General features: G+C 37.4%; 5 protein-coding genes, 1 long non-coding RNA gene and 2 pseudogenes across 17 annotated transcripts; 3 read left to right on the top strand and 5 right to left on the bottom strand.

Annotated features, from left to right (window-relative positions):
• Positions 1–13,716: 13,716 nt before the first annotated feature.
• LOC126620618 (bZIP transcription factor 11-like) lies at positions 13,717–15,066 on the top strand. The gene has a single exon (XM_050288828.1). The coding sequence runs from the start codon at positions 14,319–14,321 to the stop codon at positions 14,799–14,801; it is 483 nt and encodes a 160-aa protein (XP_050144785.1). The 5' UTR covers positions 13,717–14,318; the 3' UTR covers positions 14,802–15,066.
• Positions 15,067–25,532: 10,466 nt separating this feature from the next.
• LOC126624062 (ribosome biogenesis protein BOP1 homolog) lies at positions 25,533–31,254 on the bottom strand. The gene is made up of 18 exons (XM_050293058.1): positions 31,072–31,254; positions 30,699–30,824; positions 30,395–30,514; positions 30,133–30,287; positions 29,255–29,372; positions 29,048–29,149; positions 28,726–28,894; positions 28,496–28,604; positions 28,295–28,397; positions 27,981–28,131; positions 27,760–27,892; positions 27,552–27,655; positions 27,398–27,459; positions 27,207–27,267; positions 26,841–27,071; positions 26,625–26,709; positions 26,156–26,334; positions 25,533–25,830 (listed from the first exon to the last, which is right to left on the bottom strand). Exons 2-18 carry the CDS (start codon positions 30,804–30,806, stop codon positions 25,745–25,747), a joined length of 2,076 nt encoding a protein of 691 aa, XP_050149015.1. The 5' UTR covers positions 30,807–30,824; positions 31,072–31,254; the 3' UTR covers positions 25,533–25,744.
• An 11,216-nt stretch (positions 31,255–42,470) lies between these two features.
• LOC126622548 (uncharacterized) lies at positions 42,471–44,849 on the top strand (annotated as a pseudogene).
• A 1,180-nt stretch (positions 44,850–46,029) lies between these two features.
• LOC126622549 (uncharacterized) lies at positions 46,030–50,291 on the bottom strand. The gene is made up of 5 exons (XM_050291338.1): positions 50,269–50,291; positions 48,940–49,073; positions 47,525–48,354; positions 47,177–47,407; positions 46,030–46,110 (listed from the first exon to the last, which is right to left on the bottom strand). Exons 1-5 carry the CDS (start codon positions 50,289–50,291, stop codon positions 46,030–46,032), a joined length of 1,299 nt encoding a protein of 432 aa, XP_050147295.1.
• Positions 50,292–53,551: 3,260 nt separating this feature from the next.
• Positions 53,552–64,331, top strand: LOC126621859 (phosphatidylinositol/phosphatidylcholine transfer protein SFH8-like). 7 transcript variants are annotated; one of them, XM_050290472.1, is made up of 20 exons: positions 53,554–53,696; positions 53,860–53,905; positions 54,193–54,212; positions 55,079–55,182; positions 55,266–55,335; positions 56,448–57,514; positions 57,614–57,687; positions 58,245–58,548; positions 58,816–58,915; positions 58,997–59,263; positions 59,372–59,449; positions 59,559–59,660; positions 59,777–59,826; positions 60,175–60,274; positions 60,394–60,492; positions 60,586–60,702; positions 61,523–61,655; positions 62,804–63,207; positions 63,774–63,848; positions 63,956–64,331. In XM_050290472.1, the coding sequence occupies exons 7-20, from the start codon at positions 57,654–57,656 to the stop codon at positions 63,977–63,979; spliced, it is 1,887 nt and encodes a 628-aa protein (XP_050146429.1). In that variant the 5' UTR covers positions 53,554–53,696; positions 53,860–53,905; positions 54,193–54,212; positions 55,079–55,182; positions 55,266–55,335; positions 56,448–57,514; positions 57,614–57,653; the 3' UTR covers positions 63,980–64,331. The 7 variants fall into 7 exon arrangements, with proteins under 7 accessions (XP_050146426.1, XP_050146427.1, XP_050146429.1 ...); XM_050290471.1 differs by having other exon boundaries at positions 55,079–55,335; XM_050290475.1 differs by having other exon boundaries at positions 55,079–55,335; positions 60,589–60,702.
• Positions 64,332–65,092: 761 nt separating this feature from the next.
• Positions 65,093–79,765, bottom strand: LOC126621862 (phosphatidylinositol/phosphatidylcholine transfer protein SFH3-like; annotated as a pseudogene).
• An 8,881-nt stretch (positions 79,766–88,646) lies between these two features.
• Positions 88,647–91,894, bottom strand: LOC126621863 (uncharacterized). Its single transcript, XR_007623210.1, has 3 exons — positions 90,039–91,894; positions 89,603–89,669; positions 88,647–88,762 (listed from the first exon to the last, which is right to left on the bottom strand). It is a non-coding gene; the product is annotated as an uncharacterized LOC126621863 (long non-coding RNA).
• Positions 91,895–94,884: 2,990 nt separating this feature from the next.
• On the bottom strand, positions 94,885–105,036 carry LOC126621861 (phosphatidylinositol/phosphatidylcholine transfer protein SFH3-like). 6 transcript variants are annotated; one of them, XR_007623209.1, is made up of 16 exons: positions 100,008–100,197; positions 99,850–99,975; positions 99,215–99,443; positions 99,011–99,110; positions 98,642–98,908; positions 98,403–98,480; positions 98,179–98,280; positions 98,045–98,094; positions 97,807–97,906; positions 97,277–97,495; positions 97,053–97,130; positions 96,726–96,869; positions 96,511–96,594; positions 96,345–96,410; positions 95,985–96,234; positions 94,885–95,395 (listed from the first exon to the last, which is right to left on the bottom strand). XR_007623209.1 is itself a non-coding variant. In XM_050290480.1 (15 exons), the coding sequence occupies exons 2-15, from the start codon at positions 104,517–104,519 to the stop codon at positions 96,217–96,219; spliced, it is 1,572 nt and encodes a 523-aa protein (XP_050146437.1). In that variant the 5' UTR covers positions 104,520–104,640; positions 104,879–105,036; the 3' UTR covers positions 95,476–96,216. The 6 variants fall into 6 exon arrangements, 5 of the variants coding, with proteins under 5 accessions (XP_050146437.1, XP_050146438.1, XP_050146435.1 ...); XM_050290480.1 differs by lacking the exons at positions 94,885–95,395; positions 99,850–99,975; positions 100,008–100,197 and adding exons at positions 104,483–104,640; positions 104,879–105,036 and having other exon boundaries at positions 95,476–96,234; XM_050290481.1 differs by lacking the exons at positions 94,885–95,395; positions 99,850–99,975; positions 100,008–100,197 and adding exons at positions 104,483–104,640; positions 104,778–104,798 and having other exon boundaries at positions 95,476–96,234.
• Between the last annotated feature and the right edge of the window lie 39,143 nt (positions 105,037–144,179).

Raw genomic sequence — 144,179 nt, forward strand, 5'->3', positions numbered from 1 at the left:
CTGCGGAACCGAAATCCAATCAACCTATGTGAATGATGTTATGATAAAGTTAATGCAAATTTGGATTTGATGTCTAGTCAGTTTCACTAGTCAAATACTTGAAAGATGAAACTGACGAGAACTAAAAAAAAAGGTCAGCTCAAATATTGGAAACTAGAGCAGCTTGACATAAAACAAAGATCAAAATCATAAAAATAATGCAGCCCTAATATGTAATGATACGGATATTTAGTGCATGCATGTGATTTTGTGGCTAGGGTTTTCAAGTAAGAACAAAGGAGTAGCTCCCAGTTGAAAACAATTCTTCTTAGAAAATTATAAATCTCCTAACTAAGTGAAAATGAAACTCAAGATGAAGCTTTTATAGTAGGCTTTGTCTTAGACAAGAAAAGGGACAAGAAGAGACAAATGTCATGTGCAAACACAATCAGAAAAGATTTAGGGTTGAAAAACACTTTCGGGGAAAAGGTTATCAGAAAGCCCATGTGGGTTGTCTTAAAGTGTGCTCAGCTCGTGATAGGAGCATATTTATGCGACTTAGTTAGCTTGTTTTCTTGCATTTTCATAGCTAGTTTTTGTTTATTATAGTGATTTAAGCTATTTTCGTGTGTTTGTAGGTCCAAATGACAAAGTTGGCAAGAAAGTGCAATTTGGAGCATTTTTAGGCCAAGAATGGATAACATATGAATAGAGCAAGGTGGATGGACGTTTTTGAAGTTCAAAGAGGCTAGGAATGTGCTAAAGATCTGGAAGAAATGAATTCAAGACAAAGAAGATAAAGAATCAGCCAAAAAGAAGGAACATTATCCAAAACATTATCCAACCTTATCTTATCCAAACTAACCTTATCTTATCTTATCCTATCATAATCTTATCCTACCGTAATTCTAGCTGAAAGGGGGGGATCAATATCACATTAAAGCACCTACAAATCAGGTTTCTAGAGGCCAATACCCTATCCCTAAATTGGTGCCACACCTAGCCCTTCTAGAAGTTGTATTTCCTGATGCAAAGACTACTCCTTTTCCTCCCTGGAATCTGATGAGAAATGTCATCTTTCCTTGCTAATTTGGAGTCCTAATTCCCTTCCTTCTCAGCCTATGCCATGCCTTCCCTTCTCCCTATAAATATATTATACGCAACACTCATAATTCACCCATCTCTCACCACAATTTCGCACCAAACACCACACATCCATCATACACAGAAAATCCCTCTTATGCTATAGCTTTGTAAGGAGAAAGGAGAGGAGACCCTTTGCCGTGCCCTGCCATTCAAGACCTTTGGATTGCTGGAGCGTTCTTATGTGTATTATATCTTTTGTTTTCAATGTTTAATTTAAATTATCTTTCTTTAAGTGCGAACATGAGGAACTAAATTCATTTTGGCTAGAGGTGAATTCAAAGCCATGAACATATATTGCATATGAATTGATTACTTTCAGTTATTACTCCATGAATTGTGAATGCAATTTGCTTAACTGTTTAATTTAGAACTTATTCTTGTATGTTGATTAAGGTGGCACACTTGGTTTGCATGCATGAATTTGATGCTTAAATATAAGGGAGTTTCACCTAATAGTTATGAACTTATATTTACAAATAGTGGAGGTCACTGGTCATGATCATGTTAAGTGAATTCCTGGCAGGAGTATCATGTTGTTCATAGTTACAAATGCCTTGTCAATGCTTATGATTTTCATAGAACTTAATGATCTTTGATATGTATCTCTATAATGCTGTTCGTGTAGGGAACTTGATAAGAATAATTTGGTTGCGACGCTAAGTCCAATTCAATGAACTTAGGAAAATCTAAGGTTTAATTAGTGTTGTTCACAGTTAATCTGGGACGTTGTCATTCATGGTTTATAGGAGGAATAACTGGAAATTGATTCGTATGCATATGTGTCATGTGTGGAGAAGGACCCTCTAGCTAGCCATTCACCTCTTAAAACACCCTAAATTCGTAGAAATTAGTTTGTTTCTGCAAGCAGTTTAGTTTAACTCTTAAATTCGTCCAAAAACCAACCCCCATTTCTATTTCGTGTTTTTTAGGTTAGAATTTGTCCAATTGGTGTCTTTTTAATGTTTTGAGTCTTTTTAGTTCAAATTTCGTCCAAAGTCATCCTTAGTGTTAGTTTTGAGTCAATTTGTTTGTTTTGTGTAGTTTTGAGTAGTTTGAGTCAGTCTTGAGTCATAAGAGTCTAGTTTAGTGTTTTTAAGTCTAGTTAAGTATAATTGAGTCTAATTTGAGTAGATTAGCAGTCCCCCCTAATCCTCGGCCTAGAACGATCCCTACTTGTCCATACTACAATTGTCAAAAAGAGGGTTTGAGTTTGAGTGCTAATTTATATCACATCAAATGTTTTGCACCGTTGCCAAGGATTACCAACATTGCTAATCTCCCTTTGTTTATTTTCGTGTGTTTTGCTTTGTGTTTTGATTTTTTGTTTTGTTTTCTTTGTTTTTAGGTACTAGTTTATGACTCAGAGTTCTCAACCTGTTCATGTACATATCTTGGAGTTTGAAGACGATTTTGAACACACTTTGAGAAGAAAGAGAAAGCAGCCAGAACCTAATCCACCTAGTTTTAGCACTGAATCCTAGTTTGAAGAAGAGGAAGTGGAAGAACAAGCCATGGCTGTGGATAATCGAACAATCAAGGAACTCTCCACCTCGGGATTGGACAATGTCGTGCCTCTTTGCATTCAATACCCTACAGCAGCTCAAGGCATGATTGATGAGTTCGAATTGAAGTCTAGCTTGCTGCACCACATTCCCAAATACCATGGACTGTCCATGGAAGATCCGAACAAGCATTTGAAAGAATTTGAAGTTGTTTGCTTAAGCATGATGCCAATTAACGTAGATGGGAACATTTTAGAGATGAAAGCCTTTCCATGCTCTCTATTTGAAAAGGCTAAGGATTGGTTATTCGAATTGGCACCTGTTACAGTCACTTTTTGGGAAAGAATGAAAATAGCGTTTTTAGAGAAATTCTTCCCAACTTCAAGTCATTCTTTTGAGGAAGAAAATTAGTGGAATTCAACAAAGCCAAGGAGAATTTTTCCAGCATACTATGAACGTTTAAAGGCTTTAGTTGCATCGTGCCCTCAACACCAAATGAAGGAAGAACTTCTAATTCAATATTTCTACGAAGGACTACTTCCAATTGAGCGACAAATGCTAGATGCCTCAGCAGATGGTGTGTTGGTAGATAAAACACCAATTGATGCAAAGATCTTAATTGCAAATCGAGCCTTGAATGCACAACAATACGAAGGAATTGGACAAAGAGAACCCCCCCCACGGCAGACTCAAGTGAATGAGGTAAGTGCAATTTCTGAACTTCAATCCCAAATAGCTAATCTCACTGTTCTTTTGTCTTAGTTTGCAGAAGGATCAAAAATGCAAAGAACAAGCACTTGTGGCGTGTGCACTATGCAAGGACACCCTCGGATCAATGCCTTAATTTGATAGAGAATGGAGGATGGGAAAGTGCGAACACAATCGGATACCAAAATCAGCCTAAGTACGATCCATACTCTAATACTTACAATCTGGGCTGGAGATATCACCTAAACATGAAGTGGAGGGAGCCTCAACACGTTCAACAACAAAGGGGATTTCGACAGCCACTTCTCAAGACATTCCAAAGGCCATTCGCACCAATTCAACCTTAACCATAATCTGCCCAATCAAACTCAGGTTCGTCATTGGATAATGATAAAGTTCTTCAATTACTAACTTCATTGACGCAGGGATTACAAAATCAAGCCAAAGAAGTGGGCGAATTGAAGAATCAAATGGGGCAAATGGCGGAATTCATAAGACAGTTTAGAGAGCAAGGCAAACTGCCTAGTTTAACTGTTATCAATCTGAATAGAGGATTTGAAACTACCAAGGCCATCACATTACGAAGTGGCAAAGAAGTTGGAACCAAGCCACAACCATCAAAATCAAGCCAAAATGAGGATGATAAACTGCTGCTTAAAGAGGAAGAAAAAGACAAAGCCATGACAATGGTAGAACATCCCTTGTCGCAACCACCTAAGCACCTTATGCGCTCCAACATAGGTAAGTTAGGACCAGGTTCAGTTACTTCTAACCTTATTCCTCCGAATGCACCTTTCCCTCGCAGATTTATGTAATCAAAGAAGGAAGAAAGTGAAAAGGACATTCTGGAGATATTTAGAAGGTACATGTCAATATCCCGCTCCTTGATGCAATCAAACAAGTTCCAAAATATGCCAAATTTTTTAAGGAACTTTGCACAACAAAGAAGAGGATCTTGAACAAGGAAGTGGTATGGGTAAGTGAGAATGTTTCAGCAGTTTTGCAAAGAAAACTGCCCCCTAAATGCAAGGATCCAGGTAGTTTCACAATCTCTTGTGTTATTGGCAATACTAAATTCGAGCATGCTATGTTAGACTTAGGTGCATCCATCAATGTCATGCCATATTCTATTTATGCATCTATAAACCTAGGAGAGCTGAAAAATGATGGAGTTATTATTCAATTAGCTGATTGTTCTAATGCATATCCGAAAGGAGGTTTGGAAGATGTTTTGGTGCAAGTTAATCATTTAATCTTTCCAGCCAATTTCTACGTGTTAGAGATGGAATATGCGGTCCATTCTACTCCATTGCTGATCGTACCTGGAAGACCGTTCATGAAAATAGCCCGCACCAAGATTGATGTGTTCAAGGGGACATTGACAATGGAATTTGATGGCGACATTATCAATTTCAACATTTCTGAAGCCATAAGGTATCCTATTGATGATCATTCTTTTTTTTTTTCTATTGATATACTCGATGTTTTGGTGCAGGAACACCTTGAAGACTTACATGGGGATGCCCTTGAAACGACCATTACAAAAGGAATCGGACTCAAAAACCAAAGGGCAAAGGTAGTACACACCCACGACACCAAAGAAGAATACTTAGCCAAGCCCCCTTATGAAGAAATAGCCGAGATGGTGGCAGCTCTAGAATCGTTGCCACAACAACATGGTAAACTTCCAATCCCAATTTCAGATTCTGTTTCTACTAATAAATTGTTACCCTCAGTGATTCAGGCACCCTCCCTCGAGCTTAAACCATTACCAAATCACTTGAAGTACGTTTTCTTGGGAGACTAAGAGACTTTGCCGATCATAGTATCATCCACACTCACGACAATAGAGGAGGAGAAATTGGTGAGGGTATTGAAGGAGTACCAAACGGCCATTGGATGGACCTTGGCCGACATCAAAGGTATAAGCCCTACAACATGCATGCATCGCACACTTTTAGAGAAGAGGGCTAAACCATCTCGAGAGGCTCAACGCCGACTCAACCCTCTAATGATGGAAGTTGTGAAGAATGAGATTATCAAGCTACTTGATTGTGGAGTGATCTACCCAATTTTGGATAGTCGTTGGGTTTCGCTGGTTCAAGTTGTTCCAAAGAAATCGAGAGTCACTGTGGTGAAGAATGAAGAGAACGAGCTTGTGCCCACCCGTATCCAAACAGGTTGGCGAGTTTGCATCAATTATAGGAAGCTTAACACCACCACAAGGAAGGATCATTTCCCCTACCATTCATTGATCAAATGCTTGAAAGGTTAGCCGGTCATTCGTTTTATTACTTTCTTGATGGTTACTCAGGATATAATCAAATTGTCATAGCTCTGGACGATCAAGAAAATACCACCTTCACGTGTCCATTTGGTACGTTTGCCTATCGTCGAATGCCATTCAGTTTATGCAATGCACCAGCAACGTTCCAAAGATGCATGGTAAGTATATTTTCAAATTTTGTTGAGAAGATCATTGAAGTTTTCATGGACGACTTTAGTGTGTTTGGTGATTCGTTTGATGATTGTTTAGCTAATCTCACCTTAATCTTAAAACGATGCATGGAAACTAACCTTGTTTTAAACTGGGAAAAATGTCACTTTATGGTAAAACAAGGCATAGTTTTAGGTCACATAATTTCAGAAAGGGAAATTGAGGTTGATAAATCGAAAATAGATCTTGTACGCTACTTACCCTCTCCCACTTCGATGAGAGAGGTTCGTTCTTTTCTTGGACATGCAGGATTCTATAGGCGATTCATCAAAAAAATTTCAAAGATTTCCCAACCTCTCTGCCGTCTCCTTCAAAAGGATGTGCCCTTTGAATTCAATGAGGAATATGAGAAGGCATTCAAACATCTAAAACAGATGCTAACTTCGGCCCCCATCATAGTGCCACCAGATTGGAGCCTTCCTTTCGAGCTTATGTGTGATGCCTCAGATTATGCAATAGGGGCTGTCTTGGGACAAAGAAAGGACAAGAAGCCATACATCATCTATTATGCCTCCCGGATCTTGAATGACGCTCAATTGAACTACCCACCACTGAAAAAGAACTACTTGACATTGTGTTTTCTTTAGATAAGTTTCGTTCTTACTTACTTGGAACTAAAGTCATAATTTATTATGACCATGCAGCCTTGAAATATTTGCTCATGAAGAAAGAGGCCAAACCAAGGCTTATCCGCTAGATGCTTCTCTTCCAAGAGTTCGACATCAAAATCCGAGATAAGAAAGGGAGTGAGAACGTGGTGGCTGACCATTTGAGTCGTTTGGTGCACAATGAGGAGCTATTGCTGATCCCAGAAACATTCCCAGATGAACAACTGCTGTCTATTGAGGTAAGTGAATCATGGCATGCTGATTTAGTGAATTATTTGGTGACTAAACAAGTTCCAAGCACCTTAAACAAGCACCAACGTGATAAATTAAAAAAGGAGGCACAGTTTTATGTGTGGTATGACCCATACCTGTGGAAATATTGCCCTGATCAGATTCAACGTAGGTGTGCACAATTATGAGATTAATTCAATTTTAACATTTTGTCACACATATGCATGTGGGGGTCATTTTGGCACTCAAAGGATAGCCTTTAAAGTTCTAGAATGTAGATTTTATTGGCCTACTATATTTAAAGATGCTAGAACTTTTTGCATAACCTATGATCGTTGTCAAAGAACAGGGAATATAGGCCCAAGAGACCAAATGCCGCAGACCCCAATTCCCTCTATCTAGATTTTTGATGTTTGGGGCATCGATTTCATGGGTCCTTTTCTTTTATCTCATGGTTTCAATTATATTTTACTTGCGGTTGATTATGTATCGAAATGGCTAGAAGCAAAAGCCACCTGTACTAATGATTCCAAAGTGGTTGCAGATTTTGTCAAAACTAACATATTTGCCAGATTTGGAATGCCAAGAGTACTCATAAGTGATGGAGGTTCACATTTTTGCAATCGAACCATCGAGGAGCTGCTCAAAAAGTATAATGTCACATATAAGGTCTCAACACCTTATCATCCTCAAACAAGTGGCCAAGCCAATGTTTCTAATCGTGAAATCAAGTAGATTTTGGAGAAAACAGTTGGACCAACTCGAAAGGATTGGAGCTTGCGCTTGGATGATGCATTGTGATCGTATCAGACAGCCTACAAAACACCAATTGGGATGTCCCCATTTCAGCTCATCTATGGAAAACCGTGCCATCTCCCTATGGAATTGGAGCATATAGCGCATTGAGCAGTCAAAACGTTCAATATGGACATAGATACGGCTGGACTTCATAGAAAGCTTCAACTGAATGAACTTGAAGAAATTAGGAATGAGGCTTATGAAAACGCTCATATTTACAAGGAGAAAACGAAGACTTTTCATGACAAGATGATTCGTACCAAGATGTTCTCTATTGGGCAGAAAGTGTTGCTTTTCAATTCCCGCCTTCGATTATTTCCCCGTAAGTTGCGTTCTAAATGGATTGGTCCTTTTGTTATTACTAATGTCTTTCCTTATGGTGCAGTCCAAATTCAAAGTTTAAGGACAGGACAAGAATTTAAAGTGGACAGACACCGTTTGAAGCCCTGTTACGAAAATTTCGAGGAGTATGTCGTGGAGGAAATACCCCTCCATGTTGTGGGCTCCAATGAAGCTTAAAAAGGAGGTATCGTCCGGTTGGAAGACGTTAAAGCAAGCGCTTCTTGGGAGGCAACCCATGCGTTCAAATAAAGAAGACCTAGGAATCTCCGGCTCCATAACCAGATTTGCGTTCTTTAACTCTACTCCTTATTACTTTTACTTTGCCATAACTGTCATGTTTGTTAGTCGTGTTGTTTGCTTGCCTATGTGTTAGTCTATGTTTGAAACATTGAGGACAATGTTTGGTTTAAGTGTTGGGGGGGGGGGGTAAACAAAGTATTTTTCATTGATTTTCGTGGGATTTTACCACCTAGCACCTCTAGAGTTGTTTTTCACTGTTTTTAAGTGTTTTTAGTGTGTTTTGCAGTGTTCTAATGTGTTTTGAAAGAAAAATACAAAAATTTGAAAAAAAAATTAGAAAAAGTTTTTAAAAACCCAAAAATAGTCATTTTTGTGTGTTTGTGTCTTAGGGTACCTTCCAACACAATGATGAGAATTTGGTTTTTAATTGCATGATTGTTAAAGAAAGTTACAAACATGGGTGGAAGTTTGATATGCTCTTTGGTTAATACTTGGTTGTAGTTGTTACTAACAAATTCACATGTAATCACAAAAGAGAAAAAAATCAGTTTTTGTAACATGCTTAAAGGAAGGAACTCAAACTAACACTACAACCCTGAGAGACTTGAGCCTGAACTTTGTTTGGAGAGTTATTTATCTGTGAATTCTTGTTTTCTAAAGTCATGGCATGATCTCATTATTTCTTTGTTTGGTTGCTACTTAGAATGCTTTTTCATCATTATAGTTCCAAATACTAGAACTCATGCCCATTTTATTCAAAGCTTTAAATTGTGTGCATAACATATAACAAGATGAAGTTGCTTAGTTACCACCAGAGCCAAAAAGCCTTATTCCATTGCATATGTTTTGTAGGTTTAACCCCTTTGAGCCGTAATTAGCCTATTTTCTTTGTTAGCCACATTATCCTTACCTAGCCTAGAATAGGACTATCCATACCCTTGTTCTTAAGGTATAGTGAAGCATGATTTAGAGGGAATTCCTTTTGATCAAACATTATGCAGGAAACAAGTGTGGTGGAAGGTTATTTCCAATGAAAAACAGAACAAAAAATCATGAAAAAGAAAGAAAAAAAAAGAAAAAAAAAAGAAGGAAAAGAATTGAGAAATAAGTGAGAATGAACTCACAAGTATTGGTTGTTGAAGAAATGGTCCAAAAGTTTGAATATGGCCCTAAGTATTGTGTGAATCTTCCCCTTGCATTTAAAATTAGTTGCTGCATTCAGAAGTTGAATTCTACGTGTTGATTTTATTACTTTGCTTACTATTTCTTTAAGAACCTTTGTTCATCCTTAACCTTTCTTTGTTAGCCAATACCCTTAGCCACATTACAACCCTTGGACTTTTATCTTGGTTGTTATGTGTTTCAATCTGTGGAGTTTGAAATTGGTACGAGCATATGGAATCCATGGTTCTCGCTTCTAAGTAATGGCATTCTGTTCATGAGATCATATATATACATGCATTAACAATTCCAGAAAGTGCCTTCTTTGATTATAACATATGTGAGTGCTAGTCTACATGTTTACATCAGTCTTCTCACATATACCTAGTATAGGGAGTGTAGTAAAAAAATCTGTGTGAAACTAGAGAGTACATCCAGTGAGGAATTGAGGGAATTCTCTAAGGCATGTTACTACATTCAAAACATTGTTTTAATTGATTAAATGCGAGCTAGTGATTGGTGACTGCGATTAAGAGTGTGCTCGAGGGTAAGGATAGCTAAAATCTGTGGGAGTGGTGATTTTTTACTTGTCATGTTTCATTAGAAATCCCTAAGGCAAACGTTCGAAGGTCTAGGTTATGTTTTGTTTGTTTTGTTTTGCTCGAGGACTAGCAAAAGCTAAGTGTGGGGGAATTTGATAAGAGCATATTTATGCGACTTAGTTAACTTGTTTTCTTGCATTTTCATAGCTAGTTTCTGTTTATTATAGTGATTTAAGCTATTTTCGTGTGTTTGTAGGTCCAAATGACAAAGTTGGCAAGAAAATGCAATTTAGAGCATTTTAGAGCAGTTTTGGGCCAAGAATGGATAGCATATGAATGGAGCAAGGTGGATGGACGTTTTTGAAGTTCAAAAAGGTTAGGGATGTGCTAAAGATCTGGAAGAAATGAATTCAAGACAAAGAAGATAAGGAATCAGCCAAAAAGAAGGAACATTATCCAAAACATTATCCAACCTTATCTTATCCAAACTAACCTTATCTTATCTTATCCTATCCTAATCTTATCCTAACTTAATTCCAGCTAAAAGGGGGGGGGGATCAATTTCACATTAAAGCACCTTCAAATCAGGTTTCTAGAAGCCAATACCTTATCCCTAAGTTGGTGCCGCACTAGCCCTTCTAGAAGTTGTATTTCCTGATGCAAAGACTACTCATTTTCCTCCCTGGAATCTGATGAGAAGTGTATCTTTCCTTGCTAATTTGGAGTCCTAATTCCCTTCCTTCTCAGCCTATGTCGTGCCTTCCCTTCTCCCTATAAATATATTGTGCTGCAGCACTCATAATTCACCCATCTCTCACCATAATTTCGCACCAAACACCGCACATCCATCATACACAGAAAATCCCTCTTGTGCCACAGCTTTGCAATGAGAAAGGAGAGGATACCCTTTGCCATGCCCTGCCATTCAAGACCTTTAGATTGCAGGAGCGTTCTTAGGTGTATTCTATCTTTTGTTTTCAATGTTTAATTTAAATTATCTTTGTTTAAGTGCGAACATGAGGAACTAAATTCGTTTTGGCTAGAGGAGAATTCAAAGCCATGAACATATATTGCATATGAATTGATTACTTTCAGTTATTACTCCATGAATCGTGAATGCAATTTGCTTAACTGCTTAATTCAGAACTTATTCTTGTATGTTGATTAAGGATGCACACTTGGTTTGCATGCATGAATTTGATGCTAAAATATAAGGGAGTTTCACCTAATAGTTATAAACTTATATTTACAAGTAGTGGAGGTCACTGATCATGATCGTGTTAAATGAATTCTTGGCAGGAGTATCATGTTGTTCATAGTTACGAATGCCTCTTCAATGCTTATGATTTTCATAAAACTTAATGATCTTTGATATGTATCTCTATCATGTTGTTCGTTTAGGGAACTTGATAAGAATAATTTGGTTGTGACGCTGAGTCCAATTCAATGAACTTAGGAAAATCTTAGGGTTAATTAGTGTTGTTTACGGTTAATCTGGGGCGTTGTCATTCATGGTTTATAGGAGGAATAACTGGAAATTCATTCGTATGCATATGTGTCATGTGTGGAGAAGGACCCTCTAACTAGCCATTCACCTCTTAAAACACTCTAAATTCGTAGCAATTAGTTTGTTTCTGCAAGCAATTTAGTTTAAGTCTTAAATTCGTCCAAAAACCAACCCCCCTTTCTATTTCGTGTTTTTTAGGTTAGAATTTGTCCAATTGGTGTCTTTTTAATGTTTTGAGTCTTTTTAGTTCAAATTTCGTCCAAAGTCATCCTTAGTGTTAGTTTTGAGTCAATTTGTTTGTTTTGTGTAGTTTTGAGTAGTTTGAGTCAGTCTTGAGTCATAAGAGTCTAGTTTAGTGTTTTTAAGTCTAGTTAAGTATAATTGAGTCTAATTTGAGTAGATTAGCAGTCCCTCCTAATCCCCGGTCTAGAACGATCTCTACTTGTCCATACTACAATTGTCACAAAGAGGGTTTAAGTTTGAGTGCTAGTTTATATCACATTAGCTCGCATGAAAGCAACAAGAAGTTTTGACTGGACAAAATCACAAGACAGAATGAAATGGAAATAATGGCATGAAATGCATATGTATGAACAAACCTTTGATGAGAAATTAAGTTCTTGAAGTGATACTTCCAGCAGCATGATTCCAAAAATAGCAATTTAACCCTAAATCTAATTAGAACATGTGTAGTACAATTTACAACATTTGACAAGAGAAACCAAGCAATAAAACTAGACTTCACAGAATAGCTCAACAAGATCGTGAAATTACGAACAAGATTCGAATGACGAACATAATACTTTCCCATATAAGCCTCAAATGTTTGTCGAATTAAATCATTTCTCAATTTTGTGATTATCTTAATTCGGACTTGGAATATTGTACCCCAACAATAGTAGTATTTTAATTTAGCTTAAAACACAACCGGTGCAATTGAATTTCCACTGCATATGGCATGGAAGCCGGTGAAAACAGCAGTAACAGTGCAATTTTCACATTATATTGGAGGAGATAAAGTAGTACTTGCCAGGATTGTACGACTCTGTTACCGACATGGTGTTCCGCGTCCATGTATCGCGTCCATGTATCGCGTCTGCTCTTTTCAGATAATTAAACTTCTTCATTTTTTATAGTCAAACATAACTTCAATTTTTTTTTTTTTTTTTAAATAAGCCATAAATTTTGTTAAATTAGTCACTTATGAGATTTGAATCCACATTCTTATGCAAAAGCTCAATATTTTTCTACCATTGTGGTAAAATGCTACTTCACTTCTTTAAATATGAAGTTTAGACCGGAGAGAAAAAGTGTGTTTATCAATCCCTATTGATAGATAATTGCGTGAATGTAAGCTATATTTCTCTTTGTACTTTTTTTAAATCTTTTTCAGTTAAACAATAAAATCATGACAGGGTAATTTAATGGTTTGATGATTCCTTATTTTGTTTATTTTTTGCAAAGTTCATATTTATAGAATAGTCAACAAAATAAACGATTTCGACCATCAAATAACATTGTAAGATCTCAGAAACAATAAAAAGGTTCCAAGAGAAAATAGCTATCATTCTTCTCAGTTTATATGGAACGTAATTTGAAATTTATTTATAATCAACTCATAATTCATTCATATTATAACACACCATCACGCTATATTCGTTTAAAAAAGAAAAGAATCTCCAAACTAAATAGGACACAAGTATAAAAGAAAGACTTTACCATAACAAAAACAAACAACAAGAGTTGTTGGTTCCGAACTGGAACTGGAGATTCTGGACGGCTGTGGATATGGGGTGAAGTCCTTTCTTTCCTCACCACCTCACATGTCCCGTCTCTTTTATATTTACGGTAATGTTATATAAACTAAATTTTATGAATTAAATAACATAAAAATTGATGATTTAATTATTACTTAAAATTTGATTAACGTGCTTATTTCTTATTGATAATGCATTATTTAATTTACAAAGTTAGTCTATAAATTTAGTCTACCTAGCATTATACTATATCTAATATTAGGCTAATGCCAAAGAAACTAAATGTGTATGTTAAATTTTGTAAACTAAATGACATAAGAGTTGATCATTGAATTATTAATTAAGTGTTGGTTAACATGTTTATTTCTTATTGATGACACATAATTTAGTTTATAAATTTAGTCTTCTTATTAGAACCCTTAATATTACTATCACATTCCAAACTCTTTTTAGGGTAATACTAGAGAGATTAAATTTGTAAACAAAATTTTATAAACTAAATGATATAGAAGTTAATGATTAGAATATTACTTAAACGTTGATAAACATGTTCATTTATATTAATATCACATCATTTAATTTACAAATTTAGTTTTCTATTACTCTTTTTAATGTTTTCTTTTTCCATTTTTTCTTTTTTTATTCACCTTTTACCATCAACTACTTGGTTCCTTTTTTTCCTATAAATTCTATCCCCAAACCCCTCAAAGTCCTCCTCTCTTTCCCCTTTTTCCTTGATCTTCCTCTCCTTCTGATTTTCTTAATCCTGCAACGCATTTCATCCATCTGGGTTTTCATCTCTCTGAGTTTTTCTCCCATTTGCTATTAAATTTGGGATTTTGGGTTCAAAATCCACAAAACCCATCTCCAAAAATACCAAATTCTCTGAAAGTTTCAAACTTTATGCTTCCCGGGAGCTTCTGAGATTGTTTCAGAAATACCCAAATCGTTGGTTCTTTTTAGAAGCTTTTATCTTAAATGCTGAACATTTTGGTCTTGATGTTTGAGATTGATGACTCCAGTTCTGAGTGAAACCCTTCTCTCCGAGTGCATGATAAATTCCACATACAGGCGCAGGACCCATTTAGTTCAATCCTTCTCTGTCGTCTTCCTTTACTGGCTTTATTACGTTTCATGATTTCACCTCCCATCAAACCCTACAATAATTATAGTAATTATAACTAATATTTCTACTTGTTTCTGTACTTTTTGAGTTTATTTTGTTTTTGGGTCCTGCAATAATCTCTCTCTCAGTTAATTTCTGTGAAAATCTGCCGAGTTTTTTCTGTGGTTTTTATCAATGGCTCCGTCCAGTGGGACATCTTCAGGCTCCTCCTCCATGAGTCATCAAAACTCAGGCTCTGAGGAAGACTTGATGGCTCTGATGGACCAGAGGAAGAGGAAGAGAATGGTTTCGAACCGCGAATCGGCTAGGCGGTCTAGGTTGAGGAAGCAGAAGCACTTGGATGATCTGACGGGCCAGATCAACCAACTGAAGAAGGAGAACCATCAGATCATCTCCAGCCTCAACATCACAAGCCAGCATTACATGAACATGGAGGCAGAGAACTCTGTTCTCAGAGCCCAAGCTGATGAGCTCAGCAGCAGATTGCAGTCCCTCAATGAGATTGCCAGTTTCTTGAATGCAAACAATGGTGGGCTCTATGCAGCTGCTGCAGATTCAAGCTGCTTCAATGAGCCTAATAGCAGTTTCTTCGACCCCTTGAATCTGTCAAATCTTAATCAGCCTATTATGGCCTCTGCAGATATGTTTCACTACTGATCGTGGTCGCGGTCGTGTTCGTGTTCAGGTTTATTCATTTATATTTGTGTCGTGTTCATGACGACTTACTGATACGATGCGTATGAGCTTCTTTGGATATTGGATCGATTGATAAAAACTAGAGAGAGAGGTGTGTAGTTTTATTTTACTAAGGAATAAATTTATGTGTTAAATGTAAAACAAAAGAGCCATGGTGTTGGCGTTGGTCTGTGAATGAGGGTTTTCCTATTTCTTTTTATTATAATATTCACTAAGTACTCTTCAATTTGTCTTTCTCTAGCATGTATGTGCAGGAAATTTGTGCAACCCAATGGCATCACCTCTTTATGTTTGACACAAACTCGTACTAAGGGTTTAGTCAAATTAAGTACGAGCTTGAGTTAAATTACTAGAGTAACGTATTTCGTCCGTAATCAGCATTTAAGTTTAAATTGTTTTATTAAAATTTAGATAAATTTAGTATAGAAAATTGTTATTAGCACTTCAAAAATCTTATTTTGCTCTCCAAACTTTTTATAATTAGAAAGAAAAATACACTTATGAGGAGTGTAGATTAAGATTTTTGAAGTGCTAATAACAGTTCTCTTAGGGTGCGTTTGTTGCACCGGATTATCTCAAATTGCACTAGCTTAAGGGATTCAATTGGACTGGCTTGGCATGGACTAAGCAGGACAAGAATAGTGAAACGTTTGATACAGTGTTGGACTAAGTCATGAACTAAATTATTTTTAGAATCTAAATATTTTTTTACTACTTTTTAATTATTTTATTACTTTTGATTCAAATATTTTCACCGGCTCAATCTAGAGAGTTCCATAAACGGCATGATCTCCAGATTTCCCCAAAAAAATCCCAGACCACTGATTTTTTTTTTTTTTTTTTGTCCATCAATGCCTGCAACAAATTCAAGCTTTTTCGTTTTGTTTCTTCTTCCTCTGCAACCAAAAATTGCCAAGGATGCTTGCTTTCCTTGGATCTCGATAGAAACCAATCTCCCAGCTTCCCTACCAACCAAACAAAATTAAACTCCAGAAACTAGAAGGAATTGAATCAAGGAAATCAAAAAATTAACCTCCAGAAGCTAGGAGGAATTGAATCAAGGAGTGCTAGAGTGAGATATTCCTCGAAGGTGAATCGAGGACGGGACTGCTAGAGCGGGACTGACGACTGAGAAAGTGGGATTTTCCTCGTTTGAAATTTTGGGTTCGAGGCGAGAGGGAGAGAGTGGTGTTGGGCTAACGGTGTGTCTCGCTGAAGTTGGGAGTGGTGGTGTGATGGTGGCTGTCGGTGCTCAAGAAAACAGAGAGCAGATAGTGGATGAAAGGAGACGAGGACAGACCAGACGAAGGGCTTAGCAGTCCCATGCTCTTGGGGGGCTCTCGCTAAGACCTCCTAGCGAGGGAGATAGTCGGAGCGAATCCCCTTTAATCACTTTAACTTTAGTTTGTGCACGCAACAAACACAGGATTTCACTAATAGCTAATCCAATCTAGTCTAGTGAAAGTTAGTGAGGCCAAACAAACACACCCTTAGGGTATATATATTATTATTTTAAGAAGAAAAAGAAGTGGACAGAGAGATTAAATATTGACTTGTGAATTTCAAACATTTTTAAAATGTCTTGATGCAATTATACATGCAAACTTTTTTTTTTTTTTTTTTATATCAATAATGCACAATTCTGCCTACGCATCTTCGAGACTTTTTTTCTAATTTTTTGCTAAATTAGCTAATAAATAGTGTCAATAGCCAGAAAACTTAACTCAACTCCAATAACACTCTATTTTAAGATAACATTAATATTTAATTACTTTTTCAAGAGAGCTATAAGAGGAGAGAAAGAATTGAACAGTTGGAGAGTTTTAGTTTTTTCTAATTGTTCAATTTTAAATTCTCTCTCCTCCTTTATAAGTTTATGGAGTGACTATTCACTTTGTTAGTTTGAAGATTCATTTAAAGAGTCTCTTGGAGGAAGATTTGTTGGCTTTTTGCTAAAATAGTTAACAATGTTGTTTTATAGTCTTTTTAGGGCAACTCAAACACAGCCTTCACAAATATAACTTTTCAAATATAAGTTTGTAACTTACGTGACAATTTGAAGAGTAAAATTTGTTACTTCACAATCTTGTTTTCCAACAGACTTTATAAGTTTTAATATTGTATTATATACTATCTAAATAAGAAACAAGTTGTCCCACATATTCTGTTATATTGAATTAATTAATGGTGCGGGGGTAAGGGAGTTTGGATGAGGAGGGTATGGATAGGTGGCATGGGATTTTGCAGGGATTTTTAAAAGAGCGGGAGGAGTGGGGAATTTTTCATGTGAGTCTAGTTTAATGGCGGAGGCAGAAGCAGTGTGGGCGGCATTGTTGGCTTGTGTTGATATGGAATTTGATGTGGTTCAGATTGAATCAGATTCTAAGTGTCTTGCGGATATGATTAATGACAAGGTTCAACCAAATGTTGTAACTGAAGCTCTTTTTCTTTATATTCAATATGTGAAGCAGCAATTGGGGTCAGTGTATTTTATTTTTGCTCCTTGTATTTGTAATATGAAGTAGCCTCTTTTGCCTTACGAGAGGGGGCCTTTATGTCTGAGACTGTTTTGGGTTAGAATGGTTGTTTAATACTTTGAGTTTTAATGTAAACCTTTCAATTCGAATATAATGAAATTATTACCTTCGAAAAAAAAAAAAATTAATGGTAATTGTGAGAAAGGAAATTCTATGTTGCTCTACATATTTCTTTAAAATGTGAATTTAGCAATTCTCTTGGAGATGCTTCTGTGCTTTTATCTCTAAGGTTAGCAAATTGGAACCAACTGTTGGATGGGAAGTTTGAAAAGTAGACATTTTCTTTTAACACAATCAAGATTGGAAGTTTGAAAAGTAGACATTTTCTTTAACAAAATCAAGATATTTATCCTTCCTTTTTCCTTTCAAAATTTAGAAATATTGTCACTTGAATAATGCTCGAACCGGCTTCAAGTAATTAAAATTCTTAAAGTCTCACGTGGGCTAAAAGTCTAACAAATTTCAAATTTTGGCATTCCCTTATTGGATAGGGTGGTTATTAATCTATAGTTTTTCTTACATAATCCACTTTAGACAAGGTGAAATCAAGAAAAATTAGCACCCCCCCTCGCGGAGATTCTCAAAGATAAGATCAGTATCAAAATTACCAATCATATTCATATGTGAAAGTTTCCAACCATCTTAGGCAAGAGATGGTGATTGATCTTTCTTGATCACGAATCTAGATCTCCTTCTCTTTTGCAGAACTTGTTATATGGAGCTTTCATAGCCAACCTTTTTTTTTTCTTTTTTCTGAGTTGTACCTGCATAGTTTTCATTGGTGAAAAATATATTTTGCCTTGTGAGGGGTGTAAAGTTTAATGGGTTAGGAAAGAACTCTTTGTTGTGCACTTGATTCCATTGCAGCTTTTGGACCACAAAGGTACTTAAATTAGAGTTTTGCATTTTAATTTTGATATTAATTTATTACACACTGAGTTAAAATAAAGGAAAATTCTACTCTGCTCTAGTGTATGACATACACCGAATGAATAAAGAGTTAAATGTTTAGCCAAGAGTCTAATAACCAATGATCCAATGACCAAGAATTTCAGTATATAATTTACACCAGTGCATCCTAGAAAAAAGTACCACAACTAATGCTTTTCTCCTCATGGAAGCTCAATTATAGGTCAAGTACTTCATATTATGATAACCCATACATGTCCTATGATGTGAGTCTCTCCATATTCTCTTTTCTAGGACTTTTTTGCAATGTAAATTTGCAAGTGATGAGAATGCATTTGTCGATCTGCAGTATATCATCATTGTTATCTATGTGAGTTAAACGTGAGGCATCTCTAATCAAGTGGAGATATATATCATTAGAACAAAACTATTTAAAACTGTTAGATCGATTAATTCTTCATTCTCTGTCGTAGTCTATATTAGTGGCAGTTTGTTGTATTAAGTTACAATTTTTTAGCAAAAGAAAGGAGTATGTCAATACAAACAATACGAAGCAAAATATTTAATTTAGGCAATATTTTGCTTATATGTTATTCTCACAAGATTTTAGACCTGATAATTTACTTTTCTTTGCAAGGGTAAAAGTAAAACCAACAATTGTGAATATGAGAGAAAGGCAAAATGATGAATGAAATATTAAAAAGAATAACAAAAGGGGAATTGTTATTAGCACTCCAAAAATTACATTTGGCACTCCAAACTTTCTATTATTAGAAAGAAAAAAATACATTTATAAAGAGTGTAGAATGAAATTTATGGAGTATTAATAACAATTCCCTAACCAAAGGTAATGGGTAATAAAACCAACTAAGTTAAAGTTAATAGAAACTTAAGATTGAATTATGGTTTAAGTCACCATGTGGGTGCAAGAAAAGCTCTAAAAAATTATAGAGTCACCAAGTGGGTGCAGGGAACCATTTTAGCACTGCAACTTCTGAAAGACATGTACACGATGAACTGAAGGCATCAGAAATAATGAAGTTATGGCTACAATATTAATTAATTTAATTAATTATACGAGATCTGCCTGCTAAACCAGCACAATTATCAAAATTAATGATAATCGCACTGTAAGCTTGTGCTTAGATGCTGCTTACATAATATTTGGAAACAAAACACTAATTAATCACATAATATTTGAGATGAGAAGGAGGCACACTTTCATTAATTTACTCTGATTTAATTAGGAAGAGAAGTTAAAAATATATATATATAAATAAAGTATATTCAATTTTTTTTTCTTTTTTATACAATAATATTTTACTCTAAGGAGATGGAAGGTTGAGTTAGGCCACACAATAGGTCATCTACGAAGCAAGCATCAAACTCAATATACGTCATCGTCATTCATGTGAGTCGAACTTGAGATGTTTCACTTATAATTGAAGAGGAACCTTACTAAATCACAGTATTGGTTGGTAAGTAACAGTTGCATTTCTTTAGATAGAATTTTCTCTTAATTCAAAAATAGTGGATTGACTTAGGATTCCAAGTAACTTGACAGGACACCACACAAATATAAAAAAGAAAAAGAAAAAGAAATTTTTATTGGCACTCCAAAAATCTCATTTTGAACTTCAAATTTTCTATAATTAGAAAGAAAAATACACTTATGAGGAGTGTAGAATGAGATTTTTAGAGTGCTAATAACAGTTCCCAAAAACAAAAGTGATGTTGTATTTTTTTGAATTACTTAAAGTATGTGTACACACTCAATTTTGATAAGTATTATTTAATTTTTCTTCTAAATATTGGCACATTGTATTAATGGCACATTTACGTAATCGTAATGAAAATAAGAGGAATTGAATTGAGGGGTTGGAATGAGGAGAAGTCAGAATCAGATTCCTGTTAAAACTGTTTACTTAAATGTTTTGGAATCGGAATAGAAATGACACTTATTCCATAAAACTGTTTACTAATTCAGCATAATCAGAATATAAACCAGTAAGATTACTAAAATACCCTTGTCCCAAATCAAGTATTTTATATACTTGAGTTAATAAAATTTGATATAATAGTAAGAAAAAAATTAAATTGCTTTTTTATTTCATAGACACACTAAATACTTTTGTTTATTTTTTATTTTTTATAAATTTAAGTATTTACTTTAATATTTAAATTTTCTCCCTCAAGTTGTAGTTTCTTCTCTTCGGCATATGCACGGAGTTGTGTATAATGTGAATGAGCATGGAGCTGTGCATAATGTGAATGAGTTTTAACGATAAGGACAAAATAAAGGGTAAAGTGAATAGTACTAGGATTGACTTTTTAGTGTTAAAATGTGGTTTTTTGTTAAAGTGAACAGTACTGGAAGCTTTTCGTTAAAGTTCCTAATAAAAAAAAAGTAAGGAGTTGTGCATAATTAAACTAGGGTTAATGGATTTTTAAATGATAGTCTCGGAAATAAAAAAAAGTAAGTAAGAGTATAATAGGAAGAGCAAATGCATTCCCGATTCCCTCACCCTCTTGGATATCAATTACCACATCCATAGAGGGAGTCCAACTCCTCCAATCCCAAGAATTGAATTCCATCGTGTGGGTCCCACACTTTTGATTCCTCCCAATTTTAATAAACACAAGTATAATCCGTAATTGGAATCGGATTCCTTATTCTCATTCTAATTACGAGTTAGTAAACACGTCCTAAGTTTCGAATATCCATCTTTTGTGTTGGTGTAAAAATAAAATAAAATAGAACTACTTTTTTTTTAGGGAAAAAATAGAACTACTTTAGATTAGAACATACATGGAAAAAGAAATAAAAAGAAGAAGGAAAAGGCAAAGGAAGATGCCGATTGGAAAATGGACTCCAATGCCTCCAACTTTATATTTTTTATTGGAATATTTGAAAATAGAGTCTCTCTCGTTTTCTTAAAGAAACAAACAAAAGAAGATACTTACCTTTTATCCTTTGCTTAAAGTCGAATCACCCAATTTGTCCTTTTAATCGACGTGAGTTCCACAGGCACTCATGCAACTCCCCTTTTGGGTTTGTTTAGACCAAATTCAATCTTGGGTTAAATGCTATTTTTTAGATTTTATTCCCCCTTCAAACTCAACTCAACACATGCTAAATATGTGAGCTAAAAGCTAAAAGTCAAACAAAAGCCAAATTTTCCTTAGGATTTAGCCCAGAAAATGGTGTGGGTACCATCAACGGGACCCCACCCACATGGGCATGTCTTCCATGATTTATTGAATTCAATGGCTAAGACCAAATATAATCAAATCTAACGGTAAAAGATCTAACAGTCCAAATTTAAATCCAACGGCTAAAATAATTAAAATTTTAATTTAACTCAAAATTCACCCAAATTTAGTGATTTTTCAATATTTATCGGAATTTAAATATTTGTAGATTAAAATGTTCATAAAATTAAATTATGATAGTTTACATATTTTTTTTTAAATTACTTTAAAAGAAAAAATTAGCCAAAAATTATTCTTTAATAATCTCAGGCTAAAAATTTCACATCCCCACCTAGGGCGGACCACTTCCTAGGCCCGCTCCACCATTGTAGCACGATATTGTCCGCTTTGGGTCCCGACCACGCCCTCACGGTTTTATTTCTGGGAACTCACGAGCAACTTCCCAGTGAGTCACCCATCATGAGAGTGCTCTGGCCACCTTCTTGCTTAACTTCGGAGTTTCGACGGAACTCGAAGCTATTGAGCTCCCAAAAGGCCTCGTGCTAGGTAGGGATGGGAATATACATTTAAGGATCACTCCCCTGGACGATGTGGGATGTAACAATCCACCCCCCTTAAGGGCCCGACGTCTTTGTTGGCACACTTCCGGCCAGGGATTGACTTTGATACCATTCAGATAAGCATCAATGTAAACCTCACAATTACCACTATCATCTAGAAGTGCTAGAACAGGTGCATGAGTGAGATAGTACTTCAGCTACTAGAAACATTGCTCACATTTATTATCCCACTCAAACTTAACATCCTTTCGAGTCAACCTCATCAATGGCAAGGCAATCATTGAAAAATCCTTAACGAACCATCTATAATAGCCTGCTAGGCCAAGAAAACTCTGTACCTCAATGACGGTTCGAGGTTGCTCCCAATTCTCTACAGCTGCCACTTTCTGAGAATCCACTTGAATGCCTTGAGCAGAAATGACATATCCCAAAAATGCCACTTGATTCAACCAAAATTCACATTTGCTAAACTTAGCGTATAGTTGGTGTTCCCTCAAACTGCTCAACACCAACTTCAGATGTCTATCATGCTCAGCCTTAGACTTAGAGTATACCAAAATATCATCAATGAAGACAATAACAAACATGTCCAAATATGGCTGAAATACTCAATTCATCAAGTCCATAAAAGCTGCTGGTGCATTAGTAATCCGAATGGCATCACAAGAAACTCATAATGACCATATTGAGTCCTGAATGCAGTTTTAGAGACATCTTCATTTTTAATCTTCAACTGGTAGTAACCTGACCTCAAATCGATCTTAGAAAATACACATGCACCTCTGAGTTGATCAAATAAATCATCTATACGAGGCAATGGATAACAGTTCTTAATGGTTACCTAATTCAGTTGCCTGTAATCAATGCACAGCCTTAAAGTTCCATCTTTCTTCCTCACAAATAAAACTGGAGCTCCCCAAGGTGAAGTACTAGGCTGAATAAAACCTTTATTCACTAACTCTTGCAACTGAACTTTCAATTCATTTAATTCAGCAGGAGCCATTCTATAAGGAGTTAAGGATATGGGATTCGTACCTGGAAGCAAATCAATAACAAACTCCACATCTCTATCTGGCGGCAATTCAGGCAAATCCTCAGGGAATACATTCGGAAAATATCTAACCACACGAACATCCTCTGCACTACTAGGAGCATCATCATTCAATACCACATGAGCCAAATATCCCTGACAACCTTTCGACAACAATCTCTTTGCTTTCATGGCTGAAATAATGTCATATCTCACCCCACTAGGCTCTCATGCAAATGTAATTTCAGGTGGATCCGGTGCTCCCTTATGTCGCAGGTGTAATATTAGGCATTTTGGGAAGCGTAGGAGAGTCAGTAGTGGATGCTTCACTTGTGGTCAGATGGGTCATAGGGCTGCTCAATGCCCTCAGAGTCAGCAGAGACCCCAACAACCTTCATTCTCACCACCTGCACCGACCCAACAAGCTTCAGGATCTGGTGGTTATACTCAGACTGGACGAGGAGGTGCCTACCACTATCAGGGCGACGCCGCTCCTTACACCTCAGGACAACAACAGTACTCTCAGGATCCTCAATATCATAGTGGGTACCCTCAGTATCAGCGAGGATCTATGTCTTATCAGCCACATTCAGCCGGAGGATCTCAGTGGTACCAAGGCGGACAGCCCCAGTAGGGAGAGATTGCTGCTAGTAGTGCAGGATCTTCGAGGCAGTCGGGTCAGCAGAGGCAGGGACGTGGTATTCATGCCAACATAGGTCGCAGTGGACGACAGCAGAATCAGGGGTGTATCCACAACATGTCACTACAAGATGCCCAGAATAATCCAGATTTAATAATGGGTACGTTAAATATTCTTGGTCATTTTGCTAGAGTATTGATTGATTGTGGTGCTACACATTCTGTTATTTCTCATACATTTGCTCAAGTGACGCAACCCCATCCTACACCTCTAGAATATAATTTAGAATTTTCCATGCCTAGAAGGGATAGATGTTTTGTGGATCAGGTATATCCAGGATGTCCAATGATAGTAGATGAAGTTATTATGTCGACTAATCTTATGTCGTTGGATATTATGGATTTTGATGTGATTTTGGGCACTGATTGGTTGCACTATAATTGTGCCAAGATAGATTGTTATGGAAGGACAATCACATTACCAATTGTAAGATCCCACCTTGCCCAGGGGAGTGATCCTTATATGTATATTCTCATCCCTACCTAGCATGAGGCCTTTTGGGAGCTCACTGGCTTCGGGTTCCATCGGAACTCCGAAGTTAAACGAGTAGAGCGCGAGAGCAATCCCATGATGGGTGACTCATTGGGAAGTTCTCGTGTGAGTTCCCAGAAACAAAACCGTGAGGGCGTAATTGGGGCCCAAAGCGGACAATATCGTGCTACGGTGGTGGAGCGGGTCCGGGATGTGGTGGACCTCGGGTAGGTATGTGACAAAAAAATTTAGGCCATAAGGGTTGGATTAGAAAAGTTGTTTATGGGCTAAAACCTAAGTGCCTGTTTGGTATCCTATTTGAAATTTTTTATCATTTCTCATAACATTTTTTAAAAACATTTCTTGAAAACAATTTTCTTTAAGACTCAAAAACTTGATTGGTTTGTAATTTAATTTTTTTTTAAATCTTACTATTTAAACTAGACAAAGAGATCTAAAAAGAGAGGTAGCAAGAAAGGGAGAAAGAGAAGAGAAGAGGAAATAAATTAAGAGATGATTGAAGAAAAGAGAAAGAAGAGAGGTTCGGATGAGATAGAGAGGAATAGGAGTGAGAGAAAGAACCAAAAGAATGAAGAGAGCAGATTGGAAGAAAGACGAAAAATGTTATAAAAAAAAGAGAAGAGAGAAAGAAGAAAAGAGAGATAGATTTGGAGTAAGAGGGGAGGAGGAAGAGAAAAGAAATGAGTGAGTTTAATCTAAAAAGTCACTTTTTATGTTTTTAAATAGTAGCCTATATTTTTTAGTTAATCTTGAATTTAGTTTTTTAAAATAGTTCTACCAAACAAATTTTTAAGGCCTAAAATTTGAAAATTGTTTTTGAGTTTAAAAAGTTGGATTCAAGTAAAATACCAAACAAATCCTAAATTTTTTAGGCTAAAAATTTTAGGTTTTAACCTAAGGATTGGAGGTCTTAGGGTGCTTTTCAACAATATTGAAAAACGTTTGTGTCAATATTTGACAACAAAAAATTGGAAGTAATTTAAGATAAAAAACATATCAAAGTCTATTTCACTAAGAGTTTTTTTCTTAATTTTTTTATTTACACCACTACCTATTTCATGAAGCATTTTGTCACGCACCTAGCGGGAACCTGCTAAGCTCTGTCGACAACTACAAAGACCTGTTGAGATTTGTCTGAACCTAGCCACAATTACCATTTACTGCGAGGAAAAGAAATCACAAGCTCTGAAACAATAACATCCAATCCCACATATTCGGCTCAAAATATACGAAAGGAATATGAACTCAATGTAACGAGGAACACGCAACGGAATTTCAATTAAATATAAAGGAGAAAAAGACGAATTAGTTGTATACCGTCAAAATTATGATCGAACCATTTCGGTCAACACATGGTACATACAACAATTAAGCAAAATATTTGTAGACCGTAGAAGATTCAGATCCAAGCAGTTGGATCCATATACGGGCACCAATTAAAGGCCGTTACCTTTCTTTTCCTATCAATTGCAATAAAGTCTAATCACCGAGTCTGCGCCGCTAGTGAATAACCATGGCTGCCTTGGATGGAACTTACAGTCCAATACACCTGCATACCAGTCAGGGAAAACAAAGATTTAGCTTTTATATAAAAGTTTTGAATGACGCTATGATACTGAGTTGACTATGCATTTGGCCTGCAACTATGCATGTTTTTCTCCTAACCCCTTAGCATTTTATCATATCTGAATTCTTGAGAAGGAGCCTTGAACACATAATACATTCTAAAAACATTCAAAGCCCATGGAAATATGTTTACGAAGGTAATCCGATGCCCAGCTTCAATAATCTTTCCGCACATGCACTAGCAGCATTCTATTATCTTTGTTAAACCACCCAACAGGACATAAAATAAAGAAAACTATAGGTCGCACCTCTCCCATTTGAGCTTGTATGACCTCGGAGTATTTCCAATGGAACAATAAGAGGGTTCTGGTTAAGATCTGAATAAACCATTCCATGAAAAACATAAGCAGTGCAGTCATCAGAGCATGTAGCAAACAGCGGGTACAAACGATGGAAAGATACATTGTTGATGTCCTTCTGATGCAACCTGATAAGTTTCAAAATGTCAGAAAAATATATGCATCCCCAGTAACAAGGCAAATGCTGAATAAAGTTGGTTTGGTGTTTGTCAAATAGTTAATGACTCGTCATATAGTATTAGACCTATCAAACAAATAACATCTTCCAAAAACCTGTGCACTCTGTGGGGTATATCAAAGTCTGTAACACTGGAAGTGAAGTAAAGCCAGCAGTTTGCAGGAAAGTATTATCCCCCTTCCTAAAAATACTAATCATCATAATAGTTTGCATCATCTACAAAATAAATGTGAAACATACTTGAGAGTTTTGTAAGGTTTAGATGAAAGGTCCATGTCGAACCAACATAATTTTCCTTCTCTGCTTCCCACAATTATATGATCACCTACATTAACAGTAAAATCCAGATATATCACAGTACAATTCGAGTACAACTGTAAAGAAGACGAGACAAACCAATTGAGTTGTACATAGTGCATAGAAATAGTGAAAATTAATGAATAATTAAAAATCTACCAGAAGGATGAACTGCAATAGAGGAGACTTCACGAAGTCCAGTCTCAAGCTTTTTGACAAGTTTTCCATCCTTCACCAGATCATAAACACGAATAATCTTTTTTGTTGAAATGAAGAAGAAAGACCTTGTAGGATGGAAAACTGAAGTAACTGCAACCCCATGCAACTTGAATGAAAGTGTCTGGGTAAACTTCTTAGAGAGCTTGTGTATAAAAATAGCTCTTGATTCACGTAAAGCCAAAGTCAAGAAAACCAAGGAGATGATAACTAACTTCGTATATCTTCATCTTTTTTTTGTATTACAATAAATTATTAACTTAATTGCAAATGATAATATAAAGAGAGAGCATCATGCAAAAAGGATATCCGCTGGCATCACTGTTGAAAGGTAGTCTCCTTTACGATGCCACTCTACTGAAGCCACGGTCTACAGGACCAACAAAGAAAACAGTTAAGAATCTTCATAGAAGACCATCCTTCCAATCTTGACTTAGAGCTAAGACACTCGTATACTCGAACCACCACAAATAAATTGATGAAGGAAAAGGCCAATGTACCTTGGAATGCCTTAATCTGATTCCCTCAAGTTTATCATCATGAAGCCAGCTTACACTGGATGCTGTTGTGCCCATATAAGCAATATGTTTTGCAAAGGTTAGATGTCATTCATTTGATAAATGATATTCAAGGCACTAACAATCTCACACTGACCAGAGTCGTCAGGCATGGGCATCTCAACAGAGAGAAGTTCTTTAGTTCTTTTCTGTACTTCTTCCGTCCCACAACCAGGGTTCAAAAGAAGTATGTCTTGTCCCCTAAAAAGATTGCGATAGTCATTTTACACATTCAAGTAACAAGATCCCCAGTGAAATAAATGTAAAGCAAAAATGAAACCAAAATATATTGAATGCATCCTTACGCCGAGACAGCCACTATAGAATGCTCAGGGTTAGGATTCCAAGCCACATATTTGACGGCTTCACCAATATCGCAGATTTTGACACATCTACCAGTTTCAACCTCCCAAATACGCAAAGTTCCATCCAATGAACCTGTAAGAACCACAGCAGATGATGAGATTTACATCCAATTTCAATTTCCTAACTGAAAGTAACAGAGAATTAAGCATGCCATTGATACCTGATGCAATCCACTGCCCTGAAGCTTCTACAGAGACTGATGTAACTGCATCCTCGTGGCCTCTATACTCAAGATAACATGCTACAGGGTAAGGCTTAAGTTCAGTTCGGCTTGGTAGCTTGGGCTTGAGAGATTCAGGGTCTATATTAAGCTGAAACATATAAATGATTCGTTGTGAATAAATTTAATCATTGCCCTCATATGACTAGAAGACCAGAATTAGATTGTACATTTTGAAAGATCTTGCAAAACTATCAAAACCTGACCCAATAATCACCAGGGAATCTTTCCCTCAAACAGGACTTTTCACTTACACGTTTCTTTCGGACTCTAGGGCACAAATATAGATCCAAACATCTCTCAAAGCATTCCTTCACAGCATTCTCATATGCAGGGATGCTTCTCATATTTGCAAACCTAACCAATATGATAATGGAGTGCGTGTTAGAAGTTGAACAATCATGGAGAGTAACAAATTAACATTAGTCCAAATTTCAATTCACAATCCATATTACCTTTTAGGTATAAATTTAGGACGGTCTTCTTCATACATTAACTGGTAAGAGTTGACCTCTTCTTGTGTTGGGATGTATTCTAAAGATGGATTGAAGGACTCCTCATGGCCTAAAAGAAAATTCCAATTTTAAGAGATCCATCAAGTTCCAAGATATTTCATGCAACCAAAAAGGAATTGCTCTCTATCTGATTTTTTTACAATCCTCAGAATGTGAATGAAAACTAATACCAGGCAACTTTGGCTTTGGTGCAGGAATGTAAGTTAGATGGTTATTCTTTTCCGTTGAATTAGAGTCATCTTCCCACAATGGATAAACACTTTCTTCATCTTCTTCTTCCTCTTTAGACTTTTTAGGCTTAATTAAACCCTTGCGAATGGCCAACTTAATCTTATTAACCTGTAGAGTTATCAAAAGAAGTTCAGAGCATGTAACACGAAGCCATCTTAAACTGGCAGAAAAAAGTCTGCTGGACTGAAAATAAAATAAAACTAAGGGAAAGGAAAAAGAAAGAAAGCACACAACAGGAGCAACACATTTAACATGCCTTACCAGTTTACTTTCTGATTTTGAAGGAATGAATCGTCTCTTGGGTTCAGGTGCATTTGACAGTGGATGCTTGGAGTCATCCCATTTAAACCAATCAACATACGGCTGCACTTGAAACATGGGGAATTTCACTTCAACTTTAATAAGAAATTCATTTGTATCAATAGAAGTATCATATTAATTAGAACCGGATAATTAGGATTTACAGACCGCATATGGATCAAAGTCACCATGTGGAGCCTTTCCTTCAAGTAGTCTACTAATCGATTTGATATCTTCTTTTGTCAGTTCTACTTCCTCATCGTTATATTCATCATAAATTTTGCGCCTGAATAGTAACAAAGCATACTAGAGTCACAAAAAAGAACATTCAAACATTCAAAACAAGAAGAAAAGGTAACAGAATAGATAATCAAACAATATACAAGACAGATGATCAAAAAACCATTTACTGTTTTAAACCATCTCTCATGATTGGGAAGGCTGAAGTGCGACCCAAGGTACAAGTCTTAGTCTGGACAACTTCTCATGCGAGTTTAATACTTGTGATTTCATTAAGAGAAGGAGGAACACTAGCTTGCTTGTCTGCATGCCAGTTGTAAATTCAGGCAGAAAGTGCAGAGCACTTTTTCCAGAATCAGTCTATGTTAGAAAAAATCACTGTGTTTTAGTTTGTGGTGAGAATTCAGTATGAGGATGCTGAGAAGGTGGATTTTCTCCGCCATAGAGTATGTTTCTGGGCATGTATATGGGCTTGGGTCTTTATAGAGTTCCAGAGAATTCCATACTTAGTAATAATTTCGGGTTGGAAGGCCACTGTTACTTAGCATTTTGATGTGATTGTATTATTAACTAATTGGCTGATAAAGAGATGTTCTATATTCGGTGGACATCTTGTTCTCTTTGAAACTATGAAAACTGGTTTCCAAACCAAAACAATAACTGAAAAAAGAAATGCAACATAGAAAATGGAGCATGTTACACTATATTCACCAAAATTCTACACTTAAACTTGCATGGAAATAGTTGATATTTAACATCTATCCTTTAAATAATTGATGGCTATCATGTTAGAGATAAAAGCGCACCAGTTCTTTGAATCGTCAGCACTAGCAAGAAAGGATTGCAACTTATCTTCTTTTTCCTTCTTCTTTATCTTCTTCCCTTTAATGTCATAACCAATATGTTTCTCATCCCGATACCACTCCAAGGGAACATCACCAACAGTATTTCGAGGAACCACCTATTAAAAACAGAAAAAAGGATGAAAAAGTCACTCCTTTCAGTGAATTCAGATAACCATACCATAACAAAATCACATGTAATTGTCAATAGACAACAACAACAGACCTCATCCTCAGATGAATCACTCTCCTCAACTCCCTCACCAAGTTCAGAGCTATCACTTTCATCATCATCATCACCAGAATCACTGGCCGCGCCATCATTGTCGCTTGTGTTGATAACACCCTGCCATGGTTATACTTGACAATATTAACACACACGCACACTCTCCAAACAACAAACTCGTTGGATCAAACCGGCGTCACTTTTCTACAAAACCATGAAAATTATACAAAACAACAGATGACATGGCATGGAAAATTATATCCTTCATCTTTAAACTCTTCTTTTTCTACGTATTTGCAGTTACCTCATCTCCAGAGGAATCACTCTCTTCGCCTTCTGAGTCCGAGTCTCTGATTGACGGATAATCCTCCGAATCCGATCCTTCCCCATCTGACATATCCTTGATTCTCATTGCATACAAAACCCAGTACTTGAAACAAAACAAAAAATAGAAAAATGTTAGGTTCTGTTGAAAAAATTTCAAAAAATATCCGCAAAAATATTAAAATTTCGACCCCCTCTGCAAAATTTCATGTATTCCAACAGCTATACTATCTCCATTCGATCTCAGCCAGTATTTAAATAATTGAATTTTCATATGAGAACCTAATGAAATTAAACCCTAAACAACGAAAAAAATCAAGTTTGTAGAAGAAATAAGCAGTGGGAATACATACAAATGTTTCCCAATGGCAGAGGCGGGATTCGAATTTGGGCAGGCTGATGAACTTGGAAGCTCCAAGACTAGAGGGACTGAGGAAGGCGACGCTCCTGAGGCGCGAGCGGAGTGCAGGAACGCTTATAACTAAAAATTATTATTTTTCCTTTTTCTTTGGGGGGTTTAGGGTTTAGGACGGGCCCGTGTGGCTTGTGTATGTTGTGGGAGGATATCAAAAAGTAAAAATGTATCGCTGTGCTAAAAAATAAAAAATTATCCCATAATATTGGTAAATTATATGTCCTATACTAATTTATTGCCCTCACTCATTACGTGTAAATATATCACTCTCCTCTTTAAAAATTGGTAGGATCACATGAAAAAGCACTGATATAAGAAAATTAGTGTTACAAATGCTAGACTTATAAACATAAAAAGTAATGTTAAATAGAAAATACAAACGCATCATAGATGCAATTAATTAGTGCTGACAGTCCCACATCTCTCCAGAAAGAAATAAAATTAAAATGCGTATACGATAAGCAAAAACATTAGCCCCCGGCAGATGAGTGATAGTTATTTGGTGTTTTTGGGAGATGATTCGGATGGGCTAAATGACACACCCGATCGAGGTTAAGGCATGCTGGCCGTCACGTGAGAGTGATGTAGCCAGGTGCACAGTGTGGAAGCGATAAAGATAGCAAATATACGAATAATTAAAAACCATATTACTAAAGTGCACTACTAAACAAAAGTGATAGGAGTTAATTACAACAGTGAACACTCCTAATTAGAGCATAAAGTCTAGGTTCAGTCTAGTAGGACAAGTACTAGTTACACAGTACCAGGTATGTCCTACTATTATTCAAATAGGTCATAAGTGCCGATGATCCCGAGCCACCGACAGCAAGCTTACTTAAAACCTGGAGGGGCCCAAAATAGAAAACGTGAGTGGGCAAAAACAAATGTTTTACAAATTCATTTCATTTATCAATATACTAACCTCTCGCTGTAAAACATGTAAAGTTTTCCCAGAATCAAGATATAAGCATATATATATATATATATATATATATATATATATATATATATATATATATATATATATATCTGAAATCATATCAATTCAGTTCATGCTTCACATAATCATATTCATATGTATGCCATACCAAAATATAACAAAGTAAACAATCCTGGTAAAAATAATTTCATAGAAATGTGATACGTTAGCTGTAACTCATGTGGTAGTTTGTACGGCTGAATTCATAGCTCAAACTCAATCTAACCGGAGTCACTACTATGACCTATACGACAATATACTGCACATAAGTCGGAACCACTGAAAAGGGTCTGTACGACAAGATTGGGTGAAATATAATTATGCTCAATTCTATTCTCTCATAATAGCCGGGCGATAAATCGCTAATCACCTACGAGTCGGAACCATAAATAAAGTCAGTACGACAAGACTGTGCACTTAAATTGGATCCAATATGAGCATATAGTGTGGGAGGTGACGTAAATAAACAAGCATGTACTTCTCATCTCTGGCTAAATCACAATCATCCTAGGTGCAACTTTAAGAGCTCAACATTACTTAATCACACATCGCATATCACATCATCGATGATTCACATAACCAAACATAACTTACTTGAACTCACCTGTGCCTCCACAACACCACATTTATATATATATGCAACCATGCAATGCATATTCAAATTATAGAAGCATTTGGCATATTATTTCAAAGCATACTTTCCTTAAAAAATGCATTTCTGGGAAATATATCAAGTATATAAATATATACTGAAAACAAAAACCCACTCACTGATATGTCGAAGGGTCGTAGCTCCCGAGTCGCCCGTGGATACGCTCATCCTCGGGATAAGCTTCACCTATATGCGAATCAACTATAAAAACGTTATTTTTAAAGCATATAGGAAATACTAGCTAATAACTTCTCATAGATTGCCCAAAATGGGTATATGAATATACCACAGTGATCTACACAACCCCAGGATCATCCCTATATTTTTTGGATTATTTTTGGACCTCCCACGAGCCGGCAAGGGCACGGCAAAACGCGCCCCCACGCGCGGCCCAAACCTGACGGATTCCCAAACCACCGTTAGGGAATATTCTGTTAAACCTAACAGATTCCGTTACATTTGACTGACGGCGTGAGAATATTTGGTCAGACTTGACGAACTATTCTTCCATCTCCTACCTCTAGCTCCGGCAATCGTCGCCGGCGCCCGAAACTGGGCAAATTTTCCAACTTCTTATCTAGCTCATTTCTACACCATTTTTCATGCAATTACCATCAAAATGAAGTTTAAGAGGTAGAGAATTGCGTTATACCTCTTTCACACCTCGATTCACGTGAAATTACGTCGGAGAAACCCTCGAACTTCGACGACCTCTGCAAAGCTCTGTTTTCGAGCCTCCCGTGGTCCAAATCCTACCAACGATGCACTCCGAGCATCGTGAGGACCTCCTTAAGCTCACTGTGGTCCTAAAATTCACAAAAACTCAAGGGTTTAAAAGTTGATGAATAGTGCCCAAGTCAAAGGTCCACTTTCCGGGGTTTTCTGACGTCCAAAATCATTCCTATTTATGCCAAATCAAGCAAGAGGACTAAGAGATTACCTTTTAAGCCTTAGAACGGCTTGAAACCTCCATGAACTGGTTTGGTGTACTGTACACCCATGGCTCTCTTTCAAACTAGGGTTTCTCGAAGGTTTCCTCGCTAAAAACGGGTACCATTCGACTCGTAAGGATCCTAGGAACACATTGGAGACCTTAGAACCTTCGATCCGTGCAGATTTTGGGTTGTTTGTGTGTGTCCGTACGAGTAAGAGAGAGGGAGAGTGTGAACCGAGAAGGAGAGAGAGAGAGAGAGATGTCCACGGGATAGAGAGAGAGAACGTATGTGTGTGGTCCAAACATGCACACTAATCACAATTCTTTAAGCTTTTAATTCTAATTAGGTCCAATTAGTTAGGAATAGAACCAATTGACCCAATTTCTTCATTCGAAACACAACACACATCCAACGCTCAAGGATAAATCTGTCTTTTCACAATCACGATAATTAATCTTCGGGACAGGCTGTGACACTAAAAGTGTTTTGGGACAACCAATTACTTCTGACTACATTAAGCCAAAAAAAAAAAAATTAAAGTGTTTATAAATTATTGAAGCATTTCATGGAGAAACACTTCCTAGTACTTTTTAGAAATCACTTGAATATTTTCATATTTATAATATAAGCATGTAAAAGCACTTATCCATTGTGTGACTTAGCTGAATTCCCTCTCCCTTTAAAAAAAAAAGCACTTTATGAACAGAAGTGTTGTATAGAGAAACACGTAGTAGTCCCATGGTGCCAAATTTGACGGGCTCACCAGATAGAAAAGTAACTGGCCCAAGATGTTCTATTTTCAAAACTTAGAAAGAAAAAGAAAAAGACGCCGGTTGAGCTCAATCTCGAACTGTAAATTCACATATAATCTAAACATGTCTTGTTTGCAGTTATTTTGCACTTAACCGCTTACACAGCGACATCAGTTCACACAATGTACCCATCCCGTCCCTCTCTCCTTGCGTGAACAGTCTTGCACCTCTACTCTCCAAATTTCTGGGCTCGTCCAGCCATAGACTTGTCTCATCCTCGTCGGACAGCCTTCAAAATGCAGGCCACCCGCTACCCAGGTGAGCGGATCAAAGTCAGAAAGTCTCACACCACCGCTGGTTTCGAGCCTTTTTTCGGCCTTTCCAGCTATTTTTCGACGACGACTCGATGAATAAATTTATTGCTTTTTATGGAATTTTTATTCCCTATGGTTTTAGTCGTTGAGGTCTGAATTTTAAATACTGCTCTGTTTAGTTGCTCGGAAAGTAGAGGAAAATTCAAAGAAGAAAACGAAATTATGTTGTTTCCTGTAAAATCACTTAACCATATAATCAATTTTCGAAATTCAGATTAATGGGATTTAGCATGCTAAATATTACATGATTACTAATTGGATAGCTGAAAATCATGAACAAAGTCAAATTTCATAAACTTGAAAACTGTTATAATTTAGGCACATGTTAAACTCCTAATTGATAAAATCACCATTATTTTTTGCGATAAAATCAAAGTAATTTGTGTTTCCTTCTCTCTTTTAATATTTGATATAACTTTGTACTGAAACAGAGCTAGCTTAAATAATTATATTTGATCCATTGAACTGATTTTGTGCTCTTTTTTTTGGGGATAAAGCTTAAAAATTTAAGCCAGAAAATTTTAAGTCATATCCTAGAAACTGTTTTTCTCCTCCAATCCTTAGACCATCTCCAACCCTTGGCCTAAAACCGAAAATTTTTAGCCCAGAAATTGTAGGTTTTAACCAAAAAACAGTTTTTCGGCTCCAACCCTTCTAGCCTAAAATTTTAGCCTCAGATTACTAAAGAATGAATTTAGGCTATTTTTTTTAAATTAACTTAAAAAAAATTCTGTAGACCGTCTTAAATTATTTTTATGAACATTTTAACCTAAAAATATTTAAATTCCGATAAATATTGAAAAATTACTAAATCGATACATGGAACTCATGAAACACTATAGAAGAATATAAAAATCCTGATAGAGATGTATAAACACAAAATACATGAAACACACAAGATACACATAACACATATGAAGCACATACAAAACACATGATAGAGATGTATAACATACAAAACACATGAAACGCATGAAACATAAACCTACACACATGAAACGCAAACCTTTAATCATCCTCTATATAAGCATATGTTGAATATCTAACCATCACACAACATAGTCACCAATTTTCCAACTTTCAAAGTGTTTTTGTTTCCTCAAAAACATCAATATCTCATCAAAGGGTGATAGAAGTGTTGGTATATGGTCCAGCCTATGATCAATGTTCTAGATTATTTTAGTAAGTAAGTGATGTGGCTGGAGCATGCTAGACAATTCTAGCATGTTATTAAGTTGATAGAAGAAGCTAGAGAGTACTAGCTTCCTTGGTTGCAAATGGAAAGATCTAGAAGCTACAATTTTGTGGCTAGTCTAGAATTTTCTATGCTAGAGGTTTGAAGAATACACTAGAAACTAGTAGAATGCCAAACCCTCACCTATAAATATGGGTGTGATGTTGTAGTGATGTAACCAATTAAGAACCAAGTGTGAGTAGGAAATGATCAAGTCCAAAGCTAGAGTTCCACTCCAAGAGTGAGAGTGAGAGTGTTCCACTACACATAGTGTGAGTGAAGTTTAGTGTGAGAGAAAGTGTTGTTATACTTTCTTGTATCCATCAAGTCTTGTCTTTGGCTTGGTAAAACTACTCTTGTTGTACTCATCTTTTTCATATAGTGAAGATTGATCCTTGTTTCGTGGATGTAGGCATAAATTGCCGAACCACATAAATTCTTGGTGTCCATTTTCTACTTTACCTTGTGCATTCTCTATCTTGTAGTATCGACATTCCTAATAAGTGGTATCAGAGCCAGGTTGGCTCGTACTACGAGATGGAAGGAAGTGGCACTATGATCAAACTCACCAACTCTAATTGGGTAACATGGAAGCCAATGATGGAGGACATTCTCTATTGCAAGGATCTACATGAGCCAATTGAAGGAGGTGCCGCTAAGCCCGAGAGCATGTCTGATGCCAAATGGAAGAAGATGAATCGCAAGGCAATTGACACAATTAGACAATGGGTGGATGATATTGTTTTTCACCATGTGTCTAATGAAACCAATGCCCGCGAGTTTTGGACAAAGCTTGAGTCCTTGTTCGAGAAGAAGACCCCAGCCAAGAAAGCCTTCTTGATCAAAGAGCTCATCAATGTGAAGTACAAGGATGGTTTAAGTGTAGCAGAATACTTAAACAATTTCCAGAATATCATCAACCAGTTGGCTACTATGAAAATGACGATCGAGGACGAGCTACAAGCGCTCTTGTTACTTGGATCCTTGCCAGACAGTTGGGAGACCTTTGTGGTGAGTATAAGTACCTTTGCTTCTAATGGTGTTTTTACTCTTGATAATGTTAAAAATAGCATGCTCAATGAAGAAACAAGGATAAAGACTTCAGGCACAGATAGCAGCCAAGTATTTGTCACAGAGAACTGCAGAATAAGCAAAAGTAGAGGGCCTAGAGGTCATGGCAGAAGTCTTAGCCGATCCAAGTCAAGGTTCAGGGGTGCATGCCACCATTGTGGCAAAGAAGGCCATATGAAGAAAAATTGTCGAGTTTGGAAGAGAGATCAAATGGAAGGAAACAATCAAAAGAAAGATGATACTGGCAATACCACCGCTGTCATATGTGGTGATGTACCAGAACTATTGTCTGTTAGTGAATGTCTGCATATGGGCAACTCTAACAGAGACATTGAATGAATCTTTGACAATGGAGCTTCCTTCCATGCTATGTCCAAACGGGAGTTCTTTAGTACATACAAAGAAAGTGACTTTGGCATAGTGAAGATGGGGAATGAAAGCTATTCCAAAATTCTTGGAATTGGTGATATCTGCCTAAGAACTAATCTCGGCTGCCAGTTGATATTGAAAGATGTGAGACATATTCCTGATATACGTCTCAATCTGATATCCATCTGTACATTTGATCAACAAGGATATTATCACCATATTGGCAAAGGGAAATTGAAGCTTACCAAAGGCTTAATGGTGGTAGCAAGAGCACGACTTTGTTGTACGTTGTATCAGTCAAATGCCAAGGTTTTGAAAGGTGAGTTGAATGTTGTGGAGGACTCATCTCTAGACTTGTGGCATAAGAAGCTAGGCCACATGAGCGAGAAAGGCCTACAAGTTTTGGCAAAGAAGTATCACATTCCCTTTGCCAAAGGTACGTCGTTAAACTCTTGTGAGCATTGTTTATTCGGAAAACAAAGAAGAGTTAGTTTTTCTGTTCCATCTACAAAGAAAGGAAATTTGTTAGATCTTGTTTATTCAGATGTGTGTGGTCCCATGGAAGTCGAGTCACTCGGAAGAAATAAATATTTTGTTACTTATATTGATGATGCTTCACGAGAGGTTTGGGTGTATTTGTTAAAATCCAAAGACCAGGTGTTTCAGACATTCCAGGAGTTCCATGCCATAATGGATAGGGAAATTGGGAAACCTCTCAAGTGCCTTCATAGCGACAACGGCGGCGAGTACACATCTCACTAGTTTAGAGAGTATTGTGTGAAACATGGCATACGTCATGAGAAGACAGTTCCTGGAACTCCATAACATAATGGTGTTGCTGAAAGAATGAATCGAACCATCATGGAGAAAGTCAGGTGTATGCTGAGGACTGCAAAGTTATCTAAGCAGTTCTAGGGTGAAGCTGTAAAGACAGCCTGCTATTTGATTAACCGATCTCCATCAGTACCATTAAGTCTTGATGTTTCGAAGAGAGTATGGACTGGTAATGATGTGTCTTACTCTCATCTGAAGGTGTTTGGCTGCAAAGCTTTTGTGCATGTGCCCAAATAGCAGAGATCGAAGTTAGACTACAAAGCTACACCGTGCATCTTTCTTGGTTATGGCGATGAAGATTTTGGTTACAGATTATTGGACCCATACCAGAAGAAGTTTATCCGAAGTGGAGACGTGGTCTTTTATGAAGATCAAACAATTGGGGATTCGGAAAGAGGCACAACCAGATGGCGCAGTCAAAAGAGTTGATCCATTAGCTTCAGATGAAGAAAGTCACGATGACATCCCTGAAGCAGTTGCCAATGAAGTGCCTGCAGAACCAGATAATGTTGATCAGGGGGAGCCTGTTCAAGATGTGCCAGACCATGAGATTGCTGATCAGGGAGAGCCTAGTCAAGAAGAGCAGATTCAAGAAGAACCCAATCAGGGGGAGCTTCCAGCCCCGCAAGAGAATGAAGATTAGGTCAGAAGATCCAACAGAAGTTGAATACCGTCTACCAAGTATTCTTCATCAGAGTATATCATGTTGACTAATTATGGAGAGCCCGAAACTTATGAAGAGGCCAGAGCTCATAACGACAGTGATAAGTGGATAAAGGCAATGGAGCCCAAAACTTATAAGGCTGCTAGGATGGACTTCAGGTAACTTGGAGTCATGATCGGAATTCCTCCCTCATGGACTGGAGGGGGAGATTGTTGGTAAATGGTCCAGCCCATGATCAATGTTATAGATTATTCTAGTAAGCAAGTGAGGTGGCTGGAGCATGCTAGACAATTCTAGCATGTTATTAAGTTGATAGAAGAAGCTAGAGAGTACTAGCTTCCTTGGTTGCAAATGGAAAGATCTAGAAGCTACAATTTTGTGGCTAGTCTAGAATTTTCTATGCTAGAGGTTTGAAGAATACACTAGAAACTAGTAGAATGCCAAACCCTCACCTATAAATATGGGTGTGATGTTGTAGTGATGTAACCAATTAAGAACCAAGTGTGAGTAGCAAAGGATCAAGTCCAAAGCTAGAGTTCCACTCCAAGAGTGAGAGTGAGAGTGTTCCACTATACATAGTGTGAGCGAAGTTTAATGTGAGAGAAAGTGTTGTTATACTTTCTTGTATCCATCAAGCCTTGTCTTTGGCTTGGTAAGACTACTCTTGTTGTACTCATCTTTTTCATATAGTGAAGATTGATCCTTGTTTCGTGGACGTAGGCATAAATTGCCAAACCACATAAATTCTTGGTGTCCATTTTCTACTTTACCTTATGCATTCTCTATCTTGTAGTACCGACATTCCTAACAAGAAGAATGCGTAGCTTGGCAATGCATATGGCACAATACCAAGCAAGAAATGGTAGAAAGAAAAATTGGAAGAATTGTAGGAGAAAAGTAAGTTTTGTGTGGATATTTGAACAAATACATAGCTTTTGGGTGAATTTTGAGTTCAATGATTTTTTTTTAAAATTATTTTAGCCATTAGATTTAAATTTGGGCCGTTATAATTTTTTTTTTTTACCGTTAGATTTGATTATATTTGATATCAGCTATTGGATTCAATAAATATATAAATATAAAAAAAATTGAATTTAGGCCGTTGGATCAACCGACGGCCTGTTTATTCAACCGTTGGATTAAAATGAGCCGTTGGCTCTCTGGCACAAGTGCCCGACAAGTCAACGTGGGTGGGGCCTATTGAGAATATCGTGTTTAAGAATGGGAAAAAATAGAACAAACTTTGGAAATCAAAAACAAATAACCAAGATAAATAACACTAAGAATTTACATGGTTCGGGAATATGTGCCAACGTGCACAGGACAACAACAACAATCTTTCACTATATCAATAATGAGTACAACCAATAATCTTGCCAAATCTCTAGAACTAGGACTTGACAAAAAACCTGAAAGAACAAGAAATACACACTCTCTTTTCTTTTCTCTCGCACACACTTTACAATATTTTCTCACTCTAATCCCTTTAGTGGTATACAATTTATTGTTTTGCTCCTTTCTTAAATTCAAAACTAGTACAATAACCCTTTTATATAGACATAATAAAGGTCTTCTTCAATAAGGATTATTAATCTTAATTGGAATCTAGTTATGAATCCTACTCCAATTGAGAAACTAACTACAATTGGGTAAACAACTCCAATTGGGAAAACAATTTAATCCTCTAAGACTATAATTCCTTATATACTTAGGACAACTTATCATGGGCTAGAAAAACCTAACAATCTCCCCCTCCAAACCATGAGGAAGGTATACCAAAAAAAAAAAAAAAAATAGGATTGCTCATCTTAACCAAACTCCTATTGATCAAACTTTTCCTGACCAGACTCCCCTTTATCGAATTACTCATTAACCAATACCCTCTTGATTAGACTTCTCTTGACCAAGCTCCCCCTGATCAGAACTACCATTGTCATTGGCAAAGGCAATCATAGACTTCTTTGCCAGAAAACATCGCTTATCTTCATCTTGGTCCAATCAGCATCAGAAATACTTGCTGGCTTGCTTTTAATACCTTCAGTAAAATAGTTCTCCTCTTGATTTCCACGTAACCCAATTAAAACGGGTTGCACCCTCCATTCTAAACGTATATCAGCTAAACCTGGCTCTGATACTACTTGTTGAGAATATCGCGTTTAAGAATGGGAAAAATAGACCAAACTCCAGAAATCGAAAACAAATAACCAAGATAAATAACACTAAGAATTTACGTTGTTCGGCAGTATGTGCCTACGTCCACGGGACAACAACAACAATCTTTCACTATATCAATAATGAGTACAACCAATATCTTGTCAATTCTCTAGAACTAGGACTTGATGAAAAACCTGAAATAGCAAGAACAAGAAATACACTACCTCTTTTCTTTTCTCTCACACACACTTTACAATATTCTCTCACTTTAATCCCTTGAGTGGTATACAATTTATTGTTTTGCTCCCTTCTTAAATTCAAAACTAGTACAATAGCCCTTTTATATAGACATAATAAATGTTTTCTTCAATAAGGATTATTAATCCTAATTGGAATCTAGTTATGAATCCTACTCCAATTGAGAAACTAACTCCAATTGGGTAAACAACTCCAATTGGGAAAACAATTCTAAGACTATAATTCCTTATAGACTTAGGACAATTTATCATGGGCTGGAAAAACCTAACAGGGCCATGCCAGTCTCAGCCTTGGCACATCGTCCGCGTGTGTGCGTCTCCTGGGGGCGTCTGGCACTCAAGCGTCGAGTTTCACTCGCGTTGGTGGGGCCCAAACCATTTTATGGGCTGGTTTCTGGCTTTTTTTACATTTTAGGTTTTAGGTCCAAATTAGAACTTGGGTTGGAATGGATTTGGGGGAATAGAAGGGAAATTATAGGTTTTAGGCTATGGGTTGGAGGTGGCCTTATGGTTTAAAATTTTAGCCCGAGATTATTAAACAATGATTTTAGCCTAACTTTATATTTTTTCGGTAACTTTTTTGAAAATAAAATTTATTTAGATTATCCTAATTTATTTTTATGAACATTATAGTCTAAAAATATTTAAATTATGAGTAAGTAATTAAAAATCATACAAATAAATAGGTATTTATAAAGTTTAATTTAAATTTGATTTAAATAATTTTCTTAAATTATTTTAGACGTTAGATTTAATTTTGGGCCGTAAAATCTTTTTTTTTTTACCATTAGATTTGATCTCATTTGATCATAGCCGTTAGACTATAAGTGAAAAATAAAAAAGGGTTTGAAATATGACAATTTGGTGGGTCAAGAATAATTTAAGCCATGCTTAAATCCTGGGGGAAATCTAGCTCAGAGATATATTTTCTCCCCATAGCTTATTTTAGGTCATGGTTGGAGATGGTTTGGGGTGAGTTTTAAAGCTTATATTTTAAGTTTTATCCCATGGGTTGGAGACGGTCTTACCTTGTTTGAATACTGGGCATCTGCTACACTCAAAATGTCATATTTGGATGATATTTTTCATGAGTCCGCTAGTGTCCCTGGTAAAGCCGTGCATCTAGGACTCAAAGAACTTGCCATATTTCCATTTGTAATTGCCTCGAGATGGCCAACTGATTTTCAAGTTCCTTTTTTTGCAGCTCGTGCTGGTGGCCAATTTCGACCCAAGGCAAAGCCATAGCCTAGTAGGGTAGCATCTACAGCAATCGCTCCTACTCTTCCGAGTGTCTTAACAGAAGACCCGTCACATTATCTACCACTGTCTCAAGCACAACATTTGTTGACACTGAAGACGATAAACTAAAAGATCGGGAGCATAGAGCCATAAAAAAACAATGAAATTCCATTGTATGGTGGCAAAGACTCTGAACCTTATGAATCAGCTCCAACAGGTGCTCTTTAATAAGACGTTGCAGGTTCTGATAGAAAAGCAAAGGGGGAGATAAGAATAAATACCTATTTCCTGGTTTTTCATTTCTAGTTGATAACTTATGATGTTTTCTAGAATGCAGACATATTCTTTGGATTGGAATGTCTTGATGATTCTATAAGCCAAACTGCCAGGAGTACAGTTGACTTTTGCAAAATGAAAACTTTTTTTAAATATAGTAGAAATATTGCATTAGTACTGTTTGTTGACTGTGGTAAGTACTTTTTCTTTCAATGGAGATTGCTATTAATAAGTCTGATGAGAAGGCTGCTACAAGTACCCAACCAGGTGACAAGGTCTACCCTTCATATTCTGTTAATCATGATTTAGAAATCGCAACTTTGTCAATGGTAAAACTTTGGTGATCCTACACATTGCTCCGCCAAGTCCTCTTCGTTTGTGGTGTGTGATGTTGCAGAAGCTTAAACATGTTGTGATTATTGTACAACCCAAGATTCAATGTCCTGCATAGAAGTTTTTGTTTCTAACAAACACGGTGAAATTCAATTAGAAATTGAGGTAAAGGCCGTACTATCATTGAAACATTAATACTTGTTAGGTTATTGATTTTTAATTGGGCATTTTAGTGTCAGGTAGATGGGGCTTTCTCTGACTTTAAAGTTCTGGATATTGTGTCTGATGTCGCCATTTCATCTGGTATGTGCACAATCACTTGACTTTTTTATTTTTGCTACTATATTGTATGTTAGGAATTGAGTCTGGGTTTATTTAGAATGACATGTTGGCAAACTTCAACCCAAGCTCAAAGTGAAAAAAGGAAAGGAGAATCTGCATGTTCTTTACTCTGAAGTTGAGCCTACTATGGGTCCACAAACTGCACATTTGGTACATTTCGAAACTGGTGACATGAAGAGAGCTCACTTACTGCCTTCCCTTCTGAACATGTTGATCACCCGTCTCCCAGGCTTGGTGATTCTAGTACCCTGAATCCAACCTCTGATTCCTAAGTGAATACAGAAAACCTTGCTGAAGCTAACCACTTGGGTGGTGTCATTTTAGGGGAGGTGGTGCATTTAGAAGCTGTTATTGGGACACCTGGAAAATTGGTAATTACTTTAAGCTATAATATTTGTCCATGCATTTCATATGGGATTGGAAATAAAGATTGATTGTGTTAAACTACCTGCTTCTCTTTGTTTATTAGAATGTGCAGGGTCATAAAAGTAGAAATAGAAACGCTTCTACTACATCAAATCTTCCTCATAAGTGCCAATCTTTTGCAACCGAGAAAGCTAAAGGTGCGACATCATCCAGGCAGCCAAGGAAGAGGGTACCTCATAAACAAGTTGATGAGCTAGCAGATGAGGCTAACGACGACAGCTTCACTGCTAAATCTTATATTGATTCTAAGGTCAATGAAGATGTGAAAAATGATGATGAATATAGGGAGCATAATACATCGCAGAGGAAAATAGTCCCCAGAAAGGCCAAAAAACTGTATCTGAAAAAGAACCAGTTCAAAAACATAAGAGGATCAAGAAAGCATCTTATTAGTCAACCAAAGACGCTCCCAAAAAGTTCACTCATTCAACTTTTAGAAATAGAAGACAAGGTAAATGAACATCTGGATACCTAAGATTGTGAGACACAAAATTTAGATGTCTATCATTTTAATTTTCTTACCTTTTGTAGTGGATAAGTCTTTGCTTGAAATCCCAGAGGAGGAATTTGACACCTATAAATTGTCTCTCATAAATCTCATTCGTCTAGTAGTGCAAAGGGAGCTGTTAAAGGTACACTCTAGTTTTTCTTGTCAAAAAATTTCACATGAAAAAGTATTATCTGGTTTCACAGCCCAATGAAGGGTACTTGAATTCTTATACAAAAGCTACAAGTGCCAATATATTTATGTTGATCATACTTGCTTAAGTTGTGTAATTGCAAAACGAATAGCATAATGTCCCGGGGAATCTTGGTGATGGTTGATTTGAATTTCTAATCTTTGTACACAAAGTAGTGCAAATTTTGTATGACAAGATATTTTTGTTGATCACGCTTAATGCACTTGTGTGTGGGATCTCTAATGCATTACTCTTAAAAATTTACATTGTGTGACAAGGGTTCTAAACACTGATCTCATTTGTCTAGAGATGGTAGTAAGTGAATAGGGTGAAGTAGTTGAAAGATGTTTATGAAATTATTGTATGTTTCTCTTGTATAAAATCCATACAAGATGTAGTGTTTCAAAGTATTATGAAGTTATTAATATGATGGGATGACGTGAATTGGGCCTTCTGAGTGAGTATGTTTTCACCGATTGGTAGCTTCTATTTGGGTCCACTTGAGGCTACAACAATGTGACATCACGAATGTTGTTGAATATAATTAAGTTTTCTTTCCAGGACATGAGGGTGGGAGCCTGATAAGCATAAGCAAGCTTTATTTCATGATGAAGAAGGAAGTAAGCTTCCGTTGAATGAAAATTTCCCAAATGAGCAATTATTTGCAATAGATGTCCAGCTTCCATGGTATTTAGATATTGTGAATTATTTGACTACTAACATTTTCCCTCCATTTATGCCAAGCCAAGAAAGGAAGCGATTAGTGTCTATGTCTAGGCACTATTATTGGGATGAGCCGTACTTGTTCAAATTTTGTCCCGATCAGATCATTCGAAGGTGTGTACCAGAGGAGGAACACATGAGTATCTTAAAACATTGCCATCATTTTGCTTGTGGAGGTCATTTTGGAGCTAAGAAGACGACTCTTAAAGTATTACAATCTGGTTTTTATTGGCCTAATGTGTTTAAAGATGATTTTCAATTTTGTAGTTCTTGCGATAAATATCAGAGGACAGGTAACATCTCTTCCAGACACCAGATGCCATTACAAAATATTCAAGTGGTATAAATCTTTGATGTGTGGGGTATCAATTTTATGGGTCCATTTCCTAACTCATTTGGTTATTTATATATTCTTGTGGGCGTAGATTATGTGTCAAAATGGGTAGAGGTTGTCCCCTCGAAAACTAATGATCACAAAGTTGTTGTCAAGTTCTTATAGGATAACATTTTTACTAGGTTTGGCACACCAAGAGCAATCATTAGTGACGGAGGTAGTCATTTTAATAACCATGTTTTTGCATCGTTGATGAAAATGTATGGAATTACACATAAGGTTGGCACTCCATATCATCCTCAAACCAGTGGTCTAAGTAGAAATAAGCAATCAAGAGATCAAAGGTATACTGGAGAAGATAGTGAACACAAGCAGAAAGGATTGGTCTCAGCGATTGAATGATGCCTTGTGGGCATACACAACTGTGTACAAGACTCTTACTGGAATGTCACCATACCATTTGATCTTCGAGAAAGCGTGTCACTTACCGGTCGAGTTGGAAAATAGAGCATACCAGGCCATCAAGAAGTTCAACTTTAATATGAAAGAAGCAGGTGAGAAGAGAAAGCTACAATTGAATGAGCTTGAAGAGTTGATGTATGATGCTTATGAAAATGCAAAGTTGTACAAGGAACGAACCAAGGTGTATCATGATAAACACCTAGTTAGGAAGGAGTTTCATTTGGGGCATAAAGTTTTGATCCACAATTCGAAATTGAGGCTTTTCCCTGGAAAGCTCAAGTCTAGATGGTATGGTCCTTATGTTGTTACCAAAGTTCTTCCTCATGGGCAGTGGCGGATCCAGGAATCTTACCCCAAGGGGTCGCAGTGTAAAAGTTCAAATAAAAATTTAGGATGGAAAAACATATTGAAAATGAAATCATAGTACTTTCATTCATAATTCATAATGGAAACAATATTACAAACTATAATTGTCCACGACGAGGTTTCATATTTTGAAAACGAAGCATTATAGCTTCATTTTCAATACAAGCAAAAATATCTCTCTCAATATAAACAAGCAAGCTATCACTCAACCATTGATCTCCCATTTTGTTCCTAAGTGGACCCTTAACAATATTCATGACAGAAAATGCTCTCTCCACTGAAGCAGTTGCAACTGGTAAAACTAAAGACAATGTAATGAGCAAATATACATAATTGAATACTTGATGCATCCTTGTCTCCACCATTTTTTTTGCAAGATCACCAATCCCTTCCAATTGAGAGAAATCACTACTGGAACACACATAATGAATATAAATCTCAAGTTGATATTCAAGTGCCAAACGATCTTCATCCGAAAAGTCTTGAGGATAAAATTGAGCAAGACGAAGTAACTTTGGTTTATCAAAAGCTACAAATGAATCTTTCGGACTCAAACATGCCATACAAATAAGCAACTCGGTATTTACCTCATTAAAGTGATCCTCTAACTCCGTAATTTGCTCATCAATGACATAAATAAAGAGCTCCACACGATAATGATGACGATTTGTCTTTATTGGAGTATAACGCCTTGACCTCCCTGGAAGTATAAATGCCTCTTCCATGTTAGGAACATCAATATGATGTTTTTCACAAAAAGAAGATATTTCATCAACCAATGCATCGAACCCATTATTCCTCATCCAATATAGCTTTTCCTTGCATGATTTCACTAAAGCCATTGCATTCACAATTTCTTAATCTTTCCTTTGCAATGCTTGTGACAAATCATTTGTGAGTCCCAATATGACTTTCATCAAGAAAAGGTGAAATACAAACTCAAAAGTAAGTATCACTCTCATTAACTTATTTGCTTCACCCGCATTTTCATTCGGATTATCATCAATAACCATTTGAAGCACATGAACCACGGATGAAAACATAGAAATGATGCTAATCAAGGTACCATAGTGTAAGTTCCATCGTGTGTCACTGGCACGTTTGAGACTTGTTTCTTGATTTAAGCCTCGTCCCGTTATAAGACAATCATTTTCAAAAGCTATCACAAGCTCTTCTTGAAGTTGCCCTCTAAGTGAATCACGCCGCTTACAAGATGCTCCAACATGATTAACCACACTATTAGCCATTGCAAAAAAAGAGGCAATGTCTATATTCTTCTTTGCTACGGCAACAAGAGCTAGTTGAAGTTGATGAGCAAAGCAATGAACATAATATGCACAAGGTTGTTCTCTCAATATCTTTGTTTTAAGGCCATTCAACTCACCTCTCATATTGCTAGCACCATCATAACCTTGTCCTCGTAGCTTGGAAATGCTCAAACCGTTGCGAGAAAACAATGTGTCAATAGCATCCTTTAGTGAACTTGAAGTAGTGTCGGTAACATGTTGGATACCCACAAATCTTTCAATTACATGCCCGTTGTCATCCACATAACGCAACACCATAGCCATTTGCTCTTTCACAGACACATCACGTGCTTCATCCACCAATATTGAAAAGAATCTATCTTTTAGACCATCCATGATAGCATCAAGTGTTTCAAGGGCACATGAATTCACAATTTCTTTTTTAATGGAATGAGCTAGTAATTTGAGATTCCCCGGAGCATTTTCCATCACAACTTCTCTAACTTTATCATTATTATCTGCAAGGAATTGCAATAACTCCAAGTAATTTCCCCTATTGCTTAAAGTGGCACTTTCATCATGGCCACGAAAAGGAAGACCTTGTCGCAATAAAAACTTAGTGCACTTGATTGAAGCAATCAAGCATGTGCGATAAGCCTTACGAGCTTGGTCAGAGTGTTTGCTCACTGCCGTTTCAATATGTGTAGCTTGATTCATCAAATTTGTAGCAGCTTCTCTAGCCTTATTATGAACACTCCCAACCGGTCCAACATGCATCTTAAATCTTTCTCTCCCTTTCTTCCAATTCTTAAATCCATCTCCAGTGAAAGCTTCACTACCCACTTGTTCAAAATTGGTTTTAAAGAGATAGCAATAGAGACAAAATGCCGCATCTTTAGATACACTATACTCCAACCAATCAAACTCATCAAACCATTGGGGAATGAAGCGTCGATTAATTCCCGACATATTAGTTATTGGGAAATTATGACCTCTAGGTTGACAAGGTCCTTTTTGTAGATATAATCTTCGGACCTCATCTTTCATATTAGCGTCATAATCTATTATTCGAGTTCTTAATCCAGGATCCGCTTGAAGATTACCCAAAACATCATCTAACTGACTTTGTCTTGAACTTGGAGTTCTTGAACTACCAACAGTATTTGAACTATCAACATTATTCGAACTACCCGAACCCGATGATGACTTTCTCTTAAAAAACCGTTCCGTAATAATGCTACATATACAAAATATTCAAAATAAATACTCACAATATAAACAAACCATAAACATAATCAAAATAAATATGAATTGGATTTCAATTAAATTAAATATCTCATCTTGCATTCTACATATACAAAATAATGAAAATAAAAACTCACAATATAAACAAACCATCAATATAATCAAAATAAATATGAATTGAATTTCAATTAAATTAAATATATTCTACATATACAAAATATTCAAAATAAATACTCACAATATAAACAAACCATAAACATAATCAAAATAAATATGAATTGGATTTCAATTAAATTAAATATCTCATCTTGCATTCTACATATACAAAATAATGAAAATAAAAAATCAAAATATAAACAAACCATCAATATAAACAAACCATCAATAAAAACAAACCAATAAAAACTCACAATATAAACAAACCATCAATAAAAACTCACAATAAAAACTCACAAAATAAATATGAATTGAATTTCAATTAATTAAATATATTCTACATATACAAAATATTCAAAATAAATACTCACAATATAAACAAAGGGAGGAGATGGAGTTGGAGCCACCAGCATGGGAGCAGCAAGGGAGGAGATGGAGTTGAGGGTTTGGGGGCAGCAGCAGCAAGGGAGGAGAGGAGTTGAGGGTTTGGGGGGATTGAGTTAGGGTTGGAGGATGAGAAAACAAAAGAAATTGGGGCTTTTGATTGTATAGGAGTCGGGTAGGAAGGCTGGGACTGGGGGGGGACACGGTGGGAATTTCTTTTCTTTTTTTTTGTTCGGCCTAGCCCAAAACGACGCCGTTTTGGCCAGGTCATTTAAAAAAATTTCCTGGGCCAAAACGACGCCATTTTGCCCATCTGTTTTGAAAAAAAAGAAGCGCGCGCGAGCGCTGCTTCTTCTTCCTCTTCCTGCCGAGTCTTCGTTCAGGCTTTTTGTCGAACAGTTGGCGTGCGAGTCCGACCCCGACGACCCCAGCTCCAAGAGGTCGCATATGGGAGCTTCAAGGTTGTTTCCATGGTTTTCAAGGGGTCGTGCGACCCCGACGACCCCACTGTGGATCTGCCACTGCTCATGGGGCGTTGGAGGTTCATGGTAAAGAGAAGAATTAGACATTCAAGGTGAATGGACATAGAGTAAAGCCCTATATTGAGATGAGTATTGAGCCTTGAGAGGAGGATGTGACCTTCTAACCTGTTCAGTACATTGCATGACATCGTCTCATAGTCTGGCTGAAGACTATAAAATAAGCACTTGTTGGGAGACAATCCAATGTTTCGTTCGTTCTACATTTACTTTTTTATTGTTCAAATTTATGCATCTTGTCTTTAGCTAATCCCTGTTTTTATTTTATTTTTATTTTTATTTTGTAGTCCATTAGAGCCTTTCACCTGTTTCACCGGTTGAGGACTTCAAGCTTAGAGGAAACAGCGTTATTGTCTACTTTCAACTCAACTAGGGAAGTACCGCTATCTTTGAGCTTTATTCTTATTTCTTGTTTATTTTGAGTCTTTCTTATTTTTGCCATTGAGGACAATGTCAACTTCAAGTTTTGGGGGGGGGGGGGAGGGGTGAAGTTGTCCTTGTGTTGCTTTTCAATCTTAAAAAAATAATAATAATAAAACCGTACAAAACAAATGTTTTATTTTGCTTTGTTAGTTTTGTGTCACTTTCCGAATATCTATGATGAAACTTAGTTAATCTTTGGTTTGATTTACGAAAAGTTTATAATAGTTGTGGATTTCTTTGCGTCCTTCACTTGATAGCATGACCTAAACATTTTTTGTTTTTTTTGGAAACTTTGAATGCACGTAGCCATGGTTGATATGATGTGTTGTGGTCGAGATAAATATATGTAAACACTTGTGGAGACGTGCATAATCCTTGTGAGCTTTTGAGCTTATTATATGATTGAACCATTATGCTCAATCAAATTTGTTCTTGTGTGTATGATCTCATTTTTTTACATGCATCTCTAGAATTTGCGTTATACCATTCGAAATGTACATCAAATCATGTAACAAACTGATATGGGCAATTGTTTCTTTCGTTTGAGCCAACACTTAATATTATTTTTCTTAGTTAGCCACTTTGAGCCATTATGAGAGCCATTTCGTTCTTTAACCCAAATCTCCCCTACCTAGCCTTGTACTCAAGTTTCCTACCTTTTATCTAAAGAGCTTGTAGAGTAATCTTTTGAGAGGAGAGATTTCAAAGTTGTAGGGCCAAATTTCGTAATTTCAATTTTGCATTCTTCAAAATTCAAAATTAAAAAAAAAAGAATGAAAAAGAAAAAAAAAATTGTTGCAAAAGTGTTTCTTTGGATCAAGCCAAATGAAAGGAAGTCTAAAGTCGGGGTTTAAGCTTAGAAAAGTTTTGAGGGTTTTGAATTATTTCTCTCTCAAATACAATTGAAAAGTTCTACAAGTTATTTAGATTTTGAGTTCTCCATTCCTTTCTTTGTTTAGCTACTTAACCCTCGGCCCCATTACAACCTAGATTAAGACCTTTGATTCAAGAAGTTACGTGATTTTGATCGCGGAGTCTAGGTGGACAAGCAAGCATATAGAGGCATGTTTTATGAGATCACTAGAGTGAAATATTTTATGCTAGAAATTATGAGTGAGACACATGAGTGTTTACCTTGTAAGGGGTTGAAACAAATTTTGCATATGCCTTATTTAGATTGTAGTGCATTGTATTGACATTTGGCTATCACACACTACACTTTAAACATACTATGTCTAGAGTGTTGCTATCTTGCGAAGGAAGGTTAAGAATATGCATATTATTGTAAATTTTGATCCAAGTCATGCCCAAGAGTTAACCTTCTAAGAGTTTTGTTCGGAAAGATTAGTGTTAGCATTCGTCATTGTTTTGCTTGAGGACAAGCAAATGTTAAGTTTGGGGGAATTTGTTATGCTCGTAAATTCGCTATTATATATTTAATAATTCTCCTTGTTTACAACTTTGTTTTACTCTTCTATATAGATTTTACAATATATTTGTGTTTTGTAGGTTGTAACAAGCGAAGAGTGCAAAAGGAGCTAAAAAAGGCTTTTACAATCCTATGTCATCAACACAACTTGTGCAAAGCAGTCTAGTTCGTGGATTAAACTGTATTGACTCGGGAAGAACCAGAAGATGTGGCAGATTAAATGAAGGTCAGGCTATGCGCGAATACGAAATTTTCTACAAACATGTATCAATGTGGCAGATTAAATGAAGATTAAAATTCCTATTTATTAGGAGTTTTAACCAATTGGAAGAAGCTAAAATGTCTGTAAGGAAATAAATAAGAAGACTAATAAGATGAGACTTTAAAGCCCATTGAATTAGAATTAAGAAAAGAAGGCTATTCAAGCCTTGGGTTGTTACAAATGAAAAGGGGGGTTTTTTATCCCTCTTCAGCGCAGCAGATGGTCGTGTGCAAAAACAATTAGAAGAAAATAAAAAAAGAGCAGCCACCAAAGATGAGGCAGCCACGACAAAAGAGAGAAAGAGGAAGGACCAAGGGCACCATTCCACAATTCATCATTGAAGAGTTTTTTTCTTCTCCTTTTACTTTCTGTTTTGTTTGTCTTTGCTGCCCATTTACATTATGAGTAACTAAATATCATAGTTGGGACTTGGTTGAAGTCCTAATCATGTTTCCTTGAGTATTTTCGATACACTTTTGTTACAAGACAATTTGTTGATGCATTAGTGATTAATTCTAGTTTTAATTCCAATCTTATTGAGTTATTTTATGATTGATCACCATAGAATAGCCTTGTAATTGAGTTTGTTACATGGGTAAATTTGGATGATCAAGTCTTGTACCTATGCTTAGTAACAAGAGAACTAGTTACGGTTCTTGGAATTCATTATCTCGGATTACCGGAATAGATACCATGTTCTAGGATTCGTGTGTTTGTCGATTTCCATTGTATTATGCTTCCTCGGAATGCAACTTAGTAGATACCATGCTAAATACTTCGAGAATGAAAAGAGTTAGTATAGACACCCATGGCTAATTCGTTGTTTAGGGAAATGAATAGCTTAAGGAGTAGATACCATGCCTTTAGGTTGACAAACGTAAAGCATCAAAAATCTGTTTTGTATCATCGTGTGTATCAGTTGCTTAGGCGAAAAAAGATTAGAGATGGATACCAAAGTCCTAACTGTTCAAACATTATTTTCAAAACCCTTATTGCCAATTACTTTTATTTGCCTACGTTTTTTATATTGTGTTTTACTACTTAAACTGAAGACATCTCAAACTATTTGTTAAACCTTTATGTGCATATTTGCTAGTTTTTGTGAATTAATTAATTTAAATTGTTAGAAATCATGCTCTAGATACATATTAGTGCAATCCTCATGGGAATGATCTCGTACTTGCTTTCTATACTATGTGTTTGATCTTGTGCACTTGCGAGTTTAAAATGTGCGATTAGTAGCTTAATATTTAGGTTGTTAAACGCATAACACTACATGAGCGTGTTCCATTTGCTTCTGGAGTCTCTCTATTTCTCTCTCTCACAAATCAGAAACCTAAACATCTCTTCTCTCAAAATCAACGAACCATAACACGATCTCGCTCAAAACCTGCAACCGCAACACGAATCCAAAACATTTCGGTAATCTCTAAAACATTTTTATGAGTGTTAATTTCCGAATGCATGTCTAAACTTCATTTGGAATTTGGTTGTTTCCTCAATTTCATCATCAACCCCTTCTCACAAATTCATCTAAAATGTTCTGCATGTATAATTTCATGTTCGTGTTGGTCATTTCAAACAGATTTCAAGTTGGCCTGCGGAGATTTGATTCAAATTTATGGATTTGGGTAAGAAATTAAGAACCCCTAATCTTTTATTACGATTTTAAATGCCACATAATCGCAATGATCCATCCAAAATCGCATTTTATATGATTCATTTTGTTGATTTTATTTTCTAGAATTTGAGTTTTTATCTCTTGATTATTTTTTGTAGAGGTATAAATTTTCCTTTTTGACTGGAAATGGGTTTTAAGTATAATGCTATCAAATTCTATTTTTTTTTCTAATTTTCTGATTTTGGTGCAAAGCACGGAGTGCTAATATATTGATCCTGGGATTTTTTGTCTTTGCAGGATTTTGGTCTTTGAAATGGGTATGTGTTGTTTTTAACATTTCGGTTCTCACATATTTTGATCTTTGATTTCTGTTGTCTGCCTCTTTGTAAAAATAGTTGTAGTTTTCTGAGAAGGTTGGGACTTAGTTATATTTTCTGTGTAATCTCGATTAAGTTTAAGACTCTCAAAACAAGGGAAAACAGATAAGAGTGATTAAAATTTTGTATCCGAATCAAGGAATTGGTTGCCGCACTAAATCATCATATTGTTCTTCATATTTTGGAAACATATTTTTATTTTTTGGTTTTTATTTATTTATTTTTTGCTGTTATTAGTATGAATTTTGTTTGATGGGAGGCTGGTTGAGTGTGGAAAAGATTGTATGGGTCCTTTGTATTTGAAGGAAGATTTTCATAAAATTCCAATATTTTTTTGCAAGTAGTTACTTTTGTGTGTTCGAGCACTGTACTATTGTTTCTTGCTATTTCCATTCTTATTTTTGTGTTATTTAAGGCTAAACTATACATATTTCTTAATAACGTACCCGCAATTATGTTACATTATCTTAATGACTTGCAAAGATGTGTTGCAATTACTCTATGAACTTTAGTATTGTATAATATTTCAATCAATTGAATATATTTTTGAACAAATTTTAGTATCAGATTCTTTTGGGGATGTGAGCAATCTCTATAAATCCTTTGTTTCCCTTTTAGATTGTGAAAGAAAAGGGGATACTAAACTTTTGTGATCTTTGATAATCAATACGTCTTGAAAAGCAGTTTTTTCCATTTCATATTACTTGACGTGGAAGCGGTACTCATATCAAGATTTTTTACCATAATGTTTAGCTTCATAGTTGTGCATATTTCAGCTGATCCTCTCTTTTGCTCATCTCCTGCAGAAATGGGTGAGTTTGGGAAATGGGTTGTCTGAATCCAAAGCTAAAGACTTGAAATGAAGGAGATTTGAGTAGTTGGAGCATTTCCCCAAAGTTTGATTCACGAAGTTTAGTATCATACTAGCTTATTCATGTAAATGTTTTTATGAAATATTATTACTGCTTATGAATAATCCTTTGTTTGGAGCAGGTTGGAAAGGCTCAAGATGTTGATGTCAATAGGATTGTGCTTTTTCCCAAAGTTTCAGATGCTTTGAAAGGTTTTACTCTTACTCTCCTGCTTTTGTTCAACTATTTTGCAATGTGATTTGATTTTTTGGATGGCTTTTTTGGATTGTACTTAGGGCTGGTTTGGTATTGCTGTGCTTTGAAAAAAAAACTGCTGTGAGAATAAGCGGCTGTGAAATAAATCAGCAGAGTGTTTAGTAAACTTTTTTGTAAAAGTGCTTTTGAAAAAGAAAGCAGTCTGATGGTGGGTCTTTTCATTAAAGGAGCACTGTAGCTCCGTGTGCTTTGAAAAAAAGCCAGTTTTCCAAAGCTGCAAATAGTAGCTTCAGCTTTTTCCTTTGATTTCAGCTTATTCTCACAGCAGCTTCCAAAATAAGCCCTTTTTTTTTTTCAGTTTACCAAACACCTAAAACTCTCACAGCTTTTTTTCGTGGGTGCTTTTTTTTTAAGCACCTCACTCTCAAACCACCCCTTAATTTTATGTGTTCTGTTTGCATTTGATTTGGTTCAATGGAGCTTATATGTAAATTATTAAGGTTTATTAGAAAATGGTATGAAGCAGGCGCATAATGCAACAATCGCCACCAATTGGAAGGGTTCTTTGTTTCTAGACTCTAGCTTTACCTTTGCTTTAACTTTCAAATCATCAAATAAGCTTATGTAGAGACATGAGTTCAGCCTAAATAGAAATCCTAATATTGATTTTGATTTGATTTTTGTTTCCTTATTCTTTTTATTTTTTATTATTTTTCTAAACAATTTTATTTATTAGTTTTAAGTCCTAATTCACACAATCAACCAACATGCTTGCAATTTTGTCTAATAGTCTAAAATTCATATAATCATTTTATAAACTGGGATGTGTAAGGAAGTATATCTCAATCTAAAATTATACATTTGTGTTGAAATTAAGCATGTGTTTGATATTTGTGAATTTACAACTACTTAATGTTAAGGTAAATACTAATTACAAAAATTTTGTACGGTTTTCAATCCTGCAGCATCGCGCGGTCTATTCTTTGCTAGTTATAGTTCTATTTTCACGTCTATTGCAATTTTTTTTGTCCAATACAGTTTTTTGTTCAGTTATGGTTTTTACCAGTTTGTCCTCGTTTTTTTTATTTTTCTATGTTTGATTGTGAAGGAATCAAAGGGCAATTTAGAAAGCTTCACCATTTTGGAGTGGTCCTTTATATATGTTGATGATACTTCAAATTGCGTTGGTGGTTAAAGAAGGGCTTTTTATTTTTTTATTTTTTTAATACAGCAGTTAAAGAAATTATCAATCATAGATTTACCGTGGACTTCGTTAGTAAATCTTAATCATAAATCAAAATTTTCATTTGTTTTCTATTAAAAAGTTGAATATTCTGATTATGTGCAATGATGTAATTATCAATTATAAACAACATGACGATTTCTTATATGCACTGGAAAACTACTATCCAATAAAATGAACATAATCGGAAGATTTTCGTTAAAGTCCACTAAAAATTATAGAGAAATCGATCCAGAACTAACTAAATAAAAGACAAAAGACAGTGTCAAAATTGTAGGGTTGTTTTGTTCATTCCAAGTTTCCGAGAGATTTTTCAATGTGACCGATACACAGGTTGGTATTCACGTGTCATTATACACATAGTGAGATATGTGTGTTAAAAAGTTAATAACTTAAAAAATAAAATTTCCTACAATTTATATTAAAACACGTGATATACTATTTGTATTCCGGTCATAATTAAAAATTTCTTTAAGTATCCAACACAACCACGTGCCAAAATGCAGAAGAAAACACCATAAATACGAACCCCACCCGACCAAATCATTACTTCATCATCTCCCCCCGCCATTTCACTCCTCAACTACCGCCGGCAATTCCGTCTTTAACGCTCCTCCACCCCGCCACGTGTCATCCCTTCCACTGGGTCCCACCTCTCCGTAGCTCACCAAAGTCCAACTATAAGTACAAAGCAAACCCCTCTCTCTCCTCTCTCTCTTTCTCTCTCTTCGCCGTCGCTCACCGGCAATTTTAATTATTTATTAATTTAAATTTAGAGAAAAAAAAATATAATCTTTCGAGAATTTCGGAGAATCCGTTACGGACAAGACGTTCCAGCTGCAGATCGGCTTACAGGAGCTTTTCTCTGACTGAACGAGCATTGCTGACCGTCTGATTATCCTCCTGATTTCCGGCGATTCGAACCCAAAAAGGTAAAGCATTACTTACGTTTCGCACCTCAATTTTCTCGTTAAGTGCTCCGAAATTCGCGGTTTCTGGAATTTGTGACGGAAATGCGAGGTTTTTCGCAGTGTGCATTGCGTGGTTGCGCGTGAGTGATCGGAGACGAGAATGTCAGGCCCGCTGGATCGGTTCGCCAGGCCTTGTGAGTCCATCTCTCTCTCTCTAGTTCTTTCTCTCTCTAGATTTTTGTCGGTGCGGCTGTGTGCTTGTTGCTGTTGAATCTGGGAGGGCCTTGTGTTTGGTCTTGAGGGGACTGAGGTTTTGGATGGGTTTAATTACTTGGCTGAATTTAGGGTTTCTGTTTGGTTGCTGAGAAAATTCAGCAGAAATGAAACAGAAATCTGAGGAAAGTTTAAATTTTGACTCTTTTTTCCCTCTCATGGTTTTGTTTTTAGTAAATGGGTCGTCTTTTCTCAGGTCAAGACATCAAATTTTACCAATTTGTTGTATTATATTTGTTAATGTTTTAGAAAGTTTGAATTTTGACCTTCTTTTTCCTCTCATGGTTATGTTTTTAGTAAATGGATCGTCTTTTCTCAGGTCAAGACATCAATTTTTACAAATTTGTTGTATTATATTTGTTAATGTTTTCACAAACCGTATTCTTATTCTTGTTCTCAAATGCGGGTTTGTGAATTCGGTTAACTCCGGTGAGTTTTTAATGTCAATCCCGTTGTTGTTGTTGTTGTGATGCTGCAGGTTTTGAAGGGTTTTATGGTAGTGATGAGAGGAGGGAGAGGAAGTCTGATTTTGAGAATTCCGAGGATGAGCGGAGGACTAGAATTGGGACTCTGAAGAAGAAGGCTCTCAATGCATCTACCAAATTCAAACATTCTCTCAAGAAAAAGGGCGGTAGGAGAAAGAGTGATGGCCGAGTCAGCTCTGTTTCTATTGAAGACGTTCGTGATATTGAAGAGCTGCAGGCTGTTGATGCATTTCGACAAGCACTGATTTTGGATGAATTGCTCCCAGAAAAGCATGACGATTATCATATGATGTTGAGGTGCTCACTTGTTCAACTTGCACAACTGCATATAATCATGCATACAAATACCTCTGGAAGTTCATAATTTGATAGTATATTAAATTTTTTTCCGTAGAAAACTGTGCCTTCGAGTGATATACTCATTTTTTGTTAAAATTATATGGTAAGATAATAAAATAAACTAGTAATTTCTTGAAATATGGTTGAATATTTCATGTGAGATGGGTAATATTGATTAATACGGTTTCTCATATTTAGACATTAACCTTTAGACATTACTTTCAGGTTTTTGAAAGCAAGGAAGTTTGATGTTGAAAAAGCCAAGCATATGTGGGCTGATATGCTTCAATGGAGGAAGGACTTTAGTGCTGACACTATCATGGAGGTAACTACGGCTTATAAAATTTGTTTGATCATGCATACCTTTCATTTCTCATTTTATCTACCATGTTAATGTTTCTATCAGGATTTTGAGTTCAAAGAGTTGAATGAAGTTCTAAAGCACTACCCTCATGGGCATCATGGTGTGGATAAGGAGGGAAGGCCCGTTTACATTGAAAGATTGGGTAAAGTAGATCCCAATAAAGTAATGCAGGTTACAACTATGGATCGGTATGTGAAATACCATGTTCAGGAGTTCGAGAAAAACTTTGCAATAAAGTTTCCAGCTTGCACCATTGCTGCAAAGAGGCACATAGATTCAAGCACTACAATTTTAGATGTCCAAGGCGTGGTATGTTACCTCTTACCTGTAATCAACCATTTCTGTATATACTTTTCATATTAAGTACAACCATAATATCTAATTATTGTGGATTCGTTTGTTTAAATTGTTTCAAAGGGCTTCAAGAATTTTACGAAGTCTGCACGTGATTTAATTACGCGGTTGCAGAACATTGATAATAACAATTACCCTGAGGTATGCAATCACATTTGTGTAGAACTTTGTCTTAGCTACTTTTTATATGGATTGGAAATTCAATATTAACACCTCATTTGGACCTTTGATTTGTTCATAACTGGTGCAGACCCTGTGTCAAATGTTCATCATTAATGCTGGTCCCGGATTTAGGCTGCTGTGGAACACTGTAAAGACTTTTCTCGATCCTAGAACAACATCAAAGATTCATGTATGTAGAAATTACTTTTTTCATGTATCAGAACTATTAACGTTGGGGGGTTCATTGGAAATCTGTCATGAATTGAGTCATTTACCATCCTTCTTTGATTGTATACAACATTTCAGGTTCTTGGAAACAAATATCAGAACAAATTGCTTGAGGTAATCGATGCCAGGTGAGCAGGCGGCAGCATATCTGTCATCCGTAATGCTATATTTGTTCTATCTTAACACACATAGAAGCTCATTGTGATGTACTTGTTCCATCTATGATGTGAATCAAGATTGTTGATCATGCTGAATCATAGCTGAATGTGTGGTTGTCAATGATAGTCTGGCAATACACCATGGCAACCTCTCTTTGTAAATATAGACACTCAAAGACAGATATATATTATATATAATATATGTATGTATATGTATTTTTCTTAGTATTATTTTCTATAATGATTTTTATCTTTCCTATGTTAAATTTATAATTGCACTTAGCTTAATACTTACAAAGATTTCTTCCAAGAATGCAGTGAGTTGCCAGATTTTCTGGGTGGTAACTGTACCTGTGCAGATCAGGGAGGTTGCCTTCGATCTGATAAGGGGCCATGGAAAAACCCTGAGATATTGAAGGTTATATCTTGCTCTCTAGATTTCCTTTCTGCTGCATATTCTTTTTAGTTTTACAAGATTTTGGTGCAGTTTATATTTGTTTGTTACTGAATCGAGCTTGCGTATGCTCTTTGTTACAGATGGTTCTAAATGGTGAAGCACGACGTGCACGGCAAGTCGTTAAAGTTCTAAACAGTGAAGGGAAGGTTCTTGCTTATGCTAAGCCACAATATCCAATGGTAAAACTTATATAGTTTTCCCTACTGCAGAATAAAAAGTGAGATTATTTTATGCATTAGTTTTTACATTTTATGGGGGGTTATGTATTGAAGCAGGTAAAGGGAAGTGATACATCCACTGCTGAGTCAGGATCTGAAGCAGAAGATATTGCGTCCCCAAAAGCTTTGAAGAATTATTCACATCTTCGATTGACTCCTGTTCACGAAGAGGTAGGTTTAACCTTTTTATATGTAACTTTTGTGATGAATTGATTCATTATTGGAGCCTTAGAAGTTATATTGACCAATAGAGAAAAAGGAACTTATATTGCACGGGTAATTGATATATCTCTTTTAAGAGTTGTTGGAAGTTAGGGGAGCATTCTTGTTTGCTTTGTTTGATAGAACAATATTCTAGACAGGATAGAAGTAGAAATTGAGCATTGACCTTTTTATGTTTAATTTGATATGGCAGTCTTACTACAGTAGATTGGTTGATAAGTCATTTCTTCCCTCTTCTTAGCTCTTCTGCCATATCTTAAAAGTAAAATTAACTTCCTAGAGTAAATTATTGCATGGGTTTTTCTCATGATAGCGTAATACTTGAAATACAATTTAAAGGTGAAACTCTAATGTTTAGTGTGAAATTCGTCTGTGGGTAGGTTGGTTGATAAGTCATTTATTCCCTCTTCTTAGCTCTTCTGCCATATCTTAAAAGTGAAAATAACTTCCTAGAGTAAATCATTGTGTGGGATTTTCTCATGATAGCGTAATAATTGTAATACAATTTAAAGGTGAAACTCTAACGTTTAGTGTGAAATTCGTGTGTGCGTATTTTTTTGGTAATGGCCAGTGCAGTGAACATTGACTTTGATTGTGTTGGCTTGAATTGGTTAGGAAGTTAAGGGCTATTGGATCCCCAAGAGTACTTAAGATGCGTAATATTATGTAATAAACAAGAATAGCCTGGAAAAGTTTTACTCTCTATTGATGGTTGTATTCATTTGTGGTCAATCATGTATTCTTTAATGTGCTATAATAAAATATGCAGGTTAAGGCCGTTGGCAAGGCAAACAGTGCAGGTAATTTCTCTGGTTATGATGAATATGTTCCTATGGTTGACAAAGCTGTTGATGCTAATTGGAAAAAGCAAGTGGTTCTCCAGAGAACTCTTTCTTCCAAAGGTCAGCAAGTCTAACGTCGACTTTCCTGCCAAGATATAACATTTTTTAATTATCATATTGTTATAGGAACGACTTAAACTAGTCCAATATAATAAGACTTCACAGCCTCATAATAGTTGAAATTTCATTACTTTGAGTGTGAATACTTTTATACTGACGTTGGTATATCTTGTGCCAAATTTTGGAAACAGAGGTATCATGACATTGACATGGACAAATGTTTAATCTTTTCAAAATGAAAACGGACATGGATATTTGTGGAATGCAGCAAAAATATACATAAATCTCTATCTATATTTACAGGCATTACCTTCTTCAGGAAACAGGGCAGTTCTTAAAAAAATTTCATTATGTAACAGTTAATGTCACAACAAATCAGACGTCAAGGCTATGTTTGGGTAAGGGCTTTGAAGTCCCAAGGGGTTGAGGCAAAGTTTGTAAGCAATGAATTATAAAATGTTAGATAGGAGGGATTACAAATGCACCACTTGAGCATTCCAAATCCATGTGAGAGGGATTTGCAAATGACTACTTGGAAGGTGTCATTTACAAATCCCTTTTTACGTTCCCTTGTAATGATTATGTGGTGCATTTCTAAACCCCTCCTATCTAATGCTTTGTAGTATATTTCTTCCTCCCTTGGTCCAAATCATTTGAGACAAGACCCTTACCCAAACATAGCCCAAAAGTATTAGAAATCACTCTTCAAAATGCTGTGTCTTGACTCTTGACTACCAAAAATTCGTTTTTCTGTTACCAGTAATGGAGATATTCATTTTTGTCAAAATTACCTATTAATCAGTGTGCAAGCTGAGCTACCTACCAGGAAACAATTATCTTGGTCCCTCAACAATATATTATTTATTCTTAGTTCATTGAAAGATTATAGATTTTTCAAGCTACGAAGGATAATGTTTACTCAGCATATTATTGTTTTGAACTTGGGGCATACGACTCCTATTTTTCGTTTACCTGCTGTCAAGTCCAGATGGTATAGTATATGGTGCTGAACTTAAATAGTAGTAAACAGGCGCCTTGTAATGCTAGATAACCATATTTGATTGAGCTGTTATTAACTTATTTTTCTTTTAATTGTTTTGGTACTTTACACTAGATAAATTAACAGAGTCAAATTCTTTTTCATTCAGGGACACTTTCAGTACCTGAGTCCCCTAAGAATCCAGAAGGAATCCAAGGTCGGATTTTGGTTGCGCTTATGGCCTTCTTCCTGACTTTTCTCACTCTCTTCCGCTCAGTGGCTTCCCAAGTAACTAGGAAGCTTCCTGATGCATTGGTTAATCACAATCAAACTATTCAGGAAAGCACTTTTGATGAAGCAAACAAGGAAGAGGGTCGTCCTCCTTCACCAACAACACCAATTACTGGAACTGATCTTCTACCCTCTGTACTGAAAAAGCTGGTGGAGCTTGAGGAGAAGGTTGATATGCTCCAAGCTAAGCCATCTGAGATGCCTTATGATAAAGCGGAATTGCTGAATGCTGCTGTTTGCCGGGTAGATGCCTTGGAAGCAGAGTTAATTGCCACTAAAAAGGTATAGAAGCTTTATTTGATTCTTGGGTAAAATGGGTGCCTTCTACCTGAAATCATATTACTGCCTTCAAAAATGTTCAACTTCTGGCTTACTTTGCATTTTATTCTTTCCAGGGAAGACTGCAACTTTGTTATTCTTTGTGTTAGCTAGACCGTAATTATCAAGTAAAAAAGTAAATAATTATAAAGGTAGCTTCATTATGGTCTATAGCCTAGCTATTTACGATGGAATGGCACACTTGTGCATGATCCCGGTGGCAACAAATCTTTAAAAGAGTTGGTCTAAGCAATGTGAATTATAAAAGGAAAGACATCAGACCTAAAGGATGGCTGCAATCCCAATTCAATTGGCATTGTACTCAACTTGTATTTTATAGTTTTTTAAGTTTGCATCTCTCTCCACGACATAGTTTTAGGGACTGCTTGCATGTGTTTTGCATCTCATTGTGCATGTAGGGGTATATATGTTAAAGGTGCCCATGACGGCATGAGTGCTTCTTGGTTGTCACTGGGCTTAGTTTAGGTATTTCAGAATGATGCATGCATTGACTGTTTCTTATGGATCAGGCTCTGCACGAGGCTTTGATGAGGCAAGAAGAGCTTCTGGCTTATATTGACAGGCAAGAAGACGCCAAGCTCCGGGTACGTTAATCATTCAGTCCATCTAGGGAGATGTGTATTCTTCTTTTTCATTTCCTTGGTTCTATGGTTCATGATTTTTAAGACATTTTCTTGCTCCCTGTCATCAGAAAAAGAAGTTTTTTTGCTGGTAGAGGTGGTGGTTGCTGCTGAGACTACCGAAGAAAGGGATTGCTACGCAGTTTCTCAAACACGTAAGATCCCTACATGAGTGTTTGACTAGACAATACCGACCTTTGATCTCATAGACAACCACATCATCTGAAATGATGCCCATTCTGTCTACTGAGAACGATACGGAACTGACCGTCGAGTTTTATTTTCTTGAACGAAGGTTGTGCAGTTTGAATTGCTTAATCCTATACCCTTTTTTAAATGTTGAAAGAGCAACTAACCAGAGATTTGATTATAATTATGGCTTATGTGGTGCATTTTATCAACTATAAATTAGATATATAAGGCGTATGACCGAACAATTCTTACTTATCAACGGTTTTATCTAAATTTTCTCTCATTACATACTAGGTCACGCGATCAGAAAGAGAGATTACCGATTAGGCCTCGACAATCCGTAAAAATCTGTACATTTTATGTCCACTCGATGGGGAGAGAGACCAAAGGACCCTGGAGGTATTTGCAAAGCAAAAGCGGTGTCCATATTTACTCGAAGTATACACAAACTTTAAAAGAACGGCACACTGCGCAATAATGTACAAAAGCTTTTTAAGTTACAGTACCAAACTAGCAAACATAGAACCGAATGCATTCCACAGCGCATCCGTGGGGAAACGCCAACATCTACACCGGAAAACATGAATGTGGAGACAAGTTACCTTCTTGGTTGATGACAGCTCTTGTTCCAAGGTGTTGACGCGGTTGAGAGCAGCATTCAACATTTCCTCTTTGTCAGGTGGCATGACTGCTGGTTTTGAGCTGAGAGCATTCAGCTTCTCCTCCAGTTCAGCCATGCGCTTCATCATGTTCATATGGTCGGTGCTGGAGATGGCAGGCACAGGCAACGGTTGGCCTTTAACCACCACTCCGTTGTAGTAAACGGGGCTTCCATTCAGGGCAGCATCAGTGAGTTTTCTTGGCATGGTTCGCGTAAATCAAACCATGGCGACAATTCCCATGATGAACACCATGAGTCCAGACAGTAACTGATTGGTTAGTCCACCAGGAGCCTTGCAAGTATCATGCACAGGGAAGCCTTCTGTAGGAAATTTATCATAATGAACTGACTTAGGCCAATTTGCATCAACAGTCTTGTCAACCATTGGCGCAAAGTTGTCATACTCATAGGCTTGATTGCCCTTGTCGGCGATTGAAACCTGCAAAACACAAAGCAAATGAGAACATCAACAGATCAACGCGGCATGGAACAGCACAATCTGCACTGCTTTTGAAAGGGGCAGCAAAAGATGAAAAGAGATCAGTATGATAACGAAACTCTGCTAAGCTTACCTTTTTAAGCGGATGAGATAGTCTTTGATGCTCCACTGGAAAATGCACGTCAACCTCTGCAACGGTTTTTGATTTGAAAGAATCGTATCTCTTCATGTGGTAGTAGCATAAGAAAAGTAAACAGAAATTTGGCAATTGATCATTAAAAACAAAAGAAGACAGTTTGAAGAGAGGCCATAATTACACCAAAACTGAAAGACTTGAGTACCTTTGAGGATGCATTCTCATCTTCAGAGATAATCTTCTCTTCAATGCCGGATAACGACTTCCTCGGGCATTTGGCCTCGCCATTATGAACCATCTGGATCATCAAAACCCAGTGCACAAGGCTTCCGCTTTACGCAGGGTCTGGGAGAGGTGAATGTCGGCTAGCCTTACCCCTATTTATGGAGAGGCTGCTCCCAAGTCTCGAACCCGAGACCTACCGCTCATGGGCGAAGGCACTTGCCATCGCACCAAGTGCGACCTCTCATCTGGATCATCAAAACAACTGATTTTAATCCTTTGTTCATATTAGGATAGAAGATGCTACAATCAAACCGAAACAAATAGTAGTAAATCACCTTCATTATGTCTGAATCGTTCCAAGGGCCCTTATCCGAGCGCATACAACCACCCTTATCAGCACAAGTACAAGTGCCACCTAGAAACTCTGGCAGCTCACTGTTACAGATTTTAACGAAAACACTTTATGACAGAATATGAAGCTAATACGTTATTACGTTGCCAAACAAATATGTTACAGCACAATGTGAATCAGGAATGCTTACAATATAGACTAGGAGATGTATGAAAAATTGAACCGACTCGAAGGAAATATATTTTGCCCTGATGGAAACTTACCTGCCATCAATTATTTCAAGTAGCTTGCTCTGGTATTTGTTTCCGAGAACCTGATGGGTAATCATCAACTCGTTTAGCACCATTATCGTATCAAATCGTAATTCGGAGTAGGTTACTGTAAAGGATGAATGCTTACATTGATTTTTGCAGCGGTCTTTGGATCAAGGAAAGATTTCACAGTGTTCCATAAGAGTCTAAATCCGGAACCAGCATTGATGATGAACATACGGTTGAGGGTCTATGATCAATAAAACTTTCGATCAGCGTCATAAAAGAACAAAAACTAGTTTTCTTGCTAGGCAAGCAAACCAAGAAAGCTTGTTGCACAAAAATTGAAATGAAATTTACAGGATACCTCAGGATAGTTGCCACCATCGATGTTCTAACGGGTCTGGATGAGGTCCCCTGCAGATTTGTTGAAATTTTTAAACCCCTTCACATCAATTACACGAACTAATGATTAATTCTTTTGTAACCCAAACGAAGGATAAAGATAAATCGAAAGATCTAGCTATGTTTACTAACCACTCCTTGGACATCAAGAATAGTGGTGCTCTGATCAATGTGCTTCTTTGCTGCAATAGAACATGCTGGGAATTTACTAACAAAGGTCCTCTCAAACTCCCGAACATGGTACTTCACGTAACGCTCCATTGTTGTCACTTGCATCAGTTTGTTAGAATCAACTTGACCAAGTCTCTCAATGTAGACAGGTCGTCCATCCTTATCAACTCCGTGATGTCCTTGGGGATAGTACTTCAAAACTTCATCAAATTCCTTGAAATCGAAGTCCTAACAAAATAACCAAAGGAAAATTTTAGGACACAATAGTACTCGATGAAAGCGTACAGAAAGTTTGAAAAAAAGCCTTATAGAATTACCTCCATGATGGTGTCAGCACCAAATTCCTTTCTCCACTGAAGCATGTCAGTCCACATTTTCTTTGCCTTCTCAACGTCAAATTTCCTGGCCCTTAAAAATCTATACCATCATACAAGAAGATGACATTTTAATCCTAATTGTTTATAGAAACTCGATCATCTATAACCGTTAATTCTGGCCAAAATATGGAATAAGTTACCTTAGCATCATATGATGATCATCGTGTTTTACAGGCAGTAGTTCTTCCAAAATAAGTGCTTGGCGGAATGCGTCCACTGCCTTTAACTCCTCTGCATCAATGTTATCCTCCATTGGGACGGACATCACCTTGCTGTTTCTTCGTCCCTTCTTGGTAAAGGAATGCCTAAACTTGGTGGAGGCATTGATTGCCTTCTTCTTAAGAGTCCCAAGCCTTGTTTTCCTCTCATCCTCGGAAGTTTCTTCTTGAACTGCAGAGAATAATTGTAGACAAAGATCATGACAAGGATTGAGTTGGAATGCAAACGTAGGCAGAAATGTTTAATTGTTAATTATAGCTTACCAGGTTTAAGGTGTCGGTCGACGGATGCAGGCATAGTGTCACACATGGTTGATATCTTGCAAGGTTGCTCTACCGCCTTGAGACAGCCAAAGGATAGGAGAGTCAAGCACTCATATATCACAACTTGCTCAAACTAGAGCCCTCGGAGGATATACCTGATAGGAGCATATTTATGCGACTTAGTTAGCTTGTTCTTGTGCATTTACGTTGTATTTCCTTAGTTATTTTAGTGTTCAAAGTTATTTTTGTGTGTTTTCAGACTCTAAGTACAAAGAATGCAAGAAGATGCATTTTGGAGGCCTTTGGAGCATGTTTCGGGCTTGGAATGGATAGCAAATGCATGGGCCAAGTGGATGGACGAATTTGAGAACTAAAGAGGCCAAGAATATGAAGAATTATGGTCCAAAAGATGAAGAAAACAGCCCAAAAATCTGTCACCCCAACTTGCATTCCTTGCCATGCAAACCACATAGAATTCCCTTTGGATTCCATGCCATGCTTGATCACTCTTGTCCCCTACATAATTTCTAATTTCATGCTTCAATTCATTTAATTATTACACTCAATTGCTTGATACCTCTTGTTCCCTTCACTCATTAGATTTTAGACAACATTTACATCCATTACATGCACCAATTGATGCTCCATCATTCACATTTGGAATCCAATGCCATGTGCAACACATGTTGTTGCACCTTTGACCCATTTGTTGACACATTTCACCTCCCTTTCCATCTCTATGCAATGTACACAATCATTCATGCTCCCTAGCTACAACACCACTCCATTTTACCCTTCACACTTTGCATCATTACTTCATTTTCACCCTTGGACCATTGCACACCACACACACAAATTGCCATGCATTTCATCCTTAACCTAACCTGATTTTCTAAGGTTTTTGGGGCCTATAAATACATGTTTACACCCCTTGGCCAAAGGACAATCCCCCATATTCATCATTTTATCACAAAAATTCGTCCATACACACCCTAGGAAGCAAAACACCCCAAAAACACCATTCTAGTGCCTAGAAAACATAACAGCCACTCCACCTTCTTCCACCCTCTTTGCCTAGTTCTCCACCACCCTCCAACCATCAAACACTCCTCCACACTCACCCTAAACCCTTCCATACCATTCCCCATCCATTCAACATCATAAAACTACCCAAAATCTGTCCATAACCCAATCTGCCGCAAGCAAGGGAAAGGAGGAATCTTGGATGCACTTGCTACCAAGTTGGAGCATTTTAGGTGTTTTCTTTCCTTTGATTTTAATGTCTAATTTTATGTATCTTTGCTTTGTGAGTATGAGGAACTAAACCCCTCTTAGTTAGGGGGTGATTCGAAACTATGTTCATACTTGCAATATGATTTGATTACATCCAGTTGTGATTCATAAGTTGTGAATTCAATTTACTTATCCGTTCATATAAAAACTAATTTGTGTATGTTGGTTAAGAGTGCACGCTTAATTTTCATGCATGAATTTGACGCTAGAATATAAGGGAGTTTCACCTAATCGTTATAAACTTATATTCACAAGTAGTGAAGGTTGCTAGTCACAATCACGTTAAGTAAACTCTTGGCATAAGTTTCATGCAAATCATAGTAACGAGTGCCTCGTCAATGCTTATGTTTTTCATAGAACTTAATGATTCTTGCTTGTATCTCTATTATGCAATTCATGTAGGGAACTTGTAGGGAATGTTTTGGGTTGTCGTATGCAATCATCCAACCTAATAACTTGTGGAAAAACTGAGGGTTCATTAGTGCAATTCACGGTTAATTTGGGGCGTTGAGTATTCATAGCTTATCGAAAAGCAACTGGAAATCGTTTTGTATGCAAGTGTGACATATGTGGAGAAGAACCTCCTAGCTAATCTTCCATCCATAAGTTTCATTCAAATTCACTTACAATCTGTTTTGTTTTACAAAGTTTGTTTTGTTTTCAAATTCATTAAAACCAAAATCCCCCTTTTACTTTATTGTTTCAAAGTGTTTAATTTCTGTTTTGGTTGTGTGTTAGAGTGTTTTGATTCACCCAAATTTGTCTAAGAATTTGTTTACTTTGTTCTTGTCTTAATTTAATTATTTTCGTCAAAAATCAACCCCATCTTATTTCTTTGAGTCATATTAATTAGAACTTGTCTTAGATTATGTTTTTAAGTGTTTTAGTTCATTAGAAAACCAAAATTTGTCCAAGTTTGTGTGAGAGTCCCAAAATTGCCCAGATTGTGTTTTAAAGGTAGTTTTGAGTGTTTAGGGGCTGTTTTGAGTCTTTTGGTTGTTTTAGTGTTTTAAAGTATAGTTTTGCATTCTTTGAGTCTAGTTAGTGTTTTAAACTTTGTTTTCACGTTTTCAAGTCAGTTTCCAAGTGATTTAGCAATCCCTCCTAATCCCCGGCCTAGAACGATCCCTACTTACATACTTTACTACAATTGATAAAAAGAGGGTTTAATTTGTGTGTTTAGTTATTTTACGCATCAAATTTTGGCGCCGTTGCCCGGGATTAGCAACTTTGCTAATCTCTTGGATTGTTTTCTTTCGAATTATTGTATTTTGTTTAAGTTTCTGTTTAAGTTGCTGATTTGTTTTGTTTTCTTTGTTTTTAGGTACTAGTTTATGACCCGTAGCTCACAACCTGTTCATGAGCATATCTCTGACTTTGACGGTGATTTTGAGAGGACTTTGAGAAGGAAAAAGAAATTGCAAGAGTCTAATCCTCCTAGTCCCGAGCCTGAATTAGAAGAGCAAGAAGTTGAGGTTGAAGAGAAGCCCACGACACAAGTGGGTGGAGAAGAGCAAGGAATAGCCATGGACAACCGTACGCTCAAGGAGCTCGCCGCTTCGGGATTAGATAATGCCGCACCTTTGTGTATCCAATATCCCGCGGCTGCCCAAGGAAAGACTGAGGAATTCGAGTTGAAGTCAAGTTTGCTCCACCACATTCCAAAATATCATGGTCTGTCTATGGAGGATCCGAACAAGCATTTAAAATAATTTGAAGTGGTGTGTTCAAGCATGACTCCGGTTAACGTCGACGGAAGTATTTTGAAGATGAAGGCTTTTCCATTCTCTTTAATGGATAAAGCCAAGGATTGGTTGTACGAGTTAGCTCCCAGAACTGTCACATCTTGGGAGAGTATGAAGAGGGCGTTTTTGGATAAATTTTTCCCAACTTCTCGCATCATTCTTCTTCGTAAAAAAATAAGTGGAATTCAACAAGATGAAGGTGAGTCTTTTCCTACATATTATGAGCGATTTAAATCACTTGTTGCTTCTTGTCCACAGCATCAGATGAAGGAGGAGTTGCTTTTGCAATACTTCTACGAAGGGCTCCTACCATTTGAACGTCAAATGCTCGATGCTTCGGCGAGTGGAGCATTGGTGGACAAAACGCCCATGGCTGCAAAAATCTTGATTGCTAATAGAGCATTGAACGCTCAACAATACGAAGGTGTAGGCCAAAGAGGACCCCCACGGCAACAAGTGCATGAGGTAAGTTCCGCATCCAATATTCAATCTCAGTTAGCTAATCTTACTTCTATTATTTCACAGATGGCCGAGGGAATGAAGATTCAAGGACCCATGGTGTGTGGCGTATGTTCTATCCAAGGACATGCTTCTGAAAAGTGTCCTCAACTCCTCGAGAATGGTGGATGGGAGAGTGCTAATGCCATTGGGTTTCAAAGCCAAAATCAGCCAAGACATGATCCATACTCCAACACGTATAATCCGGGGTGGAGAGACCATCCAAACTTCAAATGGAGAGAGCCACAACAAGCCCAACCACAAGGAGGCTTTAGGTAACAACCCCCGGGCTTCTACAACAACCCATACGTACCCCCTCAAGTCCAACCACAATCTGCCCCAAATAAGTCAGGTAATGCTTTGGATAATGATACACTTGTTAAGTTACTAACCACTTTGACTAATGGGCAGGAAAATCAAAACAAAAGAGTGGACCAACTAGAGAAACAAATGGGGCAGATTGCCGACGTTGTTGGGCAGATTAGAGACCAAGGAAGGCTTCCTAGTTCTACCATTCCAAACCCGAAGGGAGGCTTTGAAAGTGCAAAGGCCATACTCTTGAGAAGTGGAAAAGAGATTGGGGCAGGTTCTTCATAAAAAACAGGTCACAAAGAGGATGAAAAACTTCAATTTGAGGAGGAGGAAGCATGCCCACCCATGGCAAAGGTGGACACACCTATGCCGCAAGCCCCCATGGCTCCAAATCTGTCCAATTCATCCAATAAGGGTAAGAATGTGTTAAATTCAATTCCGACTAATGTTTTTCCTTTGAATGTCCCCTTTCCTAGCAGATTTTTGCAATCAAAGAACGAAGAGGAGGAAAAAGATGTTCTAGAGACATTTAGAAAGGTGCATGTCAACATTCCCCTCCTTGATGCCATAAAGCAAATCCCGAAGTATGCCAAGTGTTTAAAGAAGCTTTGTACAACAAAGAAACGTGTCCGGGAGAAAGAGGTGGTACATGTAAGTGAGAATGTCTCCGCCATCTTGCAACATAAACTACCCCCCAAATGCAAAGATCCGGGAAGTTTTACAATTCCGTGTGTCATTGGTAATACCTGTTTCAAATCTGCCATGCTTGATTTAGGTGCTTCTATAAATGTTATGCCATATTCCATTTATGCATCTATGAACTTAGGAGCATTGAAAAATGATGGTGTAATCATACAATTGGCCGATAGATCTAACGCTTATCCAAAGGGAGTTTTGGAAGACGTTTTAGTGCAGGTTGATCATTTAATCTTCCCGGCGGATTTCTATGTTCTCGAAATGGATGAATCAGACCATGCCCCTTCATTGCCCATCCTCCTTGGAAGGCCATTCATAAAAACGGCTCAAACGAAGATTGATGTGGCCAAAGGATTAGTCACTATGGCATTTGGTGGTGACATGATTAGTTTTAAAATTTCTGAATCCATTGAGACTCCTAATGTTGTTCATTCTTGTTGTGCCATTGATAAAATTGAAAAGATAGGACTGGACCGTTCAGCACCAAGCACAAAGGATGCATCAACAACCATGCAAGACGAGGGAATTGGAGTGGAGCATAAGGACCATACGGCCACTGCTCTCAAAATGCTCAAATTGGCCGAACGCACCATGGGGAAGAATGTTCACATTGCTGCCACTTTATCACAACACATAGGTAAGCCACCTAATCCAAATCCAATTTCCATTAAAGTTGATAGGTGGTTCCCTTCTTTGGTGCAGGTACCCAAGCAAATCCCTGATGGTGTGCGTATGAACATGAACCTTAGGCAACACAACGCACCCATCAACAAACATCACTATCCATTTCCGTTCAAGGATGTAATCTATGAGAACTTTGTTGAGCATGTTGTGGAGGACATTCCCTTGCATGCCGTGGGCTCCAGTGGGGAGTAATTGTGTTCATCGTCCGGCTGGAAGACGTTAAAGCAAGCGCTTTAAGGGAGGCAACCCATTTATTCTGCTTGATTGTCAATTTTATTACTTGTTTAATTATTTTTGGTTGTGACTTTCTATTTTGAAACATTAACAAATATGCAAAGGATTTTAACATTAAACTTCGTGGAAATGAACAGCAAACTGGGAAATAAAGAAACATAGCATAATACAAGAGAAAGCCTTCACAAAGGCTGCTTGGGAGAGGTCGCAGTAGTCAGCGGAGTTGCAGTAGTCGGCGGAGTCTCAGCAGTCGGTGGGGCCACGGAAGGAGGAGGTATCGGAGGTTGATCAGTTGGAGGTTGATCAGTTGGAGCTTCACTACGCGGTGCCTCCCCAGAAGACGAAGGCAGATGCGGTTGGAACAAACCCACAAACCTCCGGTGATCAAGTAAAATCTGACCATCAGTTTCCTGCAGCTGGTCAATTTTCCTCTTCATGTTTGTGGCATAATTGTGTGCAAGCTTGTGTAATTGTTTATTTTCATGCTTGAGTCCTCTAATCTCCTCTTTGAGACTTTGTATTTCAGCCACCAATGATTCAACGTGACGGGTTCGAGCAAATAGGCGTTGGGCCATGTTGGACACAGAACCCGCACACTGCACGCTAAGAGCCAGAGACTCCTTAACCGCCAATTCATCAAACCGTCTAGCGAGCAGTCTGTTATCTATGGGGGTGACAAGGTTCCGGGCCACCACCGCAGCGGTCATGTCATTTTTCATCACCGAATCCCCAATGGTAAGAGGACCAGTAGGGGATATGAAGGACGGAAGCCATATGTTGTCTGGAGAAGGAGGGGCTGCTCCTTCACTAAGGTTCAAGTCAAAACGACGGTCGGAAGGGCCAGATATTTTTCAGAGGTGTTCAAGAAAGAGGAGATCGGACAAGTCAAGATCGTAAAAGTGCAAAACGGGAGTTTTTACAGGCAGAAATTCAAGAGTACTTTGAACGTCCTGCATACCTCTATAAAAATTAGCACGCGATGGGATTTCAGATATCGAAGAGGTGAGCTCAGAAATCGAAGAAGCCATTCGAAGATCGAAGAGGCGCCAGCTTTCTCAAAAGTTGGGCTTGCTCACAAACCACCAATTCCAGATACCGAAGAGCGTCAACTGTCTCAGCCTCGTCAGCACCCATCACACGCAACTTAGCTTTGCAAAAATCACGGGCAGTCTGTCGAAGCACCGATTCCAACAATCTGTCTCTCTCAGCCTCGTCAGCACTTGTCACATGCAATCTCTGCCCTCAACGAAGCTCAGAACTCGAAGCGTAAATTCCGGATATTAAAGAGGCCTCTGCTTTATCGAGACATGTCAGCATCTGTCAATTTGCACATCTACATTGCGTAAATCACGCGCAATCTGTCGAAATTTTTTTGGAGAAGCGGAATGCACGTGGAAACTACTGTTAAATTATCCCAGGCTTGCCGACACGAGTAATGGAACAATGCCTTCCCAGCCATTAAGAAAATTCTATAAATGTTGAACTTCAAAGTGAAGCAGTCTCACCCAACTTTCAGCCTCACTTAACCCTTCATCCTCTCTGAAATGGCTTTCCAACAAACCCTCTCGAGTCACTCTGTATTTTTCATCCCCTGGGATACCCCTGCAAACAACCCATCCAGAGCATAAGTATTTCATATCATAAAGGTTGAGAGCACGAGTATCTCATATCATGCTTTCTCCCTGTCCTTTCTCCAGCCAGCTCTTGCTCTCGAGTACTCATCATCTTATGCTTTCGCTTTGTCTCTCACTTATAAGGGAAGTGAAGATGATACCTCGAAGCATGTGGAGACAACGTGTTGATTCATCCTCAACTAAGGACAAGGAGAAAGAAAGCAAGAGGTGGGCACTTGGAAAGATTGAAGAAAGAAACAGACCAACACCTCTCCCTCGTGCCTGCCCGTCGTGCAGAAGAAACAAGCAGAGAAGAATGCAGCTTGCACAATCATCCCAGCGGAAGGAGTCTGAGATGAAGAACTAGAGAAGCTGCCACATCTGCTTGGAGAACAAATAAGGAATTGCAACATCGCCAAAGAGAAAAGCTTCGCCGTACAATTCCAATCCAGTTCAAGATCAAAGCTGTGGAAAGTCAACAAGATCAACTATCTCCAAAACCAGATTTGCGTTCTTAAACTCTACTCTGTCTGGTTTTTACTTTGCCATATTTGTCATGTTTATTTGTTGTTTATTATTTGCTTGTTTTTGTTGTGAGTATATGCTTGAAACATTGAGGACAATGTTTGATTTAAGTGTGGGGGGGGTAACCATTGTTTTGCATGAAATTCGTAGAAATTTATCACCCATTACTTCTAGTGTTGTTCCTTGTTGTTTTAAGTATTTTTTAAGCTGTTTTGGAGTGTTTCAGTGTGTTTTGACATAAAAAATCCGAAAATTCATAAAAATTTGAAAAATGGTTTTTGAAAATCCAAAAAAGAGTTGTTTTTGTGCGCTTATTTGTGTCTTAGGGTACCTTCCAACACAATGATGAGGATTCGGTTTGTAATTGCATGACTGTTAAAGAGAGTTATAAACATGGATGAAAGTTTGATTTACTCTTTATTTATGCGTGGTTGTGGTTATAACTTATGAAATCACATGTAATCATAAAAGAAAAAAAAATTAGTTTTTGTAACATGCTTGAAGGAAAGAACTCAAACTAACGCTACAACCTTGTGAGACTTGAGCTTAAACGTTTATTTGGAGAGTTAAAATCTGTGCATTCTTGTTTTCTAAAGTCGTTGCATGATCTCATTATTCTTTGCTTGGTTATTACTTAGAAGGCGTTTCATCATTTAGTTCCAAATGCTAGAACTCATGCCTATTTCATTCAAAGCATGCTATTGATTTGCATAAAACATATTCAAGATGAAGTTGTGTAGTTACCACCACCAAAGCCAAACTGCCATGTATCCCATATCGTTATATGTTTAAGTTAACCCCATTGAGCCTTGATAGCCTACATTCTTTGTTAAACCACATTATCCTTACCTAGCCTAGTTTAGGACCATCCATACCCTTGTTCTTGAAGCATAGTAAAACATGATTCAAATTGAATTTCTTTTGATTAATGTATGGCAGAAAACAAGTGTGGGGGAAGTGTGAGTTATTATGCTTGTTGAAAAGAAAAGAAGAGTTGAAAAAAAAAAAAAAAAAAAAGAGTTGAAAAATATGCGAAAAAGAGTTTTAAAGTGCTGCTTGTTGAAGAAAGGGTCCAAAACATAGAATTCGGCCCTAATTATTGCTTGAATTTTCCCTTCGTGTCTAAAAGCTGATTTCTGCAATCTAAGTGAATTCTAAGTTTCAATTTCATTACTTTACTTGCTATTGCTTTAAGAACGATTGTTATCCTTATCCTTCATTTGTTAGCCATCACCCCAAGCCCCGTTACAACCCTTAACTTCATCTTGAGTGTCATGCGTTTCAATATGTGGAGTTTGAATTTGGTATGAGCATATGGTGTCACTGGTTCTCGCATCTAAGTAGTAGCATTCCATTCATGAGATCATATCTAAACTTGCTTATTAACTCCAGAAATTGCTTTCTTTGTGATACATATATGTGAGCGTTCGTTTTCATATCTACATCAATCTTCTCACATATAACTAGTATAGGGTGTGTAGTTAGAAAATCTGAGTGAAAATTGAGTGCATACTTTGAAAGGAATTGAGTAAATTCTCTAAGGCATGTTACTACATCAAAAACATTGTTTTAATCGATTAATTGTGAACAAGTAAGTAGTGACTATGATTAAGTACATGTTTAAGTGTGAAGATGATTCAAATTTGTGGGGATAATGATTTTTAACATGTCATATGCATTGGAATCCCTGAGGCAAATGTTGGAAGGTTTAGGTTGTATTTTATTTGTTTTGTTTCGTTTTATTTCTTTGTTTGCTCGAGGACTAGCAAAAGCTAAGTGTGGGCGAATTTGATAGGAGCATATTTATGCGACTTAGTTAGCTTGTTCTTGTGCATTTACGTTGTATTTCCTTAGTTATTTTAGTGTTCAAAGTTATTTTTGTGTGTTTTCAGACTCTAAGTACAAAGTATGCAAGAAGATGCATTTTGGAGGCCTTTGGAGCATGTTTTGGGCTTGGGATGGATAGCAAATGCATGGGCCAAGTGGATGGACGAATTTGAGAACTAAAGAGGCCAAGAATATGAAGAATTATGGTCCAAAAGATGAAGAAAACAGCCCAAAAATCTGTCACCCCAACTTGCATTCCTTGCCATGCAAACCACATAGAATTCCCTTTGGATTCCATGCCATGCTTGATCACTCTTGTCCCCTACATAATTTCTAATTTAATGCTTCAATTCATTTAATTATTACACTCAATTGCTTGATACCTCTTGTTCCCTTCACTCATTAGATTTTAGACAACATTTACATCCATTACATGCACCAATTGATGCTCCATCATTCACATTTGGAATCCAATGCCATGTGCAACACATGTTGTTGCACCCTTGACCCATTTGTTGACACATTTCACCTCCCTTTCCATCTCTATGCAATGTACACAATCATTCATGCTCCCTAGCTACAACACCACTCCATTTTACCCTTCACACTTTGCATCATTACTTCATTTTCACCCTTGGACCATTGCACACCACACACACAAATTGCCATGCATTTCATCCTTAACCTAACCTGATTTTCTAAGGTTTTTGGGGCCTATAAATACATGTTTACACCCCTTGGCCAAAGGAAAATCCCCCATATTCATCATTTTATCACAAAAATTCGTCCATACACACCCTAGGAAGCAAAACACCCCAAAAACACCATTCTAGTGCCTAGAAAACATAACAGCCACTCCACCTTCTTCCACCCTCTTTGCCTAGTTCTCCACCACCCTCCAACCATCAAACACTCCTCCACACTCACCCTAAACCCTTCCATACCATTCCCCATCCATTCAACATCATAAAACTACCCAAAATCTGTCCATAACCCAATCTGCCGCAAGCAAGGGAAAGGAGGAATCTTGGATGCACTTGCTACCAAGTTGGAGCATTTTAGGTGTTTTCTTTCCTTTGATTTTAATGTCTAATTTTATGTATCTTTGCTTTGTGAGTATGAGGAACTAAACCCCTCTTAGTTAGGGGGTGATTCGAAACTATGTTCATACTTGCAATATGATTTGATTACATCCAGTTGTGATTCATAAGTTGTGAATTCAATTTACTTATCCGTTCATATAAAAACTAATTTGTGTATGTTGGTTAAGAGTGCACGCTTAATTTTCATGCATGAATTTGACGCTAGAATATAAGGGAGTTTCACCTAATCGTTATAAACTTATATTCACAAGTAGTGAAGGTTGCTAGTCACAATCACGTTAAGTAAACTCTTGGCATAAGTTTCATGCAAATCATAGTAACGAGTGCCTCGTCAATGCTTATGTTTTTCATAGAACTTAATGATTCTTGCTTGTATCTCTATTATGCAATTCATGTAGGGAAACTTGTAGGGAATGTTTTGGGTTGTCGTATGCAATCATCCAACCTATTAACTTGTGGAAAAACTGAGGGTTAATTAGTGCAATTCACGGTTAATTTGGGGCGTTGAGTATTCATAGCTTATCGAAAAGCAACTGGAAATCGTTTTGTATGCAAGTGTGACATATGTGGAGAAGAACCTTCTAGCTAATCTTCCATCCATAAGTTTCATTCAAATTCACTTACAATCTGTTTTGTTTTACAAAGTTTGTTTTGTTTTCAAATTCATTAAAACCAAAATCCCCCTTTTACGTTATTGTTTCAAAGTGTTTAATTTCTGTTTTGGTTGTGTGTTAGAGTGTTTTGATTCACCCAAATTTGTCTAAGAATTTGTTTACTTTGTTCTTGTCTTAATTTAATTATTTTCGTCAAAAATCAACCCCATCTTATTTCTTTGAGTCATATTAATTAGAACTTGTCTTAGATTATGTTTTTAAGTGTTTTAGTTCATTAGAAAACCAAAATTTGTCCAAGTTTGTGTGAGAGTCCCAAAATTGCCCAGATTGTGTTTTTAAGGTAGTTTTGAGTGTTTAGGGGCTGTTTTGAGTCTTTTGGTTGTTTTAGTGTTTTAAAGTATAGTTTTGCATTCTTTAAGTCTAGTTAGTGTTTTAAACTTTGTTTTCACGTTTTCAAGTCAGTTTCCAAGTGATTTAGCAATCCCTCCTAATCCCCGGCCTAGAACGATCCCTACTTACATACTTTACTACAATTGATAAAAAGAGGGTTTAATTTGTGTGTTTAGTTATTTTACGCATCAATACCCTACACCTATAGCCTTACATACCTAAAAAAGAAAAAAATATTAGAAAACCAACCATGAATTAATGTTGTTAGCATGCATTCAAGGGGTAACTTTTCTTGTTAGCCTTATTTTCCATACAAAATGATTACGTTGTTAGCCTGTGAATTTAGACCGCACATTCATGAAATAATCAACATGATCAATGGTTTAGATTCAAAGTTTGTCAGCATAAGCACTGAGAGCATTGAAATTATTCGTCAAGAAATTAGAAAAGTGACAATTACCCAAAAGAAAGGTGGCTATGGGGATTGAAAAAGTTGAGCAATGAAAAGCTAGCTAGCATTACGAATGATCGAAAAGAAGAGAGGAAAACAAGAGATTGGGTGTATAGATAATGAAGAAGAAGAAGAAGCACAAGCAGAAGAAGCAGAAGAATACCCTTTTGGCAACAAATGTGGGAGGTAAGAGAGAAAGTGATGAAGCATATATATGATCCGAGTTAATCTTTGGAACTGGACGGCCAGACAGACAGACAAGACGACATGACTTACTTAGCAAAAGAAAGATTGATACCAAAAAAAGGGAGATTCTGTTTTCATATTTTTGTTCCCCAGTGACATGGTCGTCTCTGTGCATTGCGTTGCATTGCTTGACCAGTTTTTTGCTGTTTATGGTGGTCTGCAGCTGCGAAATGCAAGCCACTCCTTTCAACATCTTTTGTTTTCCCCGCACAAGTTGACTAACTTTTCCCAACGGCCATCCTTCTTTTTCCACGCAAAATCCTACTATTTTTGTTTGAAATTACCCTCTTTTGTTTTTGGTGAATAATGAAATAGTTGCAATGTCAAGATAATTACTTAATTCCATTTGTTTTTTTTAAACGATGTTATCTACACTAAAAAAATTGAGGTGGTGGGCAAAGCCTCACTACTAAACCATAATACTAAGTGAGAATTTCATTTATTGGTTTAAATCGAAAGAAAAAAGTCCACATGTGAGCATAGCTACATTGGCAAAAGTGAGTGGATCTGCTTCTACAAAATTTTGATCAATTTAAAGTAAAACATATAGTTTTATCACAAAAGATTCGGGTGTAATAAAATAATAAAATCAATCACTGTATTTTATTTTGTCAATTCTCTAATGTCGAATTTTTGTATTCTTCAACAGAAATAGCATAACTCCTTAGAAATTACTAGAGTCAAAATTGACACCTTGAAATTATAAGTATCTTTGTGGAACCCTTACGAAACGATATGACAACTGAAATATTGTATTTGTACTCCGGTATATATAAAACAGTACTTGTTTTGTCTTTGACACTGTCATATTTGAATTGAAGCTACTGTTAGCAATCCATTGACAATTAACCAAAGGCGATGATGAAATATTTTTATTTATCAATATTAATTTAATTTAATATATAATCACATTATTTTAAACTACATCATATTAATTTAAGCTACATATATTAATAAAACATGAAAACCGAAAATGTTTGCTCTTTTGGAGGTAGTTTAATTTTGTGTAATTTGCTTCTAGGGTTTATTCTATTTGTAGTCATTAGTTGGTTGTTGAACTTTGGAAGAGAAAGTCAACCACTTTTCTTCTTTCTTGTAAGATTTTGAAGTTGTAGCCGAAAAAAAAAAGAGTCAAGTACATATCTCTAGTTGTCAAGTGTGGTTCTCCACTAAGTTTCCATTTTTCGTGGTGGTTTGCAATTGTTTGCCAACTGCTCAGTTCATGTTGACTTGTCGCAATATTTTGGTTACATAGATATAAGGTTAGATGCACATGGGAGTTAGCCTGTTGGTTAGGATAGTGCACTCGTTTTTTTGCACTTGAGTTTTTATCTCTCCTTAAATATTATAGTAGTTTAAAATACGTTTTTGTTTGGCAAAAAAAAAAAAAACTATTGACAACATAAATATTAGATTTCAACTGCTATTGAAAAACTGATCATTTAAGCAATTAGAGTTTGAAAAATGATCAGTTTTTTCAAAATGAAACGTACTTATGGATTCACAAGCATCAATGGTAGAAACTTATTAATAAATTTCTAATATGCAAATTATTTAACCTGCATTTCTCTAGATATTGTAAAAATCATATGATTTTTTGATACGAAGGGTTATATATCAAATGGAAAATTCATTTTAATCTTTAAAAAAGATGAGTTTTAAACCATAGCCTTGTATAAGATTAAAATTCAATTTTAGTCCTAGTACATTTAATCATCTCATTTATTATTTATATTTTGATGTTTTATTTATATTTTTCTTTTTTTAATGTATTAATTACATTTAAATTTAATTTTCATTTCATTCATCATAATATATTTTAGGAAAAATTACACTTAGAATTTTATGTGTTCCGATCTAGATTTTTCGAAGTGTTGTGTGTTTTTTAATTTATTTCGGTTTAGATTTTGAAAGAGTCTCTAATTCTCCAATTTTTTATTGGTCGCATTGAGTTTTTTTGGATTGTTTTTGTTTTTTGCAGTCACACTTTTTTAGTTTTGAAGATTTTGATTCAATTTTTATTTGATTGAGCATTTGGCAAAGATGATTTTTCGTTGTGGTGCTTTTGTTTTTCATTGAAGTTCCTTTTGGTTTTTGCAGTATAGTTATCATATATATTTGTTACAATTGGAATGGATTATGAGTTAGTTTAGTACTTGTGCAGCATTAGCTTATAGAATCTTGCAAAATTAGTTGGCATAAGTTTTGAGGTGGGAGGGCGGTTGGGGGTAAACGCCCTATAAACATTTAATAATTTTCAACATAATACTTGTGCAGCACCATTGCTTGGGATTGGTTTATTTAAAGGACAATGGATTAGAAACCAGTTAATGGATTATTTAATCATTTTTGGCATTTTGTGTTGCATCTGTGTTACAGATATTTGTGTAGCATCAATGTTTATACATTTTTTTTTATTGTCATTTGTGCATCATCAATTTTACATAATATTGTAAGAGTTTCATCATTTTTTGAAAGATTTTTGTGCATCATCAGTTTTTATTGATTATTAGATTTACATTTTAAAATGCATATATATCTAATTATTTATGTGCAACATCAGTTTAACTTTATGTTTTTACTTTTTTGGGGTGTAGATCATGTCTGTTGTTATAGTGTTGAAGTGTGTATATGAAAATTGTGCAGTAGTTGTGACGTTTTATCTGCATACTAGTTATGAGGATTTGTGTAGGTAATTAACTTTTAGGTTTCCAAGTTTGTCATCATGAGGCTTTCTGTTGAAATACTGATTAGATAGAGGTGAACCAAACTGTTTATTAGAGTGCAATGAAGATATTTAGACTCTTCTATTGGTGAATAACTTGATTTTAAATCTAGTTGTTCATGTTTATGTTCAAGCTAAGAAGATGTCTATTGTTTCTATTAGTAGTATGTTGTCTTGCCTAAGTGAAGTTACTAGTATTGGAGATGAGAACCAATTTTTGGGTAAGTATGACTCTTATGGACCTCACCATTATGCAACAAATGAGTGGCATAGTTATATTTCTTATAAAGGTCAAAGTTATGAAAATGATGCAGTTGAGTTTTGTAGAAAACTTACTCAATACTTTATTGAGGTTGGTTTTGTTTTCGAGTTCACTAGGAATGATTGGAAACGTGCAGTATCAGTTTAATAACGTGCATCATCAATTAATGTGCAACATAAAGTTATGGGAGGGGTGGTTGCCCCCCCCCCCAATATACATCAAAGGATTTGAACTTTTGATTAGCATTTGTGCAACATTAGTTTTTACAAAACTGATTAATGACTCAGTTTATTCTTTTCTATGCAGCATTTTTTGCATTATCAGTTTTTACAAAATTGTTCAGCATCAATTATTAATGTGCAACATCAGTAATGTTATGTGCAGAACCTGTTTTTTGATATAATTATTAATTTTTTTTTTCTATACAGAGATTTTCCCTGTATATTATGGTATTGTTGACATAGAAAATGAAGACAATTAGAGTGTTGTGTTGAACATTTTGCTCGAATATTAAATTACCAAAGAAGGAAGATCACGTTTATTACTGACCAACATCATGAGCTTTTGAATGCTATTCGAAACTACTTCCCTACTGCTTTTTATGGTTTCTGCATTATACATTTGACGGAAAATTTAGAGAGGTGACGTGCAGGTAATAAGTTTTTGAATGATCAGTTGTGTGAGTATTTCCAAAATTGTGCATATGGATGTAGTGTTGAAGATCTTGATATGAATATTGAGAAAATGAAAAGTGTTAACGGAGATATTTCCGATTCATTTTTAGATGATCTTCCAAAAGAGCATTATTCTATTATACATTTTTGAGGAAATCGGTGGGACGAAATGAATAATGAAACTGCATAATCATTTAACGCAATGATTTCTGAATAGCGTTGGATATTTATTCTTTATTTGATTGAATCAATTAGGGAGAGGATGATGGTCATTATGTCCGACATGAGACGTGTTTCAAAAAAGTGGTTTTCTTTGTTTTATATATATATATAAAGATGATCTTAGTGGTTTTGTTCAAGAAGGTAATCATTGGATTATTAGTACATCTGATAATGTGTTTGATGTTCCCGGGGGGGGGGGGGGGGTTAGGAACTCTTTTGTTGTTATGTTGGATCAACACTAGCATTCATGTGTTCAAGATGGTTTGTGTTTGTCCTTTACTTCAGCTGCTTTTTTTTGCTCCTCAAACTTCATGCTCTAGCTCAATCTATAATGTATTATTTGAGATGTAATATCATAGCGCGCACAGTTGATTTCCCGCTTGGTTAAGGACATTTTCACCTTTCTGCCTTTTGCTATATTTCAGATTTAGTACAGCACAAATACACCACAATCATCTTTGTAAAATAAGTTTGCATAATTAGCATGCATCATCAGTTAAAGTAGATTGATGCAGCATCAGTTATGGAATAATAGAATTAGCAGCATCATTTATGGAAAAATAGAATTAGCATGCAACATCAATTAAAGCAGACTAAATATACAACTTGAGTTATTGAAGGATATAGTTTCAGTACGCAACATCAGTTATAGTAGACTCATTCAGTATGCAGAATTAGTATTTTATATGGAATCTAATGGTTGGTGTACAATCATTTTATCATTGAACATTTATTCATAATCAACAAATTTTAAGGATTCCAACATTAATATTTAGTTATAATCATTTTACTATCTTATTCATTGCAAAAATTACTTTAACCTTAAATATGTAACTAAGAATAGTAATTCAATTAAAACAATCAAAATAGACAATTATACTTACGATCCAAGCTGAATTGGACATTTTTTATCTTCATCCATCTCAAAAGTTGAATTTGTAAGGCTCATTCGAATGTAGTCATTTGTTGAACTTTCCCTTTCATTTAATGACAAATTGAATAATCTGTCTCTACTGTTGTACCATTCTTCAACCATTTTGACCTGTATACAGAACAGATTAAGTGTATATTTGAAAATTGTACTCAGAAATCACTGAAAATATAAGCGATAATAAATTTAGACTTACCACTTTATATGCATTGTCATTGTGAATGTTTGTTTCACATTCTTGGAGGTTTTTTCTTTTAGAGTTGTCAAAATTGAAATGCCTCTCCTCTATGTCGAACGCAAGCAATGTGTAGTGTTCATGATTTAGAAGAGGTATAAAGATTTCACGTAACTCCATTTGTTCGTTTAATTGTTTCCCCAAACTGTGCTTTAATTATTTCATCTTGGCTTCGTCATTTTTGTTTTTCCAATTTTTTTTTCTCTTTTTCTAACTTCTTGTTTTGTTTTTGCAAGTCATTGTTATCGTTTTGCAAAGCATCATTCTCTTCAAAAAATTTCTCAATAACAGAATTCTTGAAGTGACATGTGTTAATAGCATTATTCAACATCTGAAGCTGAAGTTTTTCTCTCATTTCCAGTACTCTGCAGGATCTATTTGTCTTTGAGAGAGCTCTTCTTGTGTTAATTCCTCTTCTGAATTTTCACATTCCCATCTTTCTTCACCCATAAATGGAGCAAGAAGCCATTCATAGAATGTTTGTTGCTTGTCTTGATTGTCGACACTTCAGGGTGAACTGGTAGTTGAGGAATAGATGCTGCATTTCCTTCTTGTTCCTTAGCTTGAACTGATAATGGATGGATTGATTCTGCATTTACTTCTTGTCCATGTGGGTGAACTATGATTTGAGGAACTAAGGTGCTTGGAGCCATTATTTTCATTGCATCTTCTTGTATTACAAGAACTGATTCTTGGATTGAAGTACTTGGAGGTTCTTTTTGCATTGCCACTTCTAACACGAGGAATTTATGTACTTGGAGCCTCTTTTGTTTGGAAATTAATCACATTACTATCGTGTCCATGTATGTGATGTCCGCATTTCTTTCTTCATTTTCAATAGTTGGATAGGCAGAATCATGTGCAACATTTTGGTCATCTTGGACTTGCTCATTTGGAATTTGGATGCCAAAGATACTCTAACTATTAGCCAGTGTGTCAAAGTGATCTTCATTTTCATTTTGTTCTCCACCCTCTTCCTCATGATAGTATTCAAAATCAAGAATTAAATGATAAAGATTTAGTATGCAGCATTATTTATGGATTATAATGACAAAGCTTCAATTATGGATTATTATTACTTATACAAAGATTTAGTATGCAGCATCAATTATGGATTATAATGACAAAGCTTCAGTTTTATAGCAGAATAATTATGTAGCATCAGTTATGGATTATAATCACAAAGTTTCAGGTTATAGTAGAATAATCATGCAGCATCAGTTATAGGAGAATCAAGAATATGAATTAAATTTTATTATTTATTATTTTAGATATACAAGAATTAGTATGCATCATTGCTTTTACACTTTTTTTAGTGTGCATTATTACTTATATAAGTTTTTAGCATGCATTATTACTTATACAAGAATTAATATCCAAATCAGTGATAAAAAATTAGTATGCAGCATTAGTTATACCAGACTTAGTATGCATCACCAGTTATACAAACTTAGTACGCATCATCAATTATACAGACTTATATAAGCTTTTAGCATGCATTATTACTTATACAAGAATTAGTATCTAAGATCAGTGATAAAAAAATTAGTATGCATCATCAGTTATACCAGACTTTGTATGTAGCATCAATTATACCAGAATCATTTAGTTGATAGCATTTTAATATTTTTTTACGGCAAACTCATGATTTTATTTAAAATATAAACACAAATTTTAAGCAGAATTAGCTTGTTTTTGGATTTACTATTTTGTGTGCTGGGTCATCGTCTTGACTCTTTAGCTTATCTTAGCTTTGTGTTTTTATCTTCCACGCAGCTAGTGTCATTTGAATATTTTCATCATCTGTTTGAACATTTCCTTTTTCCAGCACATTTGAAATAGTTCTTTCACAATCATCATCCTCTTCTTGTTGTTGAACGTCAATCATCTCATCATCAGCATCACCTTTTAGACGTTTAGGTGCCACTACAGTTTCATCATTCTTGGCTACTTGCTTAGGTCCCACTACTGTTTCATCTTCTTCAGGATCTTCATGTTGAAGCACTAATTTTTTTTTTTTTACGCTTTAGCTTCCTTGGCTTTTTGTCCCTTCTTAGCTACTTGCTTTTCCATGTTCCTATTTTTTGATGTAGGTGGAGGATTGACAAAGTTGTCATCATTATCTTCTTAGCGTTGTTCAACTGACTCCTCAATTTGTTTTCGTTGTTCATCTGTGAAAGGTTAAAGAGTTATGTTTTTTGATGCTTTGTTTGAAAACAACACACAATATGCACATGCAGAATATATTTTCACACAAAGTACATGTAAAATCATGTTTTACATAAAAGTATATGCAGTATCAGCTTTACCTCCAAATTTTCATTTGCTTTTTTATATATTTTTTCATGTAGAATTGCCAAATCCCACTTCACTGCTGTTGGCAAGCGTTTATCCTTTCCTTCTATTGGTTTGATGATTGTGGTGTGATAAAAAATTCAATATTGTAGACAAAATAGAAGTTAGAGATTTATATATTTTTTGTAAAATAAGACATAAATTGATTTGTTTTATTAGTTTTTGTTTGCTTACCAGTAAAAGTACAACAGCGCCACTAATGGTTGGTTGTTTGTCTCCTTTTCTCTTCTGTATTCTATCGATTGATTTCATCAAGTATCTTGCTGTTTCCTTGGCTCAGTTGTACTGATTTATGTTATGGATGAAGTTGTAATTCTTGGCCAAACTCCAAGGGAGTTTCCCTGCTAAGCTCCCAAGCAGATTTGTGTTAAGCAAATATAGAATTACAAGGCAGGCTGCATCTTTATCCCCTTCTGTTGTTCTAGTATCAAATGCAACTTGAATTGCTTGTGCAATTTCTCTGATACCGATTCTTGTCATTTATGAGAAGTATTTATCAACAAATTTGTTTTCTTTCGGCTTTAGGATTCTTGAATCTCTTGTTGACTGAGGGGCTTCTTTGCCTCGCCTTGGGATCTCAAATATGCATTGGACATCATCAACATTTACTTTTCAATATCCCTTTTTGAATTTGAACATTTCTTTTTCAGTATCATACCAGGTCACTATATGTATGACATCCCAGTCTGATTTTTTTCATTTTTAATTCACCTTTTTATGTAAGCTTCCACTAGTCTACCAAAAGGTGACTTATATATGAATGTCAATACTTCTGGTTTTTCATCAAGTTTTGGCTTGAGCTCTTGTAATAGTTCTGCAAATGCAAAGAGATTCAGTCTTATTTGAGCATAGTTATCATCTGTTGCTCGACGCTTTATAGCAGGAGATTTTGGAGCTGATTTCTTTTTGGTTGCAAAATGTTTTACTTTTGGCATCATCTTCATAAAAAAATGAAACAATAATGAGTATAATTTTTAATCAAATAATATGAAGTCATATAAATGACAAACTAGATGCAAAGGGGCAGATGCTAGGCAGACAAGCTAGATGCAGCATCACTTAGCGCACAAGTAGATGCAGCATCAAATTAGCAAACAAGGTAGATACATAATTGTTTTAACACAAGCTTGATGCAGACTCCTTTTTTTTCTTTTTCTACAACATATTTATGTGCATAACCAATTTACAAACAGAAAGTACAACCAGAATTAATTTACAAAGTGCAGCATCAAAGCTAGACGGTTAATGACACCCCCCGATCCTAGAATCAAGGCGTGCTGGCAGTCACATGGGCATGACGTAACCAAAAGTGCGACGCGGAAGCAATAGATAAGAGAAATATGAATAAACAAAAACCAAATACTAGCAATAATAACCAAGTAACGTGCTAGAGTAAGTTAAAGTGTGAAACATACATATTCAGAGCCTAAGTACAAGGTGCAGTCAAGTAGGTACATTACTGAATTACAACACCCGAAGGTGAGTCCTACATGAGTAGTCTGTTAGAATGTCGTGGGAATCCTCGTGGGCCACCAAAGCTGCTAACTAGAACCTGGAGGGGCACAAAACAAAATTGAGTGGGTCAGTAAAACAAAGCTTTTCGAAAATCATTTCATTTAAAACATTTCTAACCCCTCGCTGTAAAACCTGTATACTTTCCCAGAAAATAACATAATATGCATATAATCTTCATATATCTCAAATCACAATTCTTTATCAAAACCCAGAAAATATGCCATGCCATAATGTCAATAACAGATTAAGAATGCATCAATATAACAGGTGACATAATGAATCAACCGGAGACCCTGCAGTTGGTCTTGTACGGTTAATTCCATAGCTCAATATCCAAACCAACGGGAGTCACCACGGTGACTTGTACGGCACTACTCTGCACATAAGTCGAAACTATCTGAAGTAGTATGTACGACAAGAATGGTTTAATAATACGCTCTAGTGCTTCACTCATCAATCATCTGTGCACATAATCTAAGGTCACCTACCAGTCGGAACCACCTCTGGTGATCTGTACGACTAGCATGTCGGAACCCTCTCATGGTCTGTACGACATGCACCTACTTGGATCCAAGGTGATCTTGCGGTGTGGTGAATATTATAAGCACTAACACCAGGGGTGCAGGTTATGAGCTCTCAACACAATTCACATTACAATAAATCATATGATTAACATAAAACTCACCTGATACTCACATGTGCGTCCACAACACCATTTCATATATATATATATATATATATATATATGCATCAATTACTAATTCATATAATTCATAATATGCATGCATGGCATTTTAAAAACATACTTTTATTTAAATTCAATTTCTGGGAAATTCAGTAGTATATAGGTAATAACAGAAAATAACTGCCCACTCACTGATAAGTCGAAGAGTCGTAACCCCCGTGACGTCCTTGGATGCGCTCGTCCTCGGGATAGGTATCATCTATATGCGAAACAACTATAAAAACGTTAATTAAAGCACATACCGATAATTCGTAATAACTTCTCATACAATGCTCAATTTGGGTATATGAATATACCACAATGACCTACTCGACGTCACGGATGTCGAGGTATTTTTAGAAAAAAATTTCTAGGCTGCACGCGCCCCCACGTGTCGGGAGGGGCACGGACCCACGCGCCCCCACGCACGTCACCTTTTTCCTCCAGTCGCCGGACTGGTTTCGCCGGCCACAGAAAAGTCACCGGTTTCTGGGGAATTTTTAAATCGCCATAACTTCCTCATTTCTTCACTATTTTCAACGCTCTTTATATCAAAATGAAGATCATGATGAGATGAACACATCCATACCTGCCTCGACCCCTAACTCGCCAGGGATTCACCGGAAAAAGCTTCGAAAGTTCCGGCCAAAATTGAAAAGTTCCGTTCTCAGTCCTCCGACGTCCAAATCCTACCAACGACGTACCCCGAAGCTTGTGAGGACTTCCTTAAGCTCACTGTGAGCTTGAAATTCCTTGAAACACAATATTTTATGATGTGAAAATATGTTGACACACAAATTAAACCCTATTGATGACAATTGTAGTAATGATGCAAGTAGGGATCGTTCTAGACCGGGGATTAACTAGGGGTGCTAATCGACACAAATAAGACTCAAAAACATTAAACTAGACTCAATAGACTCAAAACTAACTTAAAACACTAAAAACAGCAAGAAACAATAAAAAAGACACAATTCTAGACCTAGCAAGTGATTTGGACGAAAATAGAACTTCAAAGACTCAAAAGACTTAAAGAAAACATGTTTTGACTCTAAAAACAAGATTTAAAAGTAAAGGGATTGGTTTTGACGAAATTGGACTTTAAAACATAAACTTTAAAAACAAACTTTAATGAAAACGATTTTGATGAAATAGAATGGGGAAATGCTAGTTAGAGGGTTCCTTCTCCACACATGAAACATATGCATACGACTCGATTTCCAATTACTCTTTCAACAAACCATGAATGACATTGCCCCAAATTAACTAGATTGACCAATTAATTCTCAGATTTCCCTAGATTCATTGAATTGAATGGGATACGCAGTACAACCAAATTATTCTTATCAAGGACCCTAACTATGGAATACGCATGATAGAGACACATATCAAAGATCATTAAGTTCAATGGAAATCATAAGCATTGACGAGGCATTCATAACTATGGGATACGCATGTTACTCTTGCCTAGGATTTACTTAACACAATCGTTACTAGCGACTTTTACTACTTATGAATATAAGTTAATAACGATTAGGTGAAATTCCCTTATACTCTAGCATCAAATTCATGCATGCAAACTAAGTGTCGACCCTCAATCAACATACATAAACATGTTATCAATCAAATAGATAAGTAAACCACATTCACGATTCATGAAATCATAATTGGAAGAAATCAAGTCATATAAAACATATGATCATGGCTTTGAATTCCCCTCTAACTATAAAGAAATTAGTTCCTCATGTTCGCAAACAAACAAAGATAAATAAATTTAAACATTGAAACAAAGATAGAAAACACCTAGAAACGCTCCGACAATCCAACGTCTTGAATGGCATGCACGGCTCCAAGTTGTCTTCCTTCTTCTCCTTGCAAACTCACGGCACAATGAGGGATGATTGGTGAATGGTATAGTGAAAATCTGGTAGAGGGTGGTGAGTGAAAGGGTGCGGCAATGGGTTGTATATATAGGCTGAAAATCCCATCTCCTAGGTAGCAAAGGACAAGGTTTTAAAGGCCTAAATTGCATAGGATAATAACATCCAATCCTATAAGGAAAACAAGTCAAAAACCCAAAGGGATTGGGAGATAAGGTGCAGCACAAAGAGTGTGAAATGATAAGGCTTCTAGAAACCAAAATCCTAAAGGAAATAGGGTAGAAAATTCGGCACAAAGTGTGGTTTCTAGAAGGATAATGCAAGGCAGATTTTTAGGCTTCTAGAAAGGTTCTTAGGTGTCATCTTGGTAGGATAAGATAAGGTCTTCTAGAAATCCCATTTTAAGCATCCTAATCTAATTAGAAACCCTCCTAAGTGGCTGGAATGTGGATAGTTTAGGATAAGGATAAGATAGGATAGGATAAGGTTTGATTGGATAAGATAAGCTAAGATAAGGTTATGGATGAGGTTTTGGATAATACTCCTTATCTTGAGCTGATTCTTTGGCTTTAATTCTTCTTCTTCATGTAGGAAACCTTGCTTGAATAGGAAACTTCATATATCTAGGAATCCATCTTCAATTAGGACTCCATTAGTGATTAGGAATCCCAATTCATTTAGGAATCCTTCATTCAAGTCATTTCCTTCTTCAACTAGGAAACTTTGTATCTTCAATTCTTCAACTTTGAAACGCCTTCCTAGCTTCACCAATTCCTCAAATTCGTCCATCCCTTGTGCTTCATGTGCATGAACTCCATTTTAGCCCAATTTTGCTCCAAAATGCTCCAAATTGCATCCTTTTGCTCACTTTGTCTCTAAAACCTGAAAACACATGAAAATAGCTTAAAAGACTAACTTAACTAAGAAAACACAACATAAATGCATAAGAACTAACTAACTAAGGCGCATAAATATGCTCCTATCATTTTACGTGTGCATGAACAGTGCCCATTTTCGGAGTTATGATTTCACGATGATATCGAAGGTTTTAAGTCCTAAAATTAGTATATTTGAACTCAGGGACTCAAGAGGAGTTCGATTCTTACCTTAGAACCTTCGATCTGTGAAGATTTGAGGGTCCTTGGTTTTGTCCGTACGGTTACGAAAAAGAGAGAGAGAGAGAGTGAATTGAGAGGGAAGAGAGAGAGAGGGCATGGGGAAGAGAGGGAGGAGTGTCCCGTGTGTGGTCCAACCAAAACATCACAATCCCATTTTTTTTTCTTTAGTCCCTAACCACACAAAATACATACAACCTTTAATCCAACATAATTTTTTTCCCCAAAACTTAGGAAAATATGCATTATTCCATCACATGTCACACACATACCTTAACAACAATCAAGGGTACTTTCATCATTTCACGATCGATAAATAAAATCTCGGGACGGGCTGTGACAGTTAATGTTTTTACTCACAAAATTTAGACACATATTCATTTTCTTTTTCAGATGTTGTTGAAGAATCAGTATACATATAAACTAAAATAATGAAACTGAAATTGTTTTTTCTCGAACTGGAACATTGAATTTTTTGTAAAATCAAGTGCAAAAACACTTGATAATGCATGCAAAACTTTGATAATCCATTCGTTTTTTACAGAGTTCGAAATATAATCATGCAAAATGATGATTTTGAGTAGTAGGAAAACCTTTGAAACACTGATCTTTCTAGAAATCCGGTTGAACTTTGTGAATCACTTACTGAAAATCCGGCTTAAAAGTGTCGGAAACTATAGAGATTTTAAGGTTTTTTTTTTTTTTTTTTTTTTTTTTTTTCTGGGGAAGTATCTTTTGAGTGATAGGAATTTGAAATGATAGGCTTGGGGAAGATGAAACCGCGGGTATTGAATAAGGGAAAAGGGAAACCGGTTAGTTTTTATGTTTTTTTGTCGTGTAGTGGTTAACATGTCTGTTTATTAACGGTTATAGTCAAACGGCATGGACCGTAATTTAGTCGGTCAGTTTCTTTTTGGGTTAGGCTTGGTTTTCTATTATTGGGTTTTTTGTCCCTCCTTGTTATATTTTAAAATGTGTCAATATGGTATATATTTGTGTCTCTATAAGTAAGGCTCCCTATATTTTAATGTCTACATTTAAGCAAATTAATTAATTTTTTATAATATATATTTCGATAACAATTTTGTATGTTCTTCATTTAGGTACATTAATACATTTGATTATTTCAGTATATCCATCGATACAAATATGTAAGTACATTAATTCAATATAATGCATTTTGGTATGTACAATTTGGTACATACATTTCGGTATTGACATATAGGTACATTAATTCAATATAATATATTTTGGTACATACATTTAGGTTCATTATGATAAATTTCGGAACAAACATTTAGGTATAAATATATAGGTACAAACATTTTAGTACAAAGAAGTCAATTTTATATATTTCGGTACAGTCATTTCTGTACACTTATGTATTACATATTTTTGTATCACCAGTTTCTTTTAATATTTGCGCATTTATGTTCATTTATAATTAAAAACTAAATATGCGCATATTAATAAAATTAAAATTTAATGGGGAGAGATTAAATAAAAATACACATTAAATAACGAAAATTGAATATAAATTTTAATAAAAGTACACTTCAAGGGATTAAATTGAATATGCAATCTAGCACCTGGTTTTTTTTAAATTTTAATCTTTTGCAAGCACTAATGTTTAAAAACCAAAACTAAGGTAAAAGAACTCTATTGGAGAAAACCAGTGTCAAACAAGCAAAGGAAAGAGAAGCGCACGAGATTTGAAACTGTGAAGTTGAGCATAAGTACGTACTATTTTTCTTTATCTCAAGGCTGGAATTCATTTATATGAAGATATTACAATTGTAGAAGCATTACTTGCAATGTACGGAAAGACCGACGGAGAACCCTCCTCTCCATCCATAATCGCGTACAGGTGAAAACTAAACTAAACTAAAATCTTGTTCCGCAGCCATAGATTCATCTTCTATATTTCGCATGACTTGGCTAAATCCTGCAATATCCTCCGCAGATGTATTGCAGTCCTTCCAAATACCCCTGCAACGGTTTTCCGATGGATGTCGCGCGCCCCGTGAAGCTCCAATACCAACCCGTAGATGTGCATGTTTTTCCTTTATATTTTTCACATTTATATTTGACTATTTGTCCAGATACTTTCATTTAATTTTTTAAATAATAACACCAATCTTTATTGCGACAACAAATGCAGACAAATACACGATATATACAATTTTCCTTTATTTTGTTAAACGAATACAACATGTGCATCCAGTCTCAACATTTCCCAGAGTTCTTGTGGGTTTTAGTTCTTATTTGGTATCGTCTGGGGTTAGATATACAATTTGTTACTTGCTGGAGCACTGTATGGTGGATGTCTTGGTCACAACTGCTCGTGGTATAGAGGAAGATCTCGTAAAATGCCTCGCAGCCTCCTTGTTACCGTGTCATTGCAGCACCTGATTATCACCTTCAGAAATGAAATCACAAATACAAAGCATGCTGTCATTAATTTGAACATATATTTTGGCTATGAACGGTGAAGTTCTGCATGCAACTCCACGAAAGACGGGAATAATCATCCTCGGAACGTCACATTTGCAGCGCCAATTGATTTCCTGATGGCATGGATTATGCTGTCTTTATCAATACATAGTGCAAATTCGATGACAGTTATTCTGGAGCTCAGCCTGATGAGGCTGTATCATATGGAAAAATAAAAGCTTCTGCATTAAGCGTTTAAGGTATACTAAATGATTTCCTCTTGCTTGGTTGAACCAGGTACATTCCGATGTTACTTAATTCAAGTTGGATGTATTTTGGGTTAGTACTTCATCACATAGCTTGAGAAAGACGTTTGCAGAATCATTCGCCCTCAACATCGAAGGATTTGCAGCTGGTACGGTGAGCCTCTGAACTTAGACACCCAATTTTGTTCATAGCACCGAGGAAGCTCCAATGCCAATTCCGGTTCACTTTCTTGGCAACCAAGGAAGCGAGAACTGTTGAGGGAAGCGAGGAATCAAGAGGTTCTGTACAAACAGCATGTCAAACCAAGCAAGCAAGAACAAAAACGCCAGCGTAGAGAAACTAAAAACCGCATCTAATCAAATATTTGATACACGTTTTTCCTTTTTTACAAAAGATGAGTGGAAACTGTGCGCTAGATCCTAATTATTAGTTTTCTTTCATCTCAAAACTGAAATTCTGTTTATATGAAGACATTACAATTGCCGAAGAATTACTTGAAATGTACGGAAAGAGCCACAGAGGACTCTCCTCCATCCATATGTTCCCCATAATCACATACAATTGCAAACCAAATCAAACTAAATCCCGTTCCGCAGCCAAATCCTGCGATATCCTCTGCGAATTGTATTGTTTCCCTTTCCAAATAGCCCTGTAGTTCTATAGTTATCTTGTTTGTTTGTTGAAAAGTATACCCTTCTAATGGTTTTTCGTTAGCTGCCAACCCCGCGTCCTGTGAGTCTCTAATAGTTCTTCCAACTCCTAGGTGCATGTTTTTCCTTTCCTTGATAGCTGCATCTATATACATTGATCTTATAAAACAACCCGGGAGGAGGCTCTTACTTTTTTCTAGGAGTACTCTGCATATTCCGGAGGATGGTTTTCAGTTGCTAATTTGGAACACCTCAACTAATGACAATGCCTGCTGTTATAAGCCATAGGCAAGGTAGAATTCCCGTCATTCCAAATAGTGAAACACACATAACACGCATTTCTATTTCATCCCTCCTGAGAACCACACAAGCCGGAGCCACTCAATCCACCACACTAGATAAATGCTTTTAGATCGATCATGTCACCAACAGAATAAGCTCTGCAATTAGAGTCCAAAACGCAAGATGGTCTAAATATAAACTTGCAATAGATCTGAGATACAAATAAACTTGAACTGGCTAAGCAAGTATTAGATATTTAGTTACATACAAATTTCTTTTCCTTGTCGACAGAGGCTAGAAGCTCCTCTTGTTTAAGACGGGCTTCCTCCAGTGCCTAAAAAAAAAAAAACAAACAACAAAAAAACGTATAAGTTTTCCTTTTCTTGCTTCAATTTTAACTGCAATAATAGAATTGAATAATATCAAGACATTACCTTCTTGGCTTCTGTCAGCTCTTGTTCCAAAGCATTGATGCGGTCAAGAGCAGCCTTTAGCTTTTCTTCTTTCTGCGTCTCAACCTTGAAAACCATTCGCACAAAAAGAAATGGATATGATTACGTTTATTGTTGTCTTGATTTGGATCTTTGGATCTTTCTTTTTCTGGTATGCACACTTCAATAAAAGAATTCAAGAATATCAAGATGATTACTTGCTTGGTTGAAGACAGCTCTTTTTCCAAGGCACTGAGTCGATTGAGAGCAGCGTTCAGCCTTTCTGCCTCTCTCTCAGTTCCCTTGCAAACCATTGAATCAACATCGTCATATCCCATCGGATACATTCTCGGAGTTAAAAGCTGCACAAGATGAAGCAAATGAGCATATCATATAATAAGGCCCGGCAAGTGCCATGTCCAGAATTTTCTCCCTATGGAGGCAAAGTTGAACTATAATAAGACTAAATATTTCAAAAAAGACAGTTAGAGAGTTAGTGTTAACTGATTGATAAATATGCAAAAAAGATAAAGGGCCCTGCTTACTTCTTCAGGCAAAGAAGAGAGATGGTCTGAGTAAGTTTCAGCCTCTAAAAACGTATCTGAGCAGAAAGAATCCATTCTCTTCATGTGGTAGCATACCAAGAGAAAATAGCAACAAAATCAACATCAGGAAACTGAGAATTTTATAAAATCTGAGACAAGAAGGTTTGAAGATAGGCCATAAACACAGAAAAATGAAAAGGCAACTTGAGCCAAGGTCTGAGTACGTTTGTGCAAGCCTTCGCGTCTTCGGGGATTAACTTCTCTTCAGAAACTTTTGTCTCCTCTTTAGAGAATTTAGTCTCCTCTTCAGAGACTTTCGTCTCGTCTTCAGATATTTTCTTCTCCTCTTCCAATATTTTCTCCTCCTGTTTCTCCTGTTTCTCCTCCAGATCGCCTGATAAATTGTTGCTTGCGCATTTGGCCTCATGAATACTCTGAACCATCTGCCTCATCAAAATAACAGATTTGGAGATCATTTTTCACATTACAATACAAATTAGGATAAAAAAAATTCAATTACTTGCTGATAAAGTCAGTTGGTTTACCACTATCCCCAAAGGCTAAGCTGTTATATTGTTGGACAACATATATTTAATTCCAAAACTCTCCCTCACATATGGCCTCTCTCCAACACTAATATTGAAAGGTTGTAATTGCAGGCGTTCAAACTAAGGCTGTTGATTTTCCATTTTCCTAAAAGCTCAAGTTGTTAACGGGTCAAGAATTATTTCATATTCGAACTGTAGAAAATCACCTTGATTATTTCTGTATCATTCCATGGGCCCTTATCAGAGAGCATGCAACCACCCTTATCAGCACAAGTGCAACTACCACCCAAAAACTCTGGTAGCTCACTGCAGGTTCAACATAACGAAGAGTATTATAACAGGAAGCTTGGTTAGCTCAGACTGAACAAGATACAGACGAAGAAATGTAAAGCAAGATGAAGAAGTGGATAGAAGAAAAAATAGTTTTCCTAGAACGATACTTGCGTGGCCTCAATTATTTCAAGCAACTTGCTCTGATATTGATTTCCCAGAACCTGATGCAAAATATCAACAACTTTAGCACCAGTAATAGATAAAAAATTTCACTAGTTTAGAGTGAAGAAGGGATGAAAGCTTACATTGATTTTCGCAGTGGTCTTGGGATCAAGGAAAGATTTGACAGTGTTCCATAAGAGCCTAAATCCAGAACCAGCATTGATGATGAACATACGGTTCAGGGTCTACGTTAAAAAAAAGTTCAATCAGCACCACAGAACATGAAAACTACCTTTCATGACAGGAAAACAATCCAAGAATCTTGTTTCACGCAAAACTTGAAATCATACAGCTTTTTACAGGATACCTCAGGATAATTGTCACCATCAACCTTCTGAAGGCGCTGGATGAGTTCCCTTGCAGATTTATTTAAACTTGTAAGCCCCTGCGGATCAAGTAAACATATAAATATAACCCATCATGTTTGACACCACAATAGTTAGATCTAACAAGAAGATCTCCTTAATAAATGAATTAGAATACAAGTTTGTCCATAGAATAATTGGATATCTCCAATTAATCAATATTAAGAGAGTTTTCACATACCACTCCTTGGACATCAAGAATAGTGGTACTCTGATCGATGTGCTTTTTTGCTGCAACGGAACAGGCAGGGAATTTACAGATAAAGGTCCTCTCAAACTCCCGTACGTGGTACCTTACATACCGGTCCATTGTTGTTGCTTGCATCAGCTTATTAGAATCGACTTGACCCAGTTTCTCAATGTAGACAGGCCGTCCATCCTTATCAACTCCATGATGCCCTTGTGGATAGTATTTCAAGACTTCATCGACTTCCTTGAACTCAAAGTCCTTAGCGAAAAAACAAAAGGAAAAATTTCAGACAAACAATAGCTATTCCAACTAAACCAATCTCCACCATATTCCAAGTTCAACATAAGCATTGAAAACTACCTCCATAATAGTGTCAGCACCATATTCCTGCCTCCATTGGAGCATGTCAGACCACATTTGCTTTGTTTTCTCAACATCAAATTTCCGGGCCCTTAAAAATCTGCACCATCATACAACAGTATAACAAACAACCTATTCATAACCGGATATAGCAACTCGGGCATAAAAAATTGTTATGGCCAATCAAAACAGAGAATAGGTAACCTTAGCAACATATGAGTATCGTCATGTTTCGAGGGCAGTAGTTCTTCCGAAAGAAGTTTTTGCCGGAATTCCTGAGCTGCCTTGAGCTCCTCGGCATCAATGTCGTCCTCCATAGGGAAAGACATTACTTTACTGTTCCTTCGACCCTTATTGAAGGAGTTTGTAATCATGTTTGCTGCCTTCTTGAAAGACCCAAGCCTTGTTTTCCTCTCGTCCTCAGAGTTCCCATCTGCACACCGAAGTAATCAAAATAAATTGACCCACAAACACAAATGGGTCTTTCTCTCTCTTTTCCATCTTCTGGTAGACAGTTAATCTTCGCTATATCGTTCCAATTTTATCGGATTTCCGAACAAAATGCAAACAAAATTCACATAGAAAACACAAAATTCATATGAATTGGGAGAAACCAAACCAATATGTTCCTCTGGCAAATCAAATCAATCAAACTAAAACTATGAAATTATGAATATAACCCAAAACAATTTCAACAAAAAGAATATCTTTTTTTAGATTCCATTGTACTATTTTTGGCTAAAGAAGAAAATATCAACTTGTAAAGTAAAAGGTTTATTCTTGAACAATTTTCTCTATAAATATCTAAAGAAAATAGTGACTTTCAGGTTTCAACTCACCTAGCTGCTTTGAGTTTTTTTTATCAAGGACATCAAATCTTGATATTCTTCTGTCAAAAATGTATGGGACTGAAACCAAAAATCTGAATCCATGACCTCCAAACATGGTGGTTGATGGATCCCAAAGGGACCTGACTACTTGTTGGAGAAGAACATGCCTGCACTCCTCCCCTCCTCAGCCACAATAAGGAGACCAAGGCATGGAGGAAGGTACATTTTCCTACGTTACAGGTGGTCTGAATGCCACAAGGTGGCGCGTGGATTTCACAGGCCGCTCCTGGCGCATGGAAACGAGATCAAAGCGGCGTCAACGCAGCCCCACGCGCGCGAAATCTGTTGTTCTTTTGTTTTTTGCTATGATCTAGTCGTAAGTTATATTCTTCAAATTATTGTATTTTTATTACGTCTCTTTTGTGATGCATTGTTTCGAATTAGCCAAATTATTACAAGACTTAAATGTCAAAATGGTCCTTGACTCCTTGTGTTATGGTTATATGACTAATTTAGTTTCTATGTTTTTGATTTAGTTAATTTAGTCCATGTTTTTATCTCTGTTAGCCAATTAAAATCATTTCATTCAATCTTTATTAAAAAAATTATAAGAAAAGCTATAAGAGATATAATTATCCTTTTTACTTTACATAAAAATGGGAATTAATGAGATATAAAACATCCCATTTGAAAAATTATTAAGGTTGTGACATAGAAAAGATAGGAGGTAATGTTAGGGAGGAGGCCGGGCGAGTTGGGTGGAGAATAATTTTTCTTTTAGTTTTTAATTGTATTTCATTTTTAAATATTTTAAATCAAGTAAATATAATATTATAAATAAGTTTATAGTAATTTATAAATTTTTACAGAAATTAGATGGAAATGTCCTTAATTGGCTAATCGAAATCAACTCAAGGACTAAATTGGCCAAATTGAAAACAAATGGACTAAATTGACCTACTGACTAAAACAAATGGACCATTTTACCATTTAAGCCTTATTACAATGATGATGTTGTCATGTGATAATTTGAGACTGTTATTTGAATAGCTAACAACGCTTTTAGATAATTAAATGTGTTATTGATCCAATTTGATAGTAAATCTTAAAAGTGTTTTTGCATCGTAAAGCACGTTTTGGAAGCACATAAATATTAGGCAATACTTTAAATGCTTTCTTAAGAAGCACTAGGATTTCTACGAAATAAATTATGAGAAAAAAAAAAGTACTTCTCATAAAAGCAGTACCAAACAGGCCCTAACAAAATGAGAAATTTAAGTTTTGAACACCAAGATAGTAAAGTAGGACATGTATACCTCTAGTGTTGGACGAAAACAACACGTAAATTCTTAATGTGTCATTTCGTCAAAGAGCTAGTGGGCCATAATCCCCTGACAAGCTATTGTGGCTGTCGACAAATGCCAACAACTTTCGAACGAGTCTGTCAACAGATGTCAACATACTCAAGAAAGTCTATCACTAGATACCGACAGCAATGCACGCAAAGACGATGCCAAGGCTCTCAGGCACTTTGTCAAACAACTTATGTGAACGAAGTAGTTACCACCCCGATGAGCACTGTGGCCAGTCAACAAGCATTTTACTTAACATGAAATGTCTCATCATAGTATATGCTAAGACCAATTTCAAGGGAGAGACGCAAATTCAAATATTTGGGTTTAATCCCAAAAAATGCAATTCAATGGGGAGACCTAGCCCCAAAAGCTTAGACCTAGTTTGGGAGTGAGGTGCTTAAAAAAAAAGCATCCATGAAAAAAAGCTGTGAGGGTTTTAGGTGTTTGGTAAACTGAAAAAAAGGGCTTATTTTGGAAGCTGCTGTGAGAATAAGCTGAAATCAAAGAAAAAAGCTGAAGCTGCTATTTGCAGCTTTGGAAAACTGGTTTTTTTTCAAAGCACACGGAGCTACAGTGCTTCTTTAATGAAAAGACCCACTATTAGACTGCTTTTTTTTCCAAAAACACTTTTATAAAAAAGTTTATTAAACACTCTGCTGATTTATTTCATAGCCGCTTATTCTCACAGCAGTTTTTTTTCAAAACACAGCAATACCAAACCAGCCCTTAGGCGTTGGACCCAAACTAAAACCCAACAAATTTTTTGGGGGCCACACACTTTTTAAAAAACCAATGCTGATGATGAACTATATTGGCCGATAGATGGGCCCCAACTGGCAAGGGGACCCAGTTACAAAACGTTAACATTTTATGGGCCTCAATGGTCGTTCGATTTCTGTTCGTTGGTGTTCAACGGTCCAGATTGAAATCCATTTTTTTTTTTTGCATGTAACGGTTCATGTTTTTTTTCAAATCCAACTGTAAAAGTAAAAATCCAACTGTCAAAATAATAAAATAATCTTTTATAGCAGATCCACTTTAAAATAAATTGGTTGATTGGTTGAGTGTTGTGGTTTGTTTGGTTTTGATAAATTTTGTCAGAATTTAGTTTCTTTTAGTTTAAAACATTCGTAAAATTAAATTAAAATTACATTTCTCAAAGCTACAAATAAAAAATCCTTCCCAAAAAAAAAAGTAGGATTATAACCACTATTCTAAAAATTCCCACGTAGCGCCGTTTAGGCTTCACCTAAGTGCTAGGCAGATGACCGCTGCACCAATTAACCCCTAGGCATTTGAAAATTAAGAAAGGGGCGCCTAGGCCTGCTTAGGCACCCACCTAGACAACCTAGGCGCTTGCCTAAACCGTGTAGACCACCTAACCACCCGCCTAACCCGCCCAAACTTGCATAGGTCACAACTCTCACTTATACAAAAATCGATAACTTTCATTTTGCATTTTAATTTTTTCAATAAATTGTAGGAGACTTGTTGAATACTTAGGTGAACATGAATTATATGCTTGTTTCTAATGCTTTCATTATGTTTTAATACTTTACAATCTAAGTCATTCAATTTTGCAGTTTATTACGATATATAATTAATTTACTTAAATTCACCTAGTCCACCTAGGCCCTTGCCTTGGCCCCGCCTAGGTGCTAGTCCGAGGGTCTTTTAGAACCTTGGTTAAAACCATTCCACCACAACTAATACATTTTGGGTCCTTAATTTTAGATCTTGAAGGTTACGTGACATTCACTTTTCAAAGACCTAAATTGTGTCTTTTTGTGAACCTAAATATTTAGGTTTAGGTTCAAGGGTTGGGGCTGGTCTAAGAAGAGACTAGAAGAGAGCTAATCATAGAGAATGTTCACACTTATGAGACACAAGTCAAAAATTAAAATTAATTTCCAAAACAAATTTGTCATTATTTGGATATATTAAGACTTACCTTGGAAATTGAAGATTGTCGACGAAGAAAGTAATGGAAAAAAGGAAACAAGAATTGGGATGTGGGGAAGAGAAAGTTTTGGAGTTTGTAGGATAGAAAGGTTTGGAGTTTGGGGGAGAAGAAAATGAGGGGGTTTGGGGAAAAAGATGAGGAAGAGATTAATGAGGAGAAAAGAGTGGATTTGGATTTTTTAAGAATCCTAGTGAACCCTTTGCACAACGAAGTATTTGTCACCTAAAGTTTGCATTTACTTGTTGGCTTAAATGTCTCACTAACCATTTCAAACACTTTGCACGACGAAGACTATTGTTCGTCATGCAAGAACCACACTGCCACGAAGCTTTCCCTCATGCAAGAAAAGGTTTGTCACACGATAAATTGGCGCCAAATCTTCATTTTATTTCATTTTCCCCCACATATTGGGCGACGCATTATCCAGTTCGTCGTGCAAAGTCCTCTTGCACGACGAATATCTTTGTCGCCTAAAGTTTTCAATTTTTTTTTTGCCAGGACGATTGCGCACAACAATGGCCTTATTGTATTGTGCAAAGATAACTTGTGCGACGAAAACTACTTCAACACCTAGAGTTTTGTCGCGCAAGTAGTTTTTCTACTAATGTAGCTTGAAACTTGGGTATTGCACTTGCATATTGGACTAGAATTCGTATAGCGTATGTTTACCTCATGCCCTGTGAGATATAGTTATATTATTGACCCTAATATTTAACTTAAATTATGCCATCAATATGGTACTTGATATCTTTACTTTAGCATGTTTACTGAGAAAAATATATATGTTAAACAAGAGAACTGCAAGATCTTTTGTGACTCACGTAGCTAGTAGCATTTTTATCAACATAACCTGTAATTTATTGTGAGATTATCTCTTAATTTAACTAAAAGGAAGATATTAATTAAGTAGATGAAGAATGAGGAATTACAGTTTCTTCTCTGGAACCTTCATGCCATTCTAGTACCGTTTACTAGTTTGGATTCAAACGTATGCGAATACTATTTGTGTGTGTATTGACAGGCTCTTACCCTGCATGCAAACGAATCTATTCTATATATCCATTTGCAATTGCTCCACGCAAACTCTAACCTAAACATAAAGATAAACCCTAACCTAAATATGTATTGTATGTACTACTTGAATATTTATATTCAAATCCCTAATATATACAAGATGAAACCCTAATTAAAAGAACTCAAAAATTACTGTGTGTAATTCAACGTCCAGAAGATCACAGATATACATAACCATCGATCAAAATATATATCCATTTAAGTATTAGATGAAGATCATGCCAAATATTAATTGGATTGTCGTAATTACCAGGTTTAAGGTTTTGGTCAACATCAGCTCCAGACATAGTGCCACACGGGATTGATCAAGTGTTTGAGACCGCCAAGGGGTAGTAGATCCGTCAAGCACTTGTGTATATATATCACAAGGTGCTCAAAACTAGCCCCCCTCGGGGGATATACCTCTACCTATAACGTAATTGTACACCAAAACAAAACACAGATTAAAAAACTACAAAAATCAAAACAATTGTGTCATTAATATGCATTCAAATCATTTAGAATGAAACTAAGCACGCATGAAAATCATTTAGAATGAAACTAACATGATCGTTACTGAAAGAAAAAAAGGGTAATTAACCATGGAGGTTGAAGATTTTGAGGATTAATCTAAAGCAAGAATTCGAGAATATGAGAGAATTAATACCGTTTGACAAGAATGTAGGGGGTTAAGTGGGGCTAACAACTTCAGTGATGGAGCACTACGTACACCCCCACATTCATGGTCAGAGTTCGACTATCGCCCTTCCCCGCCTTGTTCCTGCTTTAGACCTTCTTTGTATCCCCCCCGAAAAAAAAAGGGAAATGTAGAGGGTAAGAGATAAACGTGGTAGGCATATATATGATCCGGATTAATCTCTGAAGTTGTACGGCCAGAGAGGAGCAATGAGGATAACATGACTGATATAGAAAAGAAAGAGTTAAACAAGAATGGAGCTTTTTTGTTTCATTTTTCCATTGACATGTGGTCTCTTTTCTGTGCCATGCATTTGCATGCCCGCTTTGGGTTTCTGTTGGCAAAGAAAGAGAGCATGCGAAATGCAAGCCACCCCATTCAATCTCATTCTTTAGCTTTCCACGCTAGCTAGTTAACCAACTTTTTACAAATGGAAACTGCATCTCCCTATTTCCACGCAAAATTACTATAAGTTCCCTCTAATTTTATCAAAAAAAATGTCAATTGTGACCATATTAACTGACTACGTGACATGGAATGTGTTAACTTTTGATCTGCACTTAGTGCTGTAACTGTTTGACCGTAGGAACCTTTCACCTGCTCTCCGGCTCTCCCATGATCCTCAGAAAAAGAAAAGTTTAATTCTTTGAGTATCTTGTACCATATGCCTGTAAATCGATAAAAATAAAACGCCTTCTTCTTCCTTTCATGTAATAAGAATTTCCAAGAAAAACAATCTTCAACTTTAAGTTTTTAATTTAATTTCGGCCATGGACAACAAAGAAACTAAGAGCACTCATGTTATATCGATCTAAACAGGGCCGGTCCTGAGTTTTTGGGTGCCCAGTGCGAAAACTCAAAATGTGCCATTTTTTAATATGGAAACATATGCTTAAAAAAAAATATTTAACAAGAGCTGGAACCTAGTTGAAGCTGGGGGGGCTAGGCCCTCATGTGCAAATTATATTACTTGAGAAAATATACAACGGGGGGACATAATACCTAAACACTGACAATAAAAAATACAATCATATATAACCACTCCTAGCAAAGCTCCTTGAAATTTCAACCTTTAAGAAATTGTCTTCTGGCATTTTTTGAAGCAAAATCATCAATTATATCATCATTCTCCATGTCTTCAATCTCATCATTTTCAATGTATAAGATTGCTAATCCATTTAGCCTATCTTGAGTCATAGTGGCTAATATGGCTTGTCTTCATGTTCCACCGGCACCAACGATGATTGTGTGGCACTCATCATCTGCATAGCTTGTCTTGTTCCATTTATTGGTGTGCAGTCCTCCTCCCGTGCCATTAGAGTAACTAGATCTATAGTTGTGATCATAACCGGCCATTATTCAACCCGAAGTTTTAAACTATATGATTTACTTGGATCTCTAGGACTTCTTTCACACCTGCAACATTTGAAGCTTCTTTTTGTTTATATAGAAGGTACAATTAGTTTTACCTTTATATCACATATGCTTCTCTCTTTCTAATGCATTCCAAGATTCCTTTCAAGTTCTTCTATTGCGAAAATAGTTGAAAGAATCATATTCCCGCCAATCCGTGGATTTCGACCTTCATCATCTTCCCTTCCATTGACTGAAATATTTTCTTCCGTTAAGGAATTGAGTATTGAGAGAAAAGAAAAGGGAGTTAGGGTGGGACTGGGACGGCAGGATAATGGGGGAAATGGGGAACAAAGGGGGTTAGGGAATCAGTAAAGGGTGAATGTATTTGTTGGAAGTTAGGGTTAATGGAATCAGTAAGGCCCAAAACTTGGGCCCTTTTTTCATCTTTTGTCAAACTTGGGCTTTGCCCTCCAGCCTCTTGGGCTCTGGTTATATTTTTTATTTTTATTTTATACCTAGTTACTTCAGTTTTTATTTTTTTTTTGGTGCTCCTTTCATTTTTGGGATTTGGACAGTTGCCCTGGTGGCACTAGGCCTGGGCCAGGCCTAGATCTGAACTCCAAAAGTTCTGAGCATGTTATTCTTCATATCAATTGCTCACGTCAGAGACTGATTCTATTGATAAGTCAGATGGGTGGAGGGGTGGGAGGGGTGGGAGGGGGAAGGGGTGGAGGGGTAGAGGGGGGACTTTATGAACCAAAAGATTCCTATAATTTAGAGAAGGATAATGCTAGGGAGACCAAAATTTTAAACCAAATTGTGTAAACCAAATTAATGATGTAGTTGTTGATGATTAGATTATTAATTAAGTGTCGATTAACATGTTATTTCTTATTAATGATACATAATTTGTTTTGCAAATCTAATTTAAAAATTTAGTCTCCTATCAATATCCTTTAGAGAAAATAGTTTTACAGTTACACAATTTTCCTTGGATCTCGAGAAGAATCAAATACAACATTACAATTGAGGGAGGAGAGAGAGGAGGCAACGGGAAAGGCTAAAAACCTACAAACTAGGGTTTATGCGTAAAACGTATAAAGATGTTTATAGATGCATATTTTAATTTAATATTTGCTGAAGTTTAGAACCACATTACTGTTAGCTCATTATGAGACTAATCACACTTCCTCTCTTTTAGTGTATATAATATCGTTTGTTAAAACATAAAAAATAAAGGGCAAAAGACTGTTTACTACCCTCATGTTTCGTGGTTTTCAACATTTAGTACATCAAATTTTTTTCATCCCAGAGTCATACCTAAAGTGTAAATTTTGAGACAGTCTCATACATCCGTTAGTCAAACTGTTAAGTTTCCAGTTAAGTGATGATGTGGCGCCCATGTGAACAATGACTGAGCGCCACGTGGGTCCACGTGGATTTTTTTTAGGGGTTCAAAAAAACATTTTCCCGCCAAACTTTTTCCCCACAACCATGTACCTACATTTTATCCCGCCAAAAGTTTTTGAAAAAAAAATCATCTACTTTTTTTTTTCTTCTTCTTCTTCCTCGAGGGGACGAATTGGGTTCCTGATTGTTTTTTTTTTTTCTTCCTCCTCCTCCTCCTCCTCCTTCTTCTTCTGGGTTTTAGGGGTGGGTTTTCTTCTTCTTTTTCCTCCGAATCTGGGTTGCAGATTCGGGGTTTTTTTTTTCCTTTTTCCTTCTTCTTATTCTTCTTCTTCTTCTTCCTTCGAATCTGAGTTGCAGATTCGGTTTTTTTTATTTTTTTTCCTTTTTCCTTTTTCCTTCTTCTTCTACTTCTTCTTCCTCCGAATCTGGGTTGCAGATTTCGTTTTTTTTCTTTTCTTCTTCCTTCGAATCTGGGGAAGATGAAGGTTTTTTTTTTTTTTTTTTTTCCTTCTTCTTCTTCTTCTTCTGGGTTGCAGTTTCAGTTGTTTTTTTCTTTTTTCTCTTCTTCCTCTTCCTTTTTCTTCTTCTTCTTCTAGGTTTTTCTTTTTGTTCTTCTTCTGGGTTGGCGTTGAGGAGGTCGAGGGAGTGGACGACGGGGGAAGAGGAGGGAGGGAGAGGTTGGCGCTGTCGGACTCAAACACCGGAGGGTTCAGGTGTGCGTGGTGAGATTGGTGTCGGAAATGGCGGAGCTTGATAAAATTGGGTGGTGGGTGTCTTGATAAAATTAGGGGATGAAATGGGTTTTGCTGTGTGGGTATCAGGGAAAGGAAGGGTGTCGGTGGGTAGGGGTGAAGGGGATAGAGGAGTGGAGCCGTGGAAGGGGTGGGGGGTAGGGAAGACGAAGGGGAACTGGGAGGGTGGGATTTGGGGAAGACGAAGGGGTGAGTGATGGGAGGGTGGGATTTGGGGAAAACGTTGAAGTTGAAAAAATCCAAACCTTGATTGCAGTCAATAGCCCAAATGTCAAAGCCGCTTGAATTTCCTAAAAAAAATGGTAAATCTATGAATCAAAATGGAGAGAGAGACAGAGAGAGGGATGGGAAATTACTCGGTGGTGAAGGTGATCAGTGATGTGGGCAGAGAGGACGTGGATGGCGGAGGTGCAGATGACGAGGTAGGAGAAAAAACCCCAAATGTCGGCCTCCCTCTTCTATCCTCCCTCAATAACAAGGTTTATGTATCGACCCAGATCAAAAATTCCATAACCATGGGGATTTTTGCAGCTCTAAAGTCGGTCAAAGCCACAAACCCATTTTCAAAGAATTAAAGGTATGGAAATGGAGCATCATTCAAATTGAGCATCATTCCAATCCATTTTCAAAGAATTAAAGGTCTGGAAATGGAGGCGTACCATGTGGGTCCCCGCATTGCGGATCTGGAACTCGTACTCGTACTGGGTTTTCATTTCTAAGTGAGATGGAGCGAGTTGAGGAGGACAGATGGGGCTGGGTTTTTTGGGAAGGAGAAAAGGCTTGGTGGTAGGGTGGGTATCAGGGAAGGGGAAGGGTGTCGGTGGGTGAGGGGTGGAGGCGATGGAGGGATGTCGGGTGGGGAAGACGAATGGGTAGTGGGTTTTTTTTTTTTTTTTTTTTTTTTTTTAAATAAAAATATATATATATATATATATATATATATATATATTTTTTAATTTCCACATAGATGACACGTAGTGCCTAGTCATTGTCCACCTGGACGCCACGTCACAGTTAACGGGAGACTTAACAGTTTGACTAACGGATGTATGAGACTGTCCCAAAATTTACACTTTAGGTATGACTCTGGGATGAAAAAAACTTGATGTACTAAATGTTGAAAATCACGAAACATGAGGGTAGTAAACAATCTTTTGCCCAAAAATAAAATATTTGCTAAAGTTCAATAAAAATCAATCATTCTATGCATGCTTATCAATTATTGTTGCTAAGTCTGTATGTATGAATAGTTGCTTTAAGTTTTGATGTGCAAAGTTCTATAGAATGAAAGCGTTCTACGGTCCATCTGGGTTGCAATGCTGGAGTCGGAAAATTTTCACCAGTGGGCAAGCTTAAAGACTTCAATCTTCATACATAAAGAAACTTGACCCTGTATTTTTCATAGTATCATCTAGCTTAATAAAATTTTCACAAGGGAGCCAAGAATTTTCGTTATTAAACAAATACGTATTATACTTGACCAATCCCGAAACTACTGAGCACCGATCAACGTTATACCGTCAAGGACCCAAAAGAGCTTCCCTCCAACCAGGAGGCCAATCACAGGGCGACACGTGTCGACATCAGAAGCCAATCATAGCGCGACATGTGTCAACATCAGAAGCCAATCATAACACGACACGTGTCAATGTCAGATTGAAACTAGAAACTCTCTTCTATAAATAGAGATCATTCTCTCACAATATTTCCTAATGTCATTTGTACTAAATCATTCACTAGTACTCACTAAAGGAGAGCTTGAACCTATGTACTTGTGTAAACCCTTCACAATTAATGAGAACTCCTCTACTCTGTGGACGTAACCAATCTGGGTGAACCACGTACATCTTGTGTTTGCTTCCCTGTCTCTATCCATTTACATACTTATCCACACTAGTGACCGAAGCAGTCTAGCAAAGGTCACAAACTTAACATTTTCTGTTGTACCAAAGTCCTCACTGATTTTGTGCATCAACATTTGGCGTCGTCTGTGGGAACGACACTTATTCGCACTCTCTTCAGCTTTGCCAAGCTTGTTTCCACCATTCGTACACTCTCTTTTAACCAGACATCCCTCTCCAACATAGGGAGCGAAGGAAGCCACAGCACACAGAATGACACCCATCTTGCACCTAATGCAAAGCAACGAAATAAGGAAGGAAAGAGGGTTGCTCTTCAAGCTAAAGTCGATGAACTAGAAGCCTAGAACAACAAGATAACAATGAAGAATGAGGTCCTCCAGGAGCAGTATGAGAAGCTCTTTGAGACGCTCCACGAAACTAGGCGAACTCAAACACACGAGCTCGTTGCCCCTGTGAACATCAACCATCATCTGGGTGCCCCCCAACACGGAGGGTCACCTCTCTTTGATATGGGTATCCTGATGAGGAGCGAGCTAATCATCAAAACATTGATCAACATAAGACTTCTCTCAACCCAGATGCTTCGACCTGAAGTAGAAGAAGTGGAGGAAGACACCTCCTTGCAGAAGGGTTGGAAGGATCGAAAGCCGTTTATCGTGACTGCCGAGATTTCTTAAAGCAACGTCGAGAGAATCCCCTCCACATATGCTTGAAGATCAATGACCCAAAGGTTTCCGAAAGACTCGGTCCCCTCCCACGGCCCAGGTCAGCTGCCAATCTAGGGAAGGAACGACAGGTCCCAGAGGAACATGAAGGTATGGGGGACTCTGAGGTATTCCGACAGACTTGCCCTAGAAGTTAGTACGGCGAGTCCAAGAAAAAATCACACGCCCTTGCTCAAACTTTCCTACTGCCAAGAGGTGATGGAGACTTACGAAAGAAAATTCTAGTGGTACATGACTCCACTTAGGACCCCCTTATCCTACAGCTCATTGAGGAAGTAAACAAGTTGAAGGCCTAACGTCAGGCTGAGATACCTGACTGGAACCAACCCAGGCCTGGCCCTCTCACAAGAAGGATCCTCGACACCCCATTCAAGAGAAGACAAAACAAAAGCTTAGTTTACAACTCTATACTGGAAGGGAGGATCCAATTGAACACCTTAACCTCCTTAAGTCCACTATGGCATATCGGATGCACATCGACGAAGAGCGATGTCTTCTCTTCCCTTCCACCCTCTCTGACGGAGCTCTAAACTGGTATTGCCGTCTTCGACCTGAGACAGTAGACTCATTTGAGGAATTGAGGAAACTGTTTATCTTTTAACACATCTTCCAGACCGATCACTTGCATTATGCAGATGACTTGTACACTATTCACTAGAAGCCGGACAAGTCATTACGAGAGTATGCCCGCTTCAGCCATGAGCATTCTTACCGCGCTGAGGCAGATGACAAGACCACCCTCAAGGCCTTCACGACAGGCCTACATGATTGTTTCTTCAAGTACATGATCAATGCCAACACTTGGAAGACTTACTCTGAGGTGATGGCACATGCTTACAACCACGCCTCCGCCGAAGCAAGGACATACCAAGGGAACCCCTATATGGTTAACCCCTATCAACAAATGGGAAATGGAAGTCAAGTTCTACTAAGTGAGGAGATATTGGCCATTCAGACACCCATTGCATCATCTCCTACCTCATTTAACTACTCACTAAGTCACCAAACGTATTTGTCTCTTAGTAAGAGGAATGATTTTTACACTCAGCAAGCCCATTACAACAAGAGGGATAAAAGTTCGTATCAAGACAACCAGGGTTGAACGTACCGTCAACTATTATGACTATGGGGCTAAGCCTCACTTTTTCAAAGTGGAGGACTAGGTACTGAAGGAAATGCTATTATAAGAAGGCATACACATAACAAATGTTTTGATTCTTAACTGCTTGAGATCTTTTATCACATAAGCCATTCGGCAAATATTTAAAGAAGTGAGAATTCAGACAACTTCTTCTGAGTCTTTTGCGTTCCTGGTACTGGAACACTTGGTCTACGCTGACCTACCCTTATACTCTAACTCAGAGCTTCAACATGCGTACTTTGACACAAAGTATGTGATACTAAGTGTTACAACCAACATGGTTCACATATCAAAAGCATGGATCCCTTCATGCATAGCAAAACATTCATAAGCATCACTCATATCAATCAACATAAACATTATACATTCCAACACATTCATACATAAACATCATACATTCCAACATATCCATACATAAGCCAACTGTGCTTCGAAAGGGTTCAACATACTTTGTGTCTTCGACACTTGCTACAATGTGCCTCGACACCTTGCACTTATTCTCACCAACCAGGTGATGAAATATGAAGAAGGAACTTATCTTCATGCCACCAACCAGGTGATGAAATGTACAACCCGTACTCTCTTTCATGCCATCAACCATGTGATGAAATGTACAACCCGTACTCTAATATCATTTGGCAACTTGCCACTCATGCCACTAACCAAGTGAAGAAGGAACTCATCTTCATGCCACTAACCAGGTGATGAAATGTACAACCCGTACTCTCCTTCATGCCACCAACCAGGTGATGAAATGTACAACCCCTACTTTAATATCATTTGGCAACTTGCCACTCATGCCACCAACCAGGTGAAGAAGGAATTCATCTTGGTGCCACCAACCAGGTGATGAAAGGTACAACCCGTACTCTCTGTCATGCCACGAACCAGGTGATAAAATGTACAACCCATACTCTAATATCATTTGGCAACTTGCCACTCATGCCACCAACCAGGTGAAGAAGGAACTCATCTTCATGCCCTTAACCAGGTGATGAAATGTACAACTCGTACTTTCATTCATACCACCAACCAGGTGATGAAATGTACAACCAGTACTCTAATATCATTTGGTAACTTGCCACTCATGCCACGAACCAGGTGAAGAAGGAACTCATCTTCATGCCACCAACCAGGTGATGAAATGTACAACCTGTACTCTCCTTCATGCCACCAACCAGGTGATGAAATGTACAACCCGTACTCTAATATCATTTGGCAACTTGCTATTCATGCCATCAACTAGGTGAAGAAGGAACTCATCCTTGTGTCACTAACCAGGTGATGAAATATGATGAAGGAACTCATATTCGTACCACCAACCAAGTGATGAAAGCAACTCACCATTCATTCTACCTACCAGAAGACGAGTGGTACAACTTGTACATGTGAACTCCTAACATTCACAAATAATCAAAAACCCTCAAGCTTGACAACTCAACTAGGGGATCACTTATGCCCAACAAGAGTTATAGTCACCAACAAAGTCTTATTGCAAGCCAACAACAACTTCAGTGCATGGCGTACGAAGATCAAACTATTCAGCCTTCTTGCATCTGCTTCAGACATTTCCCATTTGTAACAATGCAAACACTACAACTCGTAGAAAGCTTCACACTCTTAATCAAGACAGTGTGAAGCAAAACCAATTTATGGTGCCAACAAGAGCTTCATCAAAGGAGTTCAACCACAATTCTCAAAAACTTCACACACTCTTGATCAAGACAGTGTGAAGCAAAACCAATTTATAGTGCCAACAAGAGCTTCATCAATGGAGGGCAACCACAATTCTCAAAAGCTTTACACACCCTTGATCAAGACAGTGTGAAGCAAAACCAATTTATGGTGCCAACAAGAGCTTCATCAATGGAGGGCAACCACAATTCTCAAAAGCTTCACACATTCTTGATCAAGACAGTGTGAAGCAAAACCAATTTATGGTGCCAACAAGAGCTTCATCAAAGGAGTTCAACCACAATTATCAAAAGCTTCATACATTCTTGATCAAGACAGTGTGAAGCAAAACCAATTTATAGTGCCAACAAGAGCTTCATCAATGGAGGGCAACCACAATTCTCAAAAGCTTCACACACTCTTAATCAAGACTGTGTGAAGCAAAACCAATTTATGGTGCTAACAAAAGCTTCATCAAAGGAGTTCAACCACAATTCTTAAAAGCTTCACACACTCTTGATCAAGACAGTGTCAAGCAAAACCAATTTATGGTGCCAACAAGAACTTCATCAATGGAGGTTAACCATAATTCTCAAAAACTTCACACACTCTTGATCAAGACAGTGTGAAGCAAAACCAATTTATGGTGCCAACAAAAGCTTCATTAAATGAGTTCAACCACAATTCTCAAAAGCTTCACACACTCTTGATCAAGATAGTGTGAAGCAAAACCAATTTATAGTGCCAACAAGAGCTTCGTCAATGAAGGGCAACCATAATTCTCAAAAGATTCACACACTCTTGATCAAGATAGTGTGAAGCAAAATCAATTTATGGTGCCGACAAACGCTTCATTAATGGAGGGTGACTACAATTCTCAAACCTTCGAGGCAAATTCAAGACTGTTTGAAGCAAATTCAATTTATATGGTTCATCCAAACCTTCGACTACTACAAGGTGTGGATTGCATCACAATCTCTTGCTCAACAGTGTGGAAGCAAAATTTGTATATGTTGTCTCTCCCACATTTTCAAATTTCTAGTTTCCCAAAAAAATAAAAAAATAAAAAAAAATCAATGAATGACAACTACAAATTCTCAAAAGCTTCACACTATCTTGATCAAGATAGTGTGAAGCAAAATCAATTTGTGGTACCCAACAAAGCTTCACCACAAAAGCTTCACCAACAAAAGCTTCATCAATGGAGGACAACTACAAATTCTCAAAAGCTTCACACTATCTTGATCAAGATAGTGTGAAGCAAAATCAATTCATGGTACCCAACAAAAGCTTCAACTCCAAAGCTTTACCTACAAAGCTTCAACTCCAAAGCTTCACCTACAAAAGCTTCACTCACAATAGCTTCACCTACAAAAGCTTCACCCATAAAAGCTTCACCCACCACAAAAGCTTCACCTACAAAAGCTTCACCCACAATAGCTTCTCCTACAAAAGCTTCACCCATAAAAGCTTCACCCACCACAAAAGCTTCACCAACAAAAGCTTCCCCCACCACAAAAACTTCACCCACCCACAAAAGCTTCACCCACAAAAGCTTCCCTCACAACAAAAGCTTCACCTACAAAGCTTCAACACAAAAGCTTCACCTACAAAAGCTTCACACTATCTTGATCAAGATAGTGTGAAGCAAAATCAATTCATGGTACCCAACAAAGCTTCAACCTCAAAGCTTCACCTACAATGCTTCACCTATAAAGCTTTATATATATTTTTTCGGAAATTCGAAAATTCAAAAATTCAGAAATTCGAAAATTCAGAAATTCGGAAATTCGAAAATTCAAAAATTAAAAAAAAAAAAAAAAATTGCCTAGGCCTCATCTTCTTTGGGCCTAACAACTTTCATAATAAATGGTGAAGTTTTGGGCTACCACTTAGAAAGGAAAATGGTGAAGTTTTGTTACTTTAGAAACTTGGCTACTAGCAAGACACCTCCTTCATCAACTCCCTCGACCGGAGACTTGGGGGACTCCTACCATGTGCTACTACACCTTGATACTTAGAAGTCTCACGACCACTCATTGACTTGGATTTTTCAAGTCTCCAAACAAGAAGTTTTCCTCACTCGGAAAATTAAGGGAGCACTACCTCAACCTACATGCTTCATTCACAAAGCTTCAACAAAAGGAAAAATTCAAAGAACTTAGTTAAGAAGGCCTTGATGTATTTAACACAATACATTGAAATGAAGCAAAGCTTGTTTATTGATATCTCTGATAAGTTACAAATATGTACATAGACAAGAATTAAAATAAACAAACAAGAGGGAGCCTTCACAAAGGTTGCTCATGAGAAGTCTCAGTAGTCGGCAGAGCCCCAGAAAAAGAGGAGGCACCAGAGGGTGATTATTCGGAGCCTCAGTACTAGGCAGAACCCCAGAAGGAGGAAGCACCGAAGGTTGATCATTTGGAGCTTCATTACGCAGTACAGCCCCAGAAGACGAAGGCAATAAATGCCTTTGGAACAAACCCCTAAACCTCTAATGATCAAGTAAAATCTGACCATCAGATTCCTGCAGCTGGTCGAGCTTCCTCTTTATGTTTGTAGCATAGTCATGTGCAAGCCTGTGCAACTGTTTGTTCTCATGCTTGAGCCCTTTAATCTCCTGTTTGAGACTTATCACTTCAGCCACCAATGATTCAACTTGGCGGGTTCGAGCAAATAAGCGTTGGGCCATATTAGACACAGAAGATGCACACTGAACACTGAGAGCCAGAGAATCCTTAACAACCAACTTATCAGACCGTTTGGAAAATAGTCTGTTATCTTTAGGAGTGAGAAGGTTCCTGGCCACCACCGCAGCGGTCATATCATTCTTCATCATAGAGTCCCCAATGGTAAGATGACCAGTAGGGGATAAGAAGGATGGGCGCCATATGTTGTCTTCAGAAGGCATGGCTGCCTCTTCACCAAAGTTCAAGTCAAAACGATGGTCGGAAGGGCCAGACATTCTCAGAAATGATGAAGGAGAAATGAGGTGCAATAAATCTTTGAAGTAAGGGGAAAATTCCTACAAGCAATAACTCTCTGAATGTACTTCTTGAACATAATTGGTGCCCTTATAAAAGAAAGGGCAACAGGGCAGTTGGTTCAAAAATCGAAGAGGCACCACTTTCCGGATTCCGAGGAGGCACCACTTTCCACACGCAACATCAGCTCCTCGTGTACCACAAATAACTTTGCCAGATAACTTTGTCAAAGATCTCTGACAAAGTTTAGACATATAAATTTTAAAGGTTCAGCTACCCTACTATTACCCACAAGGGTAAAGAAACAACACCACTGCTTGATAACTAGAAAGTCCCTATGTGTATTAACCTCCGTACTCAGTGGCAAGGCAGACTAGCAAAAATGCCCAACCTTTACTCACATTCGAGAAAACACTCCCAACAAGATTGCCTGCTCAAAAATCGAAGAGGCACCGCTCTCCGAATCTCTAGAGCCAGACTCCCAATAGGATTACTTGCTCAAAAATTGAAGAGGCACCGCCCTCTGAATCTCGAGAGCCAGACTCCTAACATGTTACTTTCTCAAAAATTGAAGAGACACCGCTTTCCAAATCTCAAGAGCCAGACTTCGAACAAGATTTCTTTCTCAAAAATCGAAGAGACACCATTCTCCGAATCTCAAGAGCTAGATCTCCGACAGGATTGTTTGTTCGAAAACCGAAGAGGCACCGCTCTCAGAACTTCAAGAGCCAGATTTCCTTGGATAAAGCTTGTTTGCATTCTTCAAACGCAACATCAGCTTTCCAGATACCATAGACCACTTTTTCAAAGTGCTCTGACAAAGTTAAAACACATGAAGCTTGCAGCTCCCACTACATTGCTATAACCAAGAAGGGTAAAGGAATAACACTACTACTTGTTGTTAGGGAGACTCCTATATACGTCGACCTTCATCATCCATAGCCAGGCAGACCTGCAAATAAAAAAAAATGCTCAACTTTTCTTCACATTCGAGAGGGCACTCTCAGCAGATTCTCTCGAAATACTCAATTTCTTTTCCTCTCGATAATACCTCTGCAAACAAGCCACACCAAAGCAAGAGTATCTCATATCATCAGGGTTAAAAGCAAGAGTATCCCATATCATGCTTTTTCCCTGTCTTTTCCTTTGGCCTTGTTCTTACCTGCAAGACAAGAAGAAAGAGAGCAATCAGTCAGCACTTGGAATCAAGCTTTTAGTCAGGAACTGACTGCCTAGAACTCCTTGCCTGATTACTTACCTGACATTGCTCTCGAGTACTCATCTTCAACATCTTATGCTTCTAGAGAAGATACCACATCTGCTTGAGGAACAGATAGGGCAAGTAAGAAGGATACAAGGAAGCATATGGAGACAAACGTAACAGAACACGTGCCGATACATCCACTACTTTGTCAACAGTAAAAGTTTCCCATATCATCAAGGTCGAACGTACTCTAGATTTGATAGACTTGTTTTGACCCTCAAAATCTTGAGTCGGCCTTATACTCTGGAGGAAACCAGAAAACCCTTCAGCCTAGTTCAAGAATAAGCCTGTGGAAAGTTACTTATTCAAAAGCAAAAGTATCTCATATCATCTCTTCTCCATTTGCTTCCCATTATCCTTGTTGTTGTTGTTTACGATGCAAGGAAAAGGAGAACAATCAACCGGAAGCCGAAGTTGAACCTCCAATCCAGGTTGCTTGCTTGGAAGTCTAATTGCTTACCTTGTCTGTTACCTCCTTCGGTAAATCTCCTAGCTCGGCGACTTGGGAAACTTCTACTATAGGGTTTGTATCGCACTTGACCAAGCTCGAAACGATAAGTAAGCTTCAAGTGAAATTGATACATTACCTTGTGCATCTTCATTGGTTAAAGATACCACCCCAGGATGGTGGAAAAGTACTTCAAGAGAAGATACCACATCTATATATGAGACAAATAAGGCAAGTGAAAATGATACCACACTTCGGTACTTAGAAGTTTCGTGATTACTCAATAACTTGGATCTTGCAAGTCCCCAACCGAGGAGCTTCCCTTACTTGGGAACTTAGGGGAGCACTGTTTGTACCATACTTGACCAATCTCGAAACTACTGAGCACCGGTCAACGTTATACCATTAAGGACCCAGAAGAGTTTCCTTCCAACCAGAAGGCCAATCACAGTGCGACACGTGTCGACATCAGAAGCCAATCATAGCGCGACACGTGTTAACATCAGAAGCCAATCACAACACGACACGTGTCAATGTCAGAATGAAACTAGAAACTCTCTTCTATAAATAGAGATCATTCTCTCACAATCATTTGTACTAAATCATTCACTAGTACTCACTAAAGGAGAGCTTGAACCTATGTACTTGTCTAAACCCTTCACAATTAATGAGAACTCCTCTACTTCGTGGACGTAGACTATCTGGGTGAACCACATACATCTTGTGTTTGCTTCCCTGGCTCTATCCATTTACATACTTATCTACACTAGTGACCGAAGCAGTCTAGCAAAGGTCACAAACTTAACATTTTCTGTTGTACCAAAGTCCTTACTGATTTTGTGCATCAACAAATTCAAAATTGTACATGTACAAGAAGTAATGACACTAGTAGAAAAAACTATTTGCGTGACCAAACTTTATGCGATGAAAGGAACTCGTCACACAAAACAGGTTAGCGCGACAAATATACAATTTCATCGCACAACTTCGTCAAAAATAATTTAATGGGACCAACAACTTGCATGACGCAATCTTTCGTCGCGCAAAACCACTTTGTGAGACAAAAAAACCCTTCGTTGCGCAGAGGTTCGAAGAAAAACACCCAGATGCCTGTATTTTAGGGCCAAAAATAGATACGGCGTGTGTTACTTTGCGAGATCAATATTTGGTCGCGCAAAGGTTCACACATTTACTCAACTGTTAGTTGTTTATTCAAAGTATTGAATGCGTTATTTACTCTATGGTTTTGAGCAACGAAGGTTTCATCGTGCAAAGAAGCTAGAATTCCTTTAAATTGACAGTTTAGCTCAGTCTCAACACAATTCAATCTGAAAACTCATTACCTTCATCGAATTATTATTCCAATTTTTTTTGTTTTTTTGTACACGATGGCAGACTCTGGTGGTCCTTTGTCAAAGAGAGTTCAAGGTGAAGATTTTGAGAAAGGTAATGCGTACTAAATTTTGTTGGTTGTGTAAATTAATTAAATATTTAAGTAGACTAATATAAGTTTTTATTTTGTTGGTAGACAAGAAAAAGAAGAGAGATGCGACATGTGTTCAATACCCTTTTTCTGCTAAGAGCCGTTACTAAATCACTTACGCATAATTAGTAGGATATGAGAAGTCGGATATGGTGAACAAGTTTAGGGGTGACGTTGGGGTATTGGTGCGTGACAGATGCAGAGTGAATTGGGAGTCTTGGAGAGACGTCCCCAAGGAGATAAAGACGGTCATGATCGATGTGTTAGCAGTACATGTAAATTATTAATTAGTTAAATAATAATGTAGTTCTTAAGATAAAATATAATAGTGATATGTATAATTTATTTATGTTTGCATATCAGCCTGATTGGGACATTGACAAAAGTGACACAAATTTGATAAAGTGCATTGACGTTGTGTTCAAATATCGTTTTCGGGAGTTGAAGTTTGATGTTGAATGTGACGTGGAACGACACGAAGTGGCTAGACCAGTAGATGATTAGAATAGTTTTTTTTTTTTTTTTTTTTTGTATTAGTCTATTTATGGTTTATTAAATAATGACACTAAATTATTATTAATTTGGAAGAATAAATTTACATGGACTGTATTTATTTTGTTTCTTCTCAAGAACATATTTCTAAAATAATATAATATTGACTTTAGTATTTTGAAAAACTGTTTTCGAGACAAAATAAAATAAATATTTCTGATCGTCGCGCAATGATTTACGCAACAAAAAAAAAATTGTCTCTAAAACCTTTGAGGGACGAGATTTCATCTCACAAAAACATTGTAAAATGGTTGGTTAGCGTTTATGTCGTCATATTTACTGCGTATTTATCGCTTAATTACGCAACAAAAGTTTGGTCGCCAGAACGTTGAGGGACGAGACTTTCAGAACTAAAGAGTCATGATTGCCATGTCTTTCTACAATACCTACTTCCAGTTGGTATTCGACACTTGTTGCCCGATGATGTCATGAAGCCAATCATATTGTTGTCCGTATTTTTCCCCCCAATTGATTGCAAGGTTGTTGCGAAAATTAGACATTAATCAGTTGCACCACGACATTGTCCAAGTCCTCTGCAAGTTCAAACAAATATTTCCTCCAGCTTTCTTCACAAGTATGATCCATGTTATGGTTCACTTGTCGGAGGAGGCATTGCTTGTTGGACCAGTTAACTATCGATGGATGTACCCAATAGAAAGGTATAAACTCGTTATTCAAATGTTTATTCATTGTCATACAATATGTTTATCTAATTTATTTGCTAACGGTGTTTGCATTTTTCAATGCTTCTGGCGATAAAAAAAAGTGTACGAAAAAGGGCCAAACCCGAAGGATCCATTATAGAGGATTGGGTCGCATAGGAGTCCCTTACATAATCGTCCTCAGCACAATAATGATGGGGGTGTGCAAAAAGAAAAATTTTCTGTTTTTGCCCAAGTCGCACAACCCTTTGGCAAGCCTGTTCGAGGGGAGGCATTTACCAAAAAGGAAATGGAGGTTGCACATTGGTTCATACTAAACAATTGTGATGAGACAATGATTTACCTGGATGAGCATGAACAAATGATGAAGCGGGATTATCCTTCACATCTATATGCGAAGAAGCACCACGAATTCTTTCCTCGGTGGTTTCTCGAATATGAAGTTTTTTGCTTTTGTATTGAACATGTTATAGTAATTTCATCAATATATTCGAAGTGGCTAAAACAAGAAGTTATTTTTTGCTATCATGTTAGGTAAATCAGTTAAAAGCATCAAATTCACCTACTTACACTAAAGAGTTATATAACTTGGCATTCAGTCTTATTCGGGTAGAATCGTACTCCAGTTGCCATGTTAACAGCTTCAAGTTTTTGGGGGCTAAGTGTGATGACAAGTTGTGTACGTAAAACATCGGTGTCTATGTTCCAGGTGGTGGCGAAAGTACAGACATTAAGTTTTATGATAAATTATCCAATGTCGTACACGTGTTGTACAAAGACCGTTACCAAGTTATCGTTTTTAAATGTCGATGGTTTGATACAAACCCACATAGGCACCTTAAGAGGACGATTGCTTACTCTCAGTCAACACTACCAGAACTTGGTACGATGACGACCCTTATATTTTGGCAAGTATGGCAAAACATGTTTTTTATGTAGATGACCCTAAGGTCGGAAAGGGTTGGAAAGTTGTTCAAAGGATTAAGCATTGGAATATGTATGCTAACCAGACCGAGATCCTAGTTCTAATGGAGACGACATCAATGTCGCGAACCAACGGCTTGAGTCTTCAATAGAAATTGGTGGGGAAACAGTACAGGATAATAATCTTATCCAAGAACCATTTCAGATACCAGGCGTTGCTGGTATTGAAATACCGATTGACTTACTTTCAATTGACCTTGGTGATCTTCCTCGATATGATCCACCAGAGGCTCTGAACGATGACGATGACATCAGGGCCGATCCTGAGTTTCTTGGTGCCCATAGTGATCAGTCAAAATGTGCCCTTTTTCAATAGCGACCATATATTAAAAAAAATTTAGATAGAGCTGAAACCCAGTCGAAGCTGGGAGGGGCTAGGCCCTCATGCCTATATTATATTACTTGAAAACTATACATAGGGGATATAGTACCTAAACCTGACGATCAAATGAATAATCATATACAACCACACCAAGCAAAACTCCTTGAAATTTCCACTTTTAAGAAATCGTCTTCTTGCATTTTTTTGAAGTGTAGCTTTAATAATTTTTTTCCTTTTCATATTACCATAAAGTTATTTCCTAAACAACATGGCTTCAATAATTTTCAATTTCAAATTATCATTCCTACATATATTATATATTATAAAGATACTAACATATCATTCAAACATATATTATAAAAAAATGAATTGAAATTTCAACATATATTCTTAAAATTAACTAATCGCCATTAGCCACTCGGGTTTTGCTACTTTGGCAATTGGCAGTCTTAATACGACACATTTATGGTTTTGGGACCTGATATGAAATTAAAATTGATTAAGTAATTTGTGAATATAAAATTATAACTGATTTATAAAAATTAAAATTAAGTTAAAAAAATTGAGGAAAATTGAATAAAAAAAAGGATTGAGCATATTTGGGTGAACTCAGAATTGTCCCTTCTGGGGCCGTGGACTGATTTACAAAGAATCAGAAGTGGAGACGACTGTCCTCCGGCACTGCCGGTCTGTGACTGAGAGAGACTGAGAGCCTGTGAGACGAAAAATTTGCGAAGACGAATAGTCGAAGGCAGTTGGGAATTTGGGAATTTGGGAAATTGCTTCGAAATTCGGGGTTGCGGCCCCTTGTGGGTTTTGCAATATACAGTCGTTGGTCGTTGAAAGAACCGACTCATGAATCATAATCCCTTTAATTAATTAAGGCTTGAAACTTGGTCGTTGGAAGTTGGAAGGCGTATTGAAGACTGAAGAATTTAGGGGCCTGTGCCAATTTTTTTTTCTTACCTATTGTTGACCCTAGAAATTACAAAGCCTACGTGGCGCGCATGCTGAGTATATTCTAAGCTAACTACGTCCTTCGGTAATTGCGGGGCGTGCCAACTCGTCGGCCGAGGCTCGGCCGAGGAGTAAATTTGATGATGCTGCGTTGGGTCGCGCTACTGACTTCTGCGTCTTGCGACTGCGGCCGAGAAAGGAACACGTCTCGGCCTCTTGGGTTCTCGAGCCTGAAGACAAGGCTGCTATTTCTTACAAAGTTCACGAACCGAATTCGGCTTGCAATGTGCCGAATGTAATAACTGTGACACCTCACCTCGCCGAGAAGGCTAATGAGATGACCTCGACCAACAAGGATTTGAAAACCCTTCTCGACCGAGACTTGGATAGGTAATCGACCGTTCTCGCCGCAGTGCTGTTGATGCCAACGGAAGATACTGCGAGACTGACCGACTCTACGGTGACAGAGCTATCTATGCCGACTTAAGATATCACCGGTTGCTTCCACAGTGCTGTTGATGCCAACGGAAGATGTGTCAGCGAAAAAGGAAAAGAAAAAAATCTCAAGTTGTGAGAGTTTGCGCAGGGCAATTTTGTGTTGATTTGCAGGGGGCCTTTCTGATGCACAGCGTCCCCTATTTATAGTACTGAACTTTGAGTCCGAGTTTAAATCCTACTCGGACTAGGTTTCCCTCTCCGGATCATCTCGACCAGTCCTACATCTACTAGGACTATGAACCTAGCCCTTAGCTAAGCTGGATTAGTTTCCTGGATATCCGATCCCGTCGAGACTCCCCATTGCACTAGGATTCGTCCTAACCGCCTTAGGTTTGGACTCCCACGGGTTGACCGATCCATGGTCCTTTTGCCGCCCGGCCTCCTGGGCTGAGAGTGATCCTACCCTCGGCCCAAACTATTATTTTGGGCCCAAACACCTATATATAAGATATGTGTTAAAAAAATTTTGTGCCTCTCTCAATTTTGGGCTGTGGACGAATGCCCTGTTAGCATTGGGCCAGGGCCCGTCTTGGGTGATATACCTATCGACGATGAGGAATGAAACACTGAAGATGGTGTAAGTTATTATAGTTTGGACGATGATTAATTAATATAATTTTGAATTGTTTTGTAAATTAAATTGTAACGATCCATTCCCAATTTTACGGTTTTTATAATTTTAATAAGTGAATTTATGAAAATGCCCTTTGAGGCAAATGCATAGACTTTTGTTGACTGCCATGTCGTGCCACGTATGACTCATTTTCTTGGCGTATCTTCCTAGTACTCGTCGCTACGATCGCGTAGGCGCAAACAGAGCGTAATTTGGAGTTATAACGAAGACTCTACGAACCTTTAAACGTTAAGGGCATTTGGGTAACTTGACAATTGAACATGTGAAATTGGTTGTGTGCCATGTGAGACCCATAGATTGATCCCCATTTTTCTGGATTCTTCTTTTCCTCTTCTCCTTCTTTCTCCCGTGACTCTTCTCAACTCACATATCTCTCTCTCGCCCTCAACTCCCTCCCTGTGACACTTAAGCACCAATCCACCTTCCCAACGAATTAATGACTTGAAAATCACCATATTCTTACTCTCCTCAGACCTAGAAACCTGAATCAAATTTTGGTTTCTCGGAATACTGTGCACGGATGCTATTTCAAGAACCTTCATTAGAGTCGTGGGTTTCCCTTCCGTTTCAGACAATTTCCAGCCATCTTTTGAACTCAAAACAGATTGATTCCTCTTGTTGATTAGATAAATTTTCATGTTTGGACCGTTTAATTTAGTGAAGAAATGAGAAAGTTATAATGAGGCCAAACCACGGTGATTTATCTGTCGTGCAAGGTACCAATCTCTTCGTCTCATTTAGAAATACGATTTCCGTTTTGGAATCACTTGATTTCGTTGAGTATTGACAAAGTTATGGACGTTGAAAGGTTGCCCAGAAATTATGGCGAATTTCCCTATTTCCAGCGGACAGCCGTCTTTTAGGCCATTTTCTGGCCATCTCCTGCGACCATTTGGACTCCAAGTGGTATAATTTTGTTCTACACTTCTCTAGCTTCGATTTGGTATATTATGGGTCGAATTGGATTGAGAAACAAGTGAGATATGGAGTTCTAAAGATTGCCCAGGAAATCTGCAAAATATGCAGAATCTGGCGAAATTTCATTAAGGTCCGCCACTTGAATAGTATGGCAATCGATGATCCGACCGTTGGATCATCACTAAACATTAATACATTATATTATGTAATATTTGAGGACCAAAGGAACTTTCATATTGGAAATCCGACTTACGGATCTTCCTAAATTGGATTTGTAAGTTAGTAAAATAAAACGTCAGCCGCCACTTAATTTTGGCAATTGGCGGGGATCCGACAGTCGGATCGTGGTAATATTTTAATATGTTATTCTAGAAACATAATGTGTATTTTTGGAAGCTACGGATCGAAAATTTGAGAAGCAGATCTTTCGAATCGAATTACGTAAGGTTGTGGACCTTATCGTTGATCTTTGATCAACGGTTGACTTTTGGTCAATGAGTCTCAAATCATTCTAAAACGTCCTTGGGGATGTGTTTTTTGTAAGTTACGTGTTCTATTGATAAGGATTATGAGACGTGGGTTGATAATTATTCTAGGCGCCGATCGTTCATGATGCCTCAATATTTATGCTAGGGAGTTATAGCGCGGACTCCAGGTGAGTGGGCTTTTGGTTTTCTATATATACGTATATATGTTTTCCATTTTCCCAGAAATGGTTTTAAATGGATTTATGTTTTTAAATGCCATGTCAATTGCATTACATTTTAGTATATGCATTAGTATAGATATGCATATTATTGCATGACACTGTGGACGCCTAAGTAAGCTTCAAGTGAGTGCATATTGATGACAGTAACTGCAGTGTGTAAGGTTATGTTTAGATGCATTTAGTGCTCATTATCCTACACCCTGGTGTTAGTGCTCCTGCCCGTGGCCAAGGCACAGTCTTTCACGTGATGTTCACCTCCTGCACCGCATGCTCACCTTGGATCCAAATTTGGTGCACAGCCCTGTCGTACATACCACATTAGGTGGTTCCGACTCGTAGGTGACTTGCGATTATTCGCACAGCCTTCACGTAATCGTAGCACTTGAGCGTACTTATTTACACCCTGCCTTGTCGTATAAACCATATTAAGTGGTTCCGACTCGTGTGCAGGAATTGGTAGATGAGCTATAGGCTCAACCATACGGTCACATTAGGTGACTCCGGTTGACATATCAATTTGCATTGATTTATTTCACCTGGTTTACTTATTTCACTGCTGGGATACTTGACATGGCATATACTTGGTTTTCACTACTCTCGAGTATGATTTCTACATAAGTATGTATTACTATTTTTTGGGAAATTATACGGGTTTTACAGTGAGGGGTTATTATGTTCAAAAAAGAGAAATGTGTTTTCAAATGTTTTGTTTTTGCCCACTCACCCTTCTGTTTTTCACCCCTCCAGGTTTTAGCTGCTGAAAGTTCGTATTGACGAGGATTCTTGGCGAATCTCAATATAGGTGGTTACCTTTGAGGGTATGATCTTTACCCACACTACTGAACTTTACTTATGCTCTGACGTCGCGTGTGAAATGGGTCCATTCCCGCTCACAGCACACTCTTGTATTTAGGCACTTTTAGGTTTAAATTTATTCACATTTTCCACATCAGTACACTTTATGGCTTCGTCACCTTCCAGGTGTCGGCCATCACAGTTCGATTCAGAGTCCTAGTGGACATACCGGGTCGAGGTGTGTCAGTTTGGTATCAGAGCATAAGTTGGGCAGTATTGCATCCATCACATGCATGATGAAAGCATTTTAGGTTCTTGAGCTTAATTTCTGAATCTTCCCACCTCGTCGAATACGAAAATGTATTAGGTTTTTCTAAGTCTTGAGTGACTTAGTCAACTTATTGACCATTTAGAAGATTATTTTGGCGAACGCCTCTAAATTATAAGTGAAGAATTCCCCTGCCAAGGAAAGATGTAGATTTCAGATAAGTTGATGGCCCTGAAGCAAGGCTACTATATCAATAGTTGTGCATCACGGGAGAATTACCTACCAATTCCACTACCATCTAGTCATTTGAACCAACTCTTTCGAGAATGGAAGCTAAGAATAGTTTTGATCCCCTGGCACTATTTGTTAGTATACTTTCTATCGGAATTCCTACGAAGTTGTACTTTCGTCAAAATTTCCAGAATATCTCTAGTGATAAAGTGGTGCTAAAAGGGTAGCACTTGACATAAGAACATCAGGGGGGACAATCATTTTTGGTCCTTGATAACACTATTCTTTCCAAACGTACTAGTGATTTTTTCGGATCTTCAGAGGGAAGATCAACTTTCGTCTAAGTCTGTCCTAAAGTAGATTATTAGAAAAAAAAATTATGGCCTTAGGACATTCCAGCCAACGCTAGTTCCTGAGTTTTCTTTTGGTGACATACTCGTCATTTCGACAAGCCTAGGCACCGATATACAAGTTGTTATACCTACAGTTAGTAGAAATCCCTGAAGTATTTTCTTTAGAATTAACGAAACCACCTCACCTGGCCAATTCCTTACTAATCGTCCAAACCAATTATCTAAGTGGGCTCTAGCCTTTGATCAGCCTATGGTGGCATTAATAATTGACGACACTGTCTGATATCCAGGAACTGTCAACCAGTATTCCGGGGGTATAACTTTTGATATTGGACATTGGCTAATATCTGGGAGTGATACCCTTATGCAAGGACACCGGTTTACAGTTTCAAGATATCGAATAATATCAAAATATCGAATATGCGTCAATTAACGGTGCGACTGGTAGACTGATTAATAGTGACTACTTGAGACGAAGAAACTAAATTGTGAAAACTTAGGAGTAGACCTTGTATTAAGATAGTAAACTCACGATTATGTTAACCATATTACCTATTTAGATAATCAAAACCTCTTCGACTAGCACTTCTCGATCACTTTCACAGGTAGACAGTAGGATCAAAATACAAAATGACATCTCACTGTTAGAATGTTTGGGGTGTTGAGAAAACTGTGAAGACCTTTTAGTTCATGGAGTAGAGTTGGTTAGTAGTTTAGCACGGTTCGAGAAGGTATACCTTTGGCATCATTTCTCAAAATTCTACTTGGGATGCCACCGAATGCAAGAAATGGAATACACTAGTGATTCACCTTGTTAACACCACTATTTTCTAGGAAATTATATGGGTTTTACAGTAACGGGTTATTATGTTTAGAAAAGAGAAATGTGTTTTCAAACGTTTTGTTTTTTACCACTCACCCTTTTGTTTTTCGCCCCTTTAGGTTTTAGCTGCTGAAAGTTCGTATCGATGAGGATTCTTGGCGAATCTCAGTATAGGTGGTTACCTCTGAGGGTATGATCTTTACCCATACTACTGTACTTTACTTATGCTCTGACGTCGCGTATGAAATGGGTCCATTCCCACTCACAGCGCACTCTTGTCTTTAGGCACTTTTAGGTTTAAATTTATTCACATTTTCCATATCACTACACTTTATGGCTTCGTCACCTTTCAGGTATCGGCCATCACAGTTCGATTCGGAGTCCTAGTGGACATACCGGGTCGAGGTGTGTCATAAATACAATTGTATTTATCATAAAATAATTTTAGTGAAATATCTGTAAATTTATGTATTTATTTAGATGCCGGGGTTACCAATTTTTTTTTTTAAATTCACACACTTGCATGACGAAATATATAAATTCGTCACGCAGGGTTTTAATTTTACGCAGAGACACCATGTTGGGTCCCATAAATTCAATTTTTAAATTATTACACATTCTTGTGCAACGAAATACCAAAAAATCGTCGCACGAAGCCTATTTGTGCGATGAACTTTCATGTTCAGTGGCGCAATTTTTAATATTTGGCGCATTATTAAATTTTGTCTTGAAAAATTTAAATTTCCACGAAAATTAAAAAAAAACACCCGGTGATTGTAGGGTTTGCGCGACAGATGGCTTTGTCGCATGGAAAACTAAGTGACGTCTGCACGACAAACCGTTCGTCACTCAAAGGTGTTCGTTTTAATTATTTCAGACAACCCTCATCCTTACCCCTCACATTCTTCTTTCTCTCGCCTAGTGCACTCCTTCTCTCAGACATATCCTCCCTCCCTCCCAGCCACCGTCCTCCTCTCTACCACCCACCCTCCCCCTCGCTTACTTGCTCTCTCCCTTACGGCTGGGTTCAATTTAAAACGGTTTGGTTTTTTGCCAAAATCGAAACCAAACCAAAATTTCGGTTTAGTTCGGTTCATTTTTTTTTCCCGTTCAGTTTCAGTTCTATTTTTTTTTTTAATAAATTTTTATCTTTTTTAATTCACATAGTAAGAAGAATAACTCTAAACCTGTAACCAAACAACCAAACTCCCCTACATTCCACTCTCATTCGTCCCTCTCTCATCCCCAACCATGACACAGATCTCAAATCCATCCTAAATTTCTCCATTAATTTGTCTTCTCCATCGAACCCAAACCAGCCCACTCATACCCAAACCTCTCGTTAGCCATGACAGCCCGTCCTGAATTATTTTATCCTCGATAGCATGGAAATTCCTTTTATACCCTTAAACGTTGAGCACATTGTGTAGTGGTGTGGTTTGAGTTTGGGTTTGGGTTTTAGTTTTTGGACCTTAAAGTTAATGGTTTTGTTGTTGTTAGTAACCCAAAGCTAGACCACACACACTCACACACACACACACCCATACCCTTACCCGTTGACCTTTCTCTCTCCTCTCTCTCTCTCGGTTTTCAACCATTATCCGTACAATTGTATGGTCAACTTGTGAACCAATCAATTCAGGCACGGATCAAGGTTTTGGAAGCCATCTTCATGTTCCTTGTGAGCTCAGGAACACACCTATACCATTTTTAGAACGTGAATCCTTCGAAAACCCGAGAACCCATAAGTCCCAGATTTTGAGCACTGTTGATGTGATCGTGATCGTGGAATTTTTAGTGAGTTTTAAGGTCCTAAGAAGCTTTAGAACTTCTTCACGGAGCTCGGGGAAGAAAGTTGGAGTGTTTTGGATGTCGGGAAGCTTAGTTTGACGAGTTTCAATTTTGGCCAAATTATCAAGGTTTCTCCGGCGAGATTCCGTGGATTTCAAAGCTTGAAAGTGGTAAGAATGTGTTCTACTCACTCTAAGCTTCATTTTGAGACAAATTTCATGGATTTTGGTGCAAAAATGAAGAAGATATAAAGTTATAAAGTTTTTCCAGAAACCGGTGATCGCAGCGGCGCCGGCGATGGTCTCCGACGAACCAAGGAAGACAAAGGGGAATATTCCATCAAGTCTGACAGAATATTCTAACGGCGTCAGGTAACGCCATTAAATTCTGTTAAGGTTTTAACGAAATATTCTAAACGACAGTTAAGTTTCCGTCAGGGTTGGCCGTGCGTGGGGGCGCATCTAGCCGTGCCTTGGTAGGCGCGTGGATGGTCAGAAATTTTTTCTAAAAATATGGGGATGTTCCTGAGGTTGAGTAAGTCTTGGTGGTATATTCAAATACCCCATTTGAGCAATGTATGAGAAGTTATTTCCTAGTTTTGTGTATGTGCTTTTAATAACATTTATTTAGTTATTTCGCATATAGGTGAGACCTATCCGGAGGACGAGCGCCATCAATCAAGGCTTGGGGGCTATGACCTTTCGACATATCAGTGAGTGGGCTTTTGGTTTTCCGTATATACCTATATACTTGAGATTTTTCCTAGAAAATGAATTTGAATAATTATACGTTTTGAAATTCCATGCAAAGTATTTGCCTATTTTATTTATGCATTAGTAGTTGCTTATATTTATGATTGGTGCTGCAGATGCACAGGTAAGTGCTGGGTAAGTTCATAAATTAAAGATATGAGATTGCTTTAGTTATGCGAGATATGATGTGATGCATTGAGAGCTTATAAACCTGCACCCCGGTGTTAGTGCTACCGTCCAGAGTTAGGGCACAGTCCTTCACGTGATGTTCACCTCCTGCACCATATGCTCACCTTGGATCCAAGTTAGGTGCACAGGCTTGTCGTACAAACCACTTTAAATGGTTCTGACTCGTAGTTGACCCACGATCATTCACACATTCTTCACGTGATCGTAGCACTAGAGCATATTTATTTTATACATAGTCCTGTCACACAGACCACTTTAGGTGGTTTCGACTCATGTGTAGGATTTATATGATTGAGATTGGTTATGAGCTATAGACTTAGCCGTGCCAGTCACGTTGGGTGGATCCGGCTGATATGATATCTGGCATTGATACATTTAACTGGATTACTTATGGCATTTCATTGAGATACTTTGGCACGGTATATTTCTATGGATTTTCATCCTGAGCATGATTTCTGATATAGCATATAGTATTATTTTTTTATGGAAATTATACCGGTGTTACACCGAGGGGTTAGAACTTTTGAGGAAATGATTTTGAAAAGCTTTGTTTTTGCCCACTCACACTTTCTGTTTTGCGCCCCTCCAGGTTTTAAGTAGAAATGCTTTGGTGGCTCACGGAGATTTTGTCGATGGTTTTGACAGAACATCACAAATGTAAGATCACCTTTGAGTGTTGTATAATTAGTACTTGTCCAGTTGGACTGCACTTAGGCTATTCATGCTCTAATTGTGTATTTCACACTTAATCTCGCACTTGCACCTTATCTTGTCTAGTACTCTAGTTGATTTGGTTTTTGTTTATTGCATTTCCTTATATCTCTATTGCTTCCGCACTGTGCACATGGCTACGTCACCCTTATGTGATGACCAACATGCCTTGATCTAGGTCGTGATGTGTCACATTCACTGGCAAAAGGCAAAAACTAGAAACCATCTCAGACTAGAAGAAGAAATAAAACAAGAAAACAGAAACATATAAGTAAAACAGAGGAAAAAGTCAGACCTATGTATCCCGAATTCCAGGACCAGCAGCCAAAAGAACCATAAGATCAAAACCTTTCATCAAAAAATTGCGATACCACTTCCTCTGAAACATTAAGTTAACTTGCTTAGTTAAAATATTTTAAGCATAAGAAGAATTAAAATTAAATATAGCTGCAAGCAGGATAAGCAAAACTCAAGTGTAGCCAAGGTTTTCCCCTCAAGATAAAAATGAGAACCAAATGCAGCAATGAGGATATCAAATATCTAAAACTTGAATTACCTGCAGACAAGTCCCTAAACTTATTTTGTTTTGAAACTGCCCGAATCTGGAATGAAACCTGAAATAGGAGTGACAACTACGTTAGAATTTTACCAACAACTGGAAGCAAATGTCGGATGGAAAAAAGATTATCAGGATGCTTCGGTACAAACCAAGATTCCAAGAGGTGAAAACTAAAATAGGAGTGACAGCTATGGTTTGTAAACTTAAGAAATTTTATAAAGCATTAAAGATTAGAATACCTATAATACCTTACTCGTACAATTATAGCAACACAAAGCCTACGGTCAAGATGGCTTGAAGCAACTATCCTCAACCTGGAGGGAAGGGGTTCCAGAAATGTTGTATAATTAAAATTACATTTAGTTCATGGCTGAGTTAGGAGGACCCGATGTGGCACAGGCGCCAACATCATTAACGTCTTCAATGGCGCTTCCGCCTAGTGCATGTCATACTTACCGGCATGGCCGGACTCCCGACATGGCATTTGATGCCACCCACCCAGGTAAAATGACAAAATCCATTTAATTTAGCTAATTCAAATGTAGTTATTTGCTACTTTAACAAAAAAAATGGAGAAGAAAAATCTAAACGTAGCTAAATGACTAGTTAAATATATGGGTAAATTACAAAAAACTATCTCAACTATGGGTCGAATGTCAATCTCATTCCTCATGTTCGAAAAATGACAATGTCATACCTCATCTTATGAATTCGTTTCAATGTCATGCCTCCGTCAGTTTTTCTGCTAAGTTTGATTGTTAAATTATAAGCTGGCAAGCGTGGGACCCACATTCTTACGCAACTAAATTAAAAAATTAATTAAATACTAATAAATATATTTCAACAAAAAATAAACTAATAAATATAGAAAATCATTTAAAAAATTATTAAGAAATTGTGGGATCCACCTCGATACCCCACCTTTTCCCGTCCCCTACCTTGACCCTCTTTCTGCTCCAGAACCCTTTCCTTTTTTTCCTCTGCAATTCTCCCCCGCAGCCCCCAACAACACTCACTCACTCACTCATTCTCTTCCTCGCTCCCTTTATATCTTCTCAACGCAACAAACCAACATAACATCATCATCACAAAAATCCTAAAATCCAAAGCTAAACCAAAAAGTTGCAGGTTGGACTTGAGAAGGAATTACCATGGTATTCACCTCTAACCCCTTATCTCTCAACGTCCCCGACCCTTTCTTCGAGTCATGGCTCCGCGATAACGGCTACCTAGAAATCATCAACCAGCACACCTCCACCGCCATCACCATCTCCTTCGCCGCCACTTGACGTGGCCTCGATCACAAACGACTTCTTCATCTCACTTTTCTCTAGTATTTTCACCCTTCTCTCTCTCTTCACCATTAACCCTTTCTCCAAGCTCACTAATGAGGACTTTGCCGCCCAGACACCGCTATGACCACCGCCTTTATTGGGTCCTTTAAATCCTACTTTTTCCCTGTTTGTCCCTTTGCCTATTTGTGCTCTTCTTTGGTTGCTCTTTATATGCTCTCTCTTTGTATGTATATGTATGTATTTTTCTTGGGTGAGTTTAGAGGATTGGGTTTGGGGGGAATTGGGGTTTTCTGTTTGAAATTGGGGAATTAGGGTTAAGGTTTGGGTCTTCTTTGCCATCAGAAAATCCCACCCTCATCACCTTCCAGTTAGACTAACTCACGAGACTTTGAGCAGGAAATCGAGAGGTCGAGAGCAGAGCCAAATCAGTGGGGATGATTATGTTGGACTAACGATGGTCAAATCTGTTGTGAATGGGGATAGGTGTGGGGTCCACGGTGAATCAGACGGAGGAGAGAGGTCGGAGGAGGGACTGGGTGGAGAGAATGTAGGAGGGTGATGGGTGTGTAGGAGGGGAAGGGGATCTGGGTGTGGGTTTGGTATTTTTGGTCTTGTTTTTTTTGGTGTGGGATCTGGGTGTGGGCTTGGTTTTTTTGGTTTCTTCAGGGGGTGGTGAAGATGGAGGAGGCGGTGTGGATGTGAAGGATGGAGGAAGGTTAAGGGACGGGGCAGGGTTTGGTGGCTGTCAAAGAAAAAAAGAAAAAAGGTTGGTGCGGGTGGAGGAAAGGGAAGGCCGGATCCCTAGGCCATTTTTAATTTTTTTTTAGTTTTTTTATATTTAATTTATTTAATATTTAATATTTAATTATTTTTTAATCTAGTGGGATTAGTGAGTGGACTTCGTATCTAGCCACGTCAGCAGTTAACAGAGAAATTAACAGAAAAACTGACTGAGGTCTGACATTGGCACAAATTCGTAAGATGAGGTATGACATTGTCACTTTTAAAAGATGAGGTATGATAGTGTCGTTCGACCCATAGTTGAGGTAGTTTTTTGTCATTTACCCTAAATATATTTACAAAACTTGATTTTTGTCTTAAAAAAGATGTGTTCATAATTTTTCGTCCCTTAAAAAATTGTTCACAATGTTGCTTGCCTGTGTGCTTTATTGTTTATTACGGTTTGTGACACACCCCGACATGGGATGTCCACTTGGACTCTGAATCGAGTTATGCTGGCCGACACCATGATGGTGACGAAGCCATAAAGTGTGGTGATGTGGAAAATGTGAATAAATTTAAACCTAAAAGTGCCTAAATAGAAAAGTGCGCTTGTGAGCGGAAATGAATCCATTTCACACGTGATATTAGAGCATAAATAAAGTACAATAAAGTAGGATGAGAATTATACCATCAAAGGTAGTCACCTATACTGAGATTTTCCAAGAATCCTCGTCGACATGAAAGTTCAGTCTGAAACCTGGAAGGGCGAAAAACAAGGGTGAGTGGGCCTAAAAACAAACCGTTGTAAAAACCTTTTTAAAAACATAATAATCACTCGCTGTAAAACAAGTATAGTTTTCAAAATATACATACTACGTATAGTAAGAAATTACTTATCGTGGCCTGCAAAATCTCAAGAATTCAATACAACACAAATTTCGTAAGTAAGCACATGAGGTTTGCTATCACATAATCTCGTACAAGCAAACATATCATAACGAATGCTCATAGACACATGCTGACACATGAGTTCATGCAGAGGTATTCTAACATGAACATGACTGGGTGTAATAATGATTTACACTCTAGTAATACAATTACTTGAAGACTGACACTATGCGCAGCACATATGAGTCTTAATTCCTTTGCAATCTAGGATATGACTAGCACCTACAATAGATCCAATGTGAGCGTACAGTGTGATGTGCATATACACGTGAAAGACTGGCCCTGGCCCTAGCGAGTACTAACATCAGTGTAGCAAACGATGAGCATATAACATAAATATAATCATACAATGATAAATCGATAATTCACATCATTGTAATACTATTCATGGCCATAAATATAATTAAGGCATCAATAATAATACGCATACTTGTGCATCCCGTAGGATGTAGCATAACTTCATAATTTCTATTAATGTGCTAAATCTTATAAACATCATGCTAATCTAGGCGTATTGTAGAAAACTCTTTATGAAATGTATAAATGGAAACTAACAATTATATATATATACTATAAAAAGGAAAAGACCCACTCACAGATACTGGCGAGGACATTAGTAAAACTCAATTAAAACGTTTGAATTTGGAGAAACAGACTATGGATTCAGAATCAGCGGGTCGAAATACGCTAAGAAGGGTCCCAGGGAATTTTCGTAAAAATTCAATGAAAAGTCAACGGTCAACCCTAAAAAGTTAACCAAGATGCCCCGATGGTCATCTACATTAAAACTTTGGAATTTCACTAAATGAATGTCACAAATGGACTCGGGACGTCGAAATTAGCCTAGGAGGGTTTCCGAGAAAATTTCGAAAAGTCAATAAAAGTCAACTAACGGTCAACAGTTAACTTTAATAGAATATTCCATTTTCAAATGGAATATCCTATTAAAGTTAACAGAACATTCCAAAGGAAAATTCCTTCCAGATTTTGAAATGGGAATGGGCCGGAAAGGTTTATGGGCCAAAGGCTTGGATTAGGTTTTGGGCTTAAGGCCCTTTTTTTAAAAAAAAAATTTTAAGCTGGGTTGGGTTGACCCGTGGGCTCACGGGTTGCACCCGCTGGACCCAGTGAAGGAAGACACCAGATTTTTGGCTAGAAAACTTCTTCGGCTTTCTTTAACTTCGAAACTCAACAAAAATCCACCATTAAAAATAACAACATGAAGCTAGGAAAGTAAGGATTCAAATTATACCATCTTGCTTCTCAACCATGGTTGAAAAAGGGTCTGTAACTTGCAGACTCACCAGAATTTGGGGAGAAGTCCCCACATCTTCTTTGTGAAATTCACCTATCCAAAACACATCCCCCACGATCAATAATAACTATGAGGATAAAAAGGAAAACATTTATAGAGTTCAGAGGCTTACCAAGAACATAAACTATGAAATCTCACCAAAGGGCTACCAAGATTATGGATGTTTCTGTGCAGTGGGCCGACGGTGAATGAGAGAAAAACATAAGAGGGAGAGAGGGTGAGACATGGTGGTGTGGCCTGAGGACTCGTCAGAGTGTTCATCCTTGTATGTGGCTGGTGATGGTGGTTTGCCACATGGTATGTCAGTGTTGTAGGTTGAGGAGATAGTTAAGGGAGAAAGAGAAGTCGAGAGAGGAAAGATAGTTGAAAGGGTTAGAGGGAAGAAGGGTGAGTTAGCAGCCAATGAGTGGAGAAAGTAAGGTAAGGGAAATTTGAAAGAAAAATGGGATAGTCTCGAGATAGGGAGACACGGAAAAGAAGGGAAGGAATGGGGCATGGGACCCACATGGGACCCACATGGTACACAGGCTAAGCCAAAAGACAAAGTCAAATTATCTCCCATAAATGTGAAATTACTAAAACACCCTTTATGATCGTAGTTCCGTAAAATCTTCATCATAACTCCAATTTCAATTTCGCTTACACTTACGCGTTTGTATCGTCAAGTGCTTCAGGAGTACAGTAAAGTAATAGCTTATACAAGTCACAAACCAATGGTCAACAAAAGTCAATAATCTCGCCTCTAGGGCATTTTCGTCAATTCACGCTTTTAAAATTTATAAAAACTTAAAATTAGGGACGGGTTGTCATAGTTTGCAGGTTATGGGAATTGGTATAAATGTAGGGGAGGTTATGTCGAAATTTTGGTAAATTTTTAACTTAATGTTTGACATTTGTTTTGTTGTTTTGCAGCTAAGAAAAACACCTAGAGACCTTGCCGATAGCTGAAGATGAGGTAGGTCACTCAGGTGACTGATAGGAGCATATTTGTGCGCCTTAGTTAGCTACTTCTTATGCATTTTCGTTATGTTTTCTTAGTTAAAGTAGTCTTTTAAGCTATTTTCATGTGTTTTCAGGTTTTAAGGGCATATTATACAAAATGTTGCAAATTGGAGCTTTTTGGAGCAAAATAGAGTTTGGAATGGATGTCACATACTTGGAGCCAAAAGGTTTGGACGAAATTGAAGATTTGAATATTTGAGGATTCCTAGTCACAGTAGGAGTCCTAATTGAAGAAGGATTCCTAATCAACGAAGGATTCCTAGTTGAAGATGGATTCCTAGAAGAAGGAAGATTCCTACTCAAACAAGGTTTCCTACTTGAAGTAGGAAAGGTAAACCTAATTGTCCTTGAGTTTCAGCAACAAATAAGTTTTCCAAGTCAAAGAAGGAAAAGGTTTCCAAGAAGAAGAAGGATTGATCAAGCCAAGCTTTCCTATTCCTAATGTGCAAAGGTTTCAGTTACAAAGAGGAGTCCTAAACATTTTAGGACACCTTAATCCTTGTTCTAGAAAGATGTCAAACCAATTTTAGCAAGGAACCCTCCCATGTCGTGAATAACCTTATCTAGAACCTGTTTTCTTGCCTTGCAGGGCTTTCTAGAAGCCTTATCCTACCCTATCCTTATCTGCCGCACCCTTTTAGCCGATTCCCTTGTGAATTCTAATTTCTAAGCTTTTTTCCTTATGGATTTGGGTTATCCAAGTCCATATCTGATTACCCTAGGGTTTTAGATGCCTATATATACTCATATCCCAGCCCTAGCCGAACCACCACCCCCTATATTCACAATTCACATCAGAAAACTCATCACATCCTTTGCCGCAGCCATCACTCATCATCCACCATAATTCCTGAACCTCAAACACCTTTGCCGCACCTTCCATTCCCCCTAAACACTACTATACCATCTCCTACCCATTCATCCATACAAATAACCCCTAGAATCTGACCTTAGACCTTGTGCCGCAGCAAAGAGGAGGAGGATAAGCTTGGAGGTGCATGCCATTCAATTGTGGAGTGCTAGACGTTTTAGGTGTTGTCTTTCCTTTGATTTCAATGTTTAAATTTATTTGTCTTTGCTTTGTGCGTATGAGGAACTAAACCCCCATTGGCTAGGGGGGGATTCGAAACCATGTTTATGTTTGCTATATGATTTGATTACTTCTAATTGCGTTTCATAAGTTGTGAATTCAATTTACTTATCTTTATGAATTAAAACTGATTTGTGTGTGTTGGTTGAGAGTGCACGCTTAATTTTCATGCATAAGTTTGATGCTAGGATATAAGGAAATTTCACCTAATCGTTACGAACTTATATTCAAATGTAGTAAAGGTTGTTGATCACAATCATGTTAAGTAAATTCTTGGCATAAGTTTCATGCAATTCATAGTAACAAGTGCCTCGCCAATGCTTATGATTTTCATAGAACTTAATGATCTTTGCTTGTATCTTTGTTATGCAATTCATGCAGGGAACTTGTGAGGAATGCTTTGGGTTGTCGTATGCAATTCATCCAATTCGATAACTTTAGGAAAATCTGAGGGTTAATTAGTGCAATTCACGGTTAATTTGGGTCGTTGGGAATTCATGGTTTATTGAGAAGCAATTGGAAATCGTTTTGTATGCAAGTGTAACATGTGTGGAGAAGAACCCCTTAGCTAGCTTTCCATCCATTCACTTTTATTAAATTCGTTTTAAAATCTATTCAAGTTACAAAGTTTCTGTTTTGTTTTTAATTTCGTCAAAACCAAATCCCCCTTATTTTGTTGAGTCATCTTAGTTAGAAATCAATTTAGTTTGTGTTTTTAAGTGTCTTGAGTCAAGTTATAACCTATTTTCGTCCAAATGTGTGTTTTGTGTTCAAAACTGCCCAGATTGTGTTTTTAAGGTAGTTTGGAGTGTTTCTGGGCTGTTTTGAGTCTTTTGGTTTGTTTTAGTGTTTTAGAGTTTAGTTTTGCATTCTTTGAGTCTAGTTTAGTGTTTTAAACTTTGTTTTTACATTTTTGAGTTAGTTTTCAAGTGATTTAGCAATCCCTCCTAATCCCCGGCCTAGAACGATCCCTACTTACATACTTTGCTACAATTGATAAAAAAGGGTTTAATTTGTGTGCTTATATATTTCGCATCAGTGACAAATGATCGTATCATGATAGGATACGACGAGAGGCATCGGGCTACACCTACAGCGGCGCAACATAGTGCATTGGCCCACGACGTGGGACATGTTGTTAGGACTGAGTGCCTTATGTTGTGGAAATCGTGGCGTAAGATCCTAGCGAAGACGAAGAACCTGGTCCGCAACTGTTAATTGGTAAGTTCCTAACTTTGGTTTATTCAATTATATGTCAAGTTTATATTTTTTATATTACTTTTTTGCCTTTTTCAACTTTGACTTCAATTTTAATTTTGGTTTTTTTTATATTTTAATTTAATACTTGGTAAATTGTAGACAAACTACAATTTTGACAACATAAACGAGTCGATTGACAACTACCTGGACAAGTTGTTTACGAGTGGTACAAGTAGTGGAAGAGCGACCTCCACAAACATTATCCAGAGGTCACTTTAGAGGAGGGTTGCCCGCTGGAGTTGGAGGATCGGCCGGACTAGTGGGCATGGCTCTACAGCCATTTTCAAGAGCCCGCCTATGTGGTACATTTTTCTATATGGAACTTTAATGAAAAGCTCCCGGTACTGTTCACTTTAATGAAAAACCATATTTTTACACTAAAAAGTCAATCATGGTACTATTCATTTTACCCTTTATTTTGTCCTTATCGTTAAAACTCAAAGTTTTCAAGCCCTTTTTCATTAGTTTTCCTTTTTATATATGTATCACTTATTTAATTTTAATTGTTTTAAAAATTATTCCTACTTTGGCTTATGCGTTTTGTTGATGCACAAAATCAGCGAAGACTTTGGTACAACAGAAAGTGTCAGGTTTTGTGACCTTCGCTTGGTTGCTTCGGTCACTAGTGAGGATAAGTACGTAAATGAATAGAGACAGAGAAGCAAACACAGGATGTACGTGGTTCACCCAGATTGGCTACGTCCACGGAGTAGAGGAGTTCTTATTAGTAGTGAAGGGCTTACACAAGTACAAAGGATCAAGCTCTCAATTTAGTGAGTTCTTGTGAATGATTTAACACAAAATGGCATTAGGCAATATTGTGGGGGAATGACCCCTATTTATAGAAAAACTTGTAGCTTTGTCACATTGACATGTGTCATGTTATGATTGGTTCTTGATGTTGACACGTGCTGCGCTCTGATTGGCTTCTAATCTTGACACGTGTCGAGTAGTGATTGGCCTCCTGGTCGGAGGGGAACTCTTCTGGGTCCTTGACAGTATAGCGTTGGCCGGTGCTCGGTAGTTTCGGGATTGGTCAAGTATGGTACAAACAGTGCTCCCCTAAGTTCCCGAGTGAGGGAAACTCCTCGGTTGGGGACTTGCAAGATCCAATCCCTTGAGTAATCACGAAACTTCTAAGTACCGAAGTGTGGTCTGATCTTCATCTGCCCTTCTCTGGAAATACCTTTCCTCCATCCGGGAATGGTGTACTTAGCTGATGTTGACGCACAAGGTAATGTATCAATTTCACTTGAAGCTTAGTTGTAGTTTCGGGCTTAGTCAAGTGTGATACAAACCCTATAGTAGGAGTCCCCCAAGTCGCCGAGCTAGGAGATCTGCCGAAAGAGGTGACAGACAAGGTAAGCAGTCAAACTTCCAAGTAAGCAACCCAGGATCAGAGGTTTGACGTCGGCTTCCGGTTGATTGTTCTCATTCTCCTTGTCTCTCATTCAACTGCCAGGATAAGGAGAAGCAAATGGATAAGAGATGATATGAGATACTTTTGCTTTTGAAGAAGTAACTTTCCACAGGCTTATTCTTGAACTGTGCTGGAGGGTTTTCTGGTGCCCTTCAGAGTATAAGGCCGACTCAAAAATTTGAGGGTCAAAACAAGTCCATCAAATCTAGAGTACGTTCGACCTTGATGATATGGGATACTTTTGCTGTTGACGGAATAATGAATGTGGTATGGAAAGGTGTCGTGCTGTAGTGATCTGTTTCAGCTCACCGTTGAACCTTCTGCTTCAATCTTTTGCATGGCAGAAGTGGTGTGCAACCTTTGCATTTAAATGGTCCTTCAGAACATTCCTTCATAGTGACTCATCCACGCTTGGCAGCTTCAGTGTAAAGAGCCAATATCTGATCAACTGTCATGAGGTATTTGCCGGTGGAATTCGTGACCTTGACAGCAGTTGAGGATGAGTACTCGAGAGCAATGCTAAGTAAGCAACCAGGCAAAGGCTCCAGGCAGTCAGTTCCAAATTGGAGGTTTGATTTCAGGTTCCGACTGACTGCTCTCTTTCTCCTTGTCCTGCAGGTGTGGACAAGGACAAAGACAAAGACAGGGAGAAAGCATGATATGGGATACTCTTGCTTTCGACCCTGATGATATGAGATACTCTTGTTCTTGGTGTGGCTTATTTGCTGAGGTATTATCGGGGGGAAATAAAGCTGAGTATTTCGAGAGGTTATGTTGAGGGTGCCTTTTCGAATGTGAGAAAGGGTTGAGCATTTTTGCAGGTTTGCCTGTCCGTTGAGGAGGGAGGTCAATGTATATAGGGATTTCCCAATAACAAGTAGTAATGCTATTCCTTTACCCTTCTTGGTCACAGCAATGTAGTGGGAGCTGCCAGCTTCACGTGTTTTAATTTTGTCAGAGCACTTTGAAAAAGTGGTATGTGGTATCTGGAAAGCTGATATTACGTGTGGAGATTACAGACAAGCTTTATCTAAGGAAATCTGGCTCTCGAAGTTCTGAGAGTTGTGCCTCTTCGGTTTTCGAACAAGCAATCCCGTCGAGGATCTGACTCTCGAGATTCGGAAAGCGGTGCTACTCCGGTTTTTGAGAAAGTAATTATGTTGGGAGTCTTTTCTCGAATGTGAGTAAAGGTTGGTCGTTCTTGCCAACCTGTCTTGCCACAAAACACGGAGGTCGACACACATAGGGACTTTCCAGTTGTCAAGCAGTGGTGCTGTTCCTTTACCCTTATGGGTAATAGTAGGGTAGCTGGCACTTCGAAATTCTCGTGCCTAAACTTTGTCAGAGATCTTTGACAAAGTTATATGTGGTACCCGAGGAGTTGATGGTGCATATGGAGAGCGGTGATTGATCAGTAAGATTCACGTGCTTTCTGCTTCACCAGAAATCTTCGACAGATTGCCCGTAATTTCCGCAAAGCTGATTGTGCATGTGACAGGTGCTGACGAGGCTGCAAAAGCAGGTGCTTCTTTGATTTCTGAGATCGGCCCTCGTGGTCTCTGAGCAGCCCAGCTTTTGAGAAAGCAAACGCCTCTTCGATTTCTGAAGCTCCGTCGAGTGCAGATTTTTATAGAGGCTGGCATTAAGTTCCACAGCACACTTGAATCTCTACCAGTAGAAGCTCATTTCTTGCACTTCTAAGATCTTGATTTGTCTGACCTCTTCCTTCTTCAACACATTTGAAAATGTCTGGACCCTCCGACCGTCGTTTTGACTTGAACCTTGGAGAAGAGACAGCCACGCCTTCTCCAGACAACATATGGCGCCCATCCTTCATATCCCCTACTGGTCCTCTTACCGTTGGGGATTCTGTGATGAAGAATGATATGACCGCTGCAGTGGTGGCCAGGAACCTTCTCACTCCCAAAGATAACAGACTACTTTCCAAACGGTCTGATGAGTTGGCTGTTAAGGACTCTCTGGCTCTTAGTGTTCAGTGTGCAGGTTCTGTGTCTAATATGGCCCAACGCCTATTTGCTAGAACCCGCCAAGTTGAATCATTGGCTGCTGAAGTGATAAGTCTCAAACAGGAGATTAGAGGGCTCAAGCATGAGAATAAGCAGTTGCACCGGCTCGCCCATGACTATGCTACAAACATGAAGAGGAAGCTTGACCAGATGAAGGAATCTGATGGTAAGGTTTTACTTGATCATCAGCGGTTTGTGGGTTTGTTCCAAAGGCATTTATTGCCTTCGTCCTCTAGGGCTGTACCTGGTAATGAAGCTTCAAATGATGAACCTCCAATGCCTCCTCCTTCTGGGGTTTTGTCAAGTACTGAGGCTCCGGATAACCACCCTCCGGTGCTTTCTCTTTCTGGGGCTCTACCGACTGCTGAGACTTCCCCTAAG

The sequence above is a fragment of the Malus sylvestris genome, chromosome 5 (genome assembly GCF_916048215.2).
Source record: "Malus sylvestris chromosome 5, drMalSylv7.2, whole genome shotgun sequence".
In the NCBI taxonomy this organism is placed as follows: domain Eukaryota; kingdom Viridiplantae; phylum Streptophyta; class Magnoliopsida; order Rosales; family Rosaceae; genus Malus; species Malus sylvestris.

Coding starts and splice junctions, on each gene's coding strand:
- LOC126620618 (XM_050288828.1), top strand. CDS start 14,319: ATGGCTCCGTCCAGTGGGACATCTTCAGGCTCCTCCTCCATGAGTCAT.
- LOC126624062 (XM_050293058.1), bottom strand. CDS start 30,806: ATGAGAATCAAGGATATGTCAGATGGGGAAGGATCGGATTCGGAGGAT. Junction 27,072..27,206: donor TTCAACAGTGATGCCAGCGG/ATATCCTTTTTG, acceptor CTTTGGCTTTAC/GTGAATCAAGAGCTATTTTT. Junction 25,831..26,155: donor TACAAGCTCAAATGGGAGAG/GTGCGACCTATA, acceptor ACTGGTATGCAG/GTGTATTGGACTGTAAGTTC.
- LOC126622549 (XM_050291338.1), bottom strand. CDS start 50,291: ATGTCATGCAATGTACTGAACAG. Junction 47,408..47,524: donor TGATACTTACTTTTGAGTTT/GTATTTCACCTT, acceptor AAATCATGCAAG/GAAAAGCTATATTGGATGAG. Junction 46,111..47,176: donor TAGAGGATCACTTTAATGAG/GTAAATACCGAG, acceptor TATCTTCTCCAG/TATACCTTTGATCTCTTGAT.
- LOC126621859 (XM_050290469.1), top strand. Junction 60,275..60,393: donor AAAACCCTGAGATATTGAAG/GTTATATCTTGC, acceptor TCTTTGTTACAG/ATGGTTCTAAATGGTGAAGC. Junction 63,849..63,955: donor AAGAAGACGCCAAGCTCCGG/GTACGTTAATCA, acceptor CCCTGTCATCAG/AAAAAGAAGTTTTTTTGCTG.
- LOC126621861 (XM_050290478.1), bottom strand. CDS start 100,065: ATGTACCTTCCTCCATGCCTTGGTCTCCTTATTGTGGCTGAGGAGGGG. Junction 99,444..99,849: donor AAAAAACTCAAAGCAGCTAG/GTGAGTTGAAAC, acceptor TTCGGTGTGCAG/ATGGGAACTCTGAGGACGAG. Junction 96,411..96,510: donor AGCTGACAGAAGCCAAGAAG/GTAATGTCTTGA, acceptor TTTTTTTTTTAG/GCACTGGAGGAAGCCCGTCT.